At 51.9% G+C, this 144,179-nt stretch overlaps 2 protein-coding genes across 2 annotated transcripts; both read right to left on the bottom strand.

Annotated features, from left to right (window-relative positions):
• Positions 1 to 32,180: 32,180 nt before the first annotated feature.
• On the bottom strand, positions 32,181 to 88,005 carry DERA (deoxyribose-phosphate aldolase). The gene is made up of 9 exons (XM_073564620.1): positions 87,833 to 88,005; positions 84,912 to 85,009; positions 84,692 to 84,839; positions 83,167 to 83,262; positions 65,237 to 65,371; positions 64,641 to 64,769; positions 35,411 to 35,523; positions 34,544 to 34,693; positions 32,181 to 33,013 (listed from the first exon to the last, which is right to left on the bottom strand). The coding sequence occupies exons 1-9, from the start codon at positions 87,861 to 87,863 to the stop codon at positions 32,957 to 32,959; spliced, it is 957 nt and encodes a 318-aa protein (XP_073420721.1). The 5' UTR covers positions 87,864 to 88,005; the 3' UTR covers positions 32,181 to 32,956.
• Positions 88,006 to 95,732: 7,727 nt separating this feature from the next.
• STRAP (serine/threonine kinase receptor associated protein) lies at positions 95,733 to 129,393 on the bottom strand. Its single transcript, XM_073564600.1, has 9 exons — positions 129,211 to 129,393; positions 110,810 to 110,945; positions 110,634 to 110,715; positions 109,326 to 109,398; positions 106,375 to 106,474; positions 100,107 to 100,244; positions 96,479 to 96,615; positions 96,238 to 96,387; positions 95,733 to 96,081 (listed from the first exon to the last, which is right to left on the bottom strand). Exons 1-9 carry the CDS (start codon positions 129,320 to 129,322, stop codon positions 96,020 to 96,022), a joined length of 990 nt encoding a protein of 329 aa, XP_073420701.1. The 5' UTR covers positions 129,323 to 129,393; the 3' UTR covers positions 95,733 to 96,019.
• Positions 129,394 to 144,179: the final 14,786 nt, after the last annotated feature.

Here is a 144,179-nt window from a genome sequence, read left to right as displayed (position 1 = left end):
AGCACCACAACATAATCCAATGCCACCGGCTCCAGCACTGACACGGAGCACCACAACATAATCCAGTCCCTCTGCTCCATCACTGACACAGAGCACCACAACATAATCCAATGCCACCGGCTCCATCACTGACACATAGCACCACAACATAATCCAGTGCCACCGGCTCCATCACTGACACAGAGCACCACAACATAATCCAATGCCACTGGCTCCATCACTGACACAGAGCACCACAACATAATCCAATGCCACCGGCTCCATCACTGACACAGAGCACCACAACATAATCCAGTACCACCAGCTCCATCACTGACACGGAGCACCACAACATAATCCAGTGCCATCGGCTCCATCACTGACACAGAGCACCACAACATAATCCAATGCCACCGGCTCCATCACTGACAAAGAGCACCACAACATAATCCAGTGCCACCGGCTCCATCACTGACACAGAGCACCCCAACATAATCCAGTGCCACTGGCTTCATCACTGACACAGAGCACCACAACATAATCCAGTGCCACCAGCTCCATCACTGACACAGGGCACCACAACATAATCCAGTGCCACTGGCTCCATCACTGACACAGAGCACCACAACATAATCCAATGCCACCGGCTCCATCACTGACACATAGCACCACAACATAATCCAGTGCCACCGGCTCCATCACTGACACAGAGCACCACAACATAATCCAGTGCCACCATTTCCATCACCGACACGGAGTGCCCTGACATAATCCACTGCCACCTTATACATCACCAACACAGAGCGCCCCAACATAATCCAGAACCACCATCTCCATTTCAGACACAGAGCGCATGAACATAATCCAGTGCTACTGGTTCCATCACTGACACAGTGTTCCCCAACACACTCCAGTGCCACTGGGATCCATGACTGACACAGAGCACCACAACATAATCCAGTACCACCGGCTCCATCACTGACACAGAGCACCACAACATAATCCAGTGCCACCAGCTCCATCACTGACACGGAGCACCACAACATAATCCAGTGCCATCGGCTCCATCACTGACACAGAGCACCACAACATAATCCAGTGCCACCGGCTCCATCACTGACACAGAGCACCACAACATAATCCAGTGCCACCGGCTCCATCACTGACACAGAGCACCCCAACATAATCCAGTGCCACTGGCTTCATCACTGACACAGAGCACCACAACATAATCCAGTGCCACCAGCTCCATCACTGACACAGGGCACCACAACATAATCCAGTGCCACCGGCTCCATCACTGACACAGAGCACCACAACATAATCCAATGCCACCGGCTCCATCACTGACACAGAGCACCACAACATAATCCAGTGCCACCGGCTCCATCACTGACACAGAGCACCCCAACATAATCCAGTGCCACCAGCTCCATCACTGACACAGAGCACCACAACATAATCCAGTGCCACCAGCTCCATCACTGACACAGAGCACCCCAACATAATCCAGTGCCACCGGCTCCATCACTGACACAGAGCACCACAACATAATCCAGTGCCACCAGCTCCATCACTGACACAGGGCACCACAACATAATCCAGTGCCACTGGCTCCATCACTGACACAGAGCACCACAACATAATCCAGTGCCACCGGCTCCATCACTGACACAGGGCACCACAACATAATCCAGTGCCACCGGCTCCATCACTGACACAGAGCACCCCAACATAATCCAGTGCCACTGGCTTCATCACTGACACAGAGCACCACAACATAATCCAGTGCCACCAGCTCCATCACTGACACAGGGCACCACAACATAATCCAGTGCCCACTGGCTCCATCACTGACACAGAGCACCACAACATAATCCAATGCCACCGGCTCCATCACTGACACAGAGCACCACAACATAATCCAGTGCCACCGGCTCCATCACTGACACAGAGCACCCCAACATAATCCAGTGCCACCAGCTCCATCACTGACACAGAGCACCCCAACATAATCCAGTGCCACCGGCTCCATCACTGACACAGAGCACCACAACATAATCCAATGCCACCGGCTCCATCACTGACACAGAGCACCACAACATAATCCAGTGCCACCGGCTCCATCACTGACACAGAGCACCACAACATAATCCAGTGCCACCAGCTCCATCACTGACACAGAGCACCCCAACATAATCCAGTGCCACCGGCTCCATCACTGACACAGAGCACCACAACATAATCCAGTGCCACCAGCTCCATCACTGACACAGGGCACCACAACATAATCCAGTGCCACTGGCTCCATCACTGACACAGAGCACCACAACATAATCCAGTGCCACCGGCTCCATCACTAACACAGGGCACCACAACATAATCCAGTGCCATCGGCTCCATCACTGACACAGAGCACCACAACATAATCCAGTGCCACTGGCTCCATCACTGACACAGAGCACCACAACATAATCCAGTGCCACTGGCTCCATCACTGACACAGAGCACCACAACATAATCCAGTGCCATCGGCTCCATCACTGACACAGAGCACCACAACATAATCCAGTGCCACCGGCTCCATCACTGACACAGAGCACCACAACATAATCCAGTGCCACCGGCTCCATCACTGACACAGAGCACCCCAACATAATCCAGTGCCACTGGCTTCATCACTGACACAGAGCACCACAACATAATCCAGTGCCACCAGCTCCATCACTGACACAGGGCACCACAACATAATCCAGTGCCACTGGCTCCATCACTGACACAGAGCACCACAACATAATCCAGTGACATCGGCTCCATCACTGACACAGAGCACCACAACATAATCCAGTGCCACCGGCTCCATCACTGACACATAGCACCACAACATAATCCAGTGCCACCGGCTGCATCACTGACACATAGCACCACAACATAATCCAGTGCCACCGGCTCCAGCACTGACACATAGCACCACAACATAATCCAGTGCCATCGGCTCCATCACTGACACAGAGCACCACAACATAATCCAGTGCCATCGGCTCCATCACTGACACAGAGCACCACAACATAATCCAGTGCCATCGGCTCCATCACTGACACAGAGCACCACAACATAATCCAGTGCCATCGGCTCCATCACTGACACAGTATACCACAACATAATCCAGTGCCACTGGCTCCATCACTGACACAGAGCACCACCACATAATCCAGTGCCAACGGCTCCATCACTGACACATAGCACCACAACATAATCCAGTACCACCGGCTCCATCACTGACAGTGTACCACAACATAATCCAGTGCCACCGGCTTCATCACTGACACAGTATACCACAACATAATCCAGTGCCACTGGCTCCATCACTGACACATAGCACCACAACATAATCTAGTACCACCGGCTCCATCACTGACACAGAGCACCACAACATAATCCAGTGCCACTGGCTCCATCACTGACACAGAGCACCACAACATAATCCAGTGCCATCGGCTCCATCACTGACACAGTATACCACAAAATAATCCAGTGCCACTGGCTACATCACTGACACAGAGCACCACAACATAATCCAGTGCCACTGGCTCCATCACTGACACAGAGCACCACAACATAATCCAGTACCACCGGCTCCATCACTGACACAGAGCACCACAACATAATCCAGTGCCACTGGCTCCATCACTGACACAGAGCACCACAACATAATCCAGTGCCATCGGCTCCATCACTGACACAGTATACCACAAAATAATCCAGTGCCACTGGCTACATCACTGACACAGAGCACCACAACATAATCCAGTGCCATCGGCTCCATCACTGACACAGTATACCACAAAATAATCCAGTGCCACTGGCTCCATCACTGACACAGAGCACCACAACATAATCCAATGCCACCGGCTCCATCACTGACACAGAGCACCACAACATAATCCAGTGACATCGGCTCCATCACTGACACAGAGCACCACAACATAATCCAGTGCCACCGGCTCCATCACTGACACATAGCACCACAACATAATCCAGTGCCACTGGCTGCATCACTGACACATAGCACCACAACATAATCCAGTGCCACTGGCTCCAGCACTGACACATAGCACCACAACATAATCCAGTGCCATCGGCTCCATCACTGACACAGAGCACCACAACATAATCCAGTGCCATCGGCTCCATCACTGACACAGAGCACCACAACATAATCCAGTGCCATCGGCTCCATCACTGACACAGAGCACCACAACATAATCCAGTGCCATCGGCTCCATCACTGACACAGTATACCACAACATAATCCAGTGCCACTGGCTCCATCACTGACACAGAGCACCACAACATAATCCAGTGCCACTGGCTCCATCACTGACACAGAGCACCACAACATAATCCAGTGCCAACGGCTCCATCACTGACACATAGCACCACAACATAATCCAGTACCACCGGCTCCATCACTGACACAGTGTACCACAACATAATCCAGTGCCACCGGCTTCATCACTGACACAGTATACCACAACATAATCCAGTGCCACTGGCTCCATCACTGACACATAGCACCACAACATAATCTAGTACCACCGGCTCCATCACTGACACAGAGCACCACAACATAATCCAGTGCCACTGGCTCCATCACTGACACAGAGCACCACAACATAATCCAGTGCCATCGGCTCCATCACTGACACAGTATACCACAACATAATCCAGTGCCACTGGCTCCATCACTGACACAGAGCACCACAACATAATCCAGTGCCACTGGCTCCATCACTGACACAGAGCACCACAACATAATCCAGTGCCACTGGCTCCATCACTGACACAGAGCACCACAACATAATCCAGTGCCATCGGCTCCATCACTGACACAGTATACCACAACATAATCCAGTGCCACTGGCTCCATCACTGACACAGAGCACCACAACATAATCCAGTGCCACTGGCTCCATCACTGACACAGAGCACCACAACATAATCCAGTGCCACCGGCTCCATCACTGACACAGATCACCACAACATAATCCAGTACCACCGGCTCCATCACTGACACAGTGTACCACAACATAATCCAGTGCCACTGGCTCCATCACTGACACAGTGTACCACAACATAATCCAGTGCCACCGGCTCCATCACTGACACATAGCACCACAACATAATCCAGTACCACCGGCTCCATCACTGACACAGTGTACCACAACATAATCCAGTGCCACTGGCTCCATCACTGACACAGCACCACAACATAATCCAGTGCCACCGGCTCCATCACTGACACATAGCACCACAACATAATCCAGTACCACCGGCTCCATCACTGACACATAGCACCACAACATAATCCAGTGCCACCGGCTTCATCACTGACACAGTATACCACAACATAATCCAGTGCCACTGGCTCCATCACTGACACATAGCACCACAACATAATCTAGTACCACCGGCTCCATCACTGACACAGAGCACCACAACATAATCCAGTACCACCGGCTCCATCACTGACACAGTATACCACAACATAATCCAGTGCCACTGGCTCCATCACTGACACAGAGCACCACAACATAATCCAGTGCCACCGGCTCCATCACTGACACATAGCACCACAACATAATCCAGTACCACCGGCTCCATCACTGACACAGTGTACCACAACATAATCCAGTACCACCGGCTCCATCACTGACACAGAGCACCACAACATAATCCAGTGCCACCGGCTCCATCACTGACACATAGCACCACAACATAATCCAGTGCCACTGGCTCCAATCAGGTTCCTTCAGTTGCAGATGTGCCATTGCTTTCTTCATGAGGCTGACGCCATGTCATCGCCCTGTGAGTATTCCTCCTCTGATGGGGATACGGCCGCCGTCTCTATTTTTACCATCATTAATTGAGAAGATTCTTTGTTGCCATGAAACATTTTCCATCCGTCACAAACGATTGATCAGCATAAAAGCGTCTCATTCTGAAACATGTCAGTATGTGAATCCCTGCTCTGACCCCTGGAGTGACCTCACTCCGCACCAGACGAGTCCTCACTCAGACACCTGGAAAGATCCAGCTCAACTCCAAGAGAGTCCCTGCTCCATCACTTGGAGTAACCCTTATTGACTCCTGGAATGACCAAGCCCTGCTCCAGGAGAATCCCTGCTCTGACCCCAGGAGTGACCTCACTCCGCACCAGACAAGTCCTAGCTCCAACCCCTGGAGAGACCCAGCTCGACTCCAAGAGAGTCCATGCTCCATCACTTGGAGTAACCCTTATTGACTCCTGGAATGACCAAGCCCTGCTCCAGGAGAATCCCTGCTCTGACCCCAGGAGTGACCTCACTCCGCACAAGACAAGTCCTAGCTCCAACCCCTGGAGAGACCCAGCTTGACTCCAAGAGAGTCCCTGCTCCATCACTTGGAGTAACCCTTATTGACTCCTGGAATGACCAAGCCCTGCTCCAGGAGAATCCCTGCTCTGACCCCAGGAGTGACCTCACTCTGCACCAGACAAGTCCTAGCTCCAACCCCTGGAGAGACCCAGCTCGACTCCAAGAGAGTCCCTGCTCCATCACTTGGAGTAACCCTTATTGACTCCTGGAATGACCAAGCCCTGCTCCAGGAGAATCCCTGCTCTGACCCCAGGAGTGACCTCACTCTGCACCAGACAAGTCCTAGCTCCAACCCCTGGAGAGACCCAGCTCGACTCCAAGAGAGTCCCTGCTCCATCACTTGGAGTAACCCTTATTGACTCCTGGAATGACCAAGCCCTGCTCCAGGAGAATCCTTGGTCTGACCCCAGGAGTGACCTCACTCTGCACCAGACAAGTCCTAGCTCCAACCCCTGGAGAGACCCAGCTCGACTCCAAGAGAGTCCCTGCTCCATCACTTGGAGTAACCCTTATTGACTCCTGGAGTGACCAAGCCCTGCTCCAGGAGAATCCCTGCTCTCACCCCAGGGAGTGACCTCACTCCGCACCAGACGAGTCCTAGCTCCAACCCCTGGAGAGACCCAGCTCCGACTCCAAGAGAGTCCCTGCTCTAACCCCCCTCCAAAACCTGTGGAGATCCCATGCCGCTACAGATGAGTCCACATTTCAACCACTGGAGAGCCACCAATTTGACCCTGATGAAAGCTCCAATGTTTGCTGATACTGGAGAAGAGATTGTGTCAGAATGTGGAAATATCTGGCATAAAACATCTTGGCTTTTCCACAGACACAAGTGAAACTTTTACAGAAGACCACCACATAGGAAAGACCACCCACTTACCCAGAGTAAATACTATAAATATTACATACTAGTCAGAGTATGTGAGCTCAATGTTCGAAGACCACCCATCAGGATCACCATATGCCTTTAACACCACCCTCATGAATACCACTCTTGGCAGAAGACCACCCTGATAGAAGCCATCTTGTCCTCATCCCTCTGCAGCTGTGTCCAGCACTCACCCTCTGGTTGCCTCATGCAGCAGCAGAATAGACGAAGCGTCCTGACAGGTAGAGTCAGTGTGTACAGAAGCAGGAGGCAGCATAGTTACAGCCTGTGCCTCGGCCTCCTCACTCCACAGCACAAACGACATCTTCTCCAAGGATTCAGAATCACGATGGCCGCCTGGCACCAAACATGGGGCAGGAGAGACGCATCTCACTATGGGCTGCGCTAGGGCCCTGGGTTTACCTCCCACCATCGGCATGGGGCATCTAGAATGACCTACCGATGAGGGAAAGTAGATTGTGAGGTCCTTTGGGGATGCTGAGGATAGCGTGTACAGCGCTGCAGAATATGTTGGCGCTATATTGGTAAGTGTAAGGCTGAGTTCACACGTGCAGTTTTTTTCGCGTTTCCGGAGCGGTTGTAACCGCGCGATTTTGCCACGAAAAATAAGCATCCCATGCATTCCTATGGGATTCCGCAATGCTGCGCTAATGCTGCGGTTTATACCACGGCGGAATCGCTTCGCGGTAAAAAACGCAGCATGCCCATTAATTTTGCGGAATCGCGGCGATCCCGCACCCATAGGAATGCATTGTTCCGCTTAGTTCCCACATGTGGCTGTTCACACCATGCAGAAAGTAAGCAGGACATTTGCGGATGGTACCCACGGTCCGGAGGAGAGGAGACTGTCCTCCGGGCTGTGGGGACCATATCCCTGTAAAAAATAGAATTTAAAATAAAAAATATAGTTATTCTCACCTTCCGACGTCCCGCGCAGCCTTCCCGCCTCTCTCCACGCTCCCGGTCCCAGTAATCCTTTGCGAAAATGCCCGCGATGACGTCCGTTCTCGCGGGATCGCGAAGTCTCGCGGTCATTCGCGCGACGTCATCGTGAATTACCGCGAGACATCACGATCCCGCGAGAACTGACGTCATCGCGGGCATTTTCGCAAAGGACTACTGGGAACGGCTGCGCGGGACGTCGGAGGGTGAGAATAACACCGTTTTTTATTTTTTTTTACATTTTATCTTTTACTACTGATGCCGCATAGGCGGCCTCAATAGTAAAAAGTTGGTCACGCTTGTCAAACACTGTGTTTGACGAGTGTGACCAACCTGTCAATCAGTTCTCCAAGCGATGCTACAGATCGGTTGGAAAACGCTAGCATTCTGCAAGCTAATTACGCTTGCAAAATGCTAGTTTTTCCGCGGGAAAATCGTGGGAATTTAAAATGCAATTTTCCCGCGGAATGGAATTCCGGAATTCTCGCGGTAATTTCCGCGAGAGTTCCGGTATGTGTGCACTTAGCCTAATAAGTATAAACCATCATATTGTAACAGACCCAGAGATGGACAGCACCACCGAGCTCGGGGTACACGTGGTGTTGTGGGGTGGATGGTGGAGTGGGGCCTTGAAGGCTTGGCCTCCACACGAGGAGCACGTGATCGATGGCAGCCGCGCTGTGAGGAGCCGGCCTCGAGCAGCAACACTCGGAGGAGACGGGGGAGTGCTCCGAAGCGGCCACCTGACAGAGAACATCCCATCTTGTGCCGTGACTACAAAACACTTATGGTCTTAACTACAGATGAGCAAATATTTCAATGTTCGGATTACAATTGCCGAATCTGAATATTCACCGAACATAACCGAACGCCATTACAGCCAATGGGAGGCAAAGACAAACGCATACACAACACCTTCAGATGCGCCCAAATGCTGGCGAAACACATCAAAGGAGGGGCAGACACCAGGAAAGTGGCCTCAACTCACACACAGTACAAATTTTACAACGGGGCGTGGCCTGAGCTGGCGACGGTGTAGGCATCTCCTAAAGCGACAAAAGGAAATCGCTCTCTTCGATAACCCACGGAAGGATTGTTGGTACTTTCTGATTCCCCTTGTCTGAGCTTTGGACATTAAAAAAAAGACATTTTTGAAATCTGAGGCCTTTTCCCGCCATTTTACTGCAAGGTGACACCATTTTGAACCGTGAGTGAAAAAATCCTTTCCCTGCTCCCTCCATTACCCACCGGCTGTCCTTGTCCTCAGAAATAGTATCTCCACGCTTGTCTACCACATTTTAAAGATTTTTATTGTGTTTTGGAGATTTTTTTTTTACAAAAATCCTGTCATATACCAGCTGACTGGCGGAAGGATACAAAATAGTCCCCACCCTGTGCCTAATCTGACAGGATTTCTCTCGTTGCATAATTAAAAGACATTGACTTTTTTTTTGGAATCTCCTCTTGTCTGTTTTAGACCCTTTGGAAGTCCCAGGGTGTCCTAATTTAGCTGTATTCCCCTGCTTTGTGCGAGGCTGCGGAGGGATCTCTTTCATCTCAACGTCCTCTCTCAAGTACGCCTGTGATAACAGATCTGTGAGGCGGAAGGACACAGAATAGTCCGTGATTTGTGCGCATGCTACCTCCGCTCCCGAGCGGCTCCACCGGGGTGATCGGCCTTTCTTCGGCGGTGCCGTGTATCAGCGGCCGGCTCCCCTGGTGCACATGTTATGAGCGGGGACTGACGTCACTGAGCCCTGTGTGAAGACTCGCCGCCTGTCACGGCTGCATTTATAGTCGCAGGGAGCGCGTCTCTATCGGCGCGCAGCTAATAAAGGATTTTACTGTATGCATCATACAATATTAAAAGAGCTGTCTGATTCTGCGGCGTCTCTCATTCCTCTGATTCTGCGGCGTCTCTCGTTCCTCTGATTCTGCGGCGTCTCTCATTCCTCTGATTCTGCGGCGTCTCTCATTCCTCTGATTCTGCGGCGTCTCTCATTCCTCTGATTCTGCGGCGTCTCTCATTCCTCTGATTCTGCGGCGTCTCTCATTCCTGATTCTGTGGCGTCTCTCGTTCCTCTGATTCTGCGGCGTCTCTCATTCCTCTGATTCTGCGGCGTCTCTCGTTCCTCTGATTCTGCGGCGTCTCATTCCTCTGATTCTGCGGCGTCTCTCATTCCTCTGATTCTGCGGCGTCTCTCATTCCTCTGATTCTGCGGCGTCTCTCATTCCTCTGATTCTGCGGCGTCTCTCATTCCTGATTCTGTGGCGTCTCTCGTTCCTCTGATTCTGCGGCGTCTCTCGTTCCTCTGATTCTGCGGCGTCTCTCGTTCCTCTGATTCTGCGGCGTCTCATTCCTCTGATTCTGCGGCGTCTCTCATTCCTCTGATTCTGCGGCGTCTCTCATTCCTCTGATTCTGCGGCGTCTCTCATTCCTCTGATTCTGCGGCGTCTCTCGTTCCTCTGATTCTGCGGCGTCTCTCCTCCCTCTGATTCTGCGGCGTCTCTCATCCCTCTGATTCTGCGGCGTCTCTCATTCCTCTGATTCTGCGGCGTCTCTCATTCCTCTGATTCTGCGGCGTCTCTCATTCCTCTGATTCTGCGGCGTCTCTCATTCCTCTGATTCTGCGGCGTCTCTCCTCCCTCTGATTCTGCGGCGTCTCTCCTCCCTCTGATTCTGCGGCGTCTCTCATCCCTCTGATTCTGCGGCGTCTCTCATTCCTCTGATTCTGCGGCGTCTCTCATTCCTCTGATTCTGCGGCGTCTCTCATTCCTCTGATTCTGCGGCGTCTCTCATTCCTCTGATTATGCGGCGTCTCTCATTCCTCTGATTCTGCGGCATCTCTCGTCCCTCTGATTCTGCGGCGTCTCTCGTCCCTCTGATTCTGCGGCGTCTCTCGTTCCTCTGATTCTGCGGCGTCTCTCGTTCCTCTGATTCTGCGGCGTCTCATTCCTCTGATTCTGCGGCGTCTCTCATTCCTCTGATTCTGCGGCGTCTCTCATTCCTCTGATTCTGCGGCGTCTCTCATTCCTCTGATTCTGCGGCGTCTCTCATTCCTCTGATTATGCGGCGTCTCTCGTTCCTCTGATTATGCGGCGTCTCTCGTTCCTCTGATTATGCGGCGTCTCTCGTTCCTCTGATTCTGCGGCACCTCTCGTTCCTCTGATTCTGCGGCGTCTCTCGTTCCTCTGATTCTGCGGCGTCTCTCGTTCCTCTGATTCTGCGGCGTCTCTCCTCCCTCTGATTCTGCGGCGTCTCTCATCCCTCTGATTCTGCGGCGTCTCTCATTCCTCTGATTCTGCGGCGTCTCTCATTCCTCTGATTCTGCGGCGTCTCTCGTTCCTCTGATTATGCGGCGTCTCTCGTTCCTCTGATTATGCGGCGTCTCTCGTTCCTCTGATTATGCGGCGTCTCTCGTTCCTCTGATTATGCGGCGTCTCTCGTTCCTCTGATTCTGCGGCACCTCTCGTTCCTCTGATTCTGCGGCGTCTCTTGTTCCTCTGATTCTGCGGCGTCTCTCCTCCCTCTGATTCTGCGGCGTCTCTCATCCCTCTGATTCTGCGGCGTCTCTCATTCCTCTGATTCTGCGGCGTCTCTCGTCCCTCTGATTCTGCGGCGTCTCTCGGACCTCTGATTCTGCGGCGTCTCTCGTCCCTCTGATTCTGCGGCGTCTCTCGTTCCTCTGATTCTGTGGCGTCTCTCGTCCCTCTGATTCTGCGGCGTCTCTCATTCCTGATTCTGCGGCGTCTCTCATTCCTCTGATTCTGCGGCATCTCTCGTCCCTCTGATTCTGCGGCGTCTCTCGTTCCTCTGATTCTGCGGCGTCTCTCATTCCTCTGATTCTGCAGCATCTCTCATTCCTCTGATTCTGCGGCATCTCTCATTCCTCTGATTCTGTGGCGTCTCTCATTCCTCTGATTCTGCAGCATCTCTCATTCCTCTGATTCTGTGGCGTCTCTCATTCCTCTGATTCTGTGGCGTCTCTCATTCCTCTGATTCTGCGGCGTTTCTCGTCCCTCTGATTCTGCGGCGTCTCTCGTTCCTCTGATTCTGCGGTGTCTCTCGTCCCTCTGATTCTGCGGAATCTCTCGTTCCTCTGATTCTGTGGCGTCTCTCATTCCTCTGATTCTGCGGCATCTCTCATTCCTCTGATTCTGTGGCATCTCTCATTCCTCTGATTCTGCGGCGTCTCTCATTCCTCTGATTCTGTGGCGTCTCTCATTCCTCTGATTCTGTGGCGTCTCTCATTCCTCTGATTCTGTGGCGTCTCTCATTCCTCTGATTCTGTGGCGTCTCTCATTCCTCTGATTCTGTGGCGTCTCTCATTCCTCTGATTCTGTGGCGTCTCTCATTCCTCTGATTCTGCGGCGTCTCTCATTCCTCTGATTCTGCGGCATCTCTCGTTCCTCTGATTCTGCGGCGTCTCTCATTCCTCTGATTCTGCGGCGTCTCTCATTCCTCTGATTCTGCGGCGTCTCTCGTTCCTCTGATTCTGTGGCGTCTCTCGTTCCTCTGATTCTGTGGCGTCTCTCATTCCTCTGATTCTGTGGCGTCTCTCATTCCTCTGATTCTGGGGCGTCTCTCATTCCTCTGATTCTGTGGCGTCTCTCATTCCTCTGATTCTGCGGCGTCTCTCATTCCTCTGATTCTGCGGCGTCTCTCATTCCTCTGATTCTGCGGCATCTCTCATTCCTCTGATTCTGTGGCATCTCTCATTCCTCTGATTCTGCGGCGTCTCTCATTCCTCTGATTCTGTGGCGTCTCTCATTCCTCTGATTCTGTGGCGTCTCTCATTCCTCTGATTCTGCGGCATCTCTCATTCCTCTGATTCTGCGGCGTCTCTTATTCCTCTGATTCTGCAGCATCTCTCGTTCCTCTGATTCTGCGGCATCTCTCATTCCTCTGATTCTGCGGCGTCTCTCATTCCTCTGATTCTGCGGCGTCTCTCATTCCTCTGATTCTGCAGCATCTCTCATTCCTCTGATTCTGTGGTGTCTCTCATTCCTCTGATTCTGCAGCATCTCTCATTCCTCTGATTCTGTGGTGTCTCTCATTCCTCTGATTCTGCAGCATCTCTCATTCCTCTGATTCTGCGGCGTCTCTCGTTCCTCTGATTCTGTGGCGTCTCTCGTTCCTCTGATTCTGTGGCGTCTCTCATTCCTCTGATTCTGTGGCGTCTCTCATTCCTCTGATTCTGTGGCGTCTCTCATTCCTCTGATTCTGTGGCGTCTCTCATTCCTCTGATTCTGCGGCGTCTCTCGTTCCTCTGATTCTGTGGCGTCTCTCGTTCCTCTGATTCTGTGGCGTCTCTCATTCCTCTGATTCTGTGGCGTCTCTCATTCCTCTGATTCTGTGGCGTCTCTCATTCCTCTGATTCTGCGGCGTCTCTCGTTCCTCTGATTCTGCGGCGTCTCTCATTCCTGATTCTGCAGCATCTCTCATTCCTCTGATTCTGTGGTGTCTCTCATTCCTCTGATTCTGCAGCATCTCTCATTCCTCTGATTCTGCGGCGTCTCTCGTTCCTCTGATTCTGTGGCGTCTCTCGTTCCTCTGATTCTGTGGCGTCTCTCATTCCTCTGATTCTGTGGCGTCTCTCATTCCTCTGATTCTGTGGCGTCTCTCATTCCTCTGATTCTGTGGCGTCTCTCATTCCTCTGATTCTGCGGCGTCTCTCGTTCCTCTGATTCTGCGGCGTCTCTCATTCCTCTGATTCTGCGGCGTCTCTCATTCCTCTGATTCTGCGGCGTCTCTCATTCCTCTGATTCTGCAGCATCTCTCATTCCTCTGATTCTGTGGTGTCTCTCATTCCTCTGAGTCCCAAGGCTTCTCCAGTGTCCAAACCAACGAAAAGACGACTCCTCAAAAAGCACAAAGATTTCAGGATTCTTACAATCCTCACTTTAAAGTGGATATCGTTAACCCATTGAAGGCCAGATCTCCTCATAAAGAGGTCATGGATACATCTCTCTCATCAAAAAGGAGAAGTCCTGGTAAAACGTCTGAAGCATTCACATCGTCAGCCGACGCTTCAAGTCCTGAGTCTGGAGATAATTCACCAAACTTTTCGCCGGAAAGGTCAAAATTTAAGATGGATGACACCGATCCTTCTCCTTCCCCAAACCTGGATGTTATATCCATACACTCTGACACGGATACTCTCGCCCAGAAAATCACGGCCAGTATGTCTCAATCACTTGAAAACCAAAATAAAATGTTACAGTCCACCTCGGATAAATTTAGCAGCAGGTTAGACAACCACGAAAAACAGCTAACCGTAGTGGAAGAACCCACTGATGATTTATCAGAAGACACCCAGGACCTCCAATCTGAACTTCACAGACTTAGAAGTTGCGGATATAGAAGACAGGAACAGACGAAACAACCTGAAAATAAGAGGAACACAAGAATCTCTCTCACCGGATAAACTAGAAGACATCAAGACAGCTTTCAAATAATTACTACCGACACTTACAGACCAGGATCTCATCACAGATAGGATCCACAGACTTCCCCAACCACGGAATACCGATAAAGATCTACCAGAGACACCATCTTACGGGTCCACTTCAAGATCAAGGAACAAATGCAACAATCGGTGAAAGATCTAGGAGGGTTTCCGGAACCCTATGCTCACCTTCAGCTATTCACGGATCTTTCAAAGGAAGCGATTGAAGGAAGAAAGTCTTTTCAGCCAGTCACCTCCACCTTGAGGGAAAATAATATCCCCTATAAATGGGGCTTCCCACTTAACCCCTTAGCGACAGCCAGTTTGCAGCTTAATGTCGGGCCAATTTTTACAATTCTGACCACTGTCCCTTTATGAGGTTATAACGCTGGAACGCTTTAATGGATCCCGCTGATTCGGAGACTGTTTTTTCGTGACATATTATCCTTCATGTTGTGGTAAAATTTCTTCGATAAGTCTTGTGTTTATTTATGATAAAAAACGGAAATATGGCGAAAATTTTGCAATTTTAAAACTTTAAATTTTTATGCCCTTAAATCAGAGATGTGTCACAAAAATTTCTTAATAAATAACATTTCCCACATGTTTACTTTACATCACCACAATTTTGGAAGCAAAATTTTTTTTTGTTAGGGAGTTATAAGGGTTAAAAGTTGACCAGAGATTTCTCATTTTTACAACAAAATTTACAAAACCATTTTTGTTTTTAGGGACCACCTCACATTTAAAATCATTTTGAGGGGTGTACATGACAGAAAATACCCAAAAGTGGCACCATTCTATAAACTAGACCCCTCAAGGTGCTCAAAACCACATTCAAGAAGTTTATTAACCCTTTAAGTGCTTCACAGGAACTAAAGCAATGTGGAAGGAAAAAAAATTAACATTTAGCTTTTTTTTGCAAAAAATTTACATCGGAACCAATTTTTTTTATTTTCACAAGTGTTAAAAGAGAAAATCAACCACAAAATTTGTTGTACAATTTCTCCTGAATACGCCGATACCCCATATGTGGGGGTAAACCCCTTTTTCAGCACACGGCAGAGCTCGCAAGGGATGGAGCGCCGTTTGACTTTTTCAGCGCAGAATTGGCTGGAATTGAGATCGGATGCCATGTCACGTTCGGAGAGCCCCTAATGTGCCTAAACAGTGGAAACCTCCAACAAGTGACCCCATTTTGGAAACTAGACCCATTAAGAAACTTATCTAGATGTGTGGTGAGCACTTTGAACCTTCAAAAGCTTCACAGAAGTTTATAACGTAGAGCCATGAAAGTAAAAAGTCTTTTATTTTCACAAAAGTGATTTTTTAGACCAAATTTTTAGACCCCCAAAGTTGGTAAATAGTGGAAACCCCTCAATTCTTGCTCCAACCCTAACCCCAACACACCCCTAACCTTAATCCCAACCCTAATCCCAGTTCACCCTAACTCTAGCCCTAACCCTAGTCCAACCCTAACCCTAGCCCTAACCCTGACGACAGAGGGGGGGCGAGACGACAGAGGGGGGCGAGACGACAGAGGGGGGCGAGACGACAGAGGGGGGGCGAGACGACAGAGGGGGGCGAGACGACAGAGGGGGGCGAGACGACAGAGGGGGGCGAGACGACATAGGAGGGGCGAGACGACAGAGGGGGGCGAGACGACAGAGGGGGCGAGACGACAGAGGGGGCGAGACGACAGAGGGGGGCGAGACGACAGAGGGGGGCGAGACGACAGAGGGGGCGAGACGACAGAGGGGGCGAGACGACAGAGGGGGGCGAGACGACAGAAGGGGGCGAGACGACAGAGGGGGGCGAGACGACAGGGGGGCGAGACGACAGAGGGGGGACGAGATGACAGAGGGGGGGCGAGACGACAGAGGGGGCGAGACGACAGAGGGGGGCGAGACGACAGAGGGGGGCGAGACGACAGAGGGGGGCGAGACGACAGAGGGGGGGGACGAGACGACAGAGAGGGGGCGAGACGACAGAGGGGGGGGCGAGACGACAGAGGGGGGGGCGAGACGACAGAGGGGGGGGCGAGACGACAGAGGGGGGGCGAGACGACAGAGGGGGGCGAGACGACAGGGGGGGGCGAGACGACAGGGGGGCGAGACGACAGGGGGGGACGAGACGACAGAGGGGGGGCGAGACGACAGAGGGGGCGAGACGACAGAGGGGGGCGAGACGACAGAGGGGGGCGAGACGACAGAGAGGGGGCGAGACGACAGAGGGGGGGCGAGACGACAGAGGGGGGCGAGACGACAGAGGGGGGGGCGAGACGACAGAGGGGGGGCGAGACGACAGAGGAGGGGGCGAGACGACAGGGGGGGCGAGACGACAGAGGAGGGGCGAGACGACAGGGGGGGAGACGACAGAGGAGGGGCGAGACGACAGGGGGGGCGAGACGACAGAGGAGGGGCGAGACGACAGAGGAGGGGCGAGACGACAGAGGGGGGCGAGACGACAGAGGGGGGCCAGACGACAGAGGGGGCGAGACGACAGGGGGGCGAGACGACAGAGGGGGGGCGAGACGACGGGGGGACGAGACGACAGAGAGGGGGCGAGACGACAGAGGGGGGGCGAGACGACAGAGGGGGGGGCGAGACGACAGAGGGGGGGGCGAGACGACAGGGGGGGCGAGACGACAGGGGGGCGAGACGACAGGGGGGACGAGACGACAGAGGGGGGGCGAGACGACAGAGGGGGCGAGACGACAGAGGGGGGCGAGACGACAGAGGGGGGCGAGACGACAGAGAGGGGGCGAGACGACAGAGGGGGGGGCGAGATGACAGAGGGGGGGCGAGACGACAGAGGGGGGGGCGAGACGACAGAGGGGGGGCGAGACGACAGGGGGGCGAGACGACAGAGGGGGGCGAGACGACAGAGGAGGGGCGAGACGACAGGGGGGGCGAGACGACAGAGGGGGGCGAGACGACAGAGGAGGGGCGAGACGACAGGGGGGGCGAGACGACAGAGGGGGCGAGACGACAGAGGGGCGAGACGACAGAGGGGGGGCGAGACGACAGAGGGGGGGCGAGACGACAGAGGGGGGGCGAGACGACAGAGGGGGGCGAGACGACAGGGGGGCGAGACGACAGAGGGGGGCGAGACGACAGAGGAGGGGCGAGATGACAGGGGGGCGAGACGACAGAGGGGGCGAGACGACAGGGGGGCGAGACGACAGAGGGGGCGAAATAAAAGAAGGGCGAAATAACAGAAAGGCTGGAGATAACAGAAAGAGGCAAGTTAATAGGGGAGAATAGAAAGGGGTGAAATAGAGAGGGGCGAGATATTCGAGAGTCTCAAACACAGACAGAACAAAGGGTGGGATTCAGAGACGGCTCTAGGGCCGGACCTGTGAGGGCTGCTGGCAGAGGAGAGACCGTAGAGAAGATGGACAGGTCTGCATGTTGTCCTCATAGGGTCTGACATGGATCTTCTCTTGAGGCGTTATATGGGTTCTATCCAGACCCCTCAGCTGAGGGAAGAGGACAGCGGCGGGTTATATACAAGGACCATCACAGAAATGGACATAATTCTCCTCTATGTCAGGAACCTTGGAGTGAAACAATATGGCTCCGTATTTTTACCATCGTAGCGTCACCAAACACGACTGATGTATTCGTAACTGGAGGTGACATTAAGAATCCAGGCTGCCGCCCCAAAGTACAATATCATCTAAACAGAAACCATAACAATCCAATATTAAAGACAATCCTATGCCTACATATCAGGACCGTCACGGATAATAGATGTGGATACCCCCCCTATCAAGAAAGCATCCAGAATAAACGGAGTACATAACCCAAGGCAAAGTACAAAAAAGACTAATTCATAATTGTATATATACACGGCAATACATCGAAAAACATGTCTCAGAGACAGATTTGTTCAAAGCAGAGACCGTGTGCAAAAGAAAAAGTGGTGTAGCGCCACAAATATTTTGTGATCAGGGAGAGTAAAAGTAAGATTAATCTCTATATAAAGTTACGGTGCTGTAAATTCTATGGCTTTGGCCCCCTGAGGAAGCCAATGGTGCGAAACGCGCGTTGGAGCTGTGCGTATGGCACCACAAATACTGTGTGATCAGGGAGAGCCTAATGGTAAGATTAATCTATATATAAAGTTACGGTGCTGTAAATTCTATGGCTTTGGCCCCCTGAGGAAGCCAATGGTGCGAAACGCGCGTTGGAGCTGTGCGTATGGCACCACAAATACTGTGTGATCAGGGAGAGCCTAATAGTAAGATTAATCTATATATAAAGTTACGGTGCTGTAAATTCTATGGCTTTGGCCCCCTGAGGAAGCCAATGGTGCGAAACGCGCGTTGGAGCTGTGCGTATGGCACCACAAATACTGTGTGATCAGGGAGAGCCTAATAGTAAGATTAATCTATATATAAAGTTACGGTGCTGTAAATTCTATGGCTTTGGCCCCCTGAGGAAGCCAATGGTGCGAAACGCGCGTTGGAGCTGTGCGTATGGCACCACAAATACTGTGTGATCAGGGAGAGCCTAATAGTAAGATTAATCTCTAAATAAAGTTACGGTGCTGTAGAATCGTGATTGTGTTGCTGTAAATGCATGAGACCACATCAATGGAAATACGATAGTAATACATGTGGTGAAGTCCTAGTCTCATTATCTTCCTTGATAATGGTAATATGCATCTAACATTTAATGCCTCTTACCCATGTTCTTATCTGTGGTGCCATGCACACAGCCCCAGCGTGCGTTTCGCGTTGGCTTTCTCAGGGGATAAATTAATAGCAACATCACGGTATATAGAGATTAATCTAACTATGGCCGGGGTGACACTTGCAAGAAGCTCGCACAAGTCTCGCATCTCAATACGCTGCACTCGGGACCCAAGTGTGTGGCTCCATGTATTTCTATGAAGCTGAACTCTCCGTTCCCGAGTGCCGGTGGCAGTGCCAGGTATTGACATGTGAGACTCGTGTGAGTTCCTCGCAAGTGTGACCCCGGCCCATTAGACTCTCTCTGTGTCTGATCACACAATATTTGTGGCTCTACGTCACTTTTTCTTTTGCACCTGGTCTCTGCTTTGAACAACTCTGTCACGGATACGTTTTTTGAGACATATTGCCTTGTTTTTGTACTCCAGTTTGGGTTACATACTCCGTTTATTCTGTATGCTGTCCCCATAGGCAATCATTAGAAGAGGTCCGCCACCTCGGTACTGGTCATAGGAGATCATCTCCCCTACCGCAAAATGCAAGATCACCCAGATCGGCCGCTCAGGACGAGATTATCCAGATCTGCTGAAAGACATGAGGCCACAGAGATCGCTCCACATACATCACACCACTCGTCTACAGAAAGCCGCTCGTCTACGGGAAGCCGCTCATTGTATCGCTCTATACGTCACACCACTCGTCTACAGAAAGCCACTAGTCATATCGCTCTGTACATCGCACAGCTCGTCTACGGGAAGCCGCGCTCATCTTATCACTCTATACATCACACCACTCATCTATGGGAAGCCGCTCATCATATCGCTCTGTACATCGCACAGCTCGTCTACGGGAAGCCGCTCATTGTATCGCTCTATACGTCACACCACTCGTCTACAGAAAGCCGCTAGTCATATCGCTCTGTACATCGCACAGCTCGTCTACGGGAAGCCGCGCTCATCTTATCACTCTATACATCACACCACTCATCTATGGGAAGCCGCTCATCATATCGCTCTGTACATCGCACAGCTCGTCTACAGGAAGCCGCTCATTGTATCGCTCTATACATCACACCACTCGTCTACAGAAAGCCGCTAGTCATATCGCTCTGTACATCGCACAGCTCGTCTACGGGAAGCCGCGCTCATCTTATCACTCTATACATCACACCACTCATCTATGGGAAGCCGCTCGTCATATCGCTCTGTGCATCGCACAGCTCATCTACAGGAAGCTGCTCATTGTATCGCTCTATACGTCACACCACTCGTCTATGGGAAGCGGCTCGTCATATCGCTCTGTACATCGCACAGCTCGTCTACGGGAAGCCGCTCATCTTATCACTCTGTACATCGCACAGCTCATCTATGGGAAGCCGCTCATCTTATCACTCTGTACATCGCACAGCTCATCTATGGGAAGCCGCTCGTCATATCGCTCTGTACATCGCACAGCTCATCTACGGGAAGCAGCTCATTGTATCGCTCTATACGTCACACCACTCGTCTACAGAAAGCCGCTCGTCATATCGCTCTGTACATCACACAGCTCGTCTACGGGAAACCGCTCATTGTATCGCTCTATACGTCACACCACTCGTCTACAGAAAGCCGCTAGTCATATCGCTCTGTACATCGCACAGCTCGTCTACGGGAAGCCGCTCATTGTATCGCTCTATACATCACACCACTCGTCTACAGAAAGCCGCTAGTCATATCGCTCTGTACATCGCACTGCTCGTCTACGGGAAGCCGCACTCATCTTATCACTCTATACATCACACCACTCATCTATGGGAAGCCGCTCGTCATATCGCTCTGTACATCGCACAGCTCGTCTACGGGAAGCCGCTCATTGTATCGCTCTATACGTCACACCACTCATCTACGGGAAGCAGCTCATTGTATCGCTCTGTACATCACACAGCTTGTCTACAGAAAGCCGCTCATCTTATCACTCTGACCATCGCACAGCTCATCTACGGGAAGCCGCTCGTCATATCGCTCTGTACATCGCACAGCTCATCTACGGGAAGCCGCTCATTGTATCGCTCTATACGTCACACCACTCGTCTATGGGAAGCGGCTCGTCATATCGCTCTGTACATCGCACAGCTCGTCTACGGGAAGCCGCTCATCTTATCACTCTGTACATCGCACAGCTCATCTATGGGAAGCCGCTCATCTTATCACTCTGTACATCGCACAGCTCATCTATGGGAAGCCGCTCGTCATATCGCTCTGTACATCGCACAGCTCATCTACGGGAAGCAGCTCATTGTATCGCTCTATACGTCACACCACTCGTCTACAGAAAGCCGCTCGTCATATCGCTCTGTACATCGCACAGCTCATCTACGGGAAGCCGCTCATTGTATCGCTCTATACGTCACACCACTCGTCTACAGAAAGCCGCTCGTCATATCGCTCTGTACATCGCACAGCTCGTCTACGGGAAGCCGCTCATTGTATCGCTCTATACGTCACACCACTCGTCTACAGAAAGCCGCTCGTCATATCGCTCTGTACATCGCACAGCTCGTCTACGGGAAGCCGCTCATTGTATCGCTCTATACATCACACCACTCGTCTACAGAAAGCCGCTAGTCATATCGCTCTGTACATCGCACTGCTCGTCTACGGGAAGCCGCACTCATCTTATCACTCTATACATCACACCACTCATCTATGGGAAGCCGCTCGTCATATCGCTCTGTACATCGCACAGCTCGTCTACGGGAAGCCGCTCATTGTATCGCTCTATACGTCACACCACTCATCTACGGGAAGCAGCTCATTGTATCGCTCTGTACATCACACAGCTTGTCTACAGAAAGCCGCTCATCTTATCACTCTGACCATCGCACAGCTCATCTACGGGAAGCCGCTCGTCATATCGCTCTGTACATCGCACAGCTCATCTACGGGAAGCCGCTCATTGTATCGCTCTATACGTCACACCACTCGTCTATGGGAAGCGGCTCATTTTATCGCTCTGACCATCGCACAGCTCGTCTATGGGAAGCAGCTCATTTTATCGCTCTATATGTCACACCACTCGTCTATGGGAAGTGGCTCATTTTATCACTCTGTACATTGCACAGCTCGTCTACGGGAAGCCGCTCATCTTATCACTCTGACCATCGCACAGCTCATCTACAGGAAGCCGCTCATTGTATCGCTCTATACGTCACACCACTCGTCTATGGGAAGCCGCTCGTCTTATCGCTCTATACATCGCATCGCTCGTCTACAGGAAGCCGCTTGTCGCATCGCTGTTTTTTGCACGGCTTGTCTACGGGAAGCGCTGGTCTTATTGCTGTGCACGTCGCACCGCTTGTTTACGGGAAGCCGCTCACCGTATCGCTCTGTATGTCGCACTGCTGGTCTACGGGAATCCGCTTGTCGTATCGCTCTGTATGTCACGTCGCTTGTCTACAGGAAGCCGCTCGTCGTATCGCTCTGTACGTTGCACCGCTTGTCTACGGGAAGCCGATGGTCTTATCTATGTGTACGTTGCACCACTCGTCTACGGGAAGCCGCTCGCAATATTGCTCTGTTTTTGCACCGCTTGTCTACGGGAAGCCGCTGGTCTTGCTCTGTATGTCGCACCACTCGTCTACGGGGGGCGATACGACAGAGGGGGGGCGAGACGACAGAGGGGGGCAAGACGACAGAGGGGGGCGAGACGACAGAGGGGGGGCGAGACACCAGAGGGGGCGAGACGACAGAGGGGGGGCGAGACGACAGAGGGGGGCGAGACGACAGAGGGGGGCGAGATGACAGAGGGGGGCGAGACGACAGGGGGGGGCGAGACGACAGAGGGGGGAGAGACGACAGAGGGGGGCGAGACGACAGGCAGGCGAGACGACAGAGGGGGGCGAGACGACAGAGGGGGCGAGACGATAGAGGAGGGGCGAGACGACAGAGGAGGGGCGAGACGACAGAGGGGGGCGAGACGACAGAGGGGGGGGAGACGACAGAGGGGGCGAGACGACAGAGGGGGGCGAGACGACAGAGGGGGAGAGACGACAGAGGGGGCGAGACGACAGAGGGGGGGCGAGACGACAGAGGGGGGCGAGACGACAGGGGGGCGAGACGACAGAGGGGGGACGAGACGACAGAGGGGGGGCGAGATGACAGAGGGGGCGAGACGACAGAGGGGGGCGAGACGACAGAGGGGGGCGAGACGACAGAGGGGGGACGAGACGACAGAGAGGGGGCGAGACGACAGAGGGGGGGACGAGACGACAGAGAGGGGGCGAGACGACAGAGGGGGGGGCGAGACGACAGAGGGGGGCGAGACGACAGAGGGGGGGACGAGACGACAGAGAGGGGGCGAGACGACAGAGGGGGGGGCGAGACGACAGAGGGGGGGCGAGACGAAAGAGGGGGGGGGCGAGACGACAGAGGGGGGGCGAGACGACAGAGGGGGGTGAGACGACAGAGGGGGGCGAGACGACAGGGGGGCGAGACGACAGAGGAGAGGCGAGATCTTATCGCTCTGTACATTGCACAGCTCATCTACAGGAAGCCACTCATTGTATCGCTCTATACGTCACACCACTCGTCTATGGGAAGCCGCTCGTTATATCGCTCTGTACATCGCACAGCTCATCTATGGGAAGCTGCTCATCTTATCACTCTGTACATCGCACAGCTCATCTATGGGAAGCCGCTAATCTTATCACTCTGTACATCGCACAGCTCGTCTATGGGAAGCCGCTCATCTTATCACTCTGTACATCGCACAGCTCGTCTATGGGAAACAGCTCATCTTATCGCTCCGTACATTGCACAGCTCATCTACAGGAAGCCACTCATTGTATCGCTCTATACGTCACACCACTCGTCTATGGGAAGCCGCTCGTTATATCGCTCTGTACATCGCACAGCTCATCTATGGGAAGCCGCTCATCTTATCACTCTGTACATCGCACAGCTCGTCTACGGGAAGCCGCTCATCTTATCACTCTGTACATCGCACAGCTCATCTATGGGAAGCCGCTCATCTTATCACTCTGTACATCGCACAGCTCGTCTATGGGAAGCTGCTCACCTTATCACTCTGTACATCGCACAGCTCGTCTACGGGAAGACGCTCATCTTATCACTCTGTACATCGCACAGCTCGTCTATGGGAAGCCGCTCGTCATATCGCTCTGTACATCGCACAGCTCGTCAATGGAAGCTGCTCATCTTATCACTCTGTGCATCGCACAGCTCGTCTATGGGAAGCCGCTCGACATATCGCTCTGTACATCGCACAGCTCGTCTATGGGAAGCTGCTCGTCATATCGCTCTGTACATCGCACAGCTTGTCTATGGGAAGTTGCTCATCTTATCACTCTGTGCATCGCACAACTCGTCTATGGGAAGCCGCTCGTCATATCGCTCTGTACATCGCACAGCTCGTCAATGGAAGCTGCTCATCTTATCACTCTGTGCATCGCACAGGTCATCTATGGGAAGCTGCTCATCTTATCACTCTGTGCATCGCACAGCTCATCTACAGGAAGCTGCTCATCGTATCACTCTGTACGTTGCACCACTTGTCTACGGGAAGCCGCTTATATTATCACTCTTTACATTGCACTGCTGGTCTACGGGAAACAGCTCATCTATGGGAAGCTGCTCGTTATATCATTCTGTACATCGCAAAGCTTGTCTATGGGAAGCCGCTCATCTTATCACTCTGTACATCGCACAGCTCGTCTATGGGAAGCCGCTCATCTTATCACTCTGTACATCGCACAGCTCGTCTATGGGAAGCCGCTCATCTTATCACTCTGTACATCGCACAGCTCATCTACGGGAAGCCGCTCATCTTATCACTCTGTACATCGCACAGCTCATCTACGGGAAGCCGCTCATCTTATCACTCTGTACATCGCACAGCTCATCTACGGGAAGCCGCTCATCTTATCACTCTGTACATCGCACAGCTCGTCTACGGAAAGTCGCTCATCTTATCACTCTGTACATCGCACAGCTCGTCTACAGAAAGTCGCTCATCTTATCACTCTGTACATCACACAGCTCGTCTATGGGAAGCCGCTCATCTTATCACTCTGTGCATCACAGCTCATCTATGGGAAGCCGCTCATCTTATCACTCTGTACATCGCACAACTCGTCTACAGAAAGTCGCTCATCTTATCGCTCTGTGCATCACACAGCTCGTCTATGGGAAGCCGCTCATCTTATCACTCTGTGCATCGCACAGCTCATCTATGGGAAGCCTCTCATCTTATCACTCTGTACATCGCACAGCTCGTCTACAGAGTCACTCATCTTATCGCTCTGTGCATCACACAGCTCGTCTATGGGAAGCCGCTCATCTTATCACTCTGTGCATCGCACAGCTCATCTATGGGAAGCCGCTCATCTTATCACTCTGTACATCGCACAGCTCGTCTACAGAAAGTAGCTCATCTTATCGCTCTGTACATCACACAGCTCGTCTATGGGAAGCCGCTCATCTTATCACTCTGTGCATCACACAGCTCGTCTATGGGAAGCCGCTCATCTTATCACTCTGTGCATCGCACAGCTCGTCTACGGGAAGCAGCTCATTGTATCGCTCTGTACATCACACAGCTTGTCTACAGAAAGCCGCTCATCTTATCACTCTGACCATCGCACAGCTCATCTACGGGAAGCCGCTCGTCATATCGCTCTGTACATCGCACAGCTCATCTACGGGAAGCCGCTCATTGTATCGCTCTATACGTCACACCACTCGTCTATGGGAAGCGGCTCATTTTATCGCTCTGTACATCGCACAGCTCATCTACGGGAAGCCGCTCATCTTATCACTCTGTACATCGCACAGCTCATCTACGGGAAGCCGCTCGTCATATCGCTCTGTACATCGCACAGCTCATCTACGGGAAGCCGCTCATTGTATCGCTCTATACGTCACACCACTCATCTACGGGAAGCCGCTCATCTTATCACTCTGTACATCGCACAGCTCATCTACGGGAAGCCGCTCATCTTATCACTCTGTACATCGCACAGCTCATCTACGGGAAGCCGCTCATCTTATCACTCTGTACATCGCACAGCTCGTCTACAGAAAGTAGCTCATCTTATCGCTCTGTACATCACACAGCTCGTCTATGGGAAGCCGCTCATCTTATCACTCTGTGCATCACACAGCTCGTCTATGGGAAGCCGCTCATCTTATCACTCTGTGCATCGCACAGCTCGTCTATGGGAAGCCGCTCGTCATATCGCTCTGTACATCGCACAGCTCGTCTACAGGAAGCTGCTCATCGTATCGCTCTGTACGTTGCACCGCTTGTCTACGGGAAGCCGCTTATATTATCACTATGTACATCGCATTGCTGGTCTACGGGAAGCCGCTCGTTATATCGCTCTGTATGTTTCACCGCTTGTCTACGGGAAAACACTCATCGTATCGCTCTGTATGTCACACTGCTGGTCTACGGAAAGATGCTTATTGTATCGCTCTGTATGTCACACCACTGGTCTACAGGAAGCCGCTCATCTATAGGAGACCGCTCATCGTAATGCTCCATATGTCGAACCACTCTTCCATAGGAAGCTGCTCGTCGTATCACTCTGTATGTCGCACCACTAGTCTATGGGAAGCCGCTGGTCGTATCGCTCTGTACGTCACACTGCTCGTCTATGGGAAGCCGTTTGTCGTATTGCTCTGTACATCACACTGCTGATCTACATTAGTCCACTTGTCTACGCGAAGCTGCTCGTCGTAACGCTCTGTACATCGTACCGCTTGTCTACGGGAAGCCGATGGTCTTATCTCTGTGTACGTCGCACCACTCGTCTACGGGAAGCCACTCGTAATATTGCTGTTTTTTGCACCACTTGTCTACGGGAAGCCGCTGGTCTTGCTCTGTATGTCATTCTACTCGTCTGCGGGAAGCCGCTCCTCATATCGCTCTGTACGTCGTACCGCTTGTCTACGGGAAGCCGCTTGTCGTATCGCTCTGTACATCCCAGCATTCCTGCTACTACATGTGGGGACAAATGACACCGCAAGAAATGACCTGGAAACCATCTGCAAAGACTTAGGCAAGAAAGTGAAAGAACTGGGAGCGCAGGTGGTCTTCTCTTCCATCCTCCCAGTGGATGGCCATGGAACAAGGAGGTGGAATAAGATTCTGCAGGTGAACAACTGGCTACGTCGATGGTGCCGTCAGCAACGATTTGGATTTCTGGATCACGGAGTGAATTACTTATACGATGGACTACTTGCTAGAGATGGGGTGCACCTTACGAAGACTGGAAAACATGTATTTGGAAGTCGCCTTGCTACACTTGTAAGGAGAGCTTTAAACTAGAACAACATGGGAAGGGAAGCAAAAGACCAGAAAAAGCCATACACCTGACAAATGCTATTGAGAACTCTGCTATTAGAAGTGGAAAGGAAGAACAAAGACGAAAGAATCTAATTAATAAAAATATTGGAGAAAGAGAAACCAATCACTAGAGGCGGAAGACCTGTGAAGACTCAGACGTCAAGGTTAGATTTCAGAAAGGCAGATTTTAAGGGATTCAGAAAGATAATTGGAGGGATCCAATGGCTGGATATCCTTAAAGACAAAAATGTCCAGGAAGGATGGGAAATCTTGAAAAATGAAATTCTCAAAGCACAGTTGTTAACAATTCCGAAAAGAGGGAAGAATAGGAAGCATTTAAGGAAACCAGGATGGATGAACACAGAACTTAAGCACATGCTAAAAAGGAAGCAAAAAATGTTTATAAAATGGAAAGAGGGAAGCATATCTAAAGAAGCATATAATGCTGTCTGCAGAACCTGCAGGGCACAAATCAGATGAGCTAAAGCTGAAAATGAATTGAGGCTTGCAAGAGATGTCAAAAGCAATAATAAAGGATTTTGGGGATATGTCAAAAGTAAAAGAAAAGTCAAAGATGCTATAGGATTTTTACAGGATGAAAATGATGAAATGGTAAGACAGGATGTTGAGAAGGCCGAACTTTTAAATTCCTATTTTTCATCTGTTTTCTCTCAGAAAGGAAATGTAACATCAAGTGTTCTTCACTGTACTATTAAGGGAATAGAAGAATCCAGGATATCTATAAACAGAAAGATAGTGAGGAAACACTTAGCTAACCTAAATGAATTCAAGTCTCCAGGTCCAGATGAATTACACCCCAGAGTACTGAAGGAGATAGCAGAAGAAATTTTTGAACCCCTCTCCATAATCTTTGAAAATTCTTGGAGAACAGGAGAAGTGCCAGAAGACTGGAGAAGAGCAAATGTTGTTCCTGTCTTCAAAAAGGGGAAGAAGGTGGACCCAGGCAACAATAGGCCGGTGAGTCTGACTTCTATACCAGGAAAGATCTTGAACAAATTATTAAACAACATGTATGTCAGTACCTGGATAAGAATGAAGTGATTAAACAGAGTCAGCATGGGGTTGTAACTAATAAGTCATGTCAGACTAATTTAATTTCCTTCTATGACGGAATCACTGATTGGGTGGATCAAGGAAATGCTGTAGATATAGTATATCTTGTCTTCAGCAAAGCATTTGACAAAGTCTCTCATACAATCCTTATTGGAAAACTGACTAAGTATGGAATGGACAAGGCAACTGTTAGGTGGATTCATAACTGGCTTAGTGATCGGACCCAAAGAGTGGTCGTAAATGGCTGCACATCCAGTTGGAAGAATGTCTCAAGTGGGGTACCACAGGGCTCTGTCCTGGGCCCTGTATTTTTCAACATCTTTATCAATGATTTAGATGAAGGAACTGAGGGTAAACTGATTAAATTTGCTGATGACACAAAGCTAGGAGGGATAGCTAATACTAGAGAAGAGAGAGAGAGGATTCAAAAAGATATAAATAAACTGGAGAAGTGGGCAGCAACTAACAGAATGGTTTTTAACAGGGAGAAATGCAAAGTACTACATCTGGGCAATAAAAATGAAAAAAGCATATATAGAATGGGAGGAATAGGGCTAAGTGACAGCACATGTGAAAAAGACTTGGGTATACTAATAGATCACAGACTGAATATGAGTCAACAGTGTGATGCAGCAGCAAAAAAGGCAAATGCAATTCTAGGATGTATTAACAGAAGCATACAGTCTAGATCACGTGAAGTCATTATTTCCCTCTACTCCTCTTTGGTCAGACCTCATCTGGAATAGTGTGTCCAGTTTTGGGCACCACATTTTAAAAAAGACATCAACAAACTGGAGCAAGTTCAGAAAAGAGTGACCAGAATGGTGACCGGTCTGCAAACCCCGTCTTATGAGGAAAGGTTGCAGGAATTGGGAATGTTTAGTTTGCAAAAGAGAAGACTGAGAGGAGACTTAATAGCTGTCTACAAATATCTAAAGGGCTGTCACATTGTAGAAGGATCAACTTTATTCTCATATGCACAAGGAAAGACTAGAAGCAATGGGATGAAACTGAATGGGAGGAGACACAGATTAGATATTAGAAAAAACTTTTTGACAGAGTGATCAATGAGTGGAACAGGCTGCCACGAGAAGTGGCGAGTTCTCCTTCAATGGAAGTCTTCAAACAGAGGCTGGACAGACATCTAACTGGGATGATTTAGCGAATCCTGCTTTGAGCAGGGGGTTGGACCAGATGGCCCAGGAGGTCCCTTCCAACTCTACCATTCTAATTCTAAATTTGTCTATGGGAAGCCGCTCGTCGTATCGCTCTGTACGTCATGTTGCTCGTCTACGGGAAGCCGTTTGTCATATTGCTCTGTACATCACACTGCTGATCTACATTAGTCCGCTTGTCTACGCGAAGCTGCTCGTCGTAACGCTCTGTACATCGTACCGCTTGTCTACGGGAAGCCGATGGTCTTATCTCTGTGTACGTCGCACCACTCGTCTACGGGAAGCCGCTCATAATATTGCTGTTTTTTGCACCGCTTGTCTACGGGAAGCCGCTGGTCTTGCTCTGTATGTCGCACCACTCGTCTACGGGAAGCCGCTCCTCATATCGCTCTGTACGTTGCGCCGCTTGTCTACGGGAAGCCGCTTGTCGTATCGCTCTGTAAATCCCAGCATTTGTCTATGAGAAGCCGCTCGTCGTATCGCTCTGTACGTCATGTCGCTCGTCTACAGGAAGCCGCTTGTCGCATCGCTGTTTTTTGCACGGCTTGTCTACGGGAAGCGCTGGTCTTATTGCTGTGCACGTCGCACCGCTTGTTTACGGGAAGCCGCTCACCGTATCGCTCTGTATGTCGCACTGCTGGTCTACGGGAATCCGCTTGTCGTATCGCTCTGTACATCCCAGCATTTGTCTATGGGAAGCCGCTCGTCGTATTGCTCTGTATGTCACGTCGCTTGTCTACGGGAAGCCGCTCGTCGTATCGCTCTGTACGTTGCACCGCTTGTCTACGGGAAGCCGCTCGTTGTATCGCCCTGTACATCACATCGATCATCAACAGGAAGCCGCTGGTCTTATTGCTGTGTATGTCGTACCGCTTGTCTACGCGAAGCTGCTCGTCGTATCGCTCTGTACATCGCACCGCTTGTCTACAGGAAGCCGATGGTCTTATCTCTGTGTACGTCGCACCACTCGTCTACGGGAAGCCGCTCATAATATTGCTGTTTTTTGCACCGCTTGTCTACGGGAAGCCGCTGGTCTTGCTCTGTATGTCGCACCACTCGTCTACGGGAAGCCGCTCCTCCTCATATCGCTCTGTACGTTGCACCGCTTGTCTACGGGAAGCCGCTTGTCGTATCGCTCTGTAAATCCCAGCATTTGTCTGTGAGAAGCCGCTCGTCGTATCGCTCTGTACATCATGTCGCTCGTCTACAGGAAGCCGCTCGTCGCATCGCTGTTTTTTGCACGGCTTGTCTACGGGAAGCGCTGGTTTTATTGCTGTGCACGTCGCACCGCTTGTCTACGGGAAGCCGCTCACCGTATCGCTCTGTATGTCGCACTGCTGGTCTACGGGAATCCGCTTGTCGTATCGCTCTGTATGTCACGTCGCTTGTCTACAGGAAGCCGCTCGTCGTATCGCTCTGTACGTTGCACCGCTTGTCTACGGGAAGCCGATGGTCTTATCTATGTGTACGTTGCACCACTCGTCTACGGGAAGCCGCTCGCAATATTGCTCTGTTTTTGCACCGCTTGTCTACGGGAAGCCGCTGGTCTTGCTCTGTATGTCGCACCACTCGTCTACGGGAAGCCGCTCCTCATATCGCTCTGTACGTTGCACCGCTTGTCTACGGGAAGCCGCTTGTCGTAGCGCTCTGTACATCCCAACATTTGTCTATGGGAAGCCGCTCACAGTATCGCTCTGTATGTCGCACTGCTGGTCTACGGGAATCCGCTTGATGTATCGCTCTATACGTCATGTCGCTCGTCACATCGCTGGTTTTTGCACGGCTTGTCTACGGGAAGCGCTGGTCTTATTGCTGTGCACGTCGCACCGCTTGTCTACGGGAAGCCGCTCACCGTATCGCTCTGTATGTCGCACTGCTGGTCTACGGGAATCCGCTTGACGTATCGCTCTCTACATCCCAGCATTTGTCTACGGGAAGCCGCTTGTCGTATTGCTCTGTATGTCACGTCGCTTGTCTATGGGAAGCCGCTCGTCGTATCGCTCTGTACGTTGCACCGCTTGTCTACGGGAAGCCGCTCGTTGTATCGCTCTGTACATCACATCGCTCATCTACAGGAAGCCGCTGGTCTTATTGCTGTGTATGTCGCACCGCTTGTCTACGGGAAGCTGTTTGATAACGAAGTAAATATTTATGAACAGAAGTCGCTCCACTGACTAATTTCATGTTGAACAATAAGCAGGAGAAAGAACGGGCACAAAGCATTTATTCAGGACTGGACACGGGGCGAGCTGCCAGGGGAAGGCCAGACACAGGGCGAGCCGCCAGGGGGAGGACCGGACACAGGATGAGCCTCGAGGTAGAGCAGATGCCTAAATACTTCAGGGTTCGAGCATCCAGAAGGGCCGGTCACCTTCCGCCTGTGTCCTCGGACCATCGTTCAGTGGGACAGCTGCTTCTCCGAGTGTCGGCAGTATAGAACATTGTCATGAATTGAGTGCTGGCCAGGGGGACACAGCACTATGGAGCCCACCACCCCAATCTTGGCATCTTCATGGCATAGAAATCATAAAAAAAAAAAAAAACTCTGCATAGGTTTTTTGCATTGGAGCATTTGTTATCGGTGTGGTGTTCATATGGGGTACATTTCCCCTCCTCTTTCTCAGGAGTCCTGCTCCTTCTCTGCACTATTGCTCCGATCCTCGTCGTCTCACACACATGATCATGTCTGGGATTACCATGACGGCAGTTGGGCTCAGGTTTTGGTAGCCCATGTGGCTTTTATTCTTGTGGCGTTTTACATGTTTTTCATCCTGGACTTTAGTATGGTGACCTTCGTTTTTTTACGTCTTTTTTCTTGGTTTCCTGCACTATTCTTAGCATGTGTTAGGACAATCCCATATAATTGGGGTGGTGCCACTATTTCATATTTCCCTATCTTCATGGCAGGGGCACAGTTTATCTGGCCCCATGTGGCATCCGGTAAGGTCGGCCTATTATGAAGGGTCATTGGGATGAAGAGGTCTCAGGCCATCGGCAGATCGTGGTGCGCGGCGTAACGACCAGTCACATGGTGATAAATCTGGAAGAGAAGTAACAGATCGATGCGCCTGTGCCATGGTGACCCCAACAAGTGGCCCCTGCTATCCCTCACCCTCAACAAGTGGCCCCTGCTATCCCTCACCCCCGACAAGCGGCCCCTGCTATCCCTCACCCTCAACAAGTGGCTCCTGCTATCCCTCACCCCCGACAAGAGGCCCCTGCTATCCCTCACCCCCAACAAGTGGCCCCTGCTATCCCTCACCCTCAACAAGTGGCCCCTGCTATCCCTCACCCCCAACAAGTGGCCCCTGCTATCCCTCACCCCCAACAAGAGGCCCCTGCTATCCCTCACCCCCAACAAGTGGCCCCTGCTATCCCTCACCCTCAACAAGTGGCCCCTGCTATCCCTCACCCCCAACAAGCGGCCCCTGCTATCCCTCACCCCCAACAAGTGGCCCCTGCTATCCCTCACCCCCAACAAGCGGCCCCTGCTATCCCTCACCCCCAACAAGTGGCCCCTGCTATCCCTCACCCTCAACAAGTGGCCCCTGCTATCCCTCACCCCCGACAAGCGGCTCCTGCTATCCCTCACCCTCAACAAGTGGCCCCTGGTATCCCTCACCCCCAACAAGTGGCCCCTGCTATCCCTCACCCTCAACATGTGGCCCCTGCTATCCCTCACCCCCGACAAGCGGCCCCTGCTATCCCTCACCCCCGACAAGCGGCCCCTGCTATCCCTCACCCCCGACAAGCGGCCCCTGCTATCCCTCACCCCCGACAAGCGGCCCCTGCTATCCCTCACCCCCGACAAGCGGCCCCTGCTATCCCTCACCCCCGACAAGCGGCCCCTGGTATCCCTCACCCCCGACAAGCGGCCCCTGGTATCCCTCACCCCCAACAAGCGGCCCCTGCTATCCCTCACCCCAACAAGCGGCCCCTGGTATCCCTCACCCCCAACAAGTGGCTCCTGGTATCCCTCACCCCCAACAAGCGGCCCCTGCTATCCCTCACCCCCAACAATCGTCCCCTGGTATCCCTTATCCCCAACAAGTGGCCCCTGCTATCCCTCACCCCCAACAAGCGGCCCCTGCTATCCCTCACCCCCAACAAGCGGGGCTATCCCTCACCCCCAACAAGCAGCCCCTGGTATCCCTCACCCCCAACAAGCAGCCCCTGGTATCCCTCACCCCCAACAAGCAGCCCCTGGTATCCCTCACCACCAACAAGCAGCCCCTGGTATCCCTCACCACCAACAAGCAGCCCCTGGTATCCCTCACCACCAACAAGCAGCCCCTGGTATCCCTCACCCCCAACAAGCAGCCCCTGGTATCCCTCACCCCCAACAAGCAGCCCCTGGTATCCCTCACCACCAACAAGCGGCCCAGTGTATCCCTCTCCCCAAGTGGCACCGTGTACCCTTCACTCCCAACAATCGGCCCCTAGTATCCCTCACCCCCAACAAGCGGCCCCTGGTATCCCTCACCCCCAACAATCAGCCACTGACATACCCCATCCCCTGTATTACACGGCTGCCCAGCCAATCAACCCCCATGGCAGAGCCGGCACTCACCTGTCTCTCTATATCCCCCAGCAGAGTACTGGCCCCGATGCGGAACAGCTGCGGCGTCAGCCAATCATCTCCCAGCTCCTCCTTAATCAGTGACAGCCAGACCAACGCCTCCTTCGCACTGCGGATCCCTCCAGCCGGCTTAAAGCCCACCTGAGAAACGACACACGAGTTGATGAGGGGAAGTGGGCTAAGTGAGAGGCTACCAGCACAGGGCCACGCTCCCAGGACAGGAGGCTGGCAGCACGGGGGCCCCACAGAGCCCCGCTCCTAGGACAGGAGGCTGTCAGCACGGGGCACCACTCCTAGGACAGGAGGCTGCCAGCATTGAGCCCCGCACCCAGGACAGGAGGCTGGCAGCACGAGGGCCCCACAGAGCCCCGCTCCTAGGACAGGAGGCTGGCAGCACGGGGGCCCCACAGAGCCCCGCTCCTAGGACAGGAGGCTGGCAGCATGGGGGCCCCACAGAGCCCCGCTCCTAGGACAGGAGGCTGGCAGCACGGGGGCCCCACAGAGCCCCGCTCCCAAGACAGGAGGCTGCCAGTACCGGGCCCCGCTCCCAGGACAGGAGGCTGCCAGCACGGGGCACCACTCCTAGGACAGGAGGCTGCCAGCACGGGGCACCACTCCTAGGACAGGAGGCTGCCAGCACGGGGCCACGCTCCCAAGACAGGAGGCTGCCAGTACCGGGCCCCGCTCCCAGGACAGGAGGCTGCCAGCACGGGGCCACACTCCCAGGACAGGAGGCTGCCAGTACCGGGCCCCGCTCCCAGGACAGGAGGCTGCCAGTACCGGGCCCCGCTCCCAGGACAGGAGGCTGCCAGCACGAGGCCCTCATCCCCCGCAGACCCAGCTACGTCAGATACTCGCCTTGTTGCCAGTCCTCCAGTAGAACTCGCGGATGGCCCGCACCATCACCAGAGCCACCGGGTAGGTGGCGTTCACCGACTCCTTCCCTGTTGACGTCTTGATGAAGTCAGATCCTAAAACATAAGAAAAGTCTGTGCTGATATCAACGATAATGGCGCAGACAGGCGGTGACCACGGGCAGAGGGGGATATTCACACCAGAGGGGGCAGCACTGGCTGCGGGGGGCACAGAAATATCTAAGGACACTGCAGAGACACCGACCTATTCACAGTACACAAAAAAGGAGGAAGAAGCTGCAGGAAACGGGAAACACACAGGCATAGGATTCTCTCCTGTAAAAGCAATCACTATGAATTCTCCCCTATAAAAGCAGTCACTATGGATTCTCTCACGTAACAGCAGTCACTATGGATTCTCTCCTGTAACAGCAGTCACTATGGATTTTCTCCTGTAAGAGCAGTCATTATGGATTCTCTCCTGTAACAGCAGTCACTATGGATTTTCTCCTGTAAGAGCAGTCACTATGGATTCTCTCCTGTAAGAGCAGTCACTATGGATTCTCTCCTGTAACAGCAGTCACTATGGATTCTCTCCTGTAAGAGCAGTCATTATGGATTTTCTCCTGTAAGAGCAGTCACTATGGATTCTCTCACGTAACAGCAGTCACTATGGATTCTCTCCTGTAACAGCATTCACTATGGATTTTCTCCTGTAAGAGCAGTCACTATGGATTCTCTCCTGTAACAGCAGTCACTATGGATTTTCTCCTGTAAGAGCAGTCACTATGGATTCTCTCCTGTAAGAGCAGTCACTATGGATTCTCTCCTATAACAGCAGTCACTATGGATTCTCTCCTGTAACAGCAGTCACTATGGATTCTCTCCTGTAAGAGCATTCATTATGGATTTTCTCCTGTAACAGCAGTCACTATGGATTCTCTCCTGTAAGAGCAGTCACTATGGATTCTCTCTTGTAACAGCAGTCACTATGGATTCTCTCCTGTAACAGCAGTCACTATGGATTCTCTCCTGTAACAGCAGTCACTATGGATTCTCTCCTGTAAGAACAGTCATTATGGATTCTCTCCTGTAAGAGCAATCACTATGGGTTCTCTCCTGTAAGAGCAGTCACTAAGGATTCTCCCCTATAAGAGCAGTCACTATGGATTCTCTCCTGTAACAGCAGTCACTATGGATTCTCTCCTGTAACAGCAGTCACTATGGATTCTCTCCTGTAACAGCAGTCACCATGGATTCTCTCCAGTAACAGCAGTCACTATGGATTCTCTCCTGTAACAGCAGTCACCATGGATTCTCTCCTGTAACAGCAGTCACTATGGATTCTCCCCTATAAAAGCAGTCACTATGGATTCTCTCCTGTAACAGCAGTCACTATGGAATCTCTCCTGTAACAGCAGTCACTATGGATTCTCTCCTGTAAGAGCAGTCATTATGGATTCTCTCCTGTAAGAGCAATCACTATGGGTTCTCTCCTGTGAGAGCAGTCACTATGGATTCTCTCCTGTAAGAGCAGTCACTATGGATTCTCTCCTGTAAGAGCAATCACTATGGATTCTCCCCTATAAAAGCAGTCACTATGGATTCTCTCCTGTAACAGCAGTCACTATAGATTCTCTCCTGTAAGAGCAGTCACTATGGATTTTCTCCTGTAAGAGCAGTCATTATGGATTCTCCCCTGTAACAGCAGTCACTATCCATTCTCTCCTGTAAGAGCAGTCACTATGGATTCTCTCCTGTAAGAGCAGTCATTATGGATTCTCCCCTGTAAGAGCAGTCACTATGGGTTCTCTCCTGTAAGAGCAGTCATTATGGTTTCTCCCCTATAAGAGCAGTCAATATGGATTCTCTCCTGTAACAGCAGTCACTATGGATTCTCTCCTGTAACAGCAGTCACTATGGATTCTCGCCTGTAACAGTAGTCACTATGGATTCTCTCCTGTAACAGCAGTCACTATGGATTCTCTCCTGTAAGAGCAGTCATTATGGATTATACCGTGTTAAAGCAGTCACTATGGATTCTCTCCTGTAAGAGCAGTCACTATGGATTCTCTCCTGTAAGAGCAGTCACTATGGATTCTCTCCTGTAAGAGCAGTCACTACGGATTCTCTCCTATAACAGCAGTCACTATGGATTCTCTCCTGTAACAGCAGTCACTACGGCTACGCTCCTGTAACAGCAGTCACTATGGATTCTCTCCTGTAAGAGCAGTCATTATGGATTTTCTCCTGTAAGAGCAGTCACTATGGATTCTCTCCTGTAAGAGCAGTCACTATGGATTCTCTCCTATAACAGCAGTCACTATGGATTCTCTCCTGTAACAGCAGTCACTATGGATTCTCTCCTGTAAGAGCAGTCATTATGGATTTTCTCCTGTAAGAGCAATCACTATGGATTCTCTCCTGTAAGAGCAGTCACTATGGATTCTCTCCTATAACAGCAGTCACTATGGATTCTCTCCTGTAACAGCAGTCACTATAGATTCTCTTCTGTAACAGCAGTCACTATGGATTCTCTCCTGTAAGAGCAGTCGCACAATGGATTCTCGTCTGTAAGAGCTGTCACACTATGGATTCTTACCTGTAAGAGCTGTCACACTATGGATTCTCACCTGTAAGAGCGGTCACACTATGCAGTCTCTCCTGCAAAAGCAGTCATACATGTCTGCTTCCATTATTCTGCAGATGTCCTGTGCACGGCTTCTAATCAATGTGGTGAAACAGAACATTGCTGGGGGAGGAGACTGTAGGACAGGAGACTACAATCTATTACTCCCCGTTATCAGCCATTACTGGGGGAGGAGACTGTAGGACAGGAGACTACAATCTATTACTCCCCGTTATCAGCCATTACTGGGGGAGGAGACTGTAGGACAGGAGACTACAATCTATTACTCCCTGTTATCAGTCATTACTGGGGGAGGAGACTGTAGGACAGGAGACTACAATCTATTACTCCCCGTTATCAGCCATTACTGGGGAGGAGACTGTAGGACAGGAGACTACAATCTATTACTCCCCGTTATCGGCCATTACTGGGGGAGGAGACTGTAGGACAAGAGACTACAATCTATTACTCCCCGTTATCAGCCATTACTGGAGGAGGAGACTGTAGGACAGGAGACTACAATCTATTACTCCCCGTTATCAGCCATTACTGGGGGAGGAGACTGTAGGACAGGAGACTACAATCTATTACTCCCCGTTATCAGCCATTACTGGGGAGGAGACTGTAGGACAGGAGACTACAATCTATTACTCCCCGTTATCAGCCATTACTGGGGAGGAGACTGTAGGACAGGAGACTACAATCTATTACTCCCCGTTATCGGCCATTACTGGGGGAGGAGACTGTAGGACAGGAGACTACAATCTATTACTCCCCGTTATCAGCCATTACTGGGGGAGGAGACTGTAGGACAGGAGACTACAATCTATTACTCCCCGTTATCAGCCATTACTGGGGGAGGAGACTGTAGGACAGGAGACTACAATCTATTACTCCTCGTTATCAGCCATTACTGGGGGAGGAGACTGTAGGACAGGAGACTACAATCTATTACTCCCCGTTATCAGCCATTACTGGGGGAGGAGACTGTAGGACAGGAGACTACAATCTATTACTCCCCGTTATCAGCCATTACTGGGGAGGAGACTGTAGGACAGGAGACTACAATCTATTACTCCCCGTTATCAGCCATTACTGGGGGAGGAGACTGTAGGACAGGAGACTACAATCTATTACTCCCCGTTATCAGCCATTACTGGGGGAGGAGACTGTAGGACAGGAGACTACAATCTATTACTCCCCGTTATCAGCCATTACTGGGGGAGGAGACTGTAGGACAGGAGACTACAATCTATTACTCCCCGTTATCAGTCATTACTGGGGGAGGAGACTGTAGGACAGGAGACTACAATCTATTACTCCCCGTTATCAGCCATTACTGGGGGAGGAGACTGTAGGACAGGAGACTACAATCTATTACTCCCCGTTATCAGCCATTACTGGGGGAGGAGACTGTAGGACAGGAGACTACAATCTATTACTCCCCGTTATCAGCCATTACTGGAGGAGGAGACTGTAGGACAGGAGACTACAATCTATTACTCCCTGTTATCAGCCATTACTGGGGAGGAGACTGTAGGACAGGAGACTACAATCTATTACTCCCTGTTATCAGCCATTACTGGGGGAGGAGACTGTAGGACAGGAGACTACAATCTATTACTCCCTGTTATCAGCCATTACTGGGGGAGGAGACTGTAGGACAGGAGACTACAATCTATTACTCCCCGTTATCAGTCATTACTGGGGGAGGAGACTGTAGGACAGGAGACTACAATCTATTACTCCCTGTTATCAGCCATTACTGGGGAGGAGACTGTAGGACAGGAGACTACAATCTATTACTCCCTGTTATCAGCCATTACTGGGGGAGGAGACTGTAGGACAGGAGACTACAATCTATTACTCCCCGTTATCAGCCATTACTGGGGGAGGAGACTGTAGGACAGGAGACTACAATCTATTACTCCCTGTTATCAGCCATTACTGGGGGAGGAGACTGTAGGACAGGAGACTACAATCTATTACTCCCCGTTATCAGTCATTACTGGGGGAGGAGACTGTAGGACAGGAGACTACAATCTATTACTCCCCGTTATCAGCCATTACTGGGGAGGAGACTGTAGGACAGGAGACTACAATCTATTACTCCCTGTTATCAGCCATTACTGGGGAGGAGACTGTAGGACAGGAGACTACAATCTATTACTCCCCGTTATCAGTCATTACTGGGGGAGGAGACTGTAGGACAGGAGACTACAATCTATTACTCCCCGTTATCAGCCATTACTGGGGAGGAGACTGTAGGACAGGAGACTACAATCTATTACTCCCTGTTATCGGCCATTACTGGGGAGGAGACTGTAGGACAGGAGACTACAATCTATTACTCCCCGTTATCAGCCATTACTGGGGAGGAGACTGTAGGACAGGAGACTACAATCTATTACTCCCTGTTATCAGCCATTACTGGGGGAGGAGACTGTAGGACAGGAGACTACAATCTATTACTCCCCGTTATCAGTCATTACTGGGGGAGGAGACTGTAGGACAGGAGACTACAATCTATTACTCCCTGTTATCAGCCATTACTGGGGAGGAGACTGTAGGACAGGAGACTACAATCTATTACTCCCTGTTATCAGCCATTACTGGGGGAGGAGACTGTAGGACAGGAGACTACAATCTATTACTCCCCGTTATCAGTCATTACTGGGGGAGGAGACTGTAGGACAGGAGACTACAATCTATTACTCCCCGTTATCAGCCATTACTGGGGAGGAGACTGTAGGACAGGAGACTACAATCTATTACTCCCTGTTATCAGCCATTACTGGGGAGGAGACTGTAGGACAGGAGACTACAATCTATTACTCCCCGTTATCAGTCATTACTGGGGGAGGAGACTGTAGGACAGGAGACTACAATCTATTACTCCCCGTTATCAGCCATTACTGGGGAGGAGACTGTAGGACAGGAGACTACAATCTATTACTCCCTGTTATCAGTCATTACTGGGGGAGGAGACTGTAGGACAGGAGACTACAATCTATTACTCCCTGTTATCAGCCATTACTGGGGAGGGGACTGTAGGACAGGAGACTACAATCTATTACTCCCTGTTATCAGCCATTACTGGAGGAGGAGACTGTAGGACAGGAGACTACAATCTATTACTCCCCGTTATCAGCCATTACTGGGGAGGAGACTGTAGGACAGGAGACTACAATCTATTACTCCCTGTTATCAGCCATTACTGGGGGAGGAGACTGTAGGACAGGAGACTACAATCTATTACTCCCCGTTATCAGCCATTACTGGGGAGGAGACTGTAGGACAGGAGACTACAATCTATTACGCCCTGTTATCAGCCATTACTGGAGGAGGAGACTGTAGGACAGGAGACTACAATCTATTACTCCCCGTTATCAGCCATTACTGGGGAGGAGACTGTAGGACAGGAGACTACAATCTATTACTCCCTGTTATCAGCCATTACTGGGGAGGAGACTGTAGGACAGGAGACTACAATCTATTACTCCCTGTTATCAGCCATTACTGGGGGAGGAGACTGTAGGACAGGAGACTACAATCTATTACTCCCCGTTATCAGTCATTACTGGGGGAGGAGACTGTAGGACAGGAGACTACAATCTATTACTCCCCGTTATCAGCCATTACTGGGGAGGAGACTGTAGGACAGGAGACTACAATCTATTACTCCCTGTTATCAGCCATTACTGGGGAGGAGACTGTAGGACAGGAGACTACAATCTATTACTCCCCGTTATCAGTCATTACTGGGGGAGGAGACTGTAGGACAGGAGACTACAATCTATTACTCCCCGTTATCAGCCATTACTGGGGAGGAGACTGTAGGACAGGAGACTACAATCTATTACTCCCTGTTATCGGCCATTACTGGGGAGGAGACTGTAGGACAGGAGACTACAATCTATTACTCCCTGTTATCAGCCATTACTGGAGGAGGAGACTGTAGGACAGGAGACTACAATCTATTACTCCCCGTTATCAGCCATTACTGGGGAGGAGACTGTAGGACAGGAGACTACAATCTATTACTCCCTGTTATCAGCCATTACTGGGGGAGGAGACTGTAGGACAGGAGACTACAATCTATTACTCCCCGTTATCAGTCATTACTGGGGGAGGAGACTGTAGGACAGGAGACTACAATCTATTACTCCCCGTTATCAGCCATTACTGGGGAGGAGACTGTAGGACAGGAGACTACAATCTATTACTCCCCGTTATCAGCCATTACTGGGGGAGGAGACTGTAGGACAGGAGACTACAATCTATTACTCCCCGTTATCAGCCATTACTGGGGGAGGAGACTGTAGGACAGGAGACTACAATCTATTACTCCCCGTTATCAGCCATTACTGGGGGAGGAGTCTGTAGGACAGGTGCCCACAATCAGTCACACCCTGCTGAGAGCAGCACCTGTCTTGTGAGCTCCAGGACTTCCAGGAGGAGGCCCAGAGTCTGCCTCTCTTCTCCCCAGGGAGAGGCAGGCTTCCTGAGAGCCAGGCATGGCTTCCCAGGCTTCTGTTCCCCGGTCTGTGCCGGCGGGGGACAGAGAGCAGCAGCAACCGGCCCAGGAGGGCGTGAGGAGATCTGGTCGGATGAGAAAGACCGTACCCACCTACTCCAACCCCGAGACGGCTCATCGTCCGCCCAGAGAGGGAGACAGAGGCACCCCAGGCCCCAGGAAGAAGAGCCCAGCAACATCATGGGGCGAGATGACCTCCAGCGAGTCCACGAGCTCCTTCTCCTCCCGAGTGGTCGCCATGTTGCGAGAGTACGAGGACGCCGGCAAAGCACTGACCGGGCTGAAGGAGCAGCTGCGGGAGGCACGGATCCTGAACACCCGTGCCTCTAACAAGGAAAGACCCGCGACCTCCCAGAGGTTTAAATCCCTCAGAGATGAGGTGGTCCGGTTAGTGCTCCTCCGGGAGGGGATTGAGAAAAGCGCAGGTCCCTTCCTGGAGAGGTTTAAGAACCAGCGGCGGTTCTCTGAAATGAAGGGGTTAAATACCTCGGGAGAACTGCCAGCCGGCGTCCTAAGCGAGGAGGAGGAGGACGATGAAGTCGTGGCTGGAGTCTCTCGTGTTGGAACAAGCCGGGAGAAAGAGTCGCAGAGCCAGCAAGGAAGCGGCCTCCCGGCACGGCAGAGGACTCCGACAACCCATGCTGGAGTGTCAGCGGAGGAAGAGGAGGAGTGCGGTCTGTTGAGGGAGATCAGAGAGCTGGAGTCTCCTGTGGACCTGACCAGATTCTCCTTTGGGGAGGACGAGCCAGCGGAGGAGACCAAAAAGAGGAGGAAGACCAAGAAGGCGAGACAGGAGGTGGTGAGTTACAAATATGTACCAATGTCTGATGTTACACCTACCACCTCCTGTGTAAACCCCACCAAACCTAAAAGCACGGGCTCTGCAGTGGGTCTGGGGCATAGGCAAGGTGGGGAGAGGAGGAGGACGTCCGGCAATGCTGCCGTCTGTGCGGGGAACAGTGCAGGGGGTGAGGCTGTGGAGGTACTCACGGCGCCGGACATAGGGGACCCCGTGGAGTTTCCCTCCCTGCCTGCTGCGGCCAAGCCGGTTATCACCGGGGCCGAGGAGAGCGGGGGGGATGTCCACGCCGTTGCGAAAGGGGGACGGTGTGGGCAGACTCCATCCCTGCTCACTGCAGCTGCGCCGGCCGACGCCGGGGCTGTGGGGGGCAGGGCCGAGGAGCATGGTGCGGCGAAAGGGGGGCGCACTGTTGTGACAGGGGCGCAGTGCGCCTCAACAGAGGAGAGGAGGCGCGCAGCTGAGACAGAGCCACGGGAAAAAAGAAATACACAGCAAAAGCAAGGAACATCATCAGCAAGGAACACTGTGCGCTCTGCTGTGACAGGGGGACAGCATGCCCCAAAAAATGATACCAGCACCCCGAAGTCTGTGGCTACAGGGCAGGCAGCCCAGGACAATAAGGGGCACAGTGCTCCAAAAGAACTGCACAATGTCAGCACTGAGCTAATGAAAACGGGTGTGGTGCTGCACCGCTCCCCCGACCCAGCAGGTGTGAGTGCAGAGACTGCAGACACAAGGGAGGAGGGAATGGAGGTGACTGTGGAAGGTGCAGAGAACACTGGTAATGGGGTGAATGATGGGAGTAGTAGTGGAGTGAATAATGGGAGTTGTGGTGCCGCAAACGTTGGGAGTATTGGTGGAGTGAATGATGTGAGTACTGCTGGAGTGAATGGTGGGAATAGTGGTGGAGTGAATGAGGAGAGCAGCACTGGTGTTGGTGGAGGGGAAGTAGGTAGTGGTCCCACTGCCCCCCCAGTGGTGGCGAGGGCTTCAGCCCCTAGCTATTCGGGAGCTGTCACTGCTGGGGGTAGTAGTGCGCCCTTGTCTGGTGGCCCCGAGGATGGTGACTTGCAGCAGCGCTTCCTGGACGCCCTGAAGAAAGGGGAGAGTTCCATCAATGTAGAGGGGAGGGAGGTTGATCTGTCTTTCTGGATAGAGAGACATGGTCTTTCCGCCTTCCGAGATAGAGGGGCAGAGACTGTCTGGTCTCTGCCGACACCGGGGCAGAGGAGTAACCGTAGGAACGTGGCCCGTCTCCAGTGGGTAAGCAAGGATGCCTGTCCTGATCGGTCAAAGGTTGCTGAGCTCCTGCTGGGGATGGGCTTCGCGGCATACGACATCTTTGCCTTGATCCATCCCTATGGGACCTCCTACTTCGATGTCAGCTTCGTGAGACCGGAGGGCCTTGAGCTTTTTTGGTCTCGCCATGAGCTGGCTCGTGGTCGCCCCGAATGGCAAGGTTTTGTCCCTGTCGCAATATCCCGCCAGAACTCGGTCAGGAAGGTGACCGTTTTGACCAGTAACGAGTCACTTTCCTGCATGGACATCTCCACCTGGATTGGTCGATATGGCGACATCGTCGGCATTCCTGAGAAGACCCGCGACGACCATGGTATCTGGTCAGGGGCCTGGACCTTCATGGTGAAATTGAAGGTTTCAGGAAACACTGTTACCCATATACCTTCCTCTACATTTTTGGGGAGGGACAGGATCCTGATTTTCTACCAGGGGCAGCCTAAGGTCTGTCACAGGTGCGGCAGCCCCACACACTTCAGTGCGCAGTGTACCACCCAAAAATGCGCACTGTGTGGGGACCTTGGCCATCTCGCTGCTACCTGTGGCAGGATTAGGTGTAACTTGTGTGGTGACCTCGGTCATCCATTCAGTCGCTGTCCGCGTTCCTTTGCCAATGCGGTCCTGAAAGCGGCGAGTGCGGGACAGGCGAAAGCCGGGACTAATCTTGCCGGTGAAGGGACCAGTAGGGGCGGAGGAGGCAGGGAACCGGTGAGGAGCAAGCTGCCGCCATCCAACATCAGGCGGCAGGAGCAACGCCATGGGAACAGGGGGCAGGGAGTAATGACCCTAAACCCTGACCCAGGTACTTCACTTGCAGCTGAGGATCCTAAAGACAGCGAATTGAGTGAGGAAGTCAGGAGACTTGAAAGGGAGGAGCAGGCGGACGCCATGTCCTCCCAGGAACCCTCATCCGGTGACAGTCTGGATGAGGGAGAGGGGGAATGGTCACAACAAAGGAAAAAGGGTAACCGGAAAACAACCAAGGGTAGGAGTGGGTCCGGGTCTCGAGCCTCCGCTCTGGAGTGCGACCCCTCTGATTCTCTAGCCCTGATCCAGGTGCCATTGGAAGGTCCAGCCGCCCCCCCTCTGGTGGATCTCTCCAACCGGTTCGGGGCCCTCCAGGACTCCCCTGCAGAGGGAGGGGACGGGAGCCCGGAGCCGGAGGTTGCGGACAGGGATGTTGGGGCTCAGGGGGTCGCTGAGTCTTCTTCTCAGGGAGCAATTAAAGGGCCCTCTGGGGGGGGGGACTACCTCGGGACCACCAGACAAGGGCCAGAGTGTATGTAAGGAGAGAATGGATGAGTCTGTGTGTCTTAAGCGCACTAAAAGCTCATCATTGTCTGAGGAAGAGGGTGAAGCTGTTGGGGGTGGGAAGAAAAAGGCTATCTAATCCAATCAATCATGATGGCGGCACCCACACCGTTGACGCTGGCAACCATTAATGTTGCCAGTATAAAGTCAGAAGCGGCAAGGTTCACGGCCTTTCATTTTCTCGGCCAACTTGATGCCGACATTTTGTTTTTGCAGGAGACCAGGTTGACTGACCTATCAACCATGCATAAAGCAAGGAGGGAGTGGAGGCATGGGCCCTCCTACTGGTCTCTTGCGGCCGAGCCGTATAGCGGGGTGGCGGTCCTTTTTAAGACCGCAGCGGTTGAATGCAGACGATTAATTGAATTAGAAATGGGGAGATGCTTGATCCTAGATGTCTCCATGGGGGGACAGGAGCTTCGGCTCATTAACATCTACGGTCCCCAATCCAAGTGGGACCGCAAATGTCTCTTCTTGAAGATCAAACCTTTCTTATTTTCAAGTCGGCAGGTGGTCTTTGGAGGGGATTTCAACAACGTCACGAGACCCTGTGATAGAGGAGGTTCTGGGGACCGGCTGACTTATGATTGCGTCGCGCTAAACAGGATAGTAAGTGAGGCACGCCTAGTGGATGTCCACATCCGGCACAACACAGGCAGCACGGGATTCACCTTTTTTAGAGGTAGTCAGTGCAGGTCTAGGATAGATAGGTTTTATTTGAAGGAGGAAGCCGTCTCCTCGCCGTTGTCGGTTGTGGAGGTGGAGTTCTCCGACCACTGTTTGATTATGTTTTCTCTGAACGTTACAGAGACTCCTAGGATGGGAAGAGGTTATTGGAAGCTGAATTCATCACTCCTTGAGGAAGAAGCTGTAAGACGGTCTTTTGAGGATTTTCTTCAGAGCCAGGTACCACTGCTGGGCCTAAGTAACACTAAGTCAGAGTGGTGGGAGATGTTCAAACATCGGGTGGCGAAATTCTTCCGGCAACTCTCGAACCTCAGAAGCCTGAACAGGGATCGCCTGTATCAGAGCCTGAGGAGGAGACTCGAGCATCTTGTCTCGACTGGAGGTAGCCGCGAGGAGATCTCCGGTGTGAAGTCCTTGCTGAAGAGGTGTCAGTACGATAGGCACGCATCTTTGGTTTTTGAGAGGGACTACGGGAAGTACTACTCGCCCGACCCTTACAGAAGCTGCAAGATGTCAGTGAATAGTAAGATAGTGACGGGGCTGATGGACAGTACGGGATCCCTGAAGAGGTCCAGATCAGGGATCTTGGAGGTCGTCAGTTCATACTACTCACACCTTTTGGGAAGGAGGGAACTGGATCGTGACAGGATGTCGGCTTTCCTGGCTGAAGCTGTTCCGGAGCCAGGGGCTGACCTCTCGCTGGATGTTTTGGCAGAAGAGATCAAAGAAGAGGAAGTGAGACTGGCGATCGATGGGCTCAGGCCCAAAAAATCACCAGGTCCGGATGGCTTAACATCCGAGTTCTTTAGGACCTTTAGGGACTCCTTGGTTCCCTTCTTGACTCAGGTGTTTAATGAGTGTCTCTCCTCGGGCACCCTGCCGAGATCATTAAGGAGGTCAGCTTTGATCATTTTGTCAAAGGGTAAGGATCCGTCACGCATTGAGAATTGGCGTCCCATAGCACTTCTCAATGTGGACAGGAAGGTTTTGGCTAAGATACTTTTCAACAGGCTGGTGAAGTTTGCGCCGCGGCTCCTTTCAGAGGCTCAGAACTGTTGCATTCCTGGCCGTAGCACTTTCAGTGCTGTTCTGGGTGTCCGAGAGGCCGTGGAGCAAGGCAGGGCAGGCCTTTGGAAGGGGTTCCTGCTGACCCTGGATCAGGCAAAGGCTTTTGACCGGGTTGACCACGAGTACCTCTGGTCCACTCTTTTGAGGTACGGTCTGCCTGGGGGGTTTGTGGACTGGCTTAAGACCTTATACGCTGGGGCTGAGACTTTCCCTCTGGTAAATGGGTGGATTGGACAACCTTTCGGGGTAGGATCTGGTGTCCGTCAGGGCTGCCCTCTTAGCCCTTTGCTTTACGTGTTTGCGATCGATCCCTTCCTCAGAAGGATCGAGTGTGGACCGTTGGCAGGGGTGAGGATGGGCGGGGTGGAGCCAGAGGCTATCCTGAGGGTAGTGGCCTACGCGGACGATGTCACCGTTTTTGTTTCTTCGCGAGAGGAGGCGATGGTGGTGATGTCAGAAGTGGAGAGCTACTCGGAGGCTTCCGGGTCCAAGGTCAACCAGGACAAGTGTGAGAGTCTCTGGCTGGGAGGCGGGGATCCCGGGTTTGATCTTCCGGACACCCTCCCCGAACCCCAAGAACACGCCAAAGTCCTAGGCATCGAATTTGGCCAGGGTGATTACCCCACGAAAAACTGGGAAGGCAGAATCAAAGGTGTCGCTCAAAAAGTGGACCAATGGAAGGGTTGGTCTTTGACCCTGAGGGAAAGGGTTGGCCTGTGCAAAGCTTTCCTGCTCCCCTTACTAATCTACCTGGGCAGCGTTTGTATCTTACCAGAGCCTCTCTGGACTCGGGTCTACAGTCTGTTCTTTCAGATGTTATGGGGGAATAGACTGAACCTAGTCAAGCGGGAGGTCACTTACCGCACGAGGAGATTAGGGGGGTTGAATATGGTGAACCCCGTGGTGTTCCTTGTGAACACCTTTTTGAAGGTCAACGTGGCAAACCTCTGGAAAGAGAGGGCTCCTCCGTGGGTATTCTCCTGCAAGGGATGGTTTCAGCCTTTCTTCCAGGAATGGGAGACAGGGGGAAGATTGAAGGATCTTCGCACACCGCATGGGCATCTCCCGGCTTATGTTACCCCGGTTCTGAAGATGATGCGCCGGTGGGGTCTGGGAATGTGGGAGGTGAGGTCCCTCCCGAGGAAACTCCTCGACATGCGGGTCTTGCTTTCGCATTTTCAGAGTCCATTGGTCCTCAAGGACTGCCCAAGTCGGGATCTAGAGGTTGGGTTGAGTTTGTTAAATTCTAATAGGATCCCCAAGAAGTACTGGGACTTGACTTGGCGCTGCTTCCAAGGCAAGTTGTATGTGAGGGACAATCTGAAGTACAGGAGCTCCGAGGACAGGAATTGCCCCCGTGAGGCTTGTGCTAACATGCTGGAAAGCATGGAGCACTTCCTGCTTCATTGTCCCTTTAATACAGAGGTGTACAACAGGGTGGGAGCTTCCATTGGTTGGCCGCGGCTGGCTACTCTGTCCTATGCCGAGTGGGCCTATGGAGCGTTCGGAGACCTCGGGAGAAGGGACAGAGTCACTTTATTTATAGTCAGCGCAGTGGTCAGGTACTTCACGTGGAACGCACGAGTTTTAGTTTCGACGCAGAGTAAAATCCTCCGTGTAGACGAAGTTTATAGCAGCATCCTAGGTGCCCTGGTGAAGGTCCGTTCTCTGGAGTATGAAAGACTGGGTGCCCGGAGGGCGGCCCATCTCTGGAGGGGTTTCTCCTTCGGGGTGCCTTAGTCCGTTAGTACTCCTATATCCTGGTGGTGGGCTGATGCCTTTTCACTCTAGAGTTTTGTTTTGAATTTCAGTCTCCTGAATAGAAGGTTTGCAAGCATCGAACTTGAGCCTTAAGTGGTGAGTACGTAGGTTATGTTCTGTAACGTTGGTTTATGTATATATTGTATATAGCGTAAAGTATGTATTGTATATAATAGAGGGTCTTAGTTAGGTTGGGTGGGGGGATTGGGGGGATGGGGGGGTTTTCAACAGCGGTGATAAGAGACTGATCTGGCATGGTCCAGGCCCCGCCTGGGGAAAAACTTTGGGGCCTGATCCTAGCTCGGAGAAATCCTGAACTTTGTGGCCAGAGCTGGATCAGGGGTGGTGGGATAGTTAGAGTAGATGTGTGTTTTATATATAGTGTTAAAAAAAAAAAAAAAAAATCCCCAAAAAAGGAAAAAATAAAAAAAAAAATAAATAAAAGGAAAAAAAAGGAAAAAATATATAAATATTGTTAATTTTCTATACTATGTTTGTAATTAGGTTTGTCGTAAGTGTGAATGTGGCGGTGTAAGGGGGAGGCTGTGAGGTAAGGCAGTGGGACCAGAGGGTATTAGGTGTGTCTTGTACAATATTCGGACTGGTGTCATATGTTTATATTGTATATAGTGTATATAGTATTGTATATAGGACGGTGTAAATGTAGTTCAGGGTTGTATATAATAGTGTGAATGGAGCTGGGTCGGGGGTTTTACATGATTTTATTTATTTATTATTTTAAGGGGGTACTGGTGTAATTATTGTAATTTTGTTCCTTTTTTGTTTTTTTTTTAGTTTTTAATTTCTTGTTTCTTTAATTTAATTTTCTTTTCCCGTTTTGTAGGTCGAGAATTTCCCTTATTGTTTCCATTTCTTGTTTATTTCTTTGTGTTTGTGTCTGATTTTGTCATATTGTTTCTGATTGGAGTTTTTGTTCTATGTTTGTTCTGTTGTGTTCTATTTTGTAACGTCGTGAAGGATTTTATAATAATAAAAAAGACCTACAATCTATTACTCCCCGTTATCAGCCAATACTGGGGAGGAGACTGTAGGACAGGAGACTACAATCTATTACTCCCCGTTATCAGCCATTACTGGGGAGGAGACTGTAGGACAGGAGACTACAATCTATTACTCCCCGTTATCAGCCATTACTGGGGGAGGAGACTGTAGGACAGGAGACTACAATCTATTACTCCCCGTTATCAGTCATTACTGGAGGAGGAGACTGTAGGACAGGAGACTACAATCTATTACTCCCCGTTATCAGCCATTACTGGGGGAGGAGACTGTAGGACAGGAGACTACAATCTATTACTCCCCGTTATCAGCCATTACTGGGGGAGGAGACTGTAGGACAGGAGACTACAATCTATTACTTCCCGTTATCGGCCATTACTGGGGAGGAGACTGTAGGACAGGAGACTACAATCTATTACTCCCTGTTATCAGCCATTACTGGAGGAGGAGACTGTAGGACAGGAGACTACAATCTATTACTCCCTGTTATCAGCCATTACTGGGGTGGAGACTGTAGGACAGGAGACTACAATCTATTACTCCCCGTTATCAGCCATTACTGGGGGAGGAGACTGTAGGACAGGAGACTACAATCTATTACTCCCTGTTATCAGCCATTACTGGGGAGGAGACTGTAGGACAGGAGACTACAATCTATTACTCCCCGTTATCAGCCATTACTGGGGAGGAGACTGTAGGACAGGAGACTACAATCTATTACTCCCCGTTATCAGCCATTACTGGGGGAGGAGACTGTAGGACAGGAGACTACAATCTATTACTCCCTGTTATCAGCCATTACTGGGGGAGGAGACTGTAGGACAGGAGACTACAATCTATTACTCCCTGTTATCAGCCATTACTGGGGAGGAGACTGTAGGACAGGAGACTACAATCTATTACTCCCCGTTATCAGCCATTACTGGGGAGGAGACTGTAGGACAGGAGACTACAATCTATTACTCCCCGTTATCAGCCATTACTGGGGGAGGAGACTGTAGGACAGGAGACTACAATCTATTACTCCCCGTTATCAGCCATTACTGGGGAGGAGACTGTAGGACAGGAGACTACAATCTATTACTCCCCGTTATCAGCCATTACTGGGGGAGGAGACTGTAGGACAGGAGACTACAATCTATTACTCCCCGTTATCAGCCATTACTGGGGGAGGAGACTGTAGGACAGGAGACTACAATCTATTACTCCCTGTTATCAGCCATTACTGGGGAGGAGACTGTAGGACAGGAGACTACAATCTATTACTCCCCGTTATCAGCCATTACTGGGGAGGAGACTGTAGGACAGGAGACTACAATCTATTACTCCCCGTTATCAGCCATTACTGGGGGAGGAGACTGTAGGACAGGAGACTACAATCTATTACTCCCCGTTATCAGCCATTACTGGGGAGGAGACTGTAGGACAGGAGACTACAATCTATTACTCCCCGTTATCAGCCATTACTGGGGGAGGAGACTGTAGGACAGGAGACTACAATCTATTACTCCCCGTTATCAGCCATTACTGGGGGAGGAGACTGTAGGACAGGAGACTACAATCTATTACTCCCCGTTATCAGCCATTACTGGGGGAGGAGACTGTAGGACAGGAGACTACAATCTATTACTCCCTGTTATCAGCCATTACTGGGGAGGAGACTGTAGGACAGGAGACTACAATCTATTACTCCCCGTTATCAGCCATTACTGGGGAGGAGACTGTAGGACAGGAGACTACAATCTATTACTCCCCGTTATCAGCCATTACTGGGGAGGAGACTGTAGGACAGGAGACTACAATCTATTACTCCCCGTTATCAGCCATTACTGGGGGAGGAGACTGTAGGACAGGAGACTACAATCTATTACTCCCCGTTATCAGCCATTACTGGGGGAGGAGACTGTAGGACAGGAGACTACAATCTATTACTCCCTGTTATCAGCCATTACTGGGGGGGGAGACTGTAGGACAGGAGACTACAATCTATTACTCCCCGTTATCAGCCATTACTGGGGGAGGAGACTGTAGGACAGGAGACTACAATCTATTACTCCCCGTTATCAGCCATTACTGGGGGAGGAGTCTGTAGGACAGGTGCCCACAATCAGTCACACCCTGCTGAGAGCAGCACCTGTCTTGTGAGCTCCAGGACTTCCAGGAGGAGGCCCAGAGTCTGCCTCTCTTCTCCCCAGGGAGAGGCAGGCTTCCTGGGAGCCAGGCATGGCTTCCCAGGCTTCTCTTCCCCGGTCTGTGCCGGCGGGGGACAGAGAGCAGCAGCAACCGGCCCAGGAGGGCGTGAGGAGATCTGGTCGGATGAGAAAGACCGTACCCACCTACTCCAACCCCGAGACGGCTCATCGTCCGCCCAGAGAGGGAGACAGAGGCACCCCAGGCCCCAGGAAGAAGAGCCCAGCAACATCATGGGGCGAGATGACCTCCAGCGAGTCCACGAGCTCCTTCTCCTCCCGAGTGGTCGCCATGTTGCGAGAGTACGAGGACGCCGGCAAAGCACTGACCGGGCTGAAGGAGCAGCTGCGGGAGGCACGGATCCTGAACACCCGTGCCTCTAACAAGGAAAGACCCGCGACCTCCCAGAGGTTTAAAGCCCTCAGAGATGAGGTGGTCCGGTTAGTGCTCCTCCGGGAGGGGATTGAGAAAAGCGCAGGTCCCTTCCTGGAGAGGTTTAAGAACCAGCGGCGGTTCTCTGAAATGAAGGGGTTAAATACCTCGGGAGAACTGCCAGCCGGCGTCCTAAGCGAGGAGGAGGAGGACGATGAAGTCGTGGCTGGAGTCTCTCGTGCTGGAACAAGCCGGGAGAAAGAGTCGCAGAGCCAGCAAGGAAGCGGCCTCCCGGCACGGCAGAGGACTCCGACAACCCATGCTGGAGTGTCAGCGGAGGACGAGGAGGAGTGCGGTCTGTTGAGGGAGATCAGAGAGCTGGAGTCTCCTGTGGACCTGACCACATTCTCCTTCGGGGAGGACGAGCCAGCGGAGGAGACCAAAAAGAGGAGGAAGAAAAAAAAGATGACACAGGAGGTGGTGAGTTACAAATATGTACCAATGTCTGATGTTACACCTACCACCTCCTGTGTAAACCCCACCAAACCTAAAAGCACGGGCTCTGCAGTGGGTCCGGGGCATAGGCAAGGTGGGGAGAGGAGGAGGACGTCCGGCAATGCTGCCGTCTGTGCGGGGAACAGTGCAGGGGGTGAGGCTGTGGAGGTACTCACGGCGCCGGACATAGGGGACCCCGTGGAGTTTCCCTCCCTGCCTGCTGCGGCTAAGCCAGTTATCACCGGGGCCGAGGAGAGCGGGGGGGATGTCCACGCCGTTGCGAAAGGGGGACGGTGTGGGCAGACTCCATCCCTGCTCACTGCAGCTGAGCCGGCCGACGCTGGGGCTGTGGGGGGCAGGGCCGAGGAGCATGGTGCGGCGAAAGGGGGGCGCACTGTTGTGAGAGGGGCGCAGTGCGCCTCAACAGAGGAAAGGAGGCGCGCAGCTGAGACAGAGCCACGGGAAAAAAAAAAAAATACACAGCAAAAGCAGGGAACATCATCAGCAAGGAACACTGTGCGCTCTGCTGTGACAGGGGGACAGCATGCCCCAAAAAATGATACCAGCACCCCGAAGTCTGTGGCTACAGGGCAGGCAGCCCAGAACAATAAGGGGCACAGTGCTCCAAAAGAACGGCACAATGTCAGCACTGAGCTAATTAAAACGGGTGTGGTGCTGCACCGCTCCCCCGACCCAGCAGGTGTGAGTGCAGAGACTGCAGACACAAGGGAGGAGGGAATGGAGGTGACTGTGGAAGGTGCAGAGAACACTGGTAATGGGGTGAATGATGGGAGTAGTAGTGGAGTGAATAATGGGAGTTGTGGTGCCGCAAACGTTGGGAGTATTGGTGGAGTGAATGATGGGACAGGTGGTGGAGTGAATGATAGGAGATGTGGTGCCGCAAACGTTGGGAGTATTGGTGGAGTGAATGGTGGGAATAGTGGTGGAGTGAATGATGGGAGTTGTGGTGCCGCAAATGATGGGAGTATTGGTGGAGTGAATGAGGAGAGCAGCACTGGTGTTGGTGGAGGGGAAGTAGGTAGTGGTCCCACTGCCCCCCCAGCGGTGGCGAGGGCTTCAGCCCCTAGCTATTCGGGAGCTGTCACTGCTGGGGGTAGTAGTGCGCCCTTGTCTGGTGGCCCCGAGGATGGTGACTTGCAGCAGCGCTTCCTGGACGCCCTGAAGAAAGGGGAGAGTTCCATCAATGTAGAGGGGAGGGAGGTTGATCTGTCTTTCTGGATAGAGAGACATGGTCTTTCCGCCTTCCGAGATAGAGGGGCAGAGACTGTCTGGTCTCTGCCGACACCGGGGCAGAGGAGTAACCGTAGGAACGTGGCCCGTCTCCAGTGGGTAAGCAAGGATGCCTGTCCTGATCGGTCAAAGGTTGCTGAGCTCCTGCTGGGGATGGGCTTCGCGGCATACGACATCTTTGCCTTGATCCATCCCTATGGGACCTCCTACTTCGATGTCAGCTTCGTGAGACCGGAGGGCCTTGAGCTTTTTTGGTCTCGCCATGAGCTGGCTCGTGGTCGCCCCGAATGGCAAGGTTTTGTCCCTGTCGCAATATCCCGCCAGAACTCGGTCAGGAAGGTGACCGTTTTGACCAGTAACGAGTCACTTTCCTGCATGGACATCTCCACCTGGATTGGTCGATATGGCGACATCGTCGGCATTCCTGAGAAGACCCGCGACGACCATGGTATCTGGTCAGGGGCCTGGACCTTCATGGTGAAATTGAAGGTTTCAGGAAACACTGTTACCCATATACCTTCCTCTACATTTTTGGGGAGGGACAGGATCCTGATTTTCTACCAGGGGCAGCCTAAGGTCTGTCACAGGTGCGGCAGCCCCACACACTTCAGTGCGCAGTGTACCACCCAAAAATGCGCACTGTGTGGGGACCTTGGCCATCTCGCTGCTACCTGTGGCAGGATTAGGTGTAACTTGTGTGGTGACCTCGGTCATCCATTCAGTCGCTGTCCGCGTTCCTTTGCCAATGCGGTCCTGAAAGCGGCGAGTGCGGGACAGGCGAAAGCCGGGACTAATCTTGCCGGTGAAGGGACCAGTAGGGGCGGAGGAGGCAGGGAACCGGTGAGGAGCAAGCTGCCGCCATCCAACATCAGGCGGCAGGAGCAACGCCATGGGAACAGGGGGCAGGGAGTAATGACCCTAAACCCTGACCCAGGTACTTCACTTGCAGCTGAGGATCCTAAAGACAGTGAATTGAGTGAGGAAGTCAGGAGACTTGAAAGGGAGGAGCAGGCGGACGCCATGTCCTCCCAGGAACCCTCATCCGGTGACAGTCTGGATGAGGGAGAGGGGGAATGGTCACAACAAAGGAAAAAGGGTAACCGGAAAACAACCAAGGGTAGGAGTGGGTCCGGGTCTCGAGCCTCCGCTCTGGAGTGCGACCCCTCTGATTCTCTAGCCCTGATCCAGGTGCCATTGGAAGGTCCAGCCGCCCCCCCTCTGGTGGATCTCTCCAACCGGTTCGGGGCCCTCCAGGACTCCCCTGCAGAGGGGGAGGACGGGAGCCCGGAGCCGGAGGTTGCGGACAGGGATGTTGGGGCTCAGGGGGTCGCTGAGTCTTCTTCTCAGGGAGCAATTAAAGGGCCCTCTGGGGGGGGGACTACCTCGGGACCACCAGACAAGGGCCAGAGTGTATGTAAGGAGAGAATGGATGAGTCTGTGTGTCTTAAGCGCACTAAAAGCTCATCATTGTCTGAGGAAGAGGGTGAAGCTGTTGGGGGTGGGAAGAAAAAGGCTATCTAATCCAATCAATCATGATGGCGGCACCCACACCGTTGACGCTGGCAACCATTAATGTTGCCAGCATAAAGTCAGAAGCGGCAAGGTTCACGGCCTTTCATTTTCTCGGCCAACTTGATGCCGACATTTTGTTTTTGCAGGAGACCAGGTTGACTGACCTATCAACCATGCATAAAGCAAGGAGGGAGTGGAGGCATGGGCCCTCCTACTGGTCTCTTGCGGCCGAGCCGTATAGCGGGGTGGCGGTCCTTTTTAAGACCGCAGCGGTTGAATGCAGACGATTAATTGAATTAGAAATGGGGAGATGCTTGATCCTAGATGTCTCCATGGGGGGACAGGAGCTTCGGCTCATTAACATCTACGGTCCCCAATCCAAGTGGGACCGCAAATGTCTCTTCTTGAAGATCAAACCTTTCTTATTTTCAAGTCGGCAGGTGGTCTTTGGAGGGGATTTCAACAACGTCACGAGACCCTGTGATAGAGGAGGTTCTGGGGACCGGCTGACTTATGATTGCGTCGCGCTAAACAGGATAGTAAGTGAGGCACGCCTAGTGGATGTCCACATCCGGCACAACACAGGCAGCACGGGATTCACCTTTTTTAGAGGTAGTCAGTGCAGGTCTAGGATAGATAGGTTTTATTTGAAGGAGGAAGCCGTCTCCTCGCCGTTGTCGGTTGTGGAGGTGGAGTTCTCCGACCACTGTTTGATTATGTTTTCTCTGAACGTTACAGAGACTCCTAGGATGGGAAGAGGTTATTGGAAGCTGAATTCATCACTCCTTGAGGAAGAAGCTGTAAGACAGTCTTTTGAGGATTTTCTTCAGAGCCAGGTACCGCTGCTGGGCCTAAGTAACACTAAGTCAGAGTGGTGGGAGATGTTCAAACATCGGGTGGCGAAATTCTTCCGGCAACTCTCGAACCTCAGAAGCCTGAACAGGGATCGCCTGTATCAGAGCCTGAGGAGGAGACTCGAGCATCTTGTCTCGACTGGAGGTAGCCGCGAGGAGATCTCCGGTGTGAAGTCCTTGCTGAAGAGGTGTCAGTACGATAGGCACGCATCTTTGGTTTTTGAGAGGGACTACGGGAAGTACTACTCGCCCGACCCTTACAGAAGCTGCAAGATGTCAGTGAATAGTAAGATAGTGACGGGGCTGATGGACAGTACGGGATCCCTGAAGAGGTCCAGATCAGGGATCTTGGAGGTCGTCAGTTCATACTACTCACACCTTTTGGGAAGGAGGGAACTGGATCGTGACAGGATGTCGGCTTTCCTGGCTGAAGCTGTTCCGGAGCCAGGGGCTGACCTCTCGCTGGACGTTTTGGCAGAAGAGATCAAAGAAGAGGAAGTGAGACTGGCGATCGATGGGCTCAGGCCCAAAAAATCACCAGGTCCGGATGGCTTAACATCCGAGTTCTTTAGGACCTTTAGGGACTCCTTGGTCCCCCTCTTGACTCAGGTGTTTAATGAGTGTCTCTCCTCGGGCACCCTGCCGAGATCATTAAGGAGGTCAGCTTTGATCATTTTGTCAAAGGGTAAGGATCCGTCACGCATTGAGAATTGGCGTCCCATAGCACTTCTCAATGTGGACAGGAAGGTTTTGGCTAAGATACTTTTCAACAGGCTGGTGAAGTTTGCGCCGCGGCTCCTTTCAGAGGCTCAGAACTGTTGCGTTCCTGGCCGTAGCACTTTCAGTGCTGTTCTGGGTGTCCGAGAGGCCGTGGAGCAAGGCAGGGCGGGCCTTTGGAAGGGGTTCCTGCTGACCCTGGATCAGGCAAAGGCTTTTGACCGGGTTGACCACGAGTACCTCTGGTCCACTCTTTTGAGGTACGGTCTGCCTGGGGGGTTTGTGGACTGGCTTAAGACCTTATACGCTGGGGCTGAGACTTTCCCTCTGGTAAATGGGTGGATTGGACAACCTTTCGGGGTAGGATCTGGTGTCCGTCAGGGCTGCCCTCTTAGCCCATTGCTGTACGCGTTTGCGATCGATCCCTTCCTCAGAAGGATCGAGTGTGGACCGTTGGCGGGGGTGGGGATGGGCGGGGTGGCGCCAGAGGCTATCCTGAGGGTAGTGGCCTACGCGGACGATGTCACCGTTTTTGTTTCTTCGCGAGAGGAGGCGATGGTGGTGATGTCAGAAGTGGAGAGCTACTCGGAGGCTTCCGGGTCCAAGGTCAACCAGGACAAGTGTGAGAGTCTCTGGCTGGGAGGCGGGGATCCCGGGTTTGATCTTCCGGACACCCTCCCCGAACCCCAAGAACACGCCAAAGTCCTAGGCATCGAATTTGGCCAGGGTGATTACCCCACGAAAAACTGGGAAGGCAGAATCAAAGGTGTCGCTCAAAAAGTGGACCAATGGAAGGGTTGGTCTTTGACCCTGAGGGAAAGGGTTGGCCTGTGCAAAGCTTTCCTGCTCCCCTTACTAATCTACCTGGGCAGCGTCTGTGTCTTGCCAGAGCCTCTCTGGACTCGGGTCTACAGTCTGTTCTTTCAGATGTTATGGGGGAATAGACTGAACCTAGTCAAGAGGGAGGTCACTTACCGCACGAGGAGACTAGGGGGGTTGAATATGGTGAACCCCGTGGTGTTCCTAGTGAACACCTTTTTGAAGGTCAACGTGGCAAACCTCTGGAAAGAGAGGGCTCCTCCGTGGGTATTCTCCTGCAAGGGATGGTTTCAGCCTTTCTTCCAGGAATGGGAGACAGGGGGAAGATTGAAGGATCTTCGCACACCGCATGGGCATCTCCCGGCTTATGTTACCCCGGTTCTGAAGATGATGCGCCGGTGGGGTCTGGGAATGTGGGAAGTGAGGTCCCTCCCGAGGAAACTCCTCGACATGCGGGTCTTGCTTTCGCATTTTCAGAGTCCATTGGTCCTCAAGGACTGCCCAAGTCGGGATCTAGAGGTTGGGTTGAGTTTGTTAAATTCTAATAGGATCCCCAAGAAGTACTGGGACTTGACTTGGCGCTGCTTCCAAGGTAAGTTGTATGTGAGGGACAATCTGAAGTACAGGAGCTCCGAGGACAGGAATTGCCCCCGTGAGGCTTGTGCTAACATGCTGGAAAGCATGGAGCACTTCCTGCTTCATTGTCCCTTTAATACAGAGGTGTACAACAGGGTGGGAGCTTCCATTGGTTGGCCGCGGCTGGCTACTCTGTCCTATGCCGAGTGGGCCTATGGAGCGTTCGGAGACCTCGGGAGAAGGGACAGAGTCACTTTATTTATAGTCAGCGCAGTGGTCAGGTACTTCACGTGGAACGCACGAGTTTTAGTTTCGACGCAGAGTAAAATCCTCCGTGTAGACGAAGTTTATAGCAGCATCCTAGGTGCCCTGGTGAAGGTCCATTCTCTGGAGTATGAAAGACTGGGTGCCCGGAGGGCGGCCCATCTCTGGAGGGGTTTCTCCTTCGGGGTGCCTTAGTCCGTTAGTACTCCTATATCCTGGTGGTGGGCTGATGCCTTTTCACTCTAGAGTTTTGTTTTGAATTTCAGTCTCCTGAATAGAAGGTTTGCAAGCATCGAACTTGAGCCTTAAGTGGTGAGTACGTAGGTTATGTTCTGTAATGTTGGTTTATGTATATATTGTATATAGTGTATTGTATATATTGTGTATAATAGAGGGTCTTAGTTAGGTTGGGTGGGGGGATTGGGGGGATGGGGGGTTTTCAACAGCGGTGATAAGAGACTGATCTGGCCTGGTCCAGGCCCCGCCTGGGGAAAAACTTTGGGGCCTGATCCTAGCTCGGAGAAATCCTGAACTTTGTGGCCAGAGCTGGATCAGGGGTGGTGGGATAGTTAGAGTAGATGTGTGTTTTATATATAGTGTTAAAAAAAAAAAAAAAAAATCCCAAAAAAAGGAAAAAATAAAAAAAAAAATAAATAAAAGGAAAAAAAAGGAAAAAATATATAAATATTGTTAATTTTCTATACTATGTTTGTAATTAGGTTTGTCGTAAGTGTGAATGTGGCGGTGTAAGGGGGAGGCTGTGAGGTAAGGCAGTGGGACCAGAGGGTATTAGGTGTGTCTTGTACAATATTCGGACTGGTGTCATATGTTTATATTGTATATAGTGTATATAGTATTGTATATAGGACGGTGTTAATGTAGTTCAGGGTTGTATATAATAGTGTGAATGGAGCTGGGTCGGGGGTTTTACATGATTTTATTTATTTATTATTTTAAGGGGGTGCTGGTGTAATTATTGTAATTTTGTTCCTTTTTTGTTTGTTTTTTTTAGTTTTTAATTTCTTGTTTCTTTAATTTAATTTTCTTTTCCCGTTTTGTAGGTCGAGAATTTCCCTTATTGTTTCCATTTCTTGTTTATTTCTTTGTGTTTGTGTCTGATTTTGTCATATTGTTTCTGATTGGAGTTTTTGTTCTATGTTTGTTCTGTTGTGTTTTATTTGTAACGTCGTGAAGGATTTTATAATAATAAAAAAGACCTACAATCTATTACTCCCCGTTATCAGCCATTACTGGGGGAGGAGACTGTAGGACAGGAGACTACAATCTATTACTCCCCGTTATCAGCCATTACTGGGGGAGGAGACTGTAGGACAGGAGACTACAATCTATTACTCCCTGTTATCAGCCATTACTGGGGGAGGAGACTGTAGGACAGGAGACTACAATCTATTACTCCCTGTTATCAGCCATTACTGGGGGAGGAGACTGTAGGACAGGAGACTACAATCTATTACTCCCCGTTATCAGCCATTACTGGGGGAGGAGACTGTAGGACAGGAGACTACAATCTATTACTCCCCGTTATCAGCCATTACTGGGGGAGGAGACTGTAGGACAGGAGACTACAATCTATTACTCCCCGTTATCAGCCATTACTGGGGAGGAGACTGTAGGACAGGAGACTACAATCTATTACTCCCCGTTATCAGCCATTACTGGGGGAGGAGACTGTAGGACAGGAGACTACAATCTATTACTCCCTGTTATCAGCCATTACTGGGGAGGAGACTGTAGGACAGGAGACTACAATCTATTACTCCCCGTTATCAGTCATTACTGGGGAGGAGACTGTAGGACAGGAGACTACAATCTATTACTCCCCGTTATCAGTCATTACTGGGGGAGGAGACTGTAGGACAGGAGACTACAATCTATTACTCCCTGTTATCAGCCATTACTGGGGAGGAGACTGTAGGACAGGAGACTACAATCTATTACTCCCTGTTATCAGCCATTACTGGGGGAGGAGACTGTAGGACAGGAGACTACAATCTATTACTCCCTGTTATCAGCCATTACTGGGGAGGAGACTGTAGGACAGGAGACTACAATCTATTACTCCCCGTTATCAGTCATTACTGGGGGAGGAGACTGTAGGACAGGAGACTACAATCTATTACTCCCTGTTATCAGCCATTACTGGGGGAGGAGACTGTAGGACAGGAGACTACAATCTATTACTCCCCGTTATCAGCCATTACTGGGGGAGGAGACTGTAGGACAGGAGACTACAATCTATTACTCCCCGTTATCAGCCATTACTGGAGGAGGAGACTGTAGGACAGGAGACTACAATCTATTACTCCCCGTTATCAGCCATTACTGGGGAGGAGACTGTAGGACAGGAGACTACAATCTATTACTCCCCGTTATCAGCCATTACTGGAGGAGGAGACTGTAGGACAGGAGACTACAATCTATTACTCCCCGTTATCAGCCATTACTGGGGGAGGAGACTGTAGGACAGGAGACTACAATCTATTACTCCCTGTTATCAGCCATTACTGGGGAGGAGACTGTAGGACAGGAGACTACAATCTATTACTCCCTGTTATCAGCCATTACTGGGGGAGGAGACTGTAGGACAGGAGACTACAATCTATTACTCCCTGTTATCAGCCATTACTGGGGAGGAGACTGTAGGACAGGAGACTACAATCTATTACTCCCTGTTATCAGCCATTACTGGGGGAGGAGACTGTAGGACAGGAGACTACAATCTATTACTCCCTGTTATCAGCCATTACTGGGGGAGGAGACTGTAGGACAGGAGACTACAATCTATTACTCCCCGTTATCAGTCATTACTGGGGGAGGAGACTGTAGGACAGGAGACTACAATCTATTACTCCCCGTTATCAGCCATTACTGGAGGAGGAGACTGTAGGACAGGAGACTACAATCTATTACTCCCCGTTATCAGCCATTACTGGGGAGGAGACTGTAGGACAGGAGACTACAATCTATTACTCCCCGTTATCAGCCATTACTGGGGAGGAGACTGTAGGACAGGAGACTACAATCTATTACTCCCTGTTATCAGCCATTACTGGGGAGGAGACTGTAGGACAGGAGACTACAATCTATTACTCCCCGTTATCAGCCATTACTGGAGGAGGAGACTGTAGGACAGGAGACTACAATCTATTACTCCCCGTTATCAGCCATTACTGGGGGAGGAGACTGTAGGACAGGAGACTACAATCTATTACTCCCCGTTATCAGCCATTACTGGGGAGGAGACTGTAGGACAGGAGACTACAATCTATTACTCCCTGTTATCAGCCATTACTGGGGAGGAGACTGTAGGACAGGAGACTACAATCTATTACTCCCCGTTATCAGCCATTACTGGGGGAGGAGACTGTAGGACAGGAGACTACAATCTATTACTCCCCGTTATCGGCCATTACTGGGGAGGAGACTGTAGGACAGGAGACTACAATCTATTACTCCCCGTTATCAGCCATTACTGGGGGAGGAGACTGTAGGACAGGAGACTACAATCTATTACTCCCCGTTATCAGCCATTACTGGGGGAGGAGACTGTAGGACAGGAGACTACAATCTATTACTCCCTGTTATCAGCCATTACTGGGGGAGGAGACTGTAGGACACGAGACTACAATCTATTACTCCCCGTTATCAGTCATTACTGGGGAGGAGACTGTAGGACAGGAGACTACAATCTATTACTCCCTGTTATCAGCCATTACTGGGGGAGGAGACTGTAGGACAGGAGACTACAATCTATTACTCCCCGTTATCAGCCATTACTGGGGAGGAGACTGTAGGACAGGAGACTACAATCTATTACTCCCTGTTATCAGCCATTACTGGGGAGGAGACTGTAGGACAGGAGACTACAATCTATTACTCCCCGTTATCAGCCATTACTGGAGGAGGAGACTGTAGGACAGGAGACTACAATCTATTACTCCCCGTTATCAGCCATTACTGGGGAGGAGACTGTAGGACAGGAGACTACAATCTATTACTCCCCGTTATCAGCCATTACTGGGGAGGAGACTGTAGGACAGGAGACTACAATCTATTACTCCCTGTTATCAGCCATTACTGGGGAGGAGACTGTAGGACAGGAGACTACAATCTATTACTCCCCGTTATCAGCCATTACTGGGGGAGGAGACTGTAGGACAGGAGACTACAATCTATTACTCCCCATTATCAGCCATTACTGGGGGAGGAGACTGTAGGACAGGAGACTACAATCTATTACTCCCCGTTATCAGCCATTACTGGGGGAGGAGACTGTAGGACAGGAGACTACAATCTATTACTCCCCGTTATCAGCCATTACTGGGGGAGGAGACTGTAGGACAGGAGACTACAATCTATTACTCCCCGTTATCAGCCATTACTGGGGGAGGAGACTGTAGGACAGGAGACTACAATCTATTACTCCCCGTTATCAGCCATTACTGGGGAGGAGACTGTAGGACAGGAGACTACAATCTATTACTCCCCGTTATCAGCCATTACTGGGGAGGAGACTGTAGGACAGGAGACTACAATCTATTACTCCCCGTTATCAGCCATTACTGGGGAGGAGACTGTAGGACAGGAGACTACAATCTATTACTCCCCGTTATCAGCCATTACTGGGGGAGGAGACTGTAGGACAGGAGACTACAATCTATTACTCCCCGTTATCAGCCATTACTGGGGAGGAGACTGTAGGACAGGAGACTACAATCTATTACTCCCCGTTATCAGCCATTACTGGGGAGGAGACTGTAGGACAGGAGACTACAATCTATTACTCCTTGTTATCAGCCATTACTGGGGGAGGAGACTGTAGGACAGGAGACTACAATCTATTACCCCCTATTACACCTGGACAGAGGGACGGTTCTTGCACTTGAGAAGATTCCTGCAGTCACGATGTGGACCTGAGAAGTGTCCTGAGGCCGCAGCCATGAGGACCGTCCACCACATGTAACCAGGGACCACCAGGACCTCCGGCTCTCCGACATCTGCCGTGTTTGCTTGCACAGGTTGTGTCTAGTGAAAGAGCTGCTGGGCACTTACCGGCCATCATGGCCACCAGGCTGGCCTTGTACACATTGGTGAGGGAACCGAGCTCTCCAGTGCCCAGGATGGTCTTCATGTGCGACTCTCCACAAGCCTCACGGAACATCCGGATCTCCTCATACAGCTCTAGAGGGAAAGACGAGAAGATGATAAGTCCCCACTGTGCCACCAGGACGAGTCCGTGCTGCGCCACCAGGACTGTATAAGGGACGATGTGGCCTCTTGCCTTCCTTGTGTGATAAGTTGTCTTCTGGACATATCAGCAGGAGGTGACGGCGCCTGAGTCAACACCTGGACCCTCATAGTCCAAGACCCCTCATAGCCTATAGTTGTGGGGTAAATGAGGCAGCAGTGGGTGCCATCCTTCGACATCGGAGTTGTAAAGGGAAGAGTCTGGAGAGAAGAGCTGCGGTCTGCTACTGCTCAGATCATGTCACTCTGACAACACTTCCTGTCACTCTGCAGATCCAATGGCTTTATCACAACTCTTAAGGGTACTGAGAGTCCGGAGGTGTTATCATAGGGACAAGGCAGCGGCTGAAGTGCACAGAGACCCCCAGACACATCTAGGCAAGAGCTGATGGAACAATCACCTTCCCAGCGTCCGCCCAGCACCAACGTCCTGTTTATTACTATGTCGATCTCTGCGGCTCCGTCGTCCACGGCGGTCCGGACCTCCGCCAGTCGCGTCTTCAGGGGCGTCTGCCCGGCCGGAAACCCGGTGGCCACTGCGGAGACAGAATTGTTCTACAAGTCACCACCGCCAGAAGCAGCAACACGGTGCAACCACCGCCAGAAGCAGCAACACGGTGCAACCACCGCCAGAAGCAGCAACACGGTGCAACCACCGCCAGAAGCAGCAACACGGTGCAACCACCGCCAGAAGCAGCAACACGGTGCAACCACCGCCAGAAGCAGCAACACGGTGCAACCACCGCCAGAAGCAGCAACACGGTGCAACCACCGCCAGAAGCAGCAACACGGTGCATCCACCGCCAGAAGCAGCAACACGGTGCAACCACGGCCAGAAGCAGCAACACGGTGCAACCACGGCCAGAAGCAGCAACACGGTGCAACCACCGCCGGAAGCAGCAACACGCCGCAACCACCGCCAGAAGCAGCAACACGGTGCAACCACCGCCGGAAGCAGCAGCACGGTGCAACCACCGCCAGAAGCAGCAACACGGTGCAACCACCGCCAGAAGCAGCAACACGGTGCAACCACTGCAAGAAGCAGCAACACGGTGCAACCACCGCCAGAAGCAGCAACACGGTGCAACCACTGCAAGAAGCAGCAACACGGTGCAACCACCGCCAGAAGCAGCAACACGGTGCAACCACCGTCGGAAGCAGCAGCACACCGCAACCACTGCCGGAAGCAGCAGCACGGTGCAACCACCGCCAGAAGCAGCAACACGGTGCAACCACGGCCAGAAGCAGCAACACGGTGCAACCACCGCCGGAAGCAGCAACACGGTGCAACCACGGCCAGAAGCAGCAACACGGTGCAACCACCGCCGGAAGCAGCAGCATGGTGCAACCACCGCCGGAAGCAGCAGCATGGTGCAACCACGGCCGGAAGCAGCAACATGCCGCAACCACGGCCGGAAGCAGCAACACGCCGCAACCACGGCGGGAAGCAGCAACACGCCGCAACCACGGCCAGAAGCAGCAACACGCCGCAACCACGGCCGGAAGCAGCAACAAGCCGCAACCACGGCCGGAAGCAGCAACACGCCGCAACCACGGCCAGAAGCAGCAACACGCCGCAACCACGGCCGGAAGCAGCAACACGCCGCAACCACGGCCGGAAGCTGCAACACGCCGCAACCACGGCCGGAAGCTGCAACACGCCGCAACCACGGCCGGAAGCTGCAACACGCCGCAACCACGGCCGGAAGCTGCAACACGCCGCAACCACGGCCGGAAGCAGCAACCACCACGGAAAATAATACCACCATAAAAAAAGCAACACAGACTCAGAGTATAATCCTAAAATAATTTAATAACGTTCAAAGAGTAAATACATGAAAAAACAGAGACTGCAATGCAAAAGAGACTGACTGATTAAAGTGCATAGTGCGACTACATTGTCCATACAGCCATATAAAGCAGCAAAAAAATAGCTGCAAGTAGAGAGCAGGAGTCCACCTTATGTCTGAAAGGGTTATATGAGCTATGACCTAACAGAGTGACTGAAGAAATCAGACCTGGGCTGTGGGGTCGGGAAGTCAAACCTCCAGCTCTGAACGCCTCAATTCCCACCACTCCGACTCCACGCCGACTCCCTCATACATGGCTCATGTTTAAGTGATACATTTCCTGTAGTAAACCGATAACATCAGGCTTTCAATCATTATTATGATACAATAACCAAGCCATTTAGATAGAACATACAATATATTTATTGGACTACAACTGTAGAATAAAAAACCTCTTGCATATTTACAATTTATTACACACTCTGCACTAAGTGGGGAAAAAACAGTCTTCACCAAAACCGTACTGAGTAACGTGTGCAGTGTATGAACGTGTTCTGAGAAATAGAATCGCCTCCATCAGATCCTCCTTCATAGGTGACCTCACATCTGACCTCATTATTCTAAGGCCAGAGAACAACCTCTCTACAGTAACTTGTGCTGGTGGTAAAGCAGTGACCACATGGCGACATCTCTAACAATGTCAGGGTGGGAAGGAATTGCCTCGTGCAGTCAGTATTGATGAACAATTGATCTCTTCTATGTCTTTAAGACCAAGTGAAACATTTTTCTGAAATCTGGTCAATCTGTTCTCTATGGGAGTGGAATCTTTTTCCTTGCGGCAACGCTTTGCCGGCTCCATGTCGTCCAAATACTTGTCGGAATCAAACTCCTCATCTGATGAGGCTGAAGAGACGGCCGCAGCAGCACTGGCAGGACCAGAGTCCTCTTGCTCTTGGCCGTCCTGTAGGCCACTCATCCTAACTGCTACCTCAGTCAGAGCTTCTTTTCCTTTAGTAAGCTGTTGATCATCCAGCAGTATACGATGACTCGGGTCCACATAAACAGCTGCCAGAAGAATTTTATTTTCTAATAGCAGTGTCTCTTCCATATCACTGAAGCAGCAATGCCATCTGCGATTAAACCTCCTCTTTGGGACAGGGAAAATAGCAAGTTCTTCCACACCTTTATAAAAATGCCAGGAGATAAATCCTCAGCTTGTAACTTTTTAGTCGTTGTAAATGGGTGATGAAGCAATTCCTTCAATTCAGCCACCTGTGTCCATTGACCTTCATGTAGTGTTACCTGAGGGTTCAGCATATCTACAAAGAAGGGTTTCAGCTCAATCATTAAATAGGTACTGCCCCACCGAGTGACTTAATCCACAATTGCCCCTTTTCCAGCACGTCTCTTCCAGATGGAATCAATTTTCAGGGTTCTGGCAGCAGTAGCCAATCTCCTCCTCACTTTGCTAATCAGAGTTCCAGCATGTCCCTCTTGCAGACTGTCTCTTATAGCCAGCTGCAGCGTGTGCACAACACAGCGCATGTGATGAATAGGAAAGTGGTGTGAAGCAGCTTCAACAAGATCATCTATTTCTACAGTATGATGTTGCTGTTCTTCTGTTGTAATATCTGTCTGTTCCTCCGTTATGGGAACAGGACTGTGGCCTTCCATCTCCAGCATACTGAATGTGAAACGTTCTTCTAGCTGCTGTTCACCTTCATTATTCTCACTCAGTGTAATTGCACTTATGTCTGAAGCATTATCAGTTACAATAGCAAGAACCTGTTCTCTTTTGTGACTCCATAATCTTGCAGAACTTTTTCCACTAAGGCCTGGAGAAACTGGCTGCTGTGATGAGCTTTAGTATCTTTTACTGCCAGCGTCTTGGTAACAATTTTTTATCACAAACATATCGAACGTTGATAGCAAAATAGTTCCCTCTGTGACGTGTGCAGGCGTCCATTGTAAGACAAAGCGTCTCTTGAGTCTTAATATCTTCTTCTATCACTAATTTTCTAATACTTTCTCTTTCCAGAGAAACACCAAGTTTACAGGTGTCACATACCCGCTTCTCAGCACGTGACTTTGGGTTGCGCCTTCAAGGGTTAATCTTTCTCCTCTCACTCCGTCCAGCATTCACCCTCTGTCCTATGCTGCAGTGGGAGCATAAATCACACCCAGACACAGACCACACACCCCGCTCATACACGCTGCCACCACTCACCGAACACACGGGCGATGAGTCCCGGAAGTACTACTACTGTCCGCCAATCACCAGGAGCGCACACTCTAAGGCTATGGATTCTTTACAGCATACAAGGGTCAGACTTATTTAAACTTTAATAGAAAAGGTGCAGTGCTTACAATAAAAGGATATAAAAATATGGAAATAAAAAGTGGCATAGAAATATGCAAAACAGTGATAAAATAAAAAGGATAAACTAACATTAATACCTACAATGTTTCCACCTGCAGTTATTCTGTTGCCGGAGGGAGGGGAAGAAAATCATGGCACACATCAGCACATCCCAGGCTGCCCCCACATGTGAACATCTTTCTTTGCGTAAAGGCCTCATTTATAGATTTGACATGGAGATCAGATTTCTAGACCAGCTTCTCATGTTAATATTCTAATTGCTGGTTTGTGACTGGACCATGGTGACTCTACCAGCAAATACCGTATATACTCGGGAGATTTTCAGCTCATTTTTTTGTGCTGAAAATGCCCCCTTGACTTATACATGAGTCATTGCGCAGAAACCAGCGGGGGAGGGGGAGTGGTGGCAGGAGCAGGTGGCTTGGACATCATACTCACCCTCCTGTGCAATCACTGAACGTCCCCTGCATCCTCCATTGTCCCAGGGCTGGCAGCTTCTTCCTGCATTGAGCGGTCACATGGTACCACTCATTAAGGGCATGAATACGGATGTTACTCCACTCCCATAGGCGTGGCATCCATATTCATGACCTTAATGAGCAGTACCATGTGACCGCTCAATGCAGGAAGAAGCTGCCAGCCCTGGGACAACGGAGGATGCAGGGGACGTTCGGCGACGGCACAGGAGGGTGAGGAGGATGGGGGAGCACGGAGCAGGACGGGGGGGAGCACGGAGCAGGACAAGGGGAGCACAGAGAAGATGGGGGGGCACAAAGCAGGATTGGGGAGCACAGAGGAGCATGGAGCAGGACGGAGAGAGCACGGAGCAGGACGGGGGGGGAGCACGGAGCAGGACAAGGGGAGCACGGAGAAGATGGGCGGCACAAAGCAGGATTGGGGAGCACGGAGAGAGCACGGAGCAGGACGGGGGGGGCACGGAGCAGGACAAGGGGAGTACGGAGAATGTGGGGGCACAAAGCAGGATTGGGGAGCACAGAGGAGCATGGAGCAGGACGGATGGAGTACGGAGCAGGATTGGGGAGCACAGAGCAGGACAAGGGGAGCACAGAGAAGATGGGGGGGCACAAAGCAGGATTGTGGAGCACAGAGGAGCATGGAGCAGGACGGGGGGAGCACGGAGCAGGATTGGGGAGCACAGAGCAGGACAAGGGGAGCACGGAGAAGATGGGGGGCACAAAGCAGGATTGAGGAGCACAGAGCAGGACAAGGGGAGCACGGAGAAGATGGGGGGCGCAAAGCAGGATTGAGGAGCACAGAGCAGGACAAGGGGAGCACGGAGAAGATGGGGGGCGCAAAGCAGGATTGAGGAGCACAGCGCAGGACAAGGGGAGCACGGAGAAGATGGGGGCACAAAGCAGGATTGGGGAGCACAGAGGAGCATGGAGCAGGACGGAGGGAGTACGGAGCAGGATGGGGGGGAGCACAGAGCAGGATTGGGGAGCACAGAGGAGCACGGAGCAGGACAAGGGGACCACAGAGAAGATGGGGGGGCACAAAGCAGGATTGTGGAGCACAGAGGAGCAGGATTGGGGAGCACGGAGCAGGACAAGGGGACCACGGAGAAGATGGGGGGCACAAAGCAGGATTGGGGAGCACAGAGGAGCACAGAGCAGGACAAGGGGAGCACGGAGAAGATGGGGGGCACAAAGCAGGATTGGGGAGCACAGAGGAGCATGGAGCAGGACGGAGGGAGTACGAAGCAGGACGGGGGGGAGCACGGAGCAGGATTGGGGAGCACAGAGAAGATGGGGGGTACAAAGCAGGATTGTGGAGAACAGAGGAGCATGGAGCAGGACGGGGGAGCACGGAGCAGGACGGGGGGAGCACGGAGCAGGACGGGGGGGAGCACAGAGGACTACAGAGCAGGGCAAGGGGAGCACGGAGAAGATGGGGGGCACAAAGCAGGATTGGAGAGCAGAGGAGCATGAAGCAGGATGGAGTACGGAGCAGGACGGGGGGAGCACAGAGCAGGATTGGGGAGCACAGAGGAGCACGGAGCAGGACAAGGGGACAACGGAGAAGATGGGGGCACAAAGCAGGATTGGGGGGCACAGAGGAGGACGGAGCAGGATGGGGGGAAGCACTGAGGAACATGGAGGATGGGACAGGACAGGGAGCTGAGCCATACTTAGAAGGATGGGACGGGGGAGCAGAGCCATGCATACTGGGAGGGGGATAGCAACACAGAGCAGGACAGGGATGGGGGACAATGTATACCCGACTTATACTCGAGCCAATAAGTTTACCCAGTTTTCCATGACAAAATTAGGGGCCTTGGCTTATACTCGGGTCGACTTATACACGAGTATATACGGTACATTATTTTTCTCTGAAAACTCTTTGTGTAACCTTTCTCATAGATAATGTCAAGCTACAATTGGCATCTCTCTTAGAAGAGTGAGAAGGTGTGAAATGTTTTCACTTTGTGTGTTCTCAGCAAGGACCCCTGGGGAGACTGCTTTGTTAAGGATAATATATGTTGGGAACTTTGTGAAGAGCTGCAGCCTCAAACAGATGTTAATTACTGCTGGTCATACATCTATATATACATATTTTACTAAAGCGGGCCATTTCCCATTGAGCTGTAAAAGCTGGTCGTGCAAATAATGATAATGGTACACCGTCCTTCACAACAAGCTCGATGAGCTGTCTTTTAAACACCTCTGCTGTCATTGTTACAGTAACTTTGTCACTTACAAAATATCTTGTCACTGATGTCTGAGACGCTCTTTCCTCCTCCTTTGCCTGGCGGGAAGTGCTGGGCTCTGGTTTCTTGGTGCTGCTGTGATCTTTTTCAATCACAGATATGTAAACTTCTGGGTGGCAGTGCTGTAAATGTCTTTTTAGATTGGAAGCTCTTGAAGGAGCACTTTTATCACTGCCTGAGTATGCAGCGACTTTGCCATCACAGCATTTGTTTTCATCTGGGTCACTTATACACTGACACACAAAATGTTTTTTCTCTTGAGTCACTGTGAAATGCTCAAATACAGCTGACATCATAAGATGCTTCTTAGACATTTTGTAATTATGTAAATTCGCTCTCAAAATAATTTTGTCTTGTAAAAAAAAATAAGGTATATTGAAATTCTTGCAAGAATAGGGAATCATGCACTGTATAGTTTATGATAGAAATAAAACAGTCTTTGCATAAATCAATAGGACAGACAATAAGTATAAAGTTTTTAAAACGTGTTGTTCGCTTTACTCTGAACTTTCAATGTCAGGCTTGTCTCAGGGTGCAGCTCACTAAATGCTTCACATCATATTTCTTCACAGTCTATAGAGAGGAGGGAGCATGTTTGTGCTGAATCATATTCCAGAACACTCAAATATATATGCCCTCATCGATACTGTTACTGTATTTCTGAATTTGAGATGTTAGAAAACAGTTTTTCCTGTTGTGAGTTCATTCTCTGGTTCACCAGTTGTGAGTTCTCCTTCCAGACTCCCTCTGGTGGTAACAGGAGGTAGAGAGGCTGGTTTGATCGGTGGAGATCTGCCACCTGAGAATGAGGATGACGATTGGATGTCAGGAGTCTCAGATTGGATTTAAGACAGCCGACGCCCTATTCAGTTGCTGGTGATTCCTTCTGGCTTGTCAGCTCTTGGTTTTCAGCTCTGTTCCAGTCATCTAAAGCTAAGTTTTTCTGCTAATGTTCACACTTGATTTTGTTTGGTCTATTCAGTTTTTTTGTGTGGTCAGCCAGCCCCGGCTGGGGGCTGTGCTGAATTTCCACTCTTATTTATCAGTATTTTGCCAATTGGCTTTTTGTCCCTTACTAGTTCGGTCTCTTTTTGCTCTGTCTCAGAATATTTCAGAGTGCTGATATAGTGGGAGAAGTCTAGTGACTTCAGGGTTAATTTTGCTATCAGAAGTGTTGGACATGATTTTTGTAGGGTTTTTTGCAGGTTGCAGACAGTGTCTTTCCTTTCCTTTCCTGTCTAGTTAGTTTGGGCCCCGTCATTTGCTCAGCCTATTTTCCTGCCTATTTTTCTATGTATAGTGTATATAAGTCATCAGAGCAGCTAATTTATACAAACAGGAGCTAAGAGGAAAAACAAACTAAAACATCAAGCATACAGAGACAAGATATACTGGACTATTGATTTATGCACATTTTATTGAAAGCTTAGGTATGCTTGAAGTACTTCAATGTGAAGTGAAAAAAGAAGAAATATGCAGCACTCACTGATATAGCTGAAAAACTGTGGGTCTTTATTTCACATAAATTGTGGACATGCAGGATGTTAGAGGAATGCTAGGGGAGGGAGGTCCGGCACCTCCCTCCCCCAGCATTCCTCTAACGTCCTGCATGTCCACACATCTATTGATGGAATTTATGTGAAATAAAGACGCAGTTTTTCAGCTATATCGGTGAGTGCTGCATATTTCTTCTTTTTTCGCTTCACATTGAAATATTCATGTTTTTTCATGCAAGCACCTCCATTTTTTGACTGAATTATATGCCGCAATACTTCAGATAAATAGCTCCGTCTGGTAATGTGGTGATTTGTGTGCCCTAGTATGCCGTTCATCTGTTTGCTCTTTGCTGGGATCATGCTTGAAGTACTTACCTTAATCATGCTTTCCTGTTAACTCCAGAAGTTCTGAGATGAATGTAGGCATTCCTTCCCTGTGTTTGTTATTTTTTCCCCTTATCTGTAGAGGAGAAGCTTCACTACTAATCATGAACCTAAACTGCAGCACAGATTCATCTCGGCTAAAAGTCTACACCTGAGATCTGGAACAGGACAAACATTTATAGGACATTTCATAACTTTCCCAAATTCCTAGGAGAAAAGCATTCCCCACAAACTGCATTGAGCTACTGTACCTAATTTATTATATATTTTAGGAGTCTGAGTCGGTCCATTTTATACCAACTCCACCAAAATGAGCACCGACTCCGACTCGACATCCCTGAATCAGACACAATAGTGGCCGCAGATAAGCTGTCCCAGATGAGGACAATCATATACATAAGAAGAAATGTCATAAATGAAAAACAAGTCAGAGACTAGAATGCAATAAGTACTTACAAAGATGTCAGTCTGTATGCTCCCGTCGCCCCAACGCACGTTTCATCAGAACTTCATCGCCTCCTGATCATTGTCTGTTTTAATGTATTTACTCTTGTTACACTGAACTTTAATAAAATTATTTTAGGATTATACTCTATGAGTCTCTGTTGCTCTGTTTATGGTGGTAATATTTTCAGTGGTGGTTGCTGCTTCCGGCAGTGGTGCTGCGTCCGGCGGTGTTTGTGGCATGTTTATGGTGGTAATATATTCTATTTTATGAGTTACGCTCAGCTTGTAAAAACTACGGCTGAAAGCAGCAACCACCGCCGGAAGCAGCAACCCACCACCGGATGCAGCAACATGCCATAAACACCGCCGTTAACAGCAACCACCGCTGAAAGCAGCTACACGCCGCAATCATCGCCAAAAGCAGCAACCACTGCCATAAGCAGCAACACGCCACAACCACTGCCATAAGCAGCAACACGCCACAACCACTGCCATAAGCAGCAACACGCCGCATACACAGTCAGAAGCAGCAACCACCGCCAGAAGCAGAAACACGCCGCAACCACCATCGGAAGAGGCAACCACCGCCGGAAGCAGAAACATGCCGCAACCACCGCCGGAAGCAGAAACATGCCGCAACCACTGCCATAAGCAGCAACACGCCACAACCACTGCCATAAGCAGCAACACGCCGCAGACACCGTCGGAAGCAGCAACCACCGCCAGAAGCAGAAACATGCCGCAACCACCGCTGGAAGCAGAAACACACCGCAAACATAGTTGGAAGCAGGAACACGCCACAACCACTGCCAGAAGCAGCAACACGCCACAACCACTGCCATAAGCAGCAACCACCACCGGAAGTAGAAACATGCCGCAACCACCGCCGGAAGCAGCAACCACCGCTGGAAACAGCAACACGCCACACACACCACAGGAAGCAGAAACAAACCGCAACCACCGCCGGAAGCAGCAACACGCGACAACCACAGACGGGAGCAGCAACTTCACGGGTTTACCGCAGCGTCTGATTTCTCCTACTCCTGTACTGGTTAGAAGCACTTCTTCATATTAAACGGTGCAAGTTTCATCCATCAATGTAGGGGGTACATTGCTCAGTTGAGAGGTCCAGGAAGCTTTCCTGCATTACGGTTCTCAGATGTGCACTGTTAGCCACTCCCCTGTGTCAGGTATTTAATTTGTTTATCCCACTTCTGACACCAATATGTAAGGAATTCGTGCGGAAGTTTTGCCCCCGGTTGTCAGGAATTTATATATTATACATGTGGTTGGGTGATATATAAATCCCCACAATTTAGGTTTACACTTTCAGTTCCGATTTGGAACTTGCAGCTCTCTGTCGCCCCCATTACCCTCAGGTCAGTCAGGGAACTGCACCTAGGATAAGTAGTCACCAGAAAGGCTGCCTGGTCCCGTCCTAGTTATTGGGCACTCTGCAGTGAGGGCGGTATGTAATCCAGTGAGGGCGGTATGTAATCACCAGTCTCAGGCATGAAATACACACATAAACCTCCTGTCACTGCCAGGGTTCCCCAATACCACCAGGGACGCTTCGCTGCCACCAGTTCCTCGTGTGATACTAGCTTATATCGGGTCAGGAACAGACTCACTAGGTAGCGCAATTTAGCGAGGAGGACGTGTCGGTTCGATCATAGAGCAAGGAGAACGAACTAGTAATTTTATAAGTTTACTCAAGAAAAGATAGGCAGTGGGTTTTTGTGTTATTAAACGAGGGGTAACAACAATTTTGACCATGTGTGTATATAATCTGGGTCCTCACTATATCTCATTGTCAGAGATATGCTGCATGGCTGGAGGTTGTTGTTGGTTATTGGAGAAGTTATTTGGTGGATTTATCTGAAACTGCTGCTAGGTTTTGAGTGTGTGATAATTCCCGTCTCCTACTGTGGTTTCCCTATCCTCCACTCCCCGGTGTTTTCTTCTGTTATATGTGTGAGTATATTTGTATGTTTGGTATTTTTCGTTTCCGCTGTTTGTATTACCTTGTTAGTCTGGTTGATGTATTATGTGTTGTGAACTCATTTTCTGGTCTGCCTCTGGTTTCTGGTGAGGGAGCTGGTTGTGCTGACAGAGGAGTTGTGAGTTCTCTTTCCGGGCTCCCTCTGCTGGTGGCAGGAGGTAATGACGCTGATCTAATTAACAGAGACCTGCCAACTGATAATGAGGATTGGACATCTGGAGTCTCAGACTGGATTTAAGGCAGCCGACTCCCTATTCCCATGCTGGTGATTTTTTCCTGCCTCCTGAGGTCTTAGTTTCCAGTTCAGTTCCTGCCTTCTCAAGCTAAGTGTTCTCTGCTAATGTTCACATTTGATTTGGTTTGGTCTATTCAGTTTTTTGTGTGGTCAGCCAGCACTGGCTGGGGCCGTGCTGAATTTCCACTCTTATGTCATTGTATGTGCCAATTTGCTTTTTGTCCCTTATTAGATTGGCCTCTTTTTGCTCTGTTCTCAGAATATGCCAGAGTGCTGATATAGTGGGAGAAGTCTAGTGACTTCAGGGTATTTTTTGCTATCTTAAGTGTTGGACATTTTTGCAGGGTTTTTTGGCGTGATTGCAGACAGTGTCTTTCCTTTCCTGTCCTTTCTAGTTAGTTTGGGCCCCATCGTTTGCTCAGCCTATTTTCCTACCTGTGTTTGTGCTTTCATCTTGTCTCACCGTCAATACATGTGTGTGGGCTGTCTATTCCTTTGGGGTCTGCTCTGGGGCAGTTTAGATTTCCCCTTTTCTTACTTTAGGCTTATTTAGTCCGCCGGCTGTGTCAAGGCGTCTAGGATCATCGTAGGCACGCTCCACGGCTACTGCTAGTTGTGTGGTAAGATCAGGGGTCTGCAATCCACTTAGTTACCAACCTCTCTGGTTTTCTGTGACTTAGCTTGGTCTTGTTTTCCTCCTCGGTGACCCATTCATAACAATTATGGTACACTACTGCTCCCCCTCTTCTGTGGGTGGGGGAAGGGTATAGACTGAGGGCGGATTCTGGAGGTAAGGAACGTGGCCCCGGCGTCTACACCATCAGAAGTAATCCGGAGAACAGGTGAGTTAGGGCACCCATAGTGTTAGGGACAGGGAAGAAACCCCTGGTCCTGGGACACCTGACAACAGAGTCGTAACAGCAACACACCGCAACCTCGCCACTACCAGCAACAACGCGCCATAACTGCCAGAAGTAGTAACACAAAGCTACTGTCAGGAACACCGCACTACACTCGCTGACTGAGCCAGTGCGCGTGTCCTGAGTACAAAAACCGTGCTCAAAGATACCTGTGGAGCAGGGCAGCATCAGTGACAATGCATGCTTCAAACTATCAGGACCTGAAGCATGTGACTGCTGGGGGCGTGGCCTAAGCTCCACAGAGCTAGGAGCTGCAGGGAAACTCCTAGAAAGGTAACTACGGGAAAAGTTACGAAGGGTCATAGACAGGGGCGGAAACCAGATCAAGCCTGGGTCAATGCACAAGATAGCAGGACAGTACCAAAGGGTTAGACAGAGCGGATAGTCAGGACGTAGCAATAGATCAGAAAACCAGAACGGGCAATAGACGGTACAATAGGGGCAAACGGTAGAGGAGTAACAATAGCCAAGCCAGGAGGTCAGAACCGGAGAAGACAATAGTACCCAAAATGTGAGACGGAGTTCAGAGTGAGGGGACAGGCCAGGTCATACACTGGAATCAAACAAGCAATGCAGAACACACGCACACCAGAGGGGGTCGGTCAGACACACAGCCAGAATAACAGTATAGCTGACAGAATGCTAGTCTAGAGTGAGTATAAATACCCCTCCCAGATCCAAAGAGAGGCTGGCAAAAGTTAACCCTGTGAGAACAGGACATTAACCATGTCCTAACCATGACAGTACCCCCCTCTTAATGGGGGGCCACTGGACCCCCAGGTTTCTCAGGGTATGTGGCATGAAAAGCCCGCACCAGTCGATCAGCGTGCACTAAACTGGCCGGAACCCACGACCGATCCTCAACGGAATATCCCTTCCAATGGATAAGGTACTGAAGTCTCCGGCGCACCCACCGCGAATCAATGATGTGCCCCACCTCGTACTACAATTGACCCTCTACCAACACTGGTGGAGCCACAGATGAGGGATCTTCTCTAACTGTCCCCACAGGTTTTAATAGAGACCTGTGGAAGACGTTAGAGATTTTGAAGGAGGTGGGCAACTGTAATCTGTATGCCACCGGGTTGATCACCTCTACGATCTTGTATGGGCCAATAAATTTGGGGCCCAACTTCATAGAGGGTATTTTAAGTTTGATGTTACGGGTGGACAACCAGACTTTTTCCCCCACTGTCAACGCAGGAACCAACCCCCTCCTCCTGTCTGCAAAATGTTTGTACCTCTTCTGGGCTTTGGAGATGTTCCCCTGCACCTCCCTCCAGAGGGTTTTTAACTGTTGTACCATCCCCTCGGCACCAGGGCAATGCGAATCCATACGGGAAAATTCCCCAAACTGCTGAACAAACCCATAATTGACCTGAAAGGGAGACTTTCCGGTAGACTGATTAATCCGACAGTTGAATGCAAATTCTGCCATGGGTAATACCTCACACCAGTCTGGAGGAGGCCAGGCATCTCAGAATCTGCTCCAATGACTGGTTGGTGCATTCAGTTTGTCCGTTGGATTCCGGGTGATAGGCAGAGGAGAATGACGTGACCCCCAACTTCATACAAAACGCTCTCCAAAACCTGGCCACAAATTGCACACCCCTGTCCGACACCACGTTCACGGGCACTCCATGCAGCCGAACAATGTGCTGTATAAACAAGCGGGCCAAGGTTTCAGCAGATGGTAACGCAGGTAATGGCACAAAGTGGGCTTGCTTAGAAAATCTATCAACCACTACCCATACCACTGAGTTGCCCTTGGAAGGTGGAAGGTTAGTGATAAAGTCCATGGACAGGTGTGTCCACGGTTTATCCGGAATTGGCAAAGGCACCAATTCTCCGGCCGGACCGGAGAGCTTTTAGAGCGAGTGCACACCCCTCAAGTATTTACAAACCTTTTTATATCAGTACCCATAGAGGACCACCAAAAACCACTAGCTACTGCCCCCGGGTAGCTGCAATACCAGGGTGTGCACTTAACATAGAGTCATGAAATTCTTGAAGGAGTGTGGGACGGAATTGTTCGGGTACAAACAATTTGCCTGGGGGTTTATTCCTGGGAGCTTGTGCTTCCAGAATCTCTCTCTGTAACTCCGAGGAGATTTCGGCTACAACCACTCCCGGTTGAAGAATGGAGGAAGGAGGTTCTGGAGGGGACACAGAATCAAAACTTCAGGATCAGGCATCTGCCTTTACATTTTTAGACCCTGGTCGGAACGTGATGGTAAAATGAAATCGAGAAAAAAAAAGTGTCCACCGAGCCTGTCTGGGGGTCAATCTCTTAGCAGACTCGATATAGGCCAGGTTTTTATGATCAGTGATGACCGTAATGGTATGAGCGTCCCCCTCCAAAAAATGCCTCCATTCTTCAAAGGCCAATTTAACCGCTAACAATTCCCTGTTACCGACATCATAGTTTCTCTCGGCCGAAGAGAACTTCTTAGAGAAAAAGGCACAGGGTTTGAGGTTAGTCAGGGTAGAGGGGCCCTGTGACAATACTGCCCCCACCCCCACAGCGTCGACCTCGACGATAAAAGGTCTCGACGAATCGGGTTGTACCAACACAGGGGCTGTGGTAAAACACTTCTTTAATGTAAGGAATGAATTTTTTGCGGCCACGGACCAATTTTTTACATCTGCCCCTTTAAGAGTGAGGTCCGTCAAGGGTTTTACCACCTGCGAGAACCCCTTAATGAACTTCCTATAATAATTAGCGAAGCCCAGAAATCGCTGCAACCCCTTCAGGTCATGAGGCTGCACCCAATCTGTAATGGCCTGAACCTTCCCTGGATCCATGCGGAATCCCTCCCCGGATACAATTACACCCAGAAAAGACAGTTCTTGCATAAAAAATGAGCACTTCTCCAGCTTAGCATACAAATGGTTCTTCCGGAGTCTCATAAGAACCGTACGCAGATGATGCAAGTGTGACTGACTGTCCTCAGAGTAAATCAAGATGTCATCCAGGTAAATGACTACGTAACGTCCAATCAAGTCAGAAAAAAACACATTAAAAAATTCTGAAAAACCGCAGGAGCATTAGTGAGGCTGAAGGGCATAACCAGGTTTTCAAACAGCCCCTCAGTTGTGAGGAACGCTGTTTTCCATTCGTCCCCCTCCAGGATCCTTATAAGGTTATAAGCCCCTCGTAGATCGAGCTTAGAAAACCATTTGGCCCCCGTGAGTTGATTGCATAGATCAGGAATCAACGGGAGAGGGTACGTGTTCTTAACAGTAATTTTGTTCAGTTCTCAAAAGTCGAGGCACGGTCGCAACCCACCATCTTTTTTCTTTACAAAGAAAAACCCCGCTGCCACGGGTGAGACCGAGGGCCGAATATTCCCCTTGCGAAGGCTTTTTTAAATGTTCTCTTTCATAGCTTGGCGCTCAGGCCCGGACAAATTAAACAAACAAGCCTGGGTAATTTGGCTCCAGGTACTAAATCGATAGCACAATCATATGGTCTATGTGGTGGGAGCGCCTCAGCCTCGCTTTCGGAAAACACATCTTTAAAGTCTCTCAGGTACTCCGGAATACCCTCCAGACCGACAGATGCCACAGATACAGATTTTATTGGATTGACCAAAGGAACCGGGTCACCACACAGACCATTATCATTACATCCCCATTGGATGATCTCCCCCTTCACCCAATCAATAAGAGGATTGTGGCGTTGCAACCAGGGCATTCCCAATACCAGTCCTATAGGCAGATTATTCATAATGAAACAACTTAAATTTTCCACATCAGTGGAACCCATTTTCATAGAAAAAACTTCAGACATAAAACAAATTTCATCCCGGGTGAGAGGGGATGAATCCACAGCCACAATTCTAACAGGGTCTTTTAACCTGACTGTCCCTATCTTATTAAGAGTCACAACTTGGGCATCAATCAGATTAATGGAGGAACCACAGTCGACAAAGGCGGTAGTCATAACAGGACCGCCAGCAAGTTCCAATTCAACCTGGAGCACCATTTTTATACGTGAGAATAAATGTACCTGGGAGTCTGGACAACCTCCTCGATTGTTGCCCAGACTCAGTCGTTTCTCTGATGGTTTCTCTGAAGGGCAGGAGGGGCAATTTCTTTTCCAATGTCCAGAGGCTCCACAGTAAAAGCATAGTAGGTTGTCTCTACAGTGCCTTCTCTCTTTCTCCTTAACCGAGACTGACCCAACCTCCATGGGCTCAGATACAGGTGCAGTGTCACACAATTTGGGGTACAAGGGAGACTCTTGTTGCATCATTCCTCTAGCACGGAGTCTCCGGTCCATACGGACCGCCTGCATCATGGCGTCCTCCAGGGTATCAGGAGGCGGATGTAATGCCAGAGCGTCCTGCAGATGGTCAGACAGTCCCCTGCGAAACAACCCCTCAGGGCGGCGTCGTTCCAGGATACTTCGGCGGTCCAACGTCTAAACTCTGAGCAGAACCATTCAGCAGAGTGCCTCCCCTGTGTCACACTCAACACCATATCCTCAGCCAGACGCACTCTATCAGGCTCGTCATAGATGTGCCCCAGAGCCTCAAAGAACAAGTTCACTGACATACGTTCAGGAGCAGAGGAAGACAGTGAGAAAGCCCATGCTTGCGGAGCCTTCCGAAGTAGGGAAATAATGACCCCCACCCTCTGGAACTCATCCCCGGAGGAGCAGGGCATCAGAGAAAAAAAAAAGCTTGCATCCTTCTCTGAAAGACCTGAACTCCCTTTTATCCCCTGAGAAAGGGTCGGGCAATTTGACCGGAGAATCGGGGGACGCCAATGACACATCTCTACCCCCAGAACTAGGAGCCCCTGCAGCGACAGCCCCCTGCACAGTATCCACCAACTGTTGCTGGGTATGGGCCATCGTGCGCTGTTCCACATTAAGTCTGTGGAACATTTGGGTCAGGTGCTTGACCTGATCAGCCAAAGCTTGTATGGGATCCGTGAGGATAACACACTTTTTTTCCTTCAGAGGAAAAAAAAAAAAAAAGAACTGAAACGATCAGCTATAATGTTAGGAACACCGCACTGCACTTGATCACTGAGCCAGTGCGCGTCTCCTGAGTACAAAAACAGTGCTCAAAGATACCTGTGAAGTGGACAGCAGCGGTGACGATGCGTGCTTCAGAGTACCAGGACCTGAAGCACGTGACTGCTGGGGGCGTGGCCTAAGCTTCACAGAGCTAGGAGCTGCAGGGAAACTCCTAGAAAGGTAACTACGGGACAAGTTACCAAGGGGCATAGGCAGAGACAGAAACCAGATCAAGCCGAGGTCAAAGCACGAGATAGCAATACAGTACCAAAGGGTTAGACAGAATGGATAGTCAGGGCGTAGCAATAGGTCAGAAAACCAGAACGGGCAATAGACATACCGGCAAACGGTAATGGAGTAACAATAGCCAAGCCAGGAGGTCAGAACCGGATAAGACAGTAGTACCAAAGCGAGAGACGGAGTTCAGAGTGAGGGGACAGGCCGGGTCATACACGGGAATCAAACAAGCAATGCAGAATACACGCACACCAGGGGGGTCAGACACACCAGCCAGAATAACAGTATAGTTGACAGGGAATGCTAGTCTGGAGTGAGTATAAATACCCCTCCCAGATCCACAGAGAGGGCGGAAAAAGTTAACCCTGTGAGAACAGGACATTAACCATGTCCTATCCATGACAGCTACCACTGCTGATAGGAGCAACGCGCCACAACCACAGCCGAAAGCAACAACCACCACCAAAAGGAGGACAGGAGAAACACGCTGCAACAGCGGATGGCATAAGACGCAGAAAGGTGCCACAACTAACGCTGGCAGCAACACACACCACAACCACTGTTGGCAGCAATGCGCCACAACCATCACTGCCAGCAGCAGAAACATGTGCAACCGCCACAAGCAACAATGCGCCACAGCCATCCCAGCAGCAGCAGCTCTTCTCTGCACCTGCACCACTTACCTGAGGCCACCGGTATGTGACAACCAGCGTCCTTCAGAGCTTTCACAGAGTCCGTCACCCTCGCAGGATAGACACACACGGCCCCGGTCACAATATCTGCAAGAGACAGCACAGGTCAGACCCCAGGGGATCTCTGCAGAGGATATGGCGGACCCCTGGGGAGGAAGCAGAGGCTGGGGGGGGAAATCTCTGGAGAGGACATGGCGGACCCTGGGGCAAGGAAGCAGAGGCTGGGGGGAAATCTCCGGAGAGGACATGGTGGACCACGGGGGATCTCTGCAGAGGACATGGCGGACCCCTGGGGAGGAAGCAGAGGCTGGGGGGAAATCTCTGGAGAGGACATGGCGGACCCCGGGGGGAGGAAGCAGAGGCTGGGGGGAAATCTCCGGAGAGGACATGGTGGACCCCGGGGGAAGGAAGCAGAGGCTGGGGGAAAATCTCCAGAGAGGACATGGTGGAACCCAGAAGAGGAAGCAGTGGCTGGGGGGGATCTCCAGGGAGGACATGGCGGACCCCTGGGGAGGAAGCAGAGGCCGGGGGGATCTCCGGAGAGAACATGGCAGACCCTGGGGGAGGAAGCCAGGGAGGGGATCTCCAGAGAGGACATGGAGGAACCCTGGGGAGGAAGCAGAGGCTGGGGGGGGAATCTCTGGAGAGGACATGGCGGACCCCGGGGGGAGGAAGCAGAGACTGGGGGGAAACTTCCAGAGAGGACGTGATGGACCCCAGAAGAGGAAGCAGTGGCTGGGGGGGATCTCCAGAGAGGACATGGTGGACCCCAGAAGAGGAAGCCGTGGCTGGGGGGGATCTCCAGAGAGGACATGGCAGACCCCTGGGGAGGAAGCAGAGGCCAGGGGGATCTCCGGAGAGAACATGGCAGACCCTGGGGGTGGAAGCCAGGGAGGGGATCTCCAGAGAGGACATGGTGGAACCCTGGGGAGGAAGCAGAGGCCGGGGGGATCTCCGGAGAGAACATGGTAGACCCCTGGGGAGGAAGCAGAGGCTGGGGGGGGAATCTCCGGAGAGGACACGGTGGACCCCAGAGGGAGGAAGCAGAGGCTGGGGGGAAATCTCCAGAGAGGACATGGTGGACCCCTGGGGAGGAAGCAGTGGCTGGGGGGGATCTCCAGAGAGGACATGGCGGACCCCTGGGGAGGAAGCAGAGGCCGGAGGGATCTCCGGAGAGAACATGGCAGATCCTGGGGGAGGAAGCAGGAGCCGGGGGATCTCCAGAGAAGACATGGCGGACCCAGGGGGAGGAAGCAGAAGCCGGGGGATCTCCAGGGAGGACATGGTGGTGGGGGGGGGGATCTCCAGGGTGGTCATGGCGGACCCCTGGGGAGGAAGCAGAGGCCGGGGGTCCCAGCTTCTCCTCCGGTGTATTTCTGTTACAGCACTGTGAGGAAACCTACAACGTGGGTTATAGATATCCCCCCGTTCTGAGTACACAGCTCCGCTGCAGAGTGAATCTAGCCAGAATCCCCTCTAGCCCCACAAAGGACGATGGGTGTTGTGGTGCCTGTACCTGAGTTGTCCATCTTGATGCTGCGCAGAAGGTCGTCTCGGATCGGATGCTTGGCCTTGTAGCAGAGGCGGTGGACATTAACCGCGGTGTCGTCTCCGGAGAGCGTGGTCAGATCCATGCAGGTCACAGCTCTCAGCAGCCAGGCCGCCTGCACAGGACAGCGGCAAAGGGTTAATAAGCGCCGCCGCACCCCCCCAGTCCAGTTGAGACCCCTCCTTACCTGCCAGTCCTTCTTCACCGTCCTACGGCTTTGTATCTGCTCTGCTCGTCTCAGGACGGACGGCTGATTGACTGCGACTCGGGAAACCCACCCGAGATCTGGAAATGAGGGGAAGTCAGATGTGAGAAGCCCCCTAATGAAACCAAACTGGCCCCCCCGCTGCCACCGACAAAGAAGCCGGCCCCCCGCTGCCACCGACAAAGAAGCCGGCCCCCCCGCTGCCGCCGACAAAGAAGCCGGCCCCCCCGCTGCCGCCGACAAAGAAGCCGGCCCCCCCGCTGCCACCGACAAAGCCGACCCCCCCGGCTGACACAGACAAAGGAGCCGGCCCACCCGCTGCCACCGACAAAGAAGCCGGCCCCCCCCCCGCTGCCACCGACAAAGAAGCCGGCCCCCTCGCTGCCACCGACAAAGAAGCCGGCCCCCCCGCTGCCACCGACAAAGAAGCCGGCCCCCCCGCTGCCACTGACAAAGAAACCGGCCCCCCGCTGCCACCGACAAAGAAGCCGGCCCCCCCGCTGCCACCGACAAAGAAGCCGGCCCCCCCGCTGCCACCGACAAAGAAGCCGGCCCCCCCGCTGCCACCGACAAAGAAGCCGCCCCCCCCGCTGCCACCGACAAAGAAGCCGGCCCCCACCGACAAAGAAACTACCCCCCCCCCATTGCCGACAAAGAAACCAGCCCCCCGCTGCCACCAACAAAGAAGCCGGCTCCCCACTGCCATCGACAAAGAAACCGGCCCCCCGCTGCCATCGACAAAGAAACCGGCCCCCCCGCTGCCACCGACAAAGAAGCCGGCCCCCCGCTGCCACCGACACCCCCTCTCTCCCCCTCCCCCTCTCTCCCCCTCCCCCTCTCTCCCCCTCCCCCTCCCTTCTCCTCCCCCCCTCTCCCCCCCCCCTCCTCCCCTCTCTCCCCCCCTCCTCCCCTCTCTCCCCCCCCTCCTCCCCTCTCTCCCCCCCCTCCTCCCCTCTCTCCCCCCCTCTCTCTCCCCCCTCCTCCCCTCTCTCCCCCCCCCTCCTCCCCTCTCTCCCCCCCCCCTCCTCCCCTCTCTCCCCCCCTCTCTCTCCCCCTCTCTCTCCCCCCCTCCTCCCCCTCTCTCTCCCCCCCTCCTCCCCCCCTCCTCCCCCTCTCTCTCCCCCCCTCCTCCCCCCCTCTCTCTCCCCCCCTCTCTCTCCCCCTCCTCCTCCCCTCTCTCTCCCCCTCCTCCTCCCCTCTCTCTCCCCCTCCTCTCTCCCCCTCCTCCTCCTCTCTCCCCTCCCCCTCCTCTCTCCCCCTCCTCCTCCTCCTCTCTCCCCCTCCTCCTCCTCCTCCTCCCCCTCCTCCTCTCTCCCCCTCCTCCTCCTCCCCCTCCTCCTCTCTCCCCCTCCTCCTCACTCCCCCTCTCTCCCCCTCCTCCTCCCTCTCTCTCCTCCTCCCTCTCTCTCCCCCTCCCTCTCTCTCTCCCCCTCCTCTCTCTCTCCCCCTCCTCTCTCCCCCTCCTCCTCCTCTCTCTCCCCCTCCTCCCCTCTCTCCCCCCCCCTCCCCTCTCCCCCCCCTCCCCTCTCCCCCTCCTCCTCTCCTCTCTCCTCCTCCTCTCTCCTCCTCCTCTCTCCTCCTCCTCTCTCCCCCTCCTCCTCCTCCCCCCCTCTCTCCCCCTCCTCCTCCCCTCTCTCCCCCCCCTCCCCTCTCCCCCCCCCCTCTCTCCCCCCCCTCCCCCCCTCTCTCTCCCCCCCTCCCCCCCCCCTCTCTCTCCCCCTCCCCCCCCCTCTCTCTCCCCCTCCCCCCCCCTCTCTCTCCCCCTCCTCCTCTCTCTCCCTCCTCCCCTCTCCCCCTCCTCCCCTCTCCTCCTCCTCTCTCCCCCTCCCCCTCCTCCCCCCCTCTCTCCCCCTCCCCCTCCTCCCCCCCTCTCTCCCCCTCCTCCTCCTCTCTCCCCCTCCCCCTCCTCCCCCCCTCTCTCCCCCTCCCCCCCCCCTCTCTCCCCCTCCCCCTCCTCCCCCCCTCTCTCCCCCTCCCCCTCCTCCCCCCCTCTCTCCCCCTCCTCCTCCTCCCCCCCTCTCTCTCCTCCTCCTCCCCCCCTCTCTCTCCTCCTCCTCCTCTCTCCCCCTCCTCTCTCCCCCTCCTCTCTCCTCCTCCTCTCTCCCCCCCTCTCTCCCCCCCTCCTCCTCTCTCCCCCTCCTCTCTCCCCCTCCTCTCTCCTCCTCCTCCTCCTCCTCCCCCCCTCTCTCTCCTCCTCCTCCTCTCTCCCCCTCCTCTCTCCTCCCCCTCTCTCCCCCCCTCCTCCTCTCTCCCCCTCCTCTCTCCTCCTCCTCTCTCCCCCTCCTCCTCTCTCCCCCTCCTCTCTCCTCCTCCTCTCTCCCCCCCTCTCTCCCCCCCCCTCCTCTCTCCCCCCCTCTCTCCCCCCCTCCTCCTCTCTCCCCCCCCTCCTCTCTCCTCCTCCTCTCTCCCCCTCCTCCTCCTCCCCCCCTCTCTCTCCTCCTCCTCTCTCCTCCTCCTCCTCTCTCCCCCTCTCTCCCCCTCCTCTCTCCTCCCCCTCTCTCCCCCCCTCTCTCCCCCCCTCCTCCTCCTCCTCTCTCCCCCTCCTCCTCTCTCCCCCTCCTCTCTCCTCCTCCTCTCTCCCCCCCTCTCTCCCCCTCCTCCCCCCCTCTCTCTCCTCCTCCTCCTCTCTCCCCCTCCTCCTCTCTCCCCCTCCTCCTCCTCCCCCCCTCTCTCTCCTCCTCCTCCTCTCTCCCCCTCCTCTCTCCTCCTCCTCTCTCCCCCTCCTCCTCCTCCCCCCCTCTCTCTCCTCCTCCTCCTCTCTCCCCCTCCTCCTCTCTCCCCCTCCTCCTCCTCCCCCCCTCTCTCTCCTCCTCCTCCTCCTCCTCTCTCCCCCTCTCTCCTCCTCCTCCTCTCTCCCCCTCCTCTCTCCCTCTCCTCTCCCCCTCCTCCTCTCCTCCTCTCACCTAGCTCGCTCCCCTGGTTCCTGGATGACATGTTGTTGCTGCAGTTGTCGCTGTTGCTCCTCGCTCTAAGTTCACACAGTCAGAAGCCACTTCCGGCACAGGGCTCCGCCCACTGTGATCATGTGACCACACGCCCCTTCCAACAGGTCACATGACCCAGCAGACGCCGGAACTTACAGTAATCACAGCTTGTTACAGCCACCCCCGTCCTCCCCTCTTCCCCCCTCCTCCCCCCCGTCCTCCTCCCCCCCCCCCGTCCTCCCCTCTTCCCCCCTCCTCCCCCCCGTCCTCCTCCCCCCCCCCGTCCTCCTCCTCCCCCGTCCTCCTCCCCTCTTCCCCCGTCCTCCTCCCCCATCCTCCTCCCCCATCCTCCTCCCCTCCTCCCCCGTCCTCCTCTCCTCCCCCCCCTTCCTCTGTGCTCATCTCTGCACCGTGATGATGGTTCCTCTCTCTTCCCCCGTCCTCCTCCCCCGTCCTCCTCTCTTCCTCCCCCGTCCTCCTCTCTTCCTCCCCCGTCCTCCTCTCTTCCCCCCCCGTCCTCCTCTCTTCCCCCCCGTCCTCCTCCCCCATCCTCCTCCCCTCTTCCCCCGTCCTCCTCCCCCGTCCTCCTCCCCGTCCTCCTCTCCTCCCCCCCTTCCTCTGTGCTCATCTCTGCACCGTGATGATGGTTCCTCTCTCTTCCCCCGTCCTCCTCCCCCGTCCTCCTCTCCTCCCCCGTCCTCCTCTCCTCCTCCCCTCCTCCCCCGTCCTCTCCTCCCCCGTCCTCTCTTCCTCCCCCGTCCTCCTCTCTTCCTCCCCTCCTCCCCCGTCCTCTCCTCCCCCGTCCTCTCTTCCTCCCCCGTCCTCCTCTCCTCCTCCCCTCCTCCCCCGTCCTCTCCTCCCCCGTCCTCTCTTCCTCCCCCGTCCTCCTCTCTTCCTCCCCCGTCCTCCTCTCCCCCCCCTCTTCCTCTGTGCTCATCTCTGCACCATGACGATGGGTCCACGCTCCTCCCCCGTCCTCTCTTCCTCCCCCGTCCTCCTCTCTTCCTCCCCCGTCCTCCTCTCTTCCCCCCGTCCTCCTCTCTCCCCCCCGTCGTCCTCTCTCCCCCCCGTCGTCCTCTCTTCCCCCCCGTCGTCCTCTCTTCCCCCCGTCGTCCTCTCTTCCCCCCCGTCGTCCTCTCTCCCCCCGTCGTCCTCTCTCCCCCCCGTCGTCCTCTCTCCCCCCCGTCGTCCTCTCTCCCCCCCGTCGTCCTCTCTCCCCCCCGTCGTCCTCTCTCCCCCCCGTCGTCCTCTCTTCCCCCCCGTCGTCCTCTCTTCCCCCCCGTCCTCCTCTTCCCCCCCCGTCGTCCTCTCTTCCCCCCGTCCTCCTCTTCCCCCCCTCCTCCTCTTCCCCCCCCGTCCTCCTCTTCCCCCCCCCGTCCTCCTCTTCCCCCCCGTCCTCCTCTCCTCCTCCCCCGTCCTCCTCCCCCGTCCTCCTCCCCTCTTCCCCGTCCTCCTCCTCCTCTCCTCCTCCCCCCCGTCCTCCTCCCCTCTTCCCCCGTCCTCCTCCTCCTCTCCTCCTCCTCTCCTCCTCCCTCCGTCCTCCCGTCCTCTTCCCCCGTCCTCCTCCTCTCCTCCCCCGTCCTCCCCTCTTCCCCCCTCCTCCCCTGTCCCCCCCTCTCTTCCCCGTCCCCCCCCTCTCTTCCCCCGTCCCCCCCTCTCTTCCCCCGTCGTCCTCTCTCCCCCCCGTCGTCCTCTCTTCCCCCCCGTCCTCCTCTTCCCCCCCCTCCTCCTCTTCCCCCCCCGTCCTCCTCTTCCCCCCCCGTCCTCCTCTCCCCTCCCGTCCTCCTCTCCTCCTCCCCCGTCCTCCTCCCCTCTTCCCCGTCCTCCTCCTCCTCCTCTCCTCCTCCCCCCCGTCCTCCTCCCCTCTTCCCCCGTCCTCCTCCTCTCCTCCTCCCCCCTTCCTCCGTCCTCCCGTCCTCCTCCCCTCTTCCCCCGTCCTCCTCCTCTCCTCCCCCGTCCTCCCCTGTCCCCCCCTCTCTTCCCCCGTCCCCCCTCTCTTCACCCGTCCCCCCTCTCTTCCCCCGTCCCCCCCCTCTCTTCCCCCGTCCCCCCCTCTCTTCCCCCGTCCCCCCCCTCTCTTCCCCCGTCCCCCCCCTCTCTTCCCCCGTCCTCCTCTCCCCCCCCCCTTCCCCCGTCCTCCTCTCCCCCCCCCGTCCTCCTCTCCCCCCCCCCCCTTCCTCTGTGCTCATCTCTGCACCGTGATGATGGGTCCACGCTCTTCCGGTGCAGACGTATGGCTTCTCTTCGTGATGGAAGCACCTTATTGCGGTTGCCCCACCATGTGTGCTTGTCGTACGAGTTTCCGATACCCGATGTGCAGGGAGCCCCAGATCCCACCTCCCACATGTCTCTGAATGGAATCTTTATTCATTGCATGGTGGAATGTGTTGAGAACACTGAACTGTAACAATGATCCATGTCAATCAGAATGACTATCCCATGGGGGTCTCTGGATTTGGAATGATACTCAAAATCAAGATGGAAAATCAAATTACAGGCTGATCCAACTTCAGTGGAAATGCCTCAAGATGATATGATGCCCAGTACTGTGTGTGGCTGCCCTAAAACACGTGGCCATGGTCCTGATGAGGAGGCAGATGTTCTCAGGAATCTTGTCCCAGACCTGGATTAAAGCATCAGTCAACTGTGCTGCAACATGGCGTTGGTAGACGGAACGAGCCATGATGTCCCAGATGTGTTCGATTGGATTCAGGTCTGGAGAATGGTCGGGACAGTCCATAGCTTCAATGCCTTCATCATGGAGGAACTGCTGACACACTCCACCCACATGAGGCCTGGCATTGTCCGCCATTAGGAGGACCCCAGGGCCGACCGCACCAGCATATGGTCTCACAAGGGGTCTGAGGATCTCATCCCTGTACCTAATGGCAGTCATGGTGGGAGATGGTGTGTGGGGATCATTGTATTTGTATTAATATTTTACTGATTTTCATGGTGTTCTCTTGTAGGATGAGTTGTTTGTTAATTGATGAATGGCTGTTGTTGCCATCTGAGAAGAGTATATGGACTGTCTCATCCTCTGTCTGCTGGATTGTTGGACTCTCATCTCCCAGGGCTTTTCTCCTGTTACTGAACTGCATTCGGCTTCTGGACTATCTTCTCCTTTGTGGGGTGGATTGTATATGGACCTTTCGTATTTTTGCCTAAATAAAGGTCTTGGGATTGTTCACACTTCCCTCGCTCTGTTGCTGTGTAGTATCGGAGAAGGACCCAGTGACAACTGGTGGCAGCAGTGGGATCAACAGAGAGTAACCCAATGGAGAACCACCCACAGAGTGAGTACAGAAATTGGACTGTATGCTGTTTACAGGAGAGAGCCAGAGACCTGGGCCTGGACTACCAGGGACCTACTAAAGAGGCCTTAATTGACCTACTGGTGGGTGCTAGTCAGACCACCTACTCCCATATGTCTGAAGGACAAGCTCAGGAGATGAGGACCCCCACCCCAAAAAGCCAGTGGTTGGTGTGGTACGAAGAAGAGATGGCGGTTCTGGGCCCCGGCGTTTCTCAGGAGTACAAGGAGGAGGCTGCCCGCTGGGCACAGCAGAGACAAGACGCAATGGAGCTTGAAAGAGGGAGTAATGCAATGTGGAGTGTAACCCCAACGATCCGGGAGCCTGTACGGATCACCCGGACAGAGTTTAAGCCATTTGATGAGGCTTCTGGAGATTTGGAGGGGTTCTTCAAGGACTTTGAGCAGCAGTGTGCTGTGATGGAGGTGCCCCACTCTGGCTGGATGCATTTGTTAGTGGGACTCCTGAACGGAAGCTTGGCGGAGGCTTACCGAACCATTGATGCACTGCGGAATCGGGATTATAACATTGTAAAGCGGACTATCCTGGATTACCATGCTATCACCCCAGACTCATATAGGGCCAAGTTCCGAGACCTCCCATGCACCACGGGTGGATCGTTTAGGATGTATGCACATAAGATGTCCCAGGCATGTCGGAGATGGCTGGCAGCAGAAAACGCCTTTACTGTGGAAGATGTTATACAGGCGTTCCTTATAGAACAATTTCTTGCCAAGTGCCCTGCAGAGGTACGGGAATGGGTCTGGGAGCGCACGCCGTGTACCGTGGATAGAGCTGCAGCCCTGGCCGATGAAGCACTTACTATCCGGCCGCAATGGAGGAGGCTTCTGGATAATAACCCACAGCCTGCTCCCTCTCCCCGGCCCCTTCAGCCAATATCCGCCCTTCCACCCAGTCACAGGCCGATGACAATCACACCTCACAATCCTGGGCCCCAACAGTTCCGACCACGACCTGGGGGTATCACAGAGAGGAGGTGTTATGGGTGTGGGCAACCTGGACATTTGCAATCCAGTTGTTCCTCAAGGATTTGGAGAGCCCCACCTCGTCTAGTGCATCTTGTGCACTCCATCCTGCCTAAAGAACTTACCCCCACCCGAGAGGACCACCGACCCGAGCACCATAGATACCCCTCCAGGAGTGTACGGACTCCGGCCTTTGTCCCTCAGAAATACAGAGCAAAGGCAACGCCACCAGCAGGAACTCTTAATTGATGGATAAAAAGTGTCAGGATTTAGAGACACGGGGGCATTCTTGACTATCGCTGACCCCCGTGTGGTTCGACCCAAGGCAATTCACCCGGGTCCGGGAATTCCCATTGCAAATATATACAGCGAGCTTTGGTGCGTTTGGATTATGGTTTTGGAGAAAAACTGTGTTGGATTGGAGTTATGGGAGGACTTCCTGCAGATATCCTCCCTGGAAATGACATTGGGGAGTTACAGTGCCAATTTGTGGGAGCAGCCACCTGACTACTGGCCCTTCAAGCACCTCAACATCAGGCCAGAAGGTCTGTGGGCCTCTCACTCTTCAGAAGGAGCAATTGGAGGGAGATATCGCAGACACGGGAACGCCCATCATTCCCTACGTTCTAGAGCTCAGAGACCATCTTGCCCAGCTAGCTACCTTGGCTGATGAACATCAGCGAATGGCCCAGTCCAGTCAAAAAAACCTGGTATGACCGGAACACCAGGACCGGGAATTTATGGAAGGACAAGTGCTCATGATTATTGCAGCCACTGTACAAGGAACTATAAACAGTGGAGCAAAGTGAGCAGCCAGAGGTCTGTGTAGATCTCATGGCGTGCTCACTTATTAAGAGGGGGGAGAGGTTGTGATGGTGGGAGATGGTGTGTGGGTATCATTTTGTTTGTATTAATATTTTACTGATTTTCATGTGTCTCTTGTAGGATGAGTTATTTGGTTATTGATGAATGGCTGTTGATGCCATCTGATATCAGCCCCCCAGTACTGTATTGTCTGCTAATATGCTAATGACATATTGACCTAGCTTGGTGAAACAATGAACCCTTAAGACCTTCCCCCCCTGACCTGTGAATGAGGAGGGGGACTTTTAAAATATCAGTGAGGTGAGACACAATGTCAGATCCTGTGTGGAACGATGACGTGAACACAGCACCTCAGAGAGAGAGTATATGGACTATGTTATCCTCTGCTGGATTGTTGGACTCTTCATTTCCCAGGGCTTTATCCTGTTACTGATCTGTTCGGCTTCTGGACTCTCTTATCCTCTGTGTGGTGGATTGTATATGGGCCTTTCATATTTTTGACTAAAGGTCTTGGGCTTGTTCACTGTTCTCTTCCTCTGTTGATCGTGTAATACCGGAAAATGACCCCGTGACATGTGGTATCTCTCAGGCTAGTGCCTCAACAAACTGATCCTCTGCCAAACTGGTCATGCTGGAGGAAGTTGCAGGCAGCAGAACGTTCTCCACGGCATCTCCAGACTATTTCACGTCTGTGATATGTGCTCTCATCCGTGAAGAGCACAGGGTGCTAATGTCGAATCTGCCAATCTTGATGTAAATGCCAATCTGTAAGCACAACATGCACTTGTTGACATCGGGCCCTCATACCACCCTCACGAGTTTTGTTTCTGACACTTGCAGCAGACACATGGATGTAGTGGCTTACTGGATGTCATTTTGCAGGGCTCTGGCACTGCTCCTCCTTGCACAAAGGAGGTAGTGGTCCTGCTGCTGGGTTGTTGCCCTCCTATGGCCACCGCCACATCTCTTGGTATACTGGCCTGTCTCATGGTCCCTGCTCTGGGCAATGTGCTAACAGACACAGCTACACTTCTCCCCTCAGCTCGCATTGATTTACCATCCTGGATGAGATGCACTAACTGAGCAACTGCTGTGGGTTGTAGACACCACCTCATGCTATTGTACAGTACCACATCTAGAGGTGAGAGCAATGACAAACTGCAAAAGTGACCAAAACAGCCAAAAAGGATGAGAACAGAGAAATGGTCTGTGCTCACCCCCTGCAGAACCACTCCTTTATAGGGGTTGTCTTACTAATTGACAATCATTCCTACCTATTGTCTGTTCCATTTACACAATAGCAGAACCTGATTCACAATCAGCGTTGCTTCATATCTGGACAGATTGATGTCATAGGAGTGTGACTGACTTGGAGTTACATTGTGGTGTTTAAGTGTTCTTTTTATTTTTTTGAGCAGAGTACACATAGTACAGCGTGCCAAGCAGTGAGCCGCCATGCTGGCCTACAAATAGTACAGCGTGCCAAGCAGTGAGCCGCCATGCTGGCCTACAAATAGTACAGCGTGCCAAGCAGTGAGCCGCCATGCTGGCCTACAAATAGTACAGCGTGCCAAGCAGTGAGCCGCCATGCTGGCCTACAAATAGTACAGCACGCCAAGCAGTGAGCCGCCATGCTGGCCTACAAATAGTACAGCGTGCCAAGCAGTGAGCCGCCATGCTGGCCTACAAATAGTACAGCGTGCCAAGCAGTGAGCCACCATGCTGGCCTACACATAGTACAGCGTGCCAAGCACTGAGCCGCCATGCTGGCCTATACACAGTACAGCGTGCCAAGCACTGAGCCACCATGCTGGCCTACACACAGTACAGCGTGCCAAGCACTGAGCCGCCATGCTGGCCTACACACAGTACAGCGTGCCAAGCACTGAGCCGCCATGCTGGCCTACACACAGTACAGCGTGCCAAGCACTGAGCCGCCATGCTGGCCTACACACAGTACAGCGTGCCAAGCACTGAGCCGCCATGCTGGCCTACACACAGTACAGCGTGCCAAGCACTGAGCCGCCATGCTGGCCTACACACAGTACAGCGTGCCAAGCACTGAGCCGCCATGCTGGCCTACACACAGTACAGCGTGCCAAGCACTGAGCCGCCATGCTGGCCTACACACAGTACAGCGTGCCAAGCACTGAGCCGCCATGCTGGCCTACACACAGTACAGCGTGCCAAGCACTGAGCCGCCATGCTGGCCTACACACAGTACAGTGCCAAGCACTGAGCCGCCATGCTGGCCTACACACAGTACAGTGCCAAGCACTGAGCCGCCATGCTGGCCTACACACAGTACAGTGCCAAGCACTGAGCCGCCATGCTGGCCTACACACAGTACAGTGCCAAGCACTGAGCTGCCATGCTGGCCTACACACAGTACAGTGCCAAGCACTGAGCCGCCATGCTGGCCTACACACAGTACAGTGCTAAGCACTGAGCCGCCATGCTGGCCTACACACAGTACAGTGCTAAGCACTGAGCCACTATGGTGTATATAGTACAGATACAGAGGACTGAGGCGAGGCAGTGGCCCTCTGACAAGGGTAGAGGGCCCCACCCACCCTGGACACTGACTGTAGGTGGTGTCACCGTGGGCAAGCACACACACACAAACTGTGATGGTGCCGCCACCGCACACCACGCATGCTATGTGGCACAGCCGCACACCTGCACGCTGACTCTACGTAGCACAACCCCACACCCTGACACTAGGTAGCGCCGACACACACATTGGACACCCCAGACTCTGTACAGGGTTTATTCAGAGAACAGAGAGCATTATGTAAATACAGAGAAGCAGATGATATAACAGTGGTCGGGGGCAGGAGATCGGACCCTCCATGATCAGACCCTCCCACCACACAATGATTTCCATCCGTCGTCACACACGTCACTGGTGTCCCGTCACAACATGCGCTGCCAGGTCCCTCCTGCGCCATCGTCCCAGAAGTTGTGCCGTCGCCGTGGAAGGAGGACTCTTCACGGGAACTGGATGTTCATCGAGTCTCAACACGTGAAGACCGGAGTGCTCAAGCTTTCACCTCAGACGAGACGTTGTAAATGACGTCCGAGTTCTCAGAGATCAGCTCATCTACTCAAAGAGACAATGCAGTCACCATCAGAAACGTCCCCTTCCCAGTAACCATCCCCCACACCGCAGGTACAGGGAGGGACGGCATCTGGAGGGAAATTGCCCCCCAAATCTCCCAATAGTGAAACCTGGGCACACCCTTCCCCACCCTCATACCGGGCAGAACACACTTCCACAGGCCGTACGTCTTCCCCACTGCCGTCTGCCACAGCCGTAGCGTGCCGTCCTCAGAGCCACTGGCATAAAGCTCGCCGTCTGGACTGAAGCGGACACAATGGACCGGACCAAAATGGCCTTTGTAGGATTCTACCAAAGGAAATAAGAGACAGGATGACAAGAACATGGAAAGGGAGGCTGCAGCCTCAGCAAGGGGAGGCCGCCAGGTATGATTCCTCACCGAGCTCCTCCCCTGTGGTGTAGTCATATTTATACAGCTTGAAGTCATCGCCTCCGGCCACAATACAGTCCTTTTCGGGGTGGAGAGAAGCAGAGTTGATGGGAGCTGGTGCCTCAAATGACTTGATCAGCTCCAGGCTGGAAAGAGAAGATAAAAATTACTATCACAAGGGGCCACAGGATCTGTAAGGCGGAGTAGTCTGGTGGCACCACAGGAGAGCTCAGTCAGTCATTATCCAGACGTCGTCCGAGCAGGGCATGCCCAAATGTCATAGTATGTGATAGTAATGAGCGCAGAAGTAGCGGCATCACATACAAGAGCCGCCGTCACATGCGCTCTACAGTAGACACCATGTAGAGGAGGAGCGCCTGTCACCTCAACAGCCGGCACCACGTAGTGGAGCTGACGTCACATGCTCTCTACGGCCGGCATTACGTGGAGGAGCGCCTCTCACCTCTATAGCTGGCACCACGTAGAGGAGGAGCGCCCATCACCTCTACAGCCGGCACCACGTCGAGGAGGAGCGCCCGTCACCTCTACAGCCGGCACCATGTAGAGGAGGAGCGCCCGTCACCTCTACAGCCGGCACCACGTAGAGGAGGAGCGCCCGTCACCTCTACAGCCGGCACCACGTAGAGGAGGAGCGGCTGTTACCTCCTCTCTACATCTAGCACCACGTACCAGAAGAGCGTCCGTCACCTTCTCTCTACATCCAGCACCACGTACAGGAGAAGCAGCAGTCACCTTCTCTCTACATCCAGCACCACGTGCAGGAGAAGTGGCTGTCACCTTCTCTCCGCATCCAGTACCACGTACAAGAGGAGCACCCGCAACCTTCTCTCCACATCCAGGAACAGGAGGAGCAGCTGTCACCTACTTTCTACGTTCAGCACCACGTACAGGAGGAGCGGTTGTCAGCGCCTCTCTGCAGCTAGCACTACATACAGGAGGAGCGGCTGTCACCTCCTCTCCACAGCTAGCACCACATTTAGGAGGAGCGGCCGTCGCCTCCTCTCTACAGCTGGCACCACTTACAGGAGGAGCGGCAGTCACCTTCTCTCTACATCCAGCACCACGTGCAGGAGAAGCGGCAGTCACCTTCTCTCTACATCCAGCACCACGTGCAGGAGAAGCGGCAGTCACCTTCTCTCCGCATCCAGTACCACGTACAAGAGGAGCACCCGCAACCTTCTCTCCACATCCAGGAACAGGAGGAGCAGCTGTCACCTACTTTCTACATTCAGCACCACGTACAGGAGGAGCGGTTGTCACCTACTTTCTACATCCAGCACCACGTACAGGGGAAGCGGCAGTCACCTTCTCTCTACATCCAGCACCACGTGCAGGAGAAGCGGCAGTCACCTTCTCTCCGCATCCAGTACCACGTACAGGAGGAGCGGTCGTCACCGCCTCTCCGCAGCCAGCACCACATACAGGAGGGAGCGGCTGTCACCTCCTCTCCACAGCTAGCACCACATTTAGGAGGAGCAGCTGTCGCCTCCTCTCTACAGCTGGCACCACATACAGGAGGAGCAGCTGTCACCTCCTCTCCACAGCTAGCACCACATTTAGGAGGAGCGGCCGTCGTCTCCTCTCTACAGCTGGCACCACTTACAGGAGAGGCGGCCGTCGCCTCCTCTACTGCTGGCACCACATACAGGAGAAGCGGCAGTCACCTCCTCTCCACAGCTAGCACCACATTTAGGAGGAGCAGCCGTCGCCTCCTCTCTACAGCTGGCACCACATGCAGGTGGTGCGGCCGCCACCTCCTCTACATTCAGCAGCACGTAAAGAAGGAGCGGCAGTCGCCTCCTCTCTACAGCTGACACCACATACAGGAGGAGCGGCTGTCACCTCCTCTCCACAGCTAGCACCACATACAGGAGGAGTGTCTGTCACCTCCTCTCCACAGCTAGCACATTTAGGAGGAGCGGCCGTCATCTCCTCTCTACAGCTGCTACCACTTACAGGAGAGGCGGCCGTCGCCTCCTCTCTACAGCTGGCACCACATACAGGAGAAGCGGCAGTTACCTTCTCTCTACATCCAGCACCACGTGCAGGAGAAGCGGCAGTCACCTTCTCTCTACATCCAGCACCACGTACAGGAGGAGCAGCTGTCACCGCCTCTCCGCAGCTAGCACCACATTTAGGAGGAGCGGCCGTCGCCTCCTCTCCACAGCTGGCACCACATACAGGAGGAGCGGCTGTCACCTCCTCTCTACAGCTAGCACCACATACAGGAGGAGCGGCCATCGCCTCCTCTCCACAGCTAGCACCACATACAGGAGGAGCGGCTGTCACCTCCTCTCCACAGCTAGCACCACATACAGGAGGAGCGGCTGTCACCTCCTCTCCACAGCTAGCACCACATACAGGAGGAGCGGCTGTCACCTCCTCTCCACAGCTAGCACCACATACAGGAGGAGCAGCTGTCACCACCTCTCCACAGCTAGCACCACATACAGGAGGAGCGGCCGTCGCCTCCTCTCTACAGCTAGCACCACATATAGGAGGAGCGGCCGTCACCTCCTCTACATTCAGCATCACGTAAAGAAGGAGCGGCCGTCGCCTCCTCTCTACAGCTGGCACCACATACAGGAGGAGCGGCCGTCACCGCCTCTCCACAGCTAGCACCACATACAGGAGGAGCGGCTGTCACCTCACCTCTACAGCTGGCACCATATACAGGAGCAGCGGCTGTCACCTCCTCTCCACAGCTAGCACCACATTTAGAAGGAGCGGCTGTCACCTCTCCACAGCTAGCACAATGTACAGGAGGAGCGGCCGTCACCTCCTCTCCACAGCTGGCACCACATGCAGGAGTGGCCGTCACTGCCTCTCCATAGCTAGCACCACATACAGAAGGAGCGGCCGTCACCGCCTCTCCATAGCTAGCACCACATGCAAGAGAAGCAGCTGTCACCTCCTCTCCGCAGCTGGCACCATATACAGGAAGAGCGGCTGTCACCTCTCCACAGCTATCACCACATTTAGGAGGTGCGGCCGTCACCACCTCTCCACAGCTAGCACCACATTCAGGAGGAGCGGCCATCATCTCCTCTCCACAGCTGGCACATTCAGGAGCAGCGGCCATCACCTCCTCTCCACAGCTGGCACCACATTCAGGAGGGGCGGTTTTCACCTCCTCTCCACAGCTAGCACCACATACAGGTGGAGCGGCCATCGCCTCCTCTCCACAGCTAGCACCACATACAGGAGGAGCGGCCATCGCCTCCTCTCCACAGCTGGCACCACATTCAGGAGGGGCGGTTTTCACCTCCTCTCCACAGCTAGCACCACATACAGGTGGAGCGGCCATCGCCTCCTCTCCACAGCTAGCACCACATACAGGAGGAGCGGCCATCGCCTCCTCTCCACAGCTGGCACCACATTCAGGAGGGGCGGTTTTCACCTCCTCTCCACAGCTAGCACCACATACAGGAAGAGTGACCGTCACCTCCTCTCCACAGCTGGCACCCCATACAGGAGGAGCGGCTGTCACCTCCTCTCTACAGCTGTCATCATCTCTACAGCTGGCACCACATTCAGGAGGAGGACACCACCTCTTCTGGGGGGGTCGCCATGTTTAGCAGTCGCTGACTTCTGTCAGGTGAGGTCACAGCTGTACCTGGAGGTGTGATAGAGAGCGATGGTTCTCCCGTATGTGATGAGCAGAGTCTCTCCATCCGGTACGTACTCCATGCTGCTGACTGACAGGTTAAAGTTCAGGGTTTTCACTTCGGTCATGCTGGCTCTATCCCACAGACTAAAGACAAGACACAAGAGCAAACTGTTAGGGTAAATGCAGAAGACATCTTCCAGGCAATTCCACCTAAAAAAAAAAACACAATCAGAGCATCACAACGGCAACTTGCTGGGAACTCCTTCCATGTTTTTAAGGTTCTCTTAACCCATTTAGGTCTCCAAAGCCGCGGAATGGTGACATGAAGTGACGTCTCTATTCTTCTAAAGTCCGTGGAGCCTCATTTAAGAGTCTCAAACACGGGACTAGCCAGATCTTCCTCCAGGGAAGGACCCAGCCTTCCCTGGAGGAAGATCTGGCTAGTCCCGTGTTTGAGACTCTTAAATGAGGCTCCACGGACTTTATTTGCATATTCATATTTCCCAGGGAGCAATGCACCTAGGATTTCACGGATTGAGCGCCTTTGCCGGCTGCCGCAGTGTTTTCTTTGACTGGTCTCCCTGAGGTCAGTGATTGTTTTGTGATGTTGGTCTAACTAGGCATTGCTGCCACCTAGCCAGAATCCTACTTCACACTGATGAGGGGCAACACCCCAAAACAGCTGTCTGTGGATGGATACCTGGCCTTGGTATTTCCCTTGTCATATCTGTAAACTCGTAAAGAGCTGGATGTTGACTTAAAGGGCCACTTAATATGGTGGTAATGGTGGTTTCCGAAAGGAGCCACTCCTTAGTTGGCTGGGTCCTTCCCTGGAGGAAGATCTGGCTAGTCCCGTGTTTGAGACTCTTAAATGAGGCTTCACTGACTTTATTTGCATATTCATAACAGACAGCTGTTTAGGGGTATTGCCCCTCATCAGTGTAGAGTAGGAAACTGGCTAGTAGGAGCAATGCCTAGTAGAAGACTGTGAAAAATGAGGATGAATGAACTCATGGAGATCAACATCCAACACTGCGGAGACACCATCACGTTTCTCAACGCAGTGATTCTAGAGCAACGCCCCCATCCCTTATGGGAAATATGTAAAAACATGCAAAACACAAGCCGCAGAGACACCATCACATGTTTCTCAACGCAAGCAATGACTTCCCGGGGAAAGACCTGGCTAGTCATTGCTTGCATTGAGAAACAACGGAGTGCCAGATAGGGGAAGGCGCTCCCTCCCACCATCGACATGTCATACAGCGACAGATAATAATAATAATAAATTTTATTTTTATAGCGCCGACATATTCCGCAGCACTTTACATTTCAGAGGGGATTTGTACAGACAATAGACATTACAGCATAACAATAATCACATACAGTAGATTATAACAAATACCAAGAGGAGTGAGGGCCCTGCTCGCAAGCTTACAGTCTATGAGGAAAGAGGGAGACACGAAAGGTGGGTGGTAACAGTTACCCTGATTGTATGGACCAGCCATAGTGTTAAATGTGTAACAGTACAGACACAGAGGGCTAATGGATGCATAAAGCATGTGGGAACATGATGCGGGGAACCTGGTTATGGTAAAACTTTTGGCTCTGCCACACAGGGATAGATTAGGTTAATGTGTTGGGGTGGTAGGCCAGTCTGAATAAATGCGTTTTCAGGACACGCTTAAAATTGTGGGGATTGGGGACTAATCGTATTGACCTGGGAAGTGCATTCCAAAGAATTGGCGCGGCACGTGTAAAGTCTTGGAGACGGGAGTGGGAGGTTCTGACTATTGAGGAAGCTAATCTCAGATCATCAGCAGAACGGAGGGCGCGGGTAGGGTGGTATACTGAAACAAGGGAGGAGATGTAGGGTGGTGCTGAGCCATGGAGGTCTTTGTGAGTGAGGGTAATAAGTTTATACTGAATTCTGGAGTGGATGGGTAGCCAGTGTAATGACTGGCACAAGGTAGAGGCATCGGTGTAACGATTGGTGAGGAATATGATCCTGGCTGCAGCATTCAAGACAGATTGGAGAGGGGAGAGTTTGGTAAGAGGGAGACCGATTAGAAGAGAGTTACAATAGTCGAGACGAGAATGAATAAGAGAAACAGTAAGAGTTTTTGCAGAGTCAAAGGTAAGAAAAGGTCGAATTCTAGAAATGTTTTTGAGGTGCAGATGACAAGAGCGAGCCAGTGATCGAATGTGGGGGGCAAAGGAAAGCTCGGAATCAAGTATGACCCCAAGACAGCGGGCCTGTTGCTGGGGAGTAATAGTGGAACCACACACAGAAATGGCAATGTCGGGTATAGGTACATTAGTAGCAGGAGGAAACACAAGGAGTTCAGTCTTTGACAGGTTCAGTTTCAGATATAGTGAGGACATGATATTAGACACAGCGTTTAGACAATCGCCGGTGTTTTCTAGAAAGGCTGGCGTGATGTCAGGAGAAGAAGCGTATAATTGGGTGTCGTCAGCATAGAGATGGTACTGGAAACCAAATCTACTGATTGTTTGACCAATAGGGGCAGTGTACAAGGAGAAGAGGAGGGGGCCTAGAACCGATCCTTGAGGAACCCCAACAGTAAGGGGAAGGTGAGAGGAGGAGGAACCGGCAAAAGATACAGTAAAGGAGCGGTCAGAGAGATAGGAGGAGAACCAGGAGAGAACGGTATCCTTGAGGCCAATGGAACGGAACATAGTGAGGAGGAGCTGATGATCCACAGTGTCGAATGCTGCAGAGAGATCCAAGAGAATTAGCATGGAGTAGTGACCATTTGATTTAGCTGTTAGCAGATCATTAGCGACTTTAGTGAGGGCAGTTTCAGTGGAGTGTAAAGAGCGGAAACCGGATTGGAGAGGGTCGAGAAGAGAGTTTTCTGAGAGATAGCGGATAAGACGGGAGTGGACCAGGCGTTCCAGGAGTTTAGAGATGAAGGGAAGATTAGAGACAGGTCTATAGTTAGCGGCACAGTTTTGGTCGAGGGATGGTTTTTTAAGTAGTGGATGTATGATGGCATGCTTAAATGAGGAGGGAAAGATACCTGAAGAGAGAGGTTAAATATTTTAGTTAGGTGAGGGGTGACAGCAGGGGAAAGGGACTGAAGGAGCTGTGACGGAAATGGGTCACTGGTGCAAGTAGTTGGGCGAGAAGATGCAAGGAGCCTGCTTACTTCTTCTTCTGTGACTGGTTCAAAATCAGAGAGTGAGTTCGATGCAGTGGGGGAGGGAGGACAGTGCATGGTATGAGGGGATTGGGAGAATTTCCTGTCGGATCTGGTCAATTTTTTCTTTGAAGTAATTGGCCAGATCGTCAGCTCGGAGCTCCGTGGTTGGGGCCTGTACTCTTGGATTGAGTAGAGAATGAAAAGTGTCAAAGAGACGTTTCGGGTTATTGGACAGTGAGGTGATGAGGGTGTTGAAATAGGTTTGTTTGGAGAGGTGAAGGGCAGTGTTGTATGTTCTAAGCATAAACTTAATGTGCAAGTTAAGATGTGCAAGTTCTTATTTTAATCCCTTTTATTTCTGTCTTTCTATTTGTCTCTTGTATTTTTGTAAACACCGCCTATAATTTCTGGAATAAATCTATAAATTTTACTAATTTTGTTTTCCTTGCTCTATAAACGAACCGCCACATACTACGCCCTAAATGACGCTGTCTTGTGGGTGGGCTCCTGACCCGATATTGATTTTTCATCTCAAACAAGGAACTGGTGGAAGCAAAGTGTTCTGGGGAATTCGGGAGACCCTGGCAGTGACCGGAGGTTTGTGTGTGTATTCCCAGCCTGGGACTGGTGATCTACATACCGCCCTCACTGCAGAGTGCCCGATAGCCAGTACACGGCAAGGCAGCCTTTCTGGTGACTACTTATCCTAGGTATAATCCCCTGACTGACGTGAGGGTAAGGGGGGCGCCATAGAGCTGCAAGTTCCGAACCAGAACTGCAAAGGGGGATTGCAAAATGGGATTCCTGACAGTAATGCTTCATCCACTACAACTCACAGAAATCCCAGGAAAATCCAGAAAGGAGGCAGATTCCATGCAACACGAGGAAGACGACGGTCGGAGAACCCGGGAAAGGGAAGAGATCCTGACTACACGGAAGAGGTCTAGGCGCTGGCGCACGGCTGATACAGAGCTCTGCTGCCTCTGAAAGTCCGCATGCTCACTTTGAAGTCCGCGTACAGGGAATACCGGGGTATTCAGTGAGCTGTAGTCAGTGCAGCACTGGTCCAGCAAACATTGGAGCGATCCAGCAGGTCCCACCCAGCAGAAGCCGGCGGCTGGTACATAGAAAACTACGACCAGGGAGGTGACTAAAGAGGGAGAAGGCGCCGACCACGACCCAAGAGGGAGGAGGAGGAGGCGGCGGCGGAGACGACCCAAGAGGGAGGAGGAGGAGGCGGCGGCGGAGACGACCCAAGAGGGAGGAGGAGGAGGCGGCGGCGGAGACGACCCAAGAGGGAGGAGGAGGAGGCGGCGGCGGAGACGACCCAAGAGGGAGGAGGAGGAGGCGGCGGCGGCGGAGACGACCCAAGAGGGAGGAGGAGGAGGCGGCGGAGACGACCCAGACGACCCAAGAGGGAGGAGGAGGAGGCGGCGGCGGAGACGACCCAAGAGGGAGGAGGAGGAGGCGGCGGCGGAGACGACCCAAGAGGGAGGAGGAGGAGGCGGCGGCGGAGACGACCCAAGAGGGAGGAGGAGGAGGCGGCGGCGGAGACGACCCAAGAGGGAGGAGGAGGAGGCGGCGGCGGAGACGACCCAAGAGGGAGGAGGAGGAGGCGGCGGCGGAGACGACCCAAGAGGGAGGAGGAGGAGGCGGCGGCGGAGACGACCCAAGAGGGAGGAGGAGGAGGCGGCGGCGGAGACGACCCAAGAGGGAGGAGGAGGAGGCGGCGGCGGAGACGACCCAAGAGGGAGGAGGAGGAGGAGGCGGTTGCGGAGACGACCCAAGAGGGAGGAGGAGGCGGCGGCGGCGGAGACGACCCAAGAGGGAGGAGGAGGAGGCGGAGACGACCCAAGAGGAAGGAGGAGGCGGCGGAGACGACCCAAGAGGAAGGAGGAGGCGGCGGAGACGACCCAAGAGGAAGGAGGAGGCGGCGGAGACGACCCAAGAGGAAGGAGGAGGCGGCGGAGACCCAAGAGGAAGGAGGAGGCGGCGGAGACCCAAGAGGAAGGAGGAGGCGGAGACGCTGACCCAAAAGGGAGGAGGCGAGGAAATAAGAGCAGTGACCCGACGGAGCCTCTACTGTAAGAGCAGTGACCCGACGGAGCCTCTACTGTAAGAGCAGTGACCCGACGGAGCCTCTACTGTAAGAGCAGTGACCCGACGGAGCCTCTACTGTAAGAGCTGCTGAAACACCTATGGAGAGCTGCCGGGAGGGCGCCAGGGTCCGCTGCTGATAAACATCTATGGAGAGCTGCCAGGAGGGCGCCAGGGTCAGCTGCTGAGAAACATCTATGGAGAGCTGCCGGGAGGGAGCCAGGGTCAGCTGCTGAGAAACATCTATGGAGAGCTGCCGGGAGGGAGCCAGGGTCAGCTGCTGAGAAACATCTATGGAGAGCTGCCGGGAGGGAGCCAGGGTCAGCTGCTGATAAACATCTATGGAGAGCTGCCGGGAGGGAGCCAGGGTCAGTTGCTGATAAACATCTATGGAGAGTTCCCGGGAGGGAGCCAGGGTCAGCTGCTGATAAACATCTATGGAGAGCTGCTCGACAGGTGCAGGGGTCAGATGCTGATAAACATCTATGGAGAGCTGCCAGGAGGGCGCCGGAGTCAGCTGGTCACATGGAGCAGGCACACGTCACTTCACTGGGTACCGTCACACTTGGCGACGCACCAGCGATCCCGACAACGATATGACCTAGTAGGGATCGCTGGTGTGATGTCAGTCAGATCCCACCAGCGATGCAGCAACGATACAGAACAATATGACAGTCGTTGGGACCCTGTCTCTCAGACCTGTAGTATTGAGGTCGCTCGTCGTTGTCCCTGTCAAACACAGCGATGCATGCTGGCCAGCGGGACACCAGCGACCAAAAAATGGCCCAGGACATTCGAGCACGATCAGCGACATCGCAGCAGGGGCCCGATCGCCGCTATGTGTCACAAAATCGGTGACGCAACAGCAATCGCGCTATGTGAGACGGGGGCTAAAGTTACACTTTAAAAGCTGTCGACCCCCCCTTGTATTGCAGCGCTTTCCCTGACCAGCACTCCTGCACAAGGCGCAGTACGTGGAGCCTGTTCATCATATGGCCGGCATTACTCACCGCACAGTCTTATCGTCGGCTGCAGAGATGATCTGTCTGTCGTCATTGTACCACAGTGCCTTCTTGATGGCTGACGTGTGACCCCCGAACTGCTCCGGATCTACAGGAGAAGAGTGAAAATCCTCCAGGAGTCACCACATTTACTACAACCTCGCCGAGTGCAGCAAAACCCCGAGCCGAAACGCACAAATCTAGCAATGGGCGAACCCCTGGATGTTCGGGTCTGGCCAAGCAGTTAAAAAAAAAATTCAGTTTGGGTATGAGAACAGTACCTGAACCACAATCATATGAATGAGGGGCCTGAACATCCACTGTTTGCCATGTTGTCACGACTGTGTGGCACAATGATCGGCAGTAAGATCATTGCCACCGGTCAGACTTCTGTGGTTCCCACGCTGTCAGATGGCAGAGTGAGTCCGCAGCTGTGACCGGAGGTAAAAATAATTACTTCCCGTCACAGGTGTCAGCTGATAGGAGTACTACACCCAGCAGCCTACTCCTGCTGCCACTGACAACAGAGGGAGCAGGCGGCGACTGATCGGAGTATTAATCAGCTGGGCCCGCGCTATAATTAAATAAAAAAAAAAAGACAAAATTGACATCTGAGGGCCTCAGCTGTCAGAGTTATCATGGTTGGTTATCAAGAATAGAGGGATCCAGATGCTGCTTTAATTATTTATATAAATAATAAAAAAAAAAAAAAACACAGCATGGGATCCCCACCATTCTAGATAACCAGTCAAGCTAAAGTAGACAACTGAGGGCTGGTATTCCCAGGGTGGTAAGGGGCCATGGATGTTGCACCCCCAGGCTATAAATAGCAACCCGCAGCCAACCCCAGAGAGCAGGGCTTTGATGGCTCTTCCCACTTTCCCTGTGGGGATGGCAGGTGGGGTTCAAGTCACCACTGTATTTAAATAATTTTAAAAAATGGAGTATAATGTCACTGGTGATCGCTGTATTACCTGTACACTATACACAGAGCTCCTGTGTATAATGTCACTGGTGATCACTATTACCTATACACTGACACTATATACAGAGCTCCTGTGTATAATGTCACTGGTGATCACTGGATTACCTATACACTGACACTATATACAGAGCTCCTGTGTATAATGTCACTGGTGATCACTATTACCTGTACACTATACACTATATACAGAGCTCCTGTGTATAATGTCACTGGTGATCACTGTATTACCTATACACTGACACTATATACAGAGCTCCTGTGTATAATGTCACTGGTGATCACTGGATTACCTATACACTGACACTATATACAGAGCTCCTGTGTATAATGTCACTGGTGATCACTATTACCTGTACACTATACACTATATACAGAGCTCCTGTGTATAATGTCACTGGTGATCACTGTATTACCTATACACTGACACTATATACAGAGCTCCTGTGTATAATGTCACTGGTGACCCCTGTATTACCTGTACACTATATAGAGAGCTCCTGTGTATAATGTCACTGGTGATCACTGTATTACCTGTACACTGACACTATATACAGAGCTCCTGTGTATAATGTCACTGGTGATCACTGTATTACCTATACACTGACACTATATACAGAGCTCCTGTGTATAATGTCACTGGTGATCACTGTATTACCTGTACACTATACACTATATACAGAGCTCCTGTGTATAATGTCACTGGTGATCACTGTATTACCTATACACTGACACTATATACAGAGCTCCTGTGTATAATGTCACTGGTGATCACTATTACCTGTACACTATATAGAGAGCTCCTGTGTATAATGTCACTGGTGATCCCCGTATTACCTGTACACTATACACTATATACAGCGCTCCTGTGTATAATGTCACTGGTGATCACTGTATTACCTATACACTGACACTATATACAGAGCTCCTGTGTATAATGTCACTGGTGATCACTATTACCTGTACACTATATAGAGAGCTCCTGTGTATAATGTCACTGGTGATCACTGTATTACCTGTAAACTATACACTATATGCAGAGCTCCTGTGTATAATGTCACTCATGATCACTGTATTATCTGTACAGTATACACTATATACAGAGCTCCTGTGTATAATGTCACTGGTGATCACTATTACCTGTACACTATATACAGAGCTCCTGTGTATAATGTCACTGGTGATCACTGTATTACCTGTACACTGACACTATATACAGAACACCTGTGTATAATGTCACTGGTGATCACTATTACCTGTACACTGACACTATATACAGAGCTCCTGTGTATAATGTCACTGGTGATCACTGTATTACCTGTACACTATATACAGAGCTGCTGTGTATAATGTCACTGGTGATCACTGCATTACCTGTACACTATATACTGAGCTCCTGTGTATAATGTCACTGGTTATCCCTGTATTACCTGTACACTGACACTAAATACAGATCTCCTGTGTATAATGTCACTGGTGATCACTGTATTACCTGTAAACTATACACTACATACAGAGCTCCTGTGTACAATGTCACTGGTGATCACTGTATTACCTGTAAACTATACACTACATACAGAGCTCCTGTGTACAATGTCACTGGTGATCACTGTATTACCTGTACACTATACACTATATACAGAGCTCCTGTGTATAATGTCACTGGTGATCACTATTACCTGTACACTGACACTATATACAGAGCTCCTGTGTATAATGTCACTGGTGATCACTGTATTACCTGTAAACTATACACTACATACAGAGCTCCTGTGTATAATGTCACTGGTGATCCCTGTATTACCTGTACACTATACACTATATACAGGGCTCCTGTGTATAATGTCACCGGTGATCACTGTATTACCTGTACACTACACTGATGCAATGTCACATTGACCGGGAGCACTGCCGCTGCGGCACGTTGTCACACTGACTGGACACCGCACAACAGGCTGCACCGTATAACCATACATACCAGCCTCTGGTTTGCTCAGGTCGTAGATACGCAGCAGCTTGTCTTGGCCTCCTGTCAGCAGATGATTACTGTCCTGAAAAATAAGGAGGACGATGAGTTCACCAGCATGACATCACACAGTGAGACGGACGGAGTAGAGGGGCTTCCTCAGACAACCCCTGCAGTTTACTTACTGTACAATGTGGCGAGCTGTTCCGATTTTCTTTAGTGGCGGTGGCCACCCAATGGCTTATCACTTTCAAGAGTAAGATACTTCGATCCCGCCACTCCTCCCTGACCGTGAACCGACAGAGGTTCTCTCACCTGCCCCCCACCTATCTGCGGGGTCTCGACCACCAATGAAAGGATATGACCCACAGGCGACAGTGCAGCCTTTCCGGCCCGCCGCCACTCTCTAGTCCCCATCCTCTCCGTGAACGCCGCCTCTCTCGTCCGCGTCCTCTCTGGACAGTCGTCCCTCTCGTCCCCGTCCTCTCCGGACAGTCGACCCTCTTGTCCCCGTCCCCTCCGTGACTGCCGTCCCCCTCGTTCCCTGTGACCGCCGTCCCCCATCCTGTGACCGCCACCCCTTTCGTCCCTGTCCTCTCCGTGACCGCTGCCTCTCTTGTACCCATCCTGACAGCCGTCCCTCTCGTCCCCGTCCTCTCCATGACCACCGCTTCCTGTTGTCCTTTTCGAGCCCGTCCTCTCTGGACAGCCGTCCCTATCGTCCCTGTCCTCTGAGTGACCGACGCCCCTCTCATCCCTGTCCCCTCTGGACAGCCATTCCAGTCCTCCTGCACCCTCACCCCTGACCTGCCCCCCGTCTGCAGCGTCACACCCAGCAATGAAGGAGTCACACCCACAGGTGACGCTGCACAATGCAATCTTGCCTCATGAGGGTGAAGCGCACATGTTCTCTCTAAGGCTAAATCCACATTTGCGTACCAGCGTTCTGCCGACCGCATGGGAACGCAACAAGTTGCGGCGCATCCGCATACATTCGCATGTCCTGCGCACCCAATGTTAAAGATAGGTACGCAAGACGCATGCAGAAGTAGGTGGACCTAAACGGAAGTGGACGGAGATTCAGGGAGGAAGTACACAGCCGTGAGCAGAGCCCCGGTACGCAAGTGTGAACTTAGTCTAACTCACCAGCACCTCCTCGAGTCCACAGTCACTTGTACACTGACCCTTCAGGACTATGCACCCTGTGCACGCTGGAGATCCACAGGCCCTTCTGATTTTGGGTGCTGCCCCTCTTGATCACAGAGTTAAGGGGGGCCATGTTGGATTTAGAGGCTGCCCCTCCTACGCCCTTGCACTCACCTGAGTGAAGTCCACGCTCTTCACAATGTGCTTATGCGCCAGTGTGACGAGTTCGTCTCCCGTCACTGCGTCCCACACCTTACTGGAGAGAGAAACATAGCGGTCACTGACTGCAGCAACACCGGCTCCACCACAGGCCATTGTTTTCTGATATCAGCCACTGAACCGCTACTTACGCTGTGAAGTCGGCCGCCCCCGTGGCGGCTTTGGTTGCATCCTTATTGAGAGTGGCCCCCCACACTGCCCCCTTGTGGCCAAGAAATGTTCCAATCCAGTCACCAGTGTCGCCCTGGCGCAGCATCGGCTTCCCATCTGTGAAGAGGCCGGTACACGGGTGAGAGATGGTGGAGGGGCAGTGGGCGAGGACGGCTGCAGCTGGGAAAGACGGGGGGATCGGCGGGCCGGAGAGGACAAAGGGAGGGGAGCTGCAAAGGACAAGGGGAGAGGACCGTGATGAGAGGGGGCGGCAGGCTGGAGAGGACAAAGTGAGGGGGGCTGCAAAGGACAAGGGGAGAGCACCGGCCACGATGGTGATGAGTGGGGGCGGCAGGCCGGCGAGGACTGCAAAGGATAAGGAAAGAGGAGCTGCAGGGTGGTGATTAGGAGACGGGACAGCCTGAGGAAACAAGGGGGGGGCGGGACGGCCTGAGGAAACGAGGGGGGGCGGGCTGAACTGAGGGAACGGGGGGGGGGGGGGCTGCAAAGGACAAAGGGTGGCCAGGATGGTGGTGAGAGGGGGATGCGGGACAAGGGAACAAGAAAAGGGAGTCAGGCCAAGTATGAGAGAGGGGGGTAGGCTGGAGAGGACAGAGAAGGAAAGGGGGTTGGTTGGGGAGCCGGAGACAAGGCTGTCTCCCCGACGTGCTCGATATTTGCTGATTTGTGACATAATATATATATATATATATATATATATATATATATATATATATATATATATATATATATATATATATATATTATATACACACACACCTTATCGTGTGTCTGTAACCGAAATCGTGGGGCGCTGATTGGTCGCGGCCGCCAGGCCGCAACCAATCAGCGACAGGCGCGGCTGTTAGTAACAGTAAGTTGCGCCTGCCGCTGACTGGTCACGGCCGCCAGGCCGCGACCAATCAGCGGCAGGCGCAGGCCTTAATCTGTAAAAAAGAGAATTAAAATAAAAGTTACTCTCACCTTCAGACGGCCTCATGTCTTCTTTCCACGCGCCCGGCCTCGCGTTCCCAGTAATGCTTTGCGGCTTAGACCGCTGATGACTTCACTCTCGCGAGAGCGAGAAAGAAGACCGACGTCATCAGCGGTCTAAGCCGCAAAGCATTACTGGGAACACGAGGCCGGGCGCGTGGAAAGAAGACAGGAGGCAGTCTGAAGGTGAGAGTAACTTTTAAAATTTTTTAATATTTTTGTACAGGGACGCGGCACTGATAGCAGGGCTGTGGAGTCGGAGTCGTGGAGTCGGAGTCGGAGTCAGTTTTGGTTGGAGTCGGAGTCGGTAGAAATGTACCAACTCCAGCTTTAAAAAAAATGTATTAATATTTCATAATTGAACTTTCATATGAATTTTATAAATGTTACTCAAATATATATGTTCTATCAAACTATGAACAACAGTGATAAGCAGTTCTGCTGGAGATAGAGACATTTCTTACTTCTTGTGTGTCACTGTTCTCCACTGCCCTTATCTAATCTTATACTTGGTTAACCTCATGCTGCCCCAACCCCCCTACTTACAATGTATGAAACTGAAAGTGAAAATGTGTTGCAAATTCTTAGTAGTAAAGCTCCTCCTCTAGACTAGATCATACTAGGTGTGCGCCTTCCAAGCATCTCACAGCTGCCTGCTACTCAGAAGAGGAAGACTGTAAGAAGTATTATCCTTTCAACAAACTTTGCATCAGTTAACTGTGAGTACATGAGGAATAATAACAGTATTACTGACCACTATATCAGTTGTACGACCTGGCAATAATTTTGTACAATTGTTTTTAGGAAAAACAATTGTCATTTGGATTGTGAATGCAGAATTAAAAACCTGAGAATGTCAAAGAAGCATCACATTAAATCAGCTGTATTTGAACATTTCACCATCACTCAAGATAGAAAACATTATGTCTGTCAGTGTATAACAAATGATCCAGATGAAAACAAATGCTGTGAAGCCAAGATGAGTGCATATTCAGGCAAAGATAAAAATGCTCCTACCAGAGCTTCTAATCTAAAGAGACATTTACAGCGCTTTCATCCAGTAGTACTGAAAGCAGTGGATGAGAAAGACTGCATCCAAACCAATGAACCAGTGCCCAGCTCTTCCAGCCAAACAAAGGAGCAGAGAACTTTGCAGCCATCAGTTGCAAGATATTTTGTCAGTGACAAAGTTACTGTGACAATGACAGTAGATACATTTAAAAAACAGATCATAGAGCTTGTTGTAAAGGATAGTGTGCCTATTTCATTATTTTCACGACCAGCTTTTGTGTGTCTGAATGGGGAAATGGCCCGCAAGCTTGGTGTTTCTCTGGAGAGAGAGAGTATTAGAAAATTAGTAATCGAAGAAGCTTTTAAACAAAAGGAAGAACTTAAAAAAAACTCTCAAGGGACGCTTTCTGTTTCTTAAAATGGATGCCTGCACACGTCACAGAGTGAACTATTTTGCCATCAATGTCCGATTTGTTTGTGACAAAAATGAAATAGTTACCAAGACATTGGCAGTAAAAGACACCAAAGCTCATCACACCAGTGAGTTTCTCCAGGTCTTGGTGGAAAAGGTTCTGCAAGACTATGAACTTAAAAAAGAGCAAGTTCTGTCGTAACTGACAATGCTTCAAATATGATAAGTACTATTAAGCTAATGAATGAGTAATGATGGTGACCAGCAGCTAGAAGAACATTCTGGGTCCACAGACACAGAAATGGTTGAAATAGAGGAACACAGTATTGTAACTGAGGAGCAAACTGAAGTTGCTTCAGATGAACAGCAACATGATAGTTTAGATGATCTTGTTGAAACTGTGTCAATATGTTCTTTCATTCATCACATGCGCTGTGTTGTGCATACGCTACAGCTGGCTATAAGAGACAGTCTGCAAGAAGGACATGCTGCTGCACTGATTGGCAAGGTGAGAAAATTGGCTACTGTTGCCAGAACCCCTAAAGTTGACTCAATTTTGAAGAGACGTGCTGGAAAAGGGGCAATTATTGATCAAGCCACACGATGGGGCAGTACTTAATGATTCAGCGCTTGGTTGAACTGAAAACCTATCTTGTAGACATGGCTAACACTCAACTGACGCTAAATGAAAGTCAGTGGAATCAGGTGACTGAGCTGGAAAAATTGCTAGAGCACCCATTTACAGTGACTAAAAAATTACAAGCAGAGGACTTAACTCCAGGTATTTTCTTAAAGGAGTGGAAGAACCTGATGTTTCGCCTGTCCCAAAGAGGAGGGTTAATTGCAAGTGGCATTGCTACATCAATGAAACGGAGAGAGGAGCTACTATTACAAAATAACATTCTTTTGGCAGCTGTTTATGTAGACCCAATGCATCGGATTCTTCTAGATGATCAACAGCTAAGTAAAGGAAAAGAAGCTGTTTGAAATAGCAGTAAGGATGAAAGGGTTGCAGAACAGTCAGGAGGAACAAGAAGAATTTGGTCGTCCTGCCACATCTTCACCCTCATCATCAACTGATGAAGAATTTAATTTCGAAAAATATTTGGATCACAAGGACCGTGCAAAGCGTTCCCGCATAGAAGAAGAGTCATCCCCATCAAGGAACACAGCCAGGACATTGCAGCAGAATTTTTCATGTGCACTAAAAGAAATTGAGAAATTTGACCGTTCATCAAAAATAACAGTGCAACAAGCGATTCCTCTGTATCCTGACATTGTCAGAGATGTTGCCCGAGTGGTTACTGCTTTGCCACCAACACAAGTTAGTGTAGAGAGGTTGTTCTCTGCTCTCAGAATAATTAGATCAGATTTGAGGGCATCCATGAAGGAGGATCTGACAGAGGCAATACTTGTTCTGAGGACAAATTTATAGATTTCTTCTTATTAACTGCATAAAAGTGTTTATTGCATATTTACTTACAGTTTAGAAAAGTTTCTAAAAGTTATTTGCTATATTCTAATTGTATTCTAATAAATGTAGTTTTTGCTCTAAGTGGTCTGATTACTTATATGATGGTGAGAAACTGAATAAGCACGATGTTTCATATTTTACAACAGTAAATTTGTTGTTATGAATTGGCCATTTATGAAGGAGCCGGAGCCGGAGTCGGAGCCTGATAAAATCCAGGAGTCGGAGTCGCAACTGTGGCTTACCGACTCCACAGCCCTGACTGATAGGTCGCGGCTACACGGAAAGGGGGGTGAGGGGACCATGCATACCAGGATTGGGGGGTGAGGGGACCATGCATACCAGGATTGGGGGGGGTGAGGGGACCATGCATACCAGGATTGGGGGGGTGAGGGGACCATGCATACCAGGATTGGGGGGGGTGAGGGGACCATGCATACCAGGATTGGAGGGGTGAGGGCACCATGCTTACCAGGATTGGGGGGGGGGGTGAGGGGACCATGCATACCAGGATTGGGGGGGGGGGGTGAGGGGACCATGCATACCAGGATTGGGGGGGGGGGGTGAGGGGACCATGCATACCAGGATTGGAGGGGGTGAGGGGACCATGCATACCAGGATTGGAGGGGGTGAGGGGACCATGCATACCAGGATTGGAGGGGGTGAGGGGACCATGCATACCAGGATTGGGGGGGGTGAGGGGACCATGCATACCAGGATTGGGGGGGTGAGGGGACCATGCATACCAGGATTGGGGGGGTGAGGGGACCATGCATACCAGGATTGGGGGGGTGAGGGGACCATGCATACCAGGATTGGGGGGGTGAGGGGACCATGCATACCAGGATTGGGGGGGTGATGGTGAGCATAGATACCAGGATTGGGGTGTGAGGACCATGCATACCAGCAAATCGGGGTGAGGGGACCATGCATACCAGGAAAGGGGGGTGAGGGGATCATGCATATTAGGATTGGGGGTGAGGGGATCATGCATATCAGGACTGGGGGGTGAGGGGACCATGCATACCAGGACTGGGGGGTGAGGGGACCATGCATACCAGGACTGGGGGGTGAGGGGACCATGCATACCCAAAAAGGGGGGTAAGAGGACCATGCATATCAGGAAAGGGGGGTGAGGGGACCATGCATACCAGGAAAGGGGGGTGAGGGGACCATGCATACCAGGATTGGGGGGGGTGAGGATACCATACATACTAGGAAAGGGGGGTGACGGTGAGCATACATACCAGGATTGGGGTGTGAGAGGACCATGCATACCAAGAAAGGGGTGTGAGAGGACCATGCATACCAAGAAAGGGGGGTGAGGGGACCATGCATACCAAGAAAGGGGGGTGAGGGGACCATGCATACCAAGAAAGGGGGGTGAGGGGACCATGCATACCAAGAAAGGGGGGTGAGGGGACCATGCATACCAAGAAAGGGGGGTGAGGGGACCATGCATACCAAGAAAGGGGGGTGAGGGGACCATGCATACCAAGAAAGGGGGGTGAGGGGACCATGCATACCAAGAAAGGGGGGTGAGGGGACCATGCATACCAGGAAAGGGGGGTGAGGGGACCATGCATACCAGGAAAGGGGGGTGAGGGGACCATGCATACCAGGAAAGGGGGGTGAGGATACCATGCATACCAGGATTGGGGGGTGAGGTGACCATACATACCAGGAAAGAGGGGTGACGGTGAGCATACATACCAGGATTGGGGTGTGAGAGGACCATGCATACCAGCAAAGGGGGGTGAGTCGACCATGCATACCAAGAAAGGGGGGTGAGAGGACCATGCATACCAGGATTGGGGGGTGAGGTGACCATACATACCAGGAAAGGGGGGTGACGGTGAGCATACCTAACAGGATAGGGGTGTGAGAGGACCATGCATACCAGCAAAGGGGGGTAAGGCGACCATGCATACCAAGAAAGGGGGTTGAGAGGACCATGCATACCAGGATTGGGGGGTGAGAGGACCATGCATTCCAGGATTGGGGGTGAGGGGACCATGCATACCAGGATTGGGGGGTGAGAGGACCATGCATTCCAGGATTGGGGGGTGAGGGGACCATGCATACCCTGAAAGGGGAGTAAGAAGACCATGCACACCAGGATTGGGGGGTCAGGGGACTATGCATACCAGGATAGGGGGTTAAGGGGTGGCATGCATATCAGGATTGGGGGTGAGAGAACCATACTATCAGGATTGGGGGGTGCATTATTGCATTATTATTAAATCTTCAAAAATAAACTGCATATATATTCTAGAATACCCGATGCGTTAGACTAGAATCGGGCCACCATCTAGTCTAATATATAAAGCTCAATGTGTGTGGGTGTATGTACGTGTGGGTGTATGTATGTGTGGGTGTATGTATGTGTGTACTGTGTGTATGTATGTGTGGGTGTATGTATGTGTGTACGTGTGTACTGTGTGTATGTATGTATGTGTGGGTGTATGTGTGTACTGTGTGTATGTATGTGTGGGTGTATGTATGTGTGTACGTGTGTACTGTGTGTATGTATGTATGTGTGGGTGTATGTGTGTACTGTGTGTATGTACGTGTGGGTGTATGTATGTACGTGTGTACTGTGTGGGTGTATGTATGTATGTACGTGTGTACTGTGTGGGTGTATGTATGTGTGGGTGTATGTATGTGTGGGTGTATGTATGTGTGGGTGTATGTATGTGTGGGTGTATGTATGTGTGGGTGTATGTATGTGTTACTGTGTGTATGTATGTGTGGGTGTATGTATGTATGTACTGTGTGTATGTATGTGTGGGTGTATGTATGTACGTGTGTACTGTGTGTATGTATGTATGTGTGGGTGTATGTATGTACTGAGTGTATGTATGTGGGTGTATGTATGTATGTACTGTGTGTACGTACGTACATGTGTATGTATGTGTGGGTGTATGTATGTACGTACGTACGTACGTACATACATACATGTGTATGTATGTGTGGGTGTATGTATGTATGTACTGTGTGTATGTATGTGTGGGTGTATGTATGTACGTACGTACATGTGTATGTATGTGTGGGTGTATGTATGTATGTACTGTGTGTATGTATGTGTGGGTGTATGTATGTACATGTGTAGGTATATATATATATATATATATATATATATATATATATATATATATATATATATCCGGGATAGGCATCCACACCGTCGCAGCTACAGCCACAAAATTAGGCACAGTCACACATCTGGAACCCGAGAGCGTCATAGGCTATATTGTGAGGCGAAATTTTAACCACGCGCGTTCCAGTTCACAAAACAATTTTACCCCTATCTACAATATGGGGAAAAAGTGAAAGGAAAAGTGTTGGAGGCAAATTGACAGCTGCCAGGTGTGAACAAGGGGGACTGAAAGAAAGAGCGATGGCGCCAAAGAGTATACACCGTACAGTTGCTAAGCTGGGGCCCTGACATGGGAGACTCACCACACACGGGGATAGGAACACACACAAAATGCGCCACACACTATCACGTGCTTCACCACATACACCACCCTCACAACACATACACCAACCTCGCCACATAAAAGTCGAAACACAAAACTCGCCACGATGTCCAAGAGCTGTTTAAAATATGAAAGCTGAGCTGTGATTGGTCGCTATCAGCAACAGTTTTCTTTGTAGACAGTTGTGGTAACTGAGGCCGATTATTCTTATCATTTCTATGCTGTTATCGTCCTTCTGTAAAGCTGGAAATAACACAATTTATTACCGTGCCAACACAGACCACCCTCTGACACAGACTGCAGGGGGAGCCCAGCAGTCAGTATCACACAGGAGCGGATTAGATACACGGCTCAGCAGTCAGTATCAAACAGGAGAGGATTAGAGACACGGCTCAGCAGTCAGTATCACACAGGAGAGGATTAGATGCACGGCTCAGCAGTCAGTATCACAGGAGAGGATTAGATACACGGCTCAGCAGTCAGTATCAAACAGGAGAGGATTAGAGACACGGCTCAGCAGTCAGTATCACACAGGAGAGGATTAGATGCACGGCTCAGCAGTCAGTACCACAGAGGAGAGGATTAGATACACGGCTCAGCAGTCAGTATCACACAGGAGCGGATTAGATACACGGCTCAGCAGTCAGTATCAAACAGGAGAGGATTAGATACATGGCTCACCAGTCAGTATCACACAGGAGAGGATTAGAGACACGGCTCAGCAGTCAGTATCACACAGGAGAGGATTAGATACACGGCTCAGCAGTCAGTATCACACAGGAGAGGATTAGATACACGGCTCAGCAGTCAGTATCACAGGATTAGATACACGGCTCAGCAGTCAATATCACACAGGAGAAGATCAGATACACGGCTCAGCAGTCAGTATCACAGGACAGGATTAGATACACAGCTCAGCAGTCAGTATCACACAGGATAGGATTAGATACACCGCTCAGCAGTCAGTATCACACAGGAGAGGATTAGATACACCGCTCAGCAGTCAGTATCACACAGGAGAGGATTAGATACACGGCTCAGCAGTCAGTATCACACAGGAGAGGATTAGATACACGTCTCAGCAGTCAGTATCACACAGTAGAGGATTAGATACACGGCTCAGCAGTCAGTATCACACAGGAGAGGATTAGATACACGGCTCAGCAGTCAGTATCACACAGGAGAGGATTAGATACACGGCTCAGCAGTCAGTATCACACAGGAGAGGATTAGAGACACGGCTCAGCAGTCAGTATCACACAGGATAGGATCAGATACACGGCTCAGCAGTCAATATCACACAGGAGATCAGATACACGGCTCACCAGTCAGTATCACACAGGAGAGGATTAGAGACACGGCTCAGCAGTCAGTATCACACAGGAGAGGATTAGATACACGGCTCAGCAGTCAGTATCACACAGGAGAGGATTAGAGACACGGCTCAGCAGTCAGTATCACACAGGAGAGGATTAGATACACAGCTCAGCAGTCAATATCACACAGGAGATCAGATACACGGCTCCCAAGTCAGTATCACACAGGAGAGGATTAGAGACACGGCTCAGCAGTCAGTATCACACAGGAGAGGATTAGAGACACGGCTCAGCAGTCAGTATCACACAGGATAGGATCAGATACACGGCTCAGCAGTCAGTATCACACAGGAGAGGATTAGATACACGGCTCAGCAGTCAGTATCACACAGGAGAGGATTAGATACACGGCTCAGCAGTCAGTATCACACAGGAGAGGATTAGATACACGGCTCAGCCGTCAGTATCACACAGGATAGGATCAGATACACGGCTCAGCAGTCAGTATCACACAGGAGAGGATTAGATACACAGCTCAGCAGTCAATATCACACAGGAGATCAGATACACGGCTCACCAGTCAGTATCACACAGAAGAGGATTAGATACACAGCTCAGCAGTCAGTATCACAGGAGAGGATTAGATACACGGCTCAGCAGTCAGTATCACACAGGAGAGGATTAGAGCCACGGCTCAGCAGTCAGTATCACACAGGAGCGGATTAGATACATGGCTCAGCAGTCAGTATCACACAGAAGAGGATCAGATACACGGCTCAGCAGTCAGTATCACACAGGAGAGGATTAGATACACGGCTCAGCAGTCAATATCACACAGGAGATCAGATACACGGCTGACCAGTCAGTATCACACAGAAGAGGATTAGATACACAGCTCAGCAGTCAGTATCACACAGGAGAGGATTATATACACGGCTCAGCAGTCAGTATCACACAGGAGCGGATTAGATACACGGCTCAGCAGTCAGTATCAAACAGGAGAGGATTAGATACATGGCTCACCAGTCAGTATCACACAGGATAGGATTAGATACACGGCTCAGCAGTCAGTATCACACAGGAGAGGATTAGAGACACGGCTCAGCAGTCAGTATCAAACAGGAGAGGATTAGAGACACGGCTCAGCAGTCAGTATCACACAGGAGAGGATTAGAGACACGGCTCAGCAGTCAGTACCACAGAGGAGAGGATTAGATACACGGCTCAGCAGTCAGTATCACACAGGAGCGGATTAGATACACGGCTCAGCAGTCAGTATCAAACAGGAGAGGATTAGATACATGGCTCACCAGTCAGTATCACACAGGAGAGGATTAGATACACGGCTCAGCAGTCAGTATCACAGGATTAGATACACGGCTCAGCAGTCAATATCACACAGGAGAAGATCAGATACACAGCTCAGCAGTCAGTATCACAGGACAGGATTAGATACACAGCTCAGCAGTCAGTATCACACAGGATAGGATTAGATACACCGCTCAGCAGTCAGTATCACACAGTAGAGGATTAGATACACCGCTCAGCAGTCAGTATCACACAGTAGAGGATTAGATACACGGCTCAGCAGTCAGTATCACACAGGAGAGGATTAGATACACGGCTCAGCAGTCAGTATCACACAGGAGAGGATTAGATACACGGCTCAGCAGTCAGTATCACACAGGAGAGGATTAGAGACACGGCTCAGCAGTCAGTATCACACAGGAGAGGATTAGAGACACGGCTCAGCAGTCAGTATCACACAGGATAGGATCAGATACACGGCTCAGCAGTCAGTATCACACAGGAGAGGATTAGATACACGGCTCAGCAGTCAATATCACACAGGAGATCAGATACACGGCTCACCAGTCAGTATCACACAGGAGAGGATTAGAGACACGGCTCAGCAGTCAGTATCACACAGGAGAGGATTAGATACACGGCTCAGCAGTCAGTATCACACAGGAGAGGATTAGAGACACGGCTCAGCAGTCAGTATCACACAGGATAGGATCAGATACACGGCTCAGCAGTCAGTATCACACAGGAGAGGATTAGATACACAGCTCAGCAGTCAATATCACACAGGAGATCAGATACACGGCTCACCAGTCAGTATCACACAGAAGAGGATTAGATACACAGCTCAGCAGTCAGTATCACAGGAGAGGATTAGATACACGGCTCAGCAGTCAGTATCACACAGGAGAGGATTAGAGACACGGCTCAGCAGTCAGTATCACACAGGAGCGGATTAGATACATGGCTCAGCAGTCAGTATCACACAGGAGATCAGATACACGGCTCACCAGTCAGTATCACACAGAAGAGGATTAGATACACAGCTCAGCAGTCAGTATCACAGGAGAGGATTAGATACACGGCTCAGCAGTCAGTATCACACAGGAGAGGATTAGAGACACGGCTCAGCAGTCAGTATCACACAGGAGCGGATTAGATACATGGCTCAGCAGTCAGTATCACACAGAAGAGGATCAGATACACGGCTCAGCAGTCAGTATCACACAGGAGAGGATTAGATACACGGCTCAGCAGTCAATATCACACAGGAGAGGATTATATACACGGCTCAGCAGTCAGTATCACAGGAGAGGATTAGATACATAGTAACATAGTTATTAAGGTTGAAGGGAGACTTTAAGTCCATCTAGTTCACCCCATATCCTATCCTAACTTGCCCTAACATGTTGATCCAGAGGAAGGCAAAAAAAAACCATGTGGCAAACAGTAAGCTTCACATTGGGGAAAAAAATTCCTTCCCGACTCCACATACGGCAATCAGACTAGCTCCCTGGATCAACGCAATATTAAGGAGACTAGTGTATATACCCTGTAATATTATACTTTTCAAGAAAGGCATCCAGTCCCCTCTTAAATTTTAGTAGGGAATCACTCATTACATCATATGGCAGAGAGTTCCATAGTCTCACTGCTCTTACAGTAAAGAATCCGCGTCTGTGAGTATGCTTAAACCTTCTTTCCTCCAGACGTAGAGGATGCCCCCTTGTCCCCGTCACAGGTCTAAGAGTAAAAAGATCATTAGAAAGGTCTTTGTATTGTCCCCACATATATTTATACATTGTAATAAGATCACCCCTAAAAATAACCCCAAGTGTAATAACCTGTCTTGGTATTGCAGACCCCCCAGTTCCCTAATAACCTTGGTCGCTCTTCTCTGCCCCCGCTCCAGTTCAGCTATGTCTTTCTTATACACCGGAGACCAGAACTGTACACAGTATTCTAAGTGTGGTCGCACTAGTGACTTATATAGAGGTAACATTATGTTCTCCTCATGAGCATCTATGCCTCTTTTAATGCATCCCATTATTTTATTTGCCTTTGCAGCAGCTGCCTGACACTGGCCACTAAATGTGAGTTTGTCGTCCACCCATACCCCCAGGTCTTTTTCATTGACTGTTTTGCCCAGTGTTTTACAATTAAGCACATAATTATACAACTTGTTCGTTCTACCCAAGTGCATGACCTTACATTTATCCCCATTAAAGCTCATTTGCCATTTATCAGCCCAAGCTTCTAGTTTACATAAATCCTCCTGTAATATAAAATTATCCTCCTCTGTATTAATTACCCTGCAGAGTTTAGTGTCATCTGCAAATATTGAAATAATAAATAAATATGTTAAAAAGAAGCGGGCCCAATACTGACCCCTGCAGTACCCAATACTGACCCCTGTGTTACCCCACTGCTAACCTTGACCCAGTCCAAGTGTGCTCCATTAATAACCACCCTTTGTTTCCTATCCTTGAGCCAGCTCTTAACCCACTTACACATGTTTTCCCCTATCCCCATTGTTCTCATTTTATGTATCAACCTTTTGTGTGGCACCGTATCAAAAGCTTTTGAAAAGTCCATGTACACCACGTCCACTGCATTCCCTTGGTCCAGTCCGGAACTTACCTCTTCATAAAAGCTTATCAGATTAGTCTGACAGGAACGGTCCCTTGTAAACCCATGTTGATATTGGGTCATGAGGTTCTTCTTCTCCAGATACTCCAGTATAGTATCTCTTAGAAAACCCTCCAGGATTTTACCCACAGTTGAGGTTAAACTCACTGGCCTATAACTTCCAAGTTCAGTTTTTGTCCCCTTTTTGAATATTGGCCCCACATTTGCTATACGCCAGTCCTGTGGTACAGACCCTGTTATTATGGAATCTTTAAAGATTAAAAATAATGGTCTATCTATGACTGTGCTTAATTCCTGCAGTACTCGGGGGTGTATCCCATCCGGGCCCGGATTAGATACACAACTCAGCAGTCAGTATCACACAGGAGAGGATTAGATACACAGCTCAGCAGTCAGTATCACACAGGATAGGATTAGATACACGGCTCAGCAGTCAGTATCACACAGGAGAGGATTAGATACACAGCTCAGCAGTCAGTATCACACAGGAGAGGATTAGATGCACGGCTCAGCAGTCAGTATCACAAAGGAGAGGATTAGATGCACGGCTCAGCAGTCAGTATCACACAGGATATGATTAGATACACGGCTCAGCAGTCAGTATCACACAGGAGAGGATTAGATGCACGGCTCAGCAGTCAGTATCACACAGGAGAGGATTAGATGCACGGCTCAGCAGTCAGTATCACACAGGAGAGGATTAGATGCACGGCTCAGCAGTCAGTATCACACAGGATAGGATTAGATACACGGCTCAGCAGTCAGTATCACACAGGAGAGGATTAGATGCACGGCTCAGCAGTCAGTATCACACAGGAGAGGATTAGATGCACGGCTCAGCAGTCAGTATCACACAGGATAGGATTAGATGCACGGCTCAGCAGTCAGTATCACACAGGATAGGATTAGATACACGGCTCAGCAGTCAGTATCACACGAGAGGATTAGATGCACGGCTCAGCAGTCAGTATCACACAGGAGAGGATTAGATGCACGGCTCAGCAGTCAGTATCACACAGGAGAGGATTAGATGCACGGCTCAGCAGTCAGTATCACACAGGAGAGGATTAGATGCATGGTTTTTATGTGCAATATAATCATTATAATTTGTTATAACCACAGTTGGTTAGGCCGGTTTCAAATTTGCGTTAAAGGCCGCAGCGTCGGCCTGCGCACAGCCGCCGCTAAGCCACGCCCCTGCCGCGCCTCCGCCGGTAGCTCCTCCTCCGGGCGCATGACGCTACAGGCGTCATGCGTCCCCTACCTTTACCACTGAGGACGCAGACCGTGCGCAGTATGCGTTTGGCGGCGCCTGCGTCCTTTTGACGGTGCGCTGAGCACAACCAAATTGTAACAGGTTGCGTTTGGTGCACCGTCAAAAGGACGCATGCGCCGCCAAACGCATACTGCGCACGGCCTGCGTCCTCAGTGATAAAGGTAGGGGACGCATGACGCCTGCGTCATGCGCCCGGAGGCGGAGCTACCGGCGGGGCTCAGCGGCGGCCGTGCGCAGGCCGACGCTGCGGCCTTTAACGCAAATGTAAAACCGGCCTTACTATGGTCGGGCAACGCCGCGCTCTTCAGCTAGCTTTATAATAGAAGCGCAGTAACATGGCGGCATTGTACTTGTCAGTAATGACTCCCAGGAAAATTACAGGCACATAGCAATACACTGCAGTGCCTATGGAGCAGCCGACACCTGCGCTCAGCTCTCCGCCTGCCACCTGCCCTCAGCTCACCACCTGCCCTCAGCTCACCACCTGCCCTCAGCTCACCACCTGCCCTCAGCTCACCACCTGCCGCCTGCGCTTCGCTCTTCACTTGCGCTCAGCTCTTCACCTGCCGCCTGCGCTCAGCTCTTCGCCTGCGCTACACTTGCGCTCAGCTCTTCGCCTGCGCTACACTTGCGCTCAGCTCTTCGCCTGCGCTACACTTGCGCTCAGCTCTTCGCCTGCGCTACACTTGCGCTCAGCTCTTCGCCTGCGCTACACTTGCGCTCAGCTCTTCGCCTGCGCTACACTTGCGCTCAGCTCTTCGCCTGCGCTACACTTGCGCTCAGCTCTTCGCCTGCGCTACACTTGCGCTCAGCTCTTCGCCTGCGCTACACTTGCGCTCAGCTCTTCGCCTGCGCTACACTTGCGCTCAGCTCTTCGCCTGCGCTACACTTGCGCTCAGCTCTTCGCCTGCGCTACACTTGCGCTCAGCTCTTCGCCTGCGCTACACTTGCGCTCAGCTCTTCGCCTGCGCTACACTTGCGCTCAGCTCTTCGCCTGCGCTACACTTGCGCTCAGCTCTTCGCCTGCGCTTCGCTCTTCACTTGTGCTCAGCTCTTCACCTGCTGCCTGTGCTTCGCCTGCCCTCAGCTCTTCGCCTGCCGCCTGCGCTTCGCTCTTCACTTGCGCTCAGCTCTTCACCTGCCCTCAGCTCTTCACTTGCGCTCAGCTCTTCACCTGCCGCCTGCCCTCAGCTCTTCACCTGCTGCCTGTGCTTCGCCTGCCCTCAGCTCTTCGCCTGCCGCCTGCGCTTCGCTCTTCACTTGCGCTCATCTCTTCACCAGCCGCCTGCCCTCAGCTCTTCGCCTGCGCTTCACTTACGCTCAGCTCTTCACCTGCCGCCTGCCCTCAGCTCTTCGCCTGCGCTACACTTGCGCTCAGCTCTTCACCTGCCGCCTGCGCTCAGCTCTTCACCTGCCGCCTGCCCTCAGCTCTTCGCCTGCGCTACACTTGCGCTCAGCTCTTCACCTGCCGCCTGCGCTCAGCTCTTCACCTGCCGCCTGCCCTCAGCTCTTCGCCTGCGCTACACTTGCGCTCAGCTCTTCACCTGCCGCCTGCCCTCAGCTCTTCACCTGCCGCCTGCCCTCAGCTCTTCACCTGCGCTACACTTGCGCTCAGCTTTTCACCTGCCGCCTGCCCTCAGCTCTTCGCCTGCCGCCTGCGCTTCGCTCTTCACTTACGCTCAGCTCTTCGCCTGCGCTACACTTGCGCTCAGCTCTTCACCTGCCGCCTGCGCTCAGCTCTTCACCTGCCGCCTGCCCTCAGCTCTTCACCTGCCGCCTGCCCTCAGCTCTTCACCTGCCGCCTGCCCTCAGCTCTTCGCCTGCGCTACACTCGCGCTCAGCTCTTCACCTGCCGCCTGCCCTCAGCTCTTCGCCTGCGCTACACTTGCGCTCAGCTCTTCACCTGCCGCCTGCGCTCAGCTCTTCACCTGCCGCCTGCGCTCAGCTCTTCGCCTGCGCTACACTTGCGCTCAGCTCTTCACCTGCCGCCTGCGCTCAGCTCTTCACCTGCCGCCTGCCCTCAGCTCTTCGCCTGCGCTACACTTGCGCTCAGCTTTTCACCTGCCGCCTGCGCTTCGCTCTTCACTTGTGCTCAGCTCTTCACCTGCTGCCTGTGCTTCGCCTGCCCTCAGTTCTTCACCTGCCGCCTGCCCTCAGCTCTTCACCTGCGCTACACTTGCGCTCAGCTCTTCACCTGCGCTACACTTGCGCTCAGCTCTTCACCTGCCGCCTGCGCTCAGCTCTTCGCCTGCGCTACACTTGCGCTCAGCTCTTCACCTGCCGCCTGTGCTTCGCTCTTCACTTGCGCTCAGCTCTTCACCTGCCGCCTGCCCTCAGCTCTTCACCTGCGCTACACTTGCGCTCAGCTCTTCACCTGCCGCCTGCCCTCAGCTCTTCGCCTGCGCTACACTTGCGCTCAGCTTTTCACCTGCCGCCTGCGCTTCGCTCTTCACTTGTGCTCAGCTCTTCACCTGCCGCCTGTGCTTCGCCTGCCCTCAGCTCTTCGCCTGCCCTCAGCTCTTCGCCTGCCCTCAGCTCTTCGCCTGCGCTTCGCTCTTCGCCTGCCCTCAGCTCTTCCCCTGCGCTTCGCTCTTCGCCTGCCCTCAGCTCTTCGCTCTTCCCCTGCCCTCAGCTCTTCCCCTGCCCTCAGCTCTTCCCCTGCCCTCAGCTCTTCCCCTGCGCTTCGCTCTTCCCCTGCCCTCAGCTCTTCCCCTGCCCTCAGCTCTTCCCCTGCCCTCAGCTCTTCCCCTGCCCTCAGCTCTTCCCCTGCCCTCAGCTCTTCCCCTGCCCTCAGCTCTTAGCCTGCCCTCAGCTCTTAGCCTGCCCTCAGCTCTTAGCCTGCCCTCAGCTCTTCCCCTGCCCTCAGCTCTTCCCCTGCCCTCAGCTCTTCCCCTGCCCTTCGCTCTTCCCCTGCCCTCAGCTCTTCCCCTGCCCTCAGCTCTTCCCCTGCCCTCAGCTCTTCCCCTGCGCTTCGCTCTTCACCTGCCCTCAGCTCTTCGCCTGCGCTTCGCTCTTCCCCTGCCCTCAGCTCTTCCCCTGCCCTCAGCTCTTCCCCTGCCCTCAGCTCTTCCCCTGCCCTCAGCTCTTCCCCTGCGCTTCGCTCTTCGCCTGCCCTCAGCTCTTCGCCTGCCCTCAGCTCTTCCCCTGCCCTCAGCTCTTCCCCTGCCCTCAGCTCTTCCCCTGCCCTCAGCTCTTCCCCTGCGCTTCACTCTTCCCCTGCCCTCAGCTCTTCCCCTGCCCTCAGCTCTTCCCCTGCCCTCAGCTCTTCCCCTGCGCTTCGCTCTTCACCTGCCCTCAGCTCTTCGCCTGCGCTTCGCTCTTCGCCTGCCCTCAGCTCTTCGCCTGCCCTCAGCTCTTCGCCTGCCCTCAGCTCTTCGCCTGCCCTCAGCTCTTCGCCTGCCCTCAGCTCTTCCCCTGCCCTCAGCTCTTCCCCTGCCCTCAGCTCTTAGCCTGCCCTCAGCTCTTAGCCTGCGCTTCGCTCTTCGCCTGCCCTCAGCTCTACCCCTGCCCTCAGCTCTTAGCCTGCCCTCAGCTCTTAGCCTGCCCTCAGCTCTTCCCCTGCCCTCAGCTCTTCCCCTGCCCTCAGCTCTTCCCCTGCCCTCAGCTCTTCCCCTGCCCTCAGCTCTTCCCCTGCGCTTCGCTCTTCACCTGCCCTCAGCTCTTCGCCTGCGCTTCGCTCTTCACCTGCCCTCAGCTCTTCGCCTGCGCTTCGCTCTTCCCCTGCCCTCAGCTCTTCCCCTGCCCTCAGCTCTTCCCCTGCCCTCAGCTCTTCCCCTGCCCTCAGCTCTTCCCCTGCGCTTCGCTCTTCGCCTGCCCTCAGCTCTTCCCCTGCGCTTCGCTCTTCACCTGCCCTCAGCTCTTCGCCTGCGCTTCGCTCTTCCCCTGCCCTCAGCTCTTCCCCTGCCCTCAGCTCTTCCCCTGCCCTCAGCTCTTCCCCTGCCCTCAGCTCTTCCCCTGCGCTTCGCTCTTCGCCTGCCCTCAGCTCTTCGCCTGCACTTCGCTCTTCCCCTGCCCTCAGCTCTTCCCCTGCCCTCAGCTCTTCCCCTGCGCTTCACTCTTCCCCTGCCCTCAGCTCTTCCCCTGCCCTCAGCTCTTCCCCTGCGCTTCGCTCTTCACCTGCCCTCAGCTCTTCGCCTGCGCTTCGCTCTTCGCCTGCCCTCAGCTCTTCGCCTGCCCTCAGCTCTTCGCCTGCCCTCAGCTCTTCGCCTGCCCTCAGCTCTTCGCCTGCCCTCAGCTCTTCCCCTGCGCTTCACTCTTCCCCTGCCCTCAGCTCTTCCCCTGCCCTCAGCTCTTCCCCTGCCCTCAGCTCTTCGCCTGCCCTCAGCTCTTCCCCTGCGCTCTGACAGGTCGCGGGCTGAGTCCCGGAGATGCCGCCATTGAAGAGCTGCAGGCCCCGCCCACGAGGAGAAGCCACAGAGAGCCAGAAACCAGAGTACAGGACGTGCCGGACGGTCCCCGGCCGCTCACCTTTACAGGCGCTGATGAGGAAGTATCCGTAGGGGGTGATGCCGGAGAAGGCCAGGTCCACCACCGGCCGGGTGTGCCCGGAGCAGGTCAGCGGGGTCTGCCGCATCGCCATGGTCGCTCCACACACAACAGCTGCGCACGCGACCGGAAGCGCAAGAAGCGCCGCACCGGAAGACGCCGCCGGCCATATTGGAGGAGAGCGGAAGTGACAGGATCTGGACCGTGACGTCACGGAGGCGTCAGCACAACCCCGCACCTGAGCTCACAGCGCCACCTACAGGGCAGCGCCTCACACGTGGTGACACGTGACCACATCCCGCTATGAGGGAAGGAAAGACAATCCGGAAATAGATGAAAACACAAATCCGACCCGCAGCTGGCTGCTACAACCTGCCCCCGTTATAACCTCTCCCCCTGTTATAACCTCTCCCCTGTTATAACCTGCACCGCTGCTACAACCTGCCCCCGTTATAACCTGCCCCCGTTATAACCTCTCCCCTGCTACAACCTCTCCCCCTGCTATAACCTGCACCGCTGCTACAACCTGCCCCCGTTATAACCTCTCCCCCTGTTATAACCTCTCCCCTGTTATAACCTGCACCGCTGCTACAACCTGCCCCCGTTATAACCTCTCCCCTGCTACAACCTCTCCCCCTGCTATAACCTGCACCGCTGCTACAACCTGCCCCTGTTATAACCTCTCCCCTGCTACAACCTCTCCCCCTGCTATAACCTGCACCGCTGCTACAACCTGCCCCCGTTATAACCTCTCCCCCTGCTACAACCTGCCCCCGTTATAACCTGCACCGCTGCTACAACCTGCCCCCGTTATAACCTCTCCCCTGCTACAACCTCTCCCCCTGCTATAACCTGCACCGCTGCTACAACCTGCCCCCTGTTATAACCTCTCCCCCTGTTATAACCTCTCCCCCTGTTATAACCTGCCCCCGTTATAACCTCTCCCCCTGTTATAACCTCTCCCCTGTTATAACCTGCACCGCTGCTACAACCTGCCCCTGTTATAACCTCTCCCCTGCTACAACCTCTCCCCCTGCTATAACCTGCACCGCTGCTACAACCTGCCCCTGTTATAACCTCTCCCCTGCTACAACCTCTCCCCCTGCTATAACCTGCACCGCTGCTACAACCTGCCCCCGTTATAACCTCTCCCCCTGCTACAACCTGCCCCCGTTATAACCTGCACCGCTGCTACAACCTGCCCCCGTTATAACCTCTCCCCTGCTACAACCTCTCCCCCTGCTATAACCTGCACCGCTGCTACAACCTGCCCCCTGTTATAACCTCTCCCCCTGTTATAACCTCTCCCCCTGTTATAACCTGCCCCCGTTATAACCTCTCCCCCGTTATAACCTCTCCCCCGTTATAACCTGCCCCCTGCTACAACCTGCCCCCGTTATAACCTCTCCCCCTGCTACAACCTCTCCCCCTGCTATAACCTGCACCGCTGCTACAACCTGCCCCCGTTATAACCTCTCCCCTGTTATAACCTCTCCCCCGTTATAACCTCTCCCCCCGTTATAACCTCTCCCCCTGTTATAACCTCTCCCCCGTTATAACCTCTCCCCCTGTTATAACCTCTCCCCCTGTTATAACCTCTCCCCCTGCTATAACCTGCCCCCGTTATAACCTCTCCCCCTGTTATAACCTGCACCGCTGCTACAACCTGCCCCCTGTTATAACCTGCCCCCGTTATAACCTCTCCCCCTGTTATAACCTCTCCCCCTGTTATAACCTCTCCCCCGTTATAACCTCTCCCCTGCTATAACCTGCACCGCTGCTACAACCTGCCCCCGTTATAACCTCTCCCCCTGCTACAACCTGCCCCCGTTATAACCTGCACCGCTGCTACAACCTGCCCCCGTTATAACCTCTCCCCTGCTACAACCTCTCCCCCTGCTATAACCTGCACCGCTGCTACAACCTGCCCCCTGTTATAACCTCTCCCCCTGTTATAACCTCTCCCCCTGTTATAACCTGCCCCCGTTATAACCTCTCCCCCGTTATAACCTCTCCCCCGTTATAACCTGCCCCCGTTATAACCTGCCCCCTGCTACAACCTGCCCCCGTTATAACCTCTCCCCCTGCTACAACCTCTCCCCCTGCTATAACCTGCACCGCTGCTACAACCTGCCCCCGTTATAACCTCTCCCCTGTTATAACCTCTCCCCCGTTATAACCTCTCCCCCCGTTATAACCTCTCCCCCTGTTATAACCTCTCCCCCGTTATAACCTCTCCCCCTGTTATAACCTCTCCCCCTGTTATAACCTCTCCCCCTGTTATAACCTCTCCCCCTGCTATAACCTGCCCCCGTTATAACCTCTCCCCCTGTTATAACCTGCACCGCTGCTACAACCTGCCCCCTGTTATAACCTGCCCCCGTTATAACCTCTCCCCCTGTTATAACCTCTCCCCCTGTTATAACCTCTCCCCCGTTATAACCTCTCCCCTGCTATAACCTGCACCGCTGCTACAACCTGCCCCCTGTTATAACCTGCCCCCGTTATAACCTCTCCCCCTGTTATAACCTCTCCCCCTGCTATAACCTCTCCCCCTGTTATAACCTCTCCCCCTGTTATAACCTCTCCCCCGTTATAACCTCTCCCCCTGTTATAACCTCTCCCCCGTTATAACCTCTCCCCCTGTTATAACCTCTCCCCCTGTTATAACCTCTCTACCGTTATAACCTCTCCCCCTGTTATAACCTCTCCCCCTGTTATAACCTCTCCCCCTGTTATAACCTCTCCCCCTGTTATAACCTCTCCCCCTGTTATAACCTGCCCCCATTATAACCTCTCCCCTGCTATAACCTGCCCCCGTTATAACCTCTCCCCCTGTTATAACCTCTCCCCCTGTTATAACCTCTCCCCCTGTTATAACCTCTCCCCCGTTATAACCTCTCCCCCTGTTATAACCTCTCCCCCGTTATAACCTCTCCCCTCGTTATAACCTGCCCCCGTTATAACCTCTCCCCTGCTATAACCTGCCCCCGTTATAACCTCTCCCCCTGTTATAACCTCTCCCCCTGTTATAACCTCTCCCCCTGTTATAACCTCTCCCCCGTTAAAACCTCTCCCCCTGTTATAACCTGCCCCCGTTATAACCTCTCCCCTGTTATAACCTGCCCCCCGTTATAACCTCCCCCCTGCTATAACCTGCCCCCTGTTATAACCTGCACCGCTGCTACAACCTGCCCCCGTTATAACCTGCCCCTGTTATAACCTCTCCCCCGTTATAACCTCCCCCCTGCTATAACCTGCCCCCCGTTATAACCTGCCCCCTGTTATAACCTGCCCCCCTGCTATAACCTGCCCCCGTTATAACCTCTCCCCCTGTTATAACCTCTCCCCCTGTTATAACCTCCCCCCTGTTATAACCTGCCCCCTGCTACAACCTGCCCCCTGTTATAACCTGCCCCCGTTATAACCTCCCCCCCTGTTATAACCTGCACCGCTGCTACAACCTGCCCCCTGTTATAACCTCTCCCCCGTTATAACCTCCCCCATGCTATAACCTGCCCCCTGTTATAACCTGCCCCCCGTTATAACCTGCCCCCCATTATAACCTGCCCCCGTTATAACCTGCCCCCGTTATAACCTGCCCCCCGTTATAACCTGCCCCCCCGTTATAACCTGCCCCCCCGTTATAACCTGCCCCCCCGTTATAACCTGCCCCCTGTTATAACCTGCCCCCCCTGCTATAGCCTGCCCACCGTTATAACCTGCCCCCCGTTATAACCTGCCCCCTGCTATAACCTGCCCCCCCTGCTATAACCTGCCCCCCCTGCTATAACCTGCCCCCGTTATAACCTGCCCCCCGTTATAATCTGCCCCCCCGTTATAACCTGCCCCCCGTTATAACCTGCCCCCCGTTATAACCTCTCCCCCTGCTATAACCTGCCCCCCGTTATAACCTGCCCCCCGTTATAACCTGCCCCCCCGTTATAACCTGCCCCCCCGTTATAACCTGCCCCCCGTTATAACCTGCCTCCTGTTATTGGTTTTGAGAAAGAACAAGCTTTTGTTCGAAACGCGTAATCTACTACTTGTCACTCATGTGAACACACTATTCTTTGCTCTGTCTTGGACTTGTTTTTAACAATAAATTGGACTTGAATTTGCAAAGCTGGACCTTTCTTTTTCCTTTTCCTGTTATAACCTGCCCCCTGTTATAACCTGCCCCCCTGCTATAACCTGCCCCCCTGCTATAACCTGCCCCCCCGTTATAACCTCCCCCCTGTTATAACCTGCCCCCTGTTATAACCTGCCCCCCTGCTATAACCTGCCCCCTGTTATAACCTGCCCCGTTATAACCTGCCCCCTGTTATAACCTGCCCGCCTGCTATAACCTGCCCCCCTGCTATAACCTGCCCCCTGTTATAACCTGCCACCCTACTATAACCTGCCCCCCCGTTATAACCTCCCCCCCGTTATAACCTGCCCCCTGTTATAACCTGCCCCCCTGCTATAACCTGCCCCCTGTTATAACCTGCCCCCCTGCTATAACCTGCCCCCTGTTATAACCTGCCCCCTGTTATAACCTGCCCCCCTGCTATAACCTGCCCCCCCGTTATAACCTCCCCCCTGTTATAACCTGCCCCCTGTTATAACCTGCCCCCCTGCTATAACCTGCCCCCCTGCTATAACCTGCCCCCTGTTATAACCTGCCCCCTGTTATAACCTGCCCGCCTGCTATAACCTGCCCCCCGTTATAACCTCCCCCTGTTATAACCTGCCCCCCTGCTATAACCTGCCCCCCGTTATAACCTGCCCTCTCTTATAACCTGTCCCTGTTATTTCCTGCCCCCGTTATAACCTGCACCTCCGTTATAACCAGCCCCCCGTTATAACCTCCCCCTGTTATAACCTGCCCCCCTGCTATAACCTGCCCCCCGTTATAACCTGCCCCCTCTTATAACCTGTCCCTGTTATTTCCTGCCCCCGTTATAACCTGCACCTCCGTTATAACCAGCCCCCCGTTATAACCTGACTCCCTGTTTTAACCTGCCCCCTGTTACAATCTGCCCCCTGTTATAACCTGCCCCCCGTTATAACCTGCCCCCTGCTATAACCTGCCCCCTGTTATAACCTGCCCCCCGTTATAACCTGCCCCACCGCTATAACCTGCCCCCTGTTATTACCTGCCCTACTGTTATTACCTGCCCCACTGCTATAACCTGCCCTGTTGTGAACTCCCTTGCTTGGATTTCTGAGCCGAAGCTCCCTTTGCTCCCTCTGGTGGTTACTGAGAGTAGTGGAGTTGGCTAGGTGGATGGAGGTTCTCCACCTGACCATGATAATTGGGAATCTAGGAATTGCTGGCTGGGAGCATATAATGGAACTGGCTGCTATTGAAGGTTCCTGGTGATTTTTTTCCTCTGTGTTCATTTGGAGCTCTATTGTCCCCTGCCTCATCTGCATGTTCAGCTAAGTGATTCTTTTGCTAATCCTTTGCATCTAATCTGGTTGTGTCTTTTTTTTGCTTTCTGTTTTGCTGTTAGGGTTCAGCGTGCTCCCTGCTGGGGGCAGCGCTGCGCCCTGATTCATATCTTGCAGCTTGTTCAGTCCCCTGTTATGTTAGTATCTTTTTGCCTACTGCCAGTTTATACAGAGTAATTTCCAGAGGATGGGGCAGCAGTCAGCTGGATAATACAGATATATACAGACTAATATACAGAGATTACAGCCAGAGGTGCAGATACAGGGAGGGCACAGGATGGGACAGCAGTCAGCTGGATAATACAGATATATACAGAGTAATATACAGAGATTACAGCCAGAGGTGCAGATACAGGGAGGGCACAGGATGGGACAGCAGTCAGCTGGATAATACAGATATATACAGAGTAATATACAGAGATTACAGCCAGAGGTGCAGATACAGGGAGGGCACAGGATGGGACAGCAGTCAGCTGGATAATACAGATATATACAGAGTAATATACAGAGATTACAGCCAGAGGTGCAGATACAGGGAGGGCACAGGATGGGGCAGCAGTCAGCTGGATAATACAGATATATACAGACTAATATACAGAGATTACAGCCAGAGGTGCAGATACAGGAAGGGCACAGGATGGGGCAGCAGTCAGCTGGATAATACAGATATATACAGACTAATATACAGAGATTACAGCCAGAGGTGCAGATACAGGGAGGGCACAGGATGGGGCAGCAGTCAGCTGGATAATACAGATATATACAGACTAATATACAGAGATTACAGCCAGAGGTGCAGATACAGGGAGGGCACAGGATGGGGCAGCAGTCAGCTGGATAATACAGATATATACAGAGTAATATACAGAGATTACAGCCAGAGGTGCAGATACAGGGAGGACACAGGATGGGGCAGCAGTCAGCTGGATAATACAGATATATACAGAGTAATATACAGAGATTACAGCCAGAGGTGCAGATACAGGGAGGGCACAGGATGGGGCAGCAGTCAGCTGGATAATACAGATATATACAGAGTAATATACAGAGATTACAGCCAGAGGTGCAGATACAGGGAGGACACAGGATGGGGCAGCAGTCAGCTGGATAATACAGATATATACAGAGTAATATACAGAGATTACAGCCAGAGGTGCAGATACAGGGAGGGCACAGGATGGGGCAGCAGTCAGCTGGATAATACAGATATATACAGAGTAATATACAGAGATTACAGCCAGAGGTGCAGATACAGGGAGGACACAGGATGGGGCAGCAGTCAGCTGGATAATACAGATATATACAGAGTAATATACAGAGATTACAGCCAGAGGTGCAGATACAGGGAGGGCACAGGATGGGGCAGCAGTCAGCTGGATAATACAGATATATACAGAGTAATATACAGAGATTACAGCCAGAGGTGCAGATACAGGGAGGACACAGGATGGGGCAGCAGTCAGCTGGATAATACAGATATATACAGAGTAATATACAGAGATTACAGCCAGAGGTGCAGATACAGGGAGGGCACAGGATGGGGCAGCAGTCAGCTGGATAATGCAGATATATACAGAGTAATATACAGAGATTACAGCCAGAGGTGCAGATACAGGGAGGGCACAGGATGGGGCAGCAGTCAGCTGGATAATACAGATATATACAGAGTAATATACAGAGAATACTGCCAGAGGTGCAGATACAGGGAGGACACAGGATGGGGCAGCAGTCAGCTGGATAATACAGATATATACAGACTAATATACAGAGATTACAGCCAGAGGTGCAGATACAGGGAGGGCACAGGATGGGGCAGCAGTCAGCTGGATAATACAGATATATACAGAGTAATATACAGAGAATACTGCCAGAGGTGCAGATACAGGGAGGACACAGGATGGGGCAGCAGTCAGCTGGATAATACAGATATATACAGACTAATATACAGAGATTACAGCCAGAGGTGCAGATACAGGGAGGGCACAGGATGGGGCAGCAGTCAGCTGGATAATACAGATATATACAGAGTAATATACAGAGATTACAGCCAGAGGGGCAGATACAGGGAGAGCACAGGATGGGACAGCAGTCAGCTGGATAATACAGATATATACAGAGATTACAGCCAGAGGGGCAGACACAGGGAGGGCACAGGATGGGACAGCAGTCAGCTGGATAATACAGATATATACAGAGTAATATACAGAGATTACAGCCAGAGGTGCAGATACAGGGAGGGAACAGGATGGGGCAGCAGTCAGCTGGATAATACAGATATACACAGAGTAATATACAGAGATTACAGCCAGAGGTGCAGATACAGGGAGGGCGCAGGATGGGACAGCAGTCATCTGGATAATACAGATATATACAGAGATTACAGCCAGAGGTACAGATACAGGGAGGGCGCAGGATGGGACAGCAGTCATCTGGATAATACAGATATATACAGAGTAATATACAGAGATTACAGCCAGAGGTGCAGATACAGGGAGGGCGCAGGATGGGACAGCAGTCAGCTGGATAATACAGATATATACAGAGTAAAATACAGAGATTACAGCCAGAGGTGCAGATACAGGGAGGGCACAGGATGGGGCAGCAGTCAGCTGGATAATACAGATATATACAGACTAATATACAGAGATTACAGCCAGAGGTGCAGATACAGGGAGGGCACAGGATGGGGCAGCAGTCAGCTGGATAATACAGATATATACAGAGTAATATACAGAGAATACTGCCAGAGGTGCAGATACAGGGAGGACACAGGATGGGGCAGCAGTCAGCTGGATAATGCAGATATATACAGAGTAATATACAGAGATTACAGCCAGAGGTGCAGATACAGGGAGGGCACAGGATGGGGCAGCAGTCAGCTGGATAATACAGATATATACAGAGTAATATACAGAGAATACTGCCAGAGGTGCAGATACAGGGAGGACACAGGATGGGGCAGCAGTCAGCTGGATAATACAGATATATACAGACTAATATACAGAGATTACAGCCAGAGGTGCAGATACAGGGAGGGCACAGGATGGGGCAGCAGTCAGCTGGATAATACAGATATATACAGAGTAATATACAGAGATTACAGCCAGAGGTGCAGATACAGGGAGGGCACAGGATGGGACAGCAGTCAGCTGGATAATACAGATATATACAGACTAATATACAGAGATTACAGCCAGAGGTGCAGATACAGGGAGGGCACAGGATGGGGCAGCAGTCAGCTGGATAATACAGATATATACAGAGTAATATACAGAGATTACAGCCAGAGGGGCAGATACAGGGAGAGCACAGGATGGGACAGCAGTCAGCTGGATAATACAGATATATACAGACTAATATACAGAGATTACAGCCAGAGGTGCAGATACAGGGAGGGCACAGGATGGGGCAGCAGTCAGCTGGATAATACAGATATATACAGACTAATATACAGAGATTACAGCCAGAGGTGCAGATACAGGGAGGGCACAGGATGGGGCAGCAGTCAGCTGGATAATACAGATATATACAGACTAATATACAGAGATTACAGCCAGAGGTGCAGATACAGGGAGGGCACAGGATGGGGCAGCAGTCAGCTGGATAATACAGATATATATACAGAGTAATATACAGAGATTACAGCCAGAGGGGCAGATACAGGGAGAGCACAGGATGGGACAGCAGTCAGCTGGATAATACAGAGTAATATACAGAGATTACAGCCAGAGGGGCAGATACAGGGAGGGCACAGGATGGGACAGCAGTCAGCTGGATAATACAGATATATACAGAGTAATATACAGAGATTACAGCCAGAGGTGCAGATACAGGGAGGGCACAGGATGGGGCAGCAGTCAGCTGGATAATACAGATATACACAGAGTAATATACAGAGATTACAGCCAGAGGTGCAGATACAGGGAGGGCGCAGGATGGGACAGCAGTCATCTGGATAATACAGATATATACAGAGATTACAGCCAGAGGTACAGATACAGGGAGGGCGCAGGATGGGACAGCAGTCATCTGGATAATACAGATATATACAGAGTAATATACAGAGATTACAGCCAGAGGTGCAGATACAGGGAGGGCACAGGATGGGGCAGCAGTCAGCTGGATAATACAGATATATACAGAGTAATATACAGAGATTACAGCCAGAGGTGCAGATACAGGGAGGGCGCAGGATGGGACAGCAGTCAGCTGGATAATACAGATATATACAGAGTAATATACAGAGATTACAGCCAGAGGTGCAGATACAGGGAGGGCACAGGATGGGACAGCAGTCAGCTGGATAATACAGATATATACAGAGTAATATACAGAGATTACAGCCAGAGGTGCAGATACAGGGAGGACACAGGATGGGACAGCAGTCAGCTGGATAATACAGATATATACAGAGTAATATACAGAGATTACAGCCAGAGGTGCAGATACAGGGAGGGCACAGGATGGGGCAGCAGTCAGCTGGATAATACAGATATATACAGAGTAATATACAGAGATTACAGCCAGAGGTGCAGATACAGGGAGGGCGCAGGATGGGACAGCAGTCATCTGGATAATACAGATATATACATAGTAATATACAGAGATTACAGCCAGAGGTGCAGATACAGGGAGGGCACAGGATGGGGCAGCAGTCAGCTGGATAATACAGATATATACAGAGTAATATCCAGAGATTACAGCCAGAGGTGCAGATACAGGGAGGGCACAGGATGGGGCAGCAGTCAGCTGGATAATACAGATATATACAGAGTAATATACAGAGATTACAGCCAGAGGTGCAGATACAGGGAGGGCACAGGATGGGACAGCAGTCAGCTGGATAATACAGATATATACAGAGTAATATACAGAGATTACAGCCAGAGGTGCAGATACAGGGAGGGCACAGGATGGGACAGCAGTCAGCTGGATAATACAGATATATACAGAGTAATATACAGAGATTACAGCCAGAGGTGCAGATACAGGGAGGGCACAGGATGGGACAGCAGTCAGCTGGATAATACAGATATATACAGAGTAATATACAGAGATTACAGCCAGAGGTACAGATACAGGGAGGGCACAGGATGGGGCAGCAGTCACCTGGATAATACAGATATATACAGAGATTACAGCCAGAGCTGCAGATACAGGGAGGGCACAGGATGGGACAGCAGTCAGCTGAATAATACAGATATATACAGAGTAATATATAGAGATTACAGCCAGAGGTGCAGATACAGGGAGGACACAGGATGGGGCAGCAGTCAGCTGGATAATACAGATATATACAGAGTAATATGCAGAGATTACAGCCAGAGGTGCAGATACAGGGAGGGCACAGGATGGGGCAGCAGTCAGCTGGATAATACAGATATATACAGAGTAATATGCAGAGATTACAGCCAGAGGTGCACATACAGGGAGGGCACAGGATGGGACAGCAGTCAGCAGGATAATACAGATATATACAGAGTAATCTACAGAGATTACAGCCAGAGGTGCAGATACAGGGAGGGCACAGGATGGGGCAGCAGTCAGATGAATAATACAGATATATACAGAGTAATACACAGAGATTACAGCCAGAGGTGCAGATACAGGGAGGGCACAGGATGGGACAGCAGTCAGCTGGATAATACAGATATATACAGAGTAATATACAGAGATTACAGCCAGAGGTTCAGATACAGGGAGGACACAGGATGGGGCAGCAGTCAGCTGGATAATACAGATATATACAGAGTAATACACAGAGATTACAGCCAGAGGTGCAGATACAGGGACGGCGCAGGATGGGGCAACAGTCAGCTGGATAATACAGATATATACAGAGTAATTTACAGAGATTACAGCCAGAGGTGCAGATACAGGGAGGGGACAGGCGTCAGCTGAATAATACAGATATATACAGAGTAATACACAGAGATTACAGCCAGAAGTGCAGAAAGGATGGGGCAGCAGTCAGCTGAATAATACAGATATATACAGAGTAATATACAGAGATTACAGCCAGAGGTGCAGATACAGGGACGGCGCAGGATGAGACAGCAGTCAGCTGGATAATACAGATATATACAAAGTAATTTACAGAGATTACAGCCAGAGGTGCAGAAACAGGGAGGGGACAGGATGGGGCAGCAGTCAGCTGAATAATACAGATATATACAGAGTAATATACAGAGATTACAGCCAGAGGTGCAGATACAGGGACGGCGCAGGATGAGACAGCAGTCAGCTGGATAATACAGATATATACAAAGTAATTTACAGAGATTACAGCCAGAGGTGCAGAAACACGGAGGGGACAGGATGGGGCAGCAGTCAGCTGAATAATACAGATATATACAGAGTAATATACAGAGATTACAGCCAGAGGTGCAGATACAGGGAGGGCACAGGATGGGGCAGCAGTTAGCTGGATAATACAGATATATACAGAGTAATATACAGAGATTACAGCCAGAGGTGCAGATACAGGGAGGGCACAGGATGGGGCAGTAGTCAGCTGGATAATACAGATATATACAGAGTAATATCCAGAGATTACAGCCAGAGGGGCAGATACAGGGAGGGCACAGGATGGGACAGCAGTCAGCTGGATAATACAGATATATACAGAGTAATATACAGAGATTACAGCCAGAGGTGCAGATACAGGGAGGGCGCAGGATGGGACAGCAGTCATCTGGATAATACAGATATATACAGAGATTACAGCCAGAGGTGCAGATACAGGGAGGGCACAGGATGGGGCAGCAGTCAGCTGGATAATACAGATATATACAGAGTAATATCCAGAGATTACAGCCAGAGGTGCAGATACAGGGAGGGCACAGGATGGGACAGCAGTCAGCTGGATAATACAGATATATACAGAGTAATATACAGAGATTACAGCCAGAGGTGCAGATACAGGGAGGGCACAGGATGGAACAGCAGTCAGCTGGATAATACAGATATATACTGAGTAATATACAGAGATTACAGCCAGAGGTGCAGATACAGGGAGGGCACAGGATGGGACAGCAGTCAGCTGGATAATACAGATATATACAGAGTAATATACAGAGATTACAGCCAGAGGTGCAGATACAGGGAGGGCACAGGATGGGGCAGCAGTCACCTGGATAATACAGATATATACAGAGTAATATACAGAGATTACAGCCAGAGGTACAGATACAGGGAGGGCACAGGATGGGACAGTAGTCAGCTGGATAATACAGATATATACAGAGTAATATATAGAGATTACAGCCAGAGGTGCAGATACAGGGAGGACACAGGATGGGGCAGCAGTCAGCTGGATAATACAGATATATACAGAGTAATATGCAGAGATTACAGCCAGAGGTGCAGATACAGGGAGGGCACAGGATGGGACAGCAGTCAGCAGGATAATACAGATATATACAGAGTAATCTACAGAGATTACAGCCAGAGGTGCAGATACAGGGAGGGCACAGAATGGGGCAGCAGTCAGCTGAATAATACAGATATATGCAGAGTAATACACAGAGATTACAGCCAGAGGTGCAGATACAGGGAGGGCACAGGATGGGGCAGCAGTCAGCTGGATAATATAGATATATACAGAGTAATATACAGAGATTACAGCCAGAGGTTCAGATACAGGGAGGACACAGGATGGGGCAGCAGTCAGCAGAATAATACAGATATATACACAGTAATAAACAGAGATTACAGCCAGAGGTGCAGATACAGGGACGGCGCAGGATGGGGCAACAGTCAGCTGGATAATACAGATATATACAGAGTAATTTACAGAGATTACAGCCAGAGGTGCAGATACAGGGAGGGCACAGGATGGGGCAGCAGTCAGCTGGATAATACAGATATATATACAGAGTAATATACAGAGATTACAGCCAGAGGGGCAGATACAGGGAGAGCACAGGATGGGACAGCAGTCAGCTGGATAATACAGAGTAATATACAGAGATTACAGCCAGAGGGGCAGATACAGGGAGGGCACAGGATGGGACAGCAGTCAGCTGGATAATACAGATATATACAGAGTAATATACAGAGATTACAGCCAGAGGTGCAGATACAGGGAGGGCACAGGATGGGGCAGCAGTCAGCTGGATAATACAGATATACACAGAGTAATATACAGAGATTACAGCCAGAGGTGCAGATACAGGGAGGGCGCAGGATGGGACAGCAGTCATCTGGATAATACAGATATATACAGAGATTACAGCCAGAGGTACAGATACAGGGAGGGCGCAGGATGGGACAGCAGTCATCTGGATAATACAGATATATACAGAGTAATATACAGAGATTACAGCCAGAGGTGCAGATACAGGGAGGGCACAGGATGGGGCAGCAGTCAGCTGGATAATACAGATATATACAGAGTAATATACAGAGATTACAGCCAGAGGTGCAGATACAGGGAGGGCGCAGGATGGGACAGCAGTCAGCTGGATAATACAGATATATACAGAGTAATATACAGAGATTACAGCCAGAGGTGCAGATACAGGGAGGGCACAGGATGGGACAGCAGTCAGCTGGATAATACAGATATATACAGAGTAATATACAGAGATTACAGCCAGAGGTGCAGATACAGGGAGGACACAGGATGGGACAGCAGTCAGCTGGATAATACAGATATATACAGAGTAATATACAGAGATTACAGCCAGAGGTGCAGATACAGGGAGGGCACAGGATGGGGCAGCAGTCAGCTGGATAATACAGATATATACAGAGTAATATACAGAGATTACAGCCAGAGGTGCAGATACAGGGAGGGCGCAGGATGGGACAGCAGTCATCTGGATAATACAGATATATACATAGTAATATACAGAGATTACAGCCAGAGGTGCAGATACAGGGAGGGCACAGGATGGGGCAGCAGTCAGCTGGATAATACAGATATATACAGAGTAATATCCAGAGATTACAGCCAGAGGTGCAGATACAGGGAGGGCACAGGATGGGGCAGCAGTCAGCTGGATAATACAGATATATACAGAGTAATATACAGAGATTACAGCCAGAGGTGCAGATACAGGGAGGGCACAGGATGGGACAGCAGTCAGCTGGATAATACAGATATATACAGAGTAATATACAGAGATTACAGCCAGAGGTGCAGATACAGGGAGGGCACAGGATGGGACAGCAGTCAGCTGGATAATACAGATATATACAGAGTAATATACAGAGATTACAGCCAGAGGTGCAGATACAGGGAGGGCACAGGATGGGACAGCAGTCAGCTGGATAATACAGATATATACAGAGTAATATACAGAGATTACAGCCAGAGGTACAGATACAGGGAGGGCACAGGATGGGGCAGCAGTCACCTGGATAATACAGATATATACAGAGATTACAGCCAGAGCTGCAGATACAGGGAGGGCACAGGATGGGACAGCAGTCAGCTGAATAATACAGATATATACAGAGTAATATATAGAGATTACAGCCAGAGGTGCAGATACAGGGAGGACACA

The sequence above is a fragment of the Dendrobates tinctorius genome, unplaced genomic scaffold (assembly GCF_039654945.1).
Source record: "Dendrobates tinctorius isolate UK_male_01 unplaced genomic scaffold, ASM3965494v1 ptg000464l, whole genome shotgun sequence".
Lineage (NCBI taxonomy): Eukaryota > Metazoa > Chordata > Amphibia > Anura > Dendrobatidae > Dendrobates > Dendrobates tinctorius.
The sequence above is the reverse complement of the archived record's forward strand: the minus strand, read 5'-3'. Positions and strand labels throughout refer to the sequence as shown.

Coding starts and splice junctions, on each gene's coding strand:
- STRAP (XM_073564600.1), bottom strand. CDS start 129,322: ATGGCGATGCGGCAGACCCCGCTGACCTGCTCCGGGCACACCCGGCCG. Junction 110,716..110,809: donor GGGGCGGCCGACTTCACAGC/GTAAGTAGCGGT, acceptor TTCTCTCTCCAG/TAAGGTGTGGGACGCAGTGA. Junction 109,399..110,633: donor AGAGCGTGGACTTCACTCAG/GTGAGTGCAAGG, acceptor CTTATTTTTCAG/GACAGTAATCATCTGCTGAC.
- DERA (XM_073564620.1), bottom strand. CDS start 87,863: ATGTCATCCAGGAACCAGGGGAGCGAGCTAG. Junction 83,263..84,691: donor CATCAAGATGGACAACTCAG/GTACAGGCACCA, acceptor TGTCTCTTGCAG/ATATTGTGACCGGGGCCGTG. Junction 34,694..35,410: donor ACTGGAGGACTGGCAACAAG/GCGAGTATCTGA, acceptor GTCGTTTCTCAG/GTGGGCTTTAAGCCGGCTGG.